The sequence below is a fragment of the Neopelma chrysocephalum genome, unplaced genomic scaffold (genome assembly GCF_003984885.1).
Source record: "Neopelma chrysocephalum unplaced genomic scaffold, ASM398488v2 Primary Assembly neopelma1_26, whole genome shotgun sequence".
Lineage (NCBI taxonomy): Eukaryota > Metazoa > Chordata > Aves > Passeriformes > Pipridae > Neopelma > Neopelma chrysocephalum.
In genome coordinates, this window is record NW_020897695.1 from 13,164,567 (window position 1) to 13,308,745 (window position 144,179).

The window sequence follows — 144,179 nt, forward strand, 5'->3', positions numbered from 1 at the left end:
TCATCCCATACATTTATTGTTTTTTTATTCTTTCTTGAATATTGAATCAGATGTTTGAAAAGCACTCCATATCAAATCAGCAAGCATAGAAGTTTCCATGTGATTTTCACAGTCATTGAGCCCCCCTAAATAGACCAAGCAGTCTAAAAAAGATTACAAGGCTGGTGAGTAAGTACTGATATAATTTTAAAAAATCCTCTGACCCAAATGGTAGTAAATGTTTAAAATAACTACTAAACAAAAAATATTCAACCATCTCTTCCCATTTAAAACATATCTAAGTATGTACCAATCTCAGGCTCATAGTAATATCCTTGAGTGTCACCTAGTTTCAGGAGTATAAGGAAATTGTTATGGAAAAGATGATGATAATACGTCTTGTTGGAACTGAGAAACAAAATGAAGCAGCTGTACATCAGAGAGAAAATCTGAACCAAGAGACTGATAATGAGTGTGGCAAGTATTTTTTCTTGCTTATGGGTGGAAAAGCCAGTGAAGTCTCTGTTTGAAGACAAAGCACATAGTAATGTGATCATAAAAATCTCCTAATGGGGACTATGTGATGTTCGGTAAATGTATTCCTTTCAATGCATCTAAATGTATTCCTTTCAATACATCTACACACAGTCTTTCAAGGTTGCCTCAAACAGTACTGGGGATATGATAGTATCAGTGTACCTAGATGTGGGCACAGCTGAGCCTCCTGTTTTGTTATTATTGCTATCATTTGTGCTATTATTATTTAATATGTGTATTGCAGCAGCTTCTCAGAAGCTCAGACAAAAAACATCACCCCATTTTTTTAAGGCAGTGTTCAGACATTGCCAAGGCACTGTCTGTGCTCTCTCTGTAAAGCCTGAAATTGATGGAAACGAGTAACATTCAGAGGGTGGGGAGACGAGTACCATAATTATAGGTGGGGCTGCTAGTATTACCTGTTATTAAGGGCTTGCCTGACACTTCCCATTTTAAGACCTGTTTTTGGTGGTTTGTAACTCCTTAGTAAACTTTAACCATTTGTGTTTCACTAGACTTCCATCCTTGGCTGCCAGTGCTGCTCAGTCTTTATTAACAGGCTGATTTATTTCATTTAGGCTTGGGGGATGGCAGGGTTGGGGCTGACAGAGGGAGAAGAAGCTTTAAAAAAGTGCAAAGAAATTTTGTTATTGTGCCTTATCTGAAATAAGGACTCCATTATTATAATCCCACTTTGCTTCCTTCTATTCCCCCAGCTGTCTGTTTGCATCCATCTCTGAGCTCGTCTTAGATTTGTCTTTCTGTTCTGCATTTGTACAATTCCTTACTCAGCCGAGTGCTGGTTCATGACTAGTGCACCTATAAGCTACAGCAGTCCCAAAAAATACCCTGGTTTAGCACAGGACAAATTCTATTGGGAGGCAAAGAAATATTCCCTGTCCAGAAATCCTTCACGGTCTCTTCCTTACTGATTGTGACTCCTGAATTACTTGCCTTTCCCTTTATACTCAGAGTGCTGGAAATCTTTCATATTCGAATATGAGTACTTTTCTTGTCAACAAGAGCTCCTTTTAGTAAATGTTGTTTCTAAAAATAAGGAGGCAGTTTTTTAGTCTCTGTTTAAACAGAGACATGGTGCTGTTGGGGGATCAAACTGAGCAAAAGCTTATTCCTTTTGCCTGTGTTTTTGGAAGCGGCATAGAGGAAGGGAATGAGCCACTGAGTTCATGTTTCCACTGGAAGTACAAAACAGAGGGCCAAGATTCATTAAGATTGTTATACTAAGTCAGTATGACCTTTCCCTTTGTATTTTGCTTCCTTCAATTGACTTGAAATTGGACTAAGCAGTGAGCACCGTGTTCAGGACTTTTGAATTTCTTCAGCTAAGGTCCATGTTTTCAGCTGTGGGGGGATCATTGTTTCAATAGTGATTTTTGTGTTACCCGTAAAGCCTAACAGGCCATTTCAATCACCTCCTTTATAGTCAGTATTTTTTACCGTCATTAAACTAAAAAGCATTGACAAAATCTTACATGATTTGGCCTTTTAAAACAAATGCAAAAATCACTGGATTTGTGCTACACCAAATTTTTAACATCGTGATTTCCATACCTGAAGACCAATCCTGCAAAGTGTTTCGGGTTCTTTTGCTTCAGTTTTAATTTAAATTATGAACATTTTTGTCCCCCCAGAGAAATGAACATCCTTGATATTTGCAGAATGTGTCTCTACATTTAACCAAGTCAATAAGGTAAAAGTTTGAAGGCTGAACGTTTGAAGCTGTTCCTATTGGGGTTAAAGATGTTTTCCTAAATGCAGATCTGTGTTCTCTCCTTGTAACCTGGTTATGGACCATGTAATCTATGGCACACTTTTAGAGTGTAATCATATGGAAAAGTCCTTGACCAAATAAGGAAAGCAAACAACATGAGAGCTCAGCAAACCACAATGTGCTTCAAAATCTTAGTGTGGGCAGACCCAGAGCATGCAATGCATCATGCAGAAGGCAATTTTCTGCTGATTTAAAAAACAAAGAAACAAAAACCAAACCACTATACCCTCTAACAAATCTGATTTTACCTAAGATCTTCATATGACTGTGATTTGTGATTAATTAATTCTTTCCTTCTGTGGTAGCCTCTATTAGCTTTCAATGATGTAGCAATATACATCCCCCTACCCTTCTACCCCAGTCTTTCAAAGGCAGTCCACAGTCGTTGCTCGTAGGTCCACCAGCTGAAAAAGGCAAAACTGTTTTTCATTTTTGAATCATGCTTTTCACATATGCACATGCACAAAACTCCTGCAGGGGTCAATGGGAGTATATTTTGCAGGGATTGAGAGGAGCATACAACTCTGGCTTACTGGTGTTTTTCCTAGGATCAGGTGGAGAGATGGTGCTTGCAGGATACAGTTCGCTGGAACTATGCCAGGCTCATGCCAGCTGCTGAAAGTGCATAGAATTGTAGAATTGTTTAGATTGGAAAAGATGGTAATAAACCAATTTCTATGCAAAAGAGCTTATTGCTAATAATTTCTGTCAGCTTCTAACCATTGGTTTTTTGTTTTGTTTTGTTTTGTTTTTTTAAATCAGATGTTTACAAGAAGTATTTTATTTTTTTACTGCAGTGTTTTAATGCAGTGCTAATGGTTATCAGCTCCATCTGACTCATCTAGCCCAGAAACCAACTTATGCTGTTTTCTAATGATAAAAGCTACAGTAAAAGAGAAAATAAAACATATTTCCCCAAACAACATGATTTTTCCTCCTAGCTGGAATTAATGTGAACAAATTTCATAGTAAGCCACAGAACCTGCAGAGAGCCAGAATGTAACCATTTGGGCTCTAGTTGCATGCTGCTGAGAGGGGGCACCAAATGGTAAGTGAACCTGCGAGAAGTCAAGGAGACACAGGTCAAATTCTTTAGAAACCACCAGTCCTAAAGTGATGACCTCATCATCTGATGCACAGAGGCACTTTTGAGGAGGCATATTTTGCTCAAGTATCTGAGTTCTTCCAGTGAGATACAATAGCTATTGTATTGGGTGTGGTGGGAGATCTGCAAATGTCCCTGTGAGCATTAGACAATATTAGACAAACTTTGTGCTACAGCATTTTTTTTTTTTGAGAATAAGAAGGAAAATAAAGAAAAAGAAATGAGTGGCTGGTAACATATATCTGTATCACAAGGCATCAGAATAGGCTCAGACCATCAGAGGCCCCTGAGGGCTAAATTGTTCATAAAGACCAAAACTTAGTAGGAGCTGGTCTTTCTTCCATGGCAAGGATGAGTGGGATGGAAGAACCTGAATTTCTTGCTGGTCCTATATGTGGCTAGACAGGTCTTTACCAGCAATCTCATGTCTTTCGTGAGCTTGAAATGCCCATTAACATTTTAAAATAACAAGCAATAACTGTGTGAGCTTCCAAGCTTTCCAAAAGCCTATTTATAGCCTTGTATATTCAAATTCCAACAAACACTGACATCCCCAGCTGATTTTATTAGGTGAGCCACTGTTGGATCCTCAGCCTCAAATGACACCTCCCATTATAGTGCGCCCCTTGGATACCTGTATCTTTGCACTCTGGCTCTCGTCCAAACAACTTCTGTTCAAGTGGGAAGTGTCAGATTTATTCCTGGTCAGTATGACAGAGGAGAGCTGGCTTGATTTCTCCATTCAGGCCTGCCTGAAGTCATTATCATGTCCAGAAATGTAGTATCAAACGGGAGTTGAATTCGTTTGGCACTTAACCTAGCGTAACCTATGACTGTCTTCTGAAACATCCAGTTTGAAAAGAAAGTCAACAAAAATGCTCCTGTGGGGGTATCTTCTCTTAGTCAAAATTTCTGGAAAGAAGGAAGAGAAAGGAAAGCTCGGAGTTGGCTTCAAGTTGTGGATTAGATAGCCAGAGGTATTGCAGTGCTTAACTCATCTGATCCTTTTCTAGAAGAAATCTCATCTCAAATTTAAAAATTCCCAAGGCCAGGGAACCTGGCAAAACCTTTGGGAGGTTCTTGTAGTAGTCAAACATCAGCACTTCCAAAGTCTTGTCTAAACTTGTCCAGTTTCAACTTGCAGCTTCCGGCTGGTGTTACACCTCTCCCTTCTGTACCACACAGCCCAGTATGAAGTTCTCTTCTTACAGACTGATCAAATCCAGCCCTTCATTTTCCATGTGATACAGTGTCAGTTTTTTACTACACCATATCTACTCTGTTTTACAGCTCATTAACACCTTCTAGCCCACAGGCACCGGGATGGGGTGAAGTGGCTGCATCTAGACTATGCCTAAAATACTTAAAAGGTGATGTGGTGGTCTAAGGCTGTTTGGCTTCTTGACCAGCTCCACACATCCACATGGCAGCCTCTGGGACACCATGGCATGGAAGGCTAGTGTTCCTCACTAGGAACACATATTCTGGCAGCTCCTAGGTGCCCTTGGAGATCCCAGGAAACAACCTATGTATCCCGGGGTGCTCTTGCCCTTGTCTTAGAGACTTGGTCTTTTGGCTCCTCAGGAATTGGCTATTCTCCATGATCAGGCTGTCATTGCTTTCCAAGACAGAGTCCCAGATTCTCTAATGACCTCCTACAGTCATAGTTTATTTACATCTTTCTACTGAGGTGGATTAGAAAATGTGCTGTTTGCTTACTAATAGCTCACCCTGCATCAGTGACCTCTCTTCTTTGTTCACCCCAGTCTTTGTGTCATCTGCCAAATTTCTCAGCAAGGATTTTATATTTTTTTCCAGGTCACTGATAAAAATGCAAAGTAACTCAGCTGTTTTTGTTGGCAGAAAGGGCCCATGGGACTGTCCCTTGCAACTTGGGGGTTCTTAAAAAAATGGGTTTCTTATTATATCAACCACAAACTTCCCCCAAAGGTAAACTGCCAAGGAAATGGCTCCTATCAGTATCCCACTGGTATTCCAGAGCACAGCTCTACTGCACAGGGAGAAGAGATTTACGCATATTGAATTCACTATTACTACTTTGACAAATAGTGTAATCCCTCAGAGCTAGTTCCTGCATAATCACTTCTGTATGTTTTTTACTGACCTTAGAAACAGAACTAGAGATAAGAATAGTTGAGAAGATGGAAGACAGCTTACCAGACCCTTCTTTGCTCCGGGCTGATGCAGGCTGCCTGGAAACTGTTAAAAGATGTGCTCCAACTTCCAATGTTTTCTTCAGTTTTGTAGTGACAAGGACACCCTTTTAAAGGTTTGGGTTAAAAGAGGGATGTGTTTTGGAGGAACGCAAAAGGAAGAAAATGTGTTTTCATTTTGTGTAACAGTCCGAACAGGTATCTGTGTGTGTGTGTTTTAATCATGCTACAGACAGATCTGCCTCTGTGACGCTTTCATGCATCAGTTGCTATTCAGAGGGAGTCAGGCAGGTCTGCAACCCCAAACAGATGGTGTAAGTTTAATGAACAACTGAAATGGAAGCCAACATTATCTAGTTTGAGATATTTTAATGTCTTGTCTTTAAGAGCTTGAATTAAAATTGTGATGACTCCATGCTGCCAGCTCCTTTCGATTAAACATTTTGCAGAACTGTGTTCATGTTGTGATGACATGTCTGTGAGTATCTGTGACTTTTGCTTCCCAGTATACTCTCAAGAAGCATATGTTTTGACATATCCAAGTGCCATCAAAACAAAGTTTGTAGAACTAATTATTCTTTATTTCTTTGAGTCCTTCTCCTCCCACTTCTTTCAAACATGGGATTTTTATTTGTCTGGATTTTTGAATTCTCAGAAGCAGTAAAGTCAAATGGATGAGATCTACATTTTCCTCTAAAGGTGAGGGTTGCCTGACAGATCACATAGTGAAGTTTTAGCTAATGAAACTGTGGTAGTGTCAAATGCATTTCATGTCTGTCTTTGAGAGGAATATAATAGATTTGATTGAAGGCTCTGCAGACAGTAAAGGCCATTCATGTGTTAGCAATATGGATTCTGTGTGGTGCTGCGTCTTCAGGCTTGCTGTTGTAAAAGCATTTGTAACATTTTCAAGGGTTACAGCATGAAGAAATCTGAGCAATTGCATTTACCAGAGTCTGTCAACAAGTTATCTGGAAACAAGGATCGGTCTTTCAGATCAGGTTGATTTTTTTTATTACCAGAGCACATTCTATGCCCGTATAATATACAGGGCACACACTCAGATCTTTTCTGCTAAAAATGAGATTCAGTCACAACTTATACTTTATTTTTCACACTCCAGCAAATGGGCACCAGCATGCAATTTTAAGACTCTGAGAGAGAAATGAAAGCTGGATAACACATTTAACTTGATTTCAGTTTTTTGAATGTCCATATGTGCTTCTTCCCAGTACTTACTATAGCTGTTTCAATACCTAAATGCTAGCAGACATGAAGAAACAATTGAGATATATTGTGCTCCACATTAAAAAAAACACCAAACATTAAATAGCATACTGCTAATTCACACTCTTTAGAGATCACCTGGTATTTCCAGAGCTGTCTTATAACTACAACTGTTATTTTTTGTGACATATACGCAAATGCATTAAGATCGAGTAAAAGTGAGCTGTAGTTGTTGAAGGCCACACACAAGAATACATTGTACTATTTTGTTTATTAACTTAAAGAGATCCCAGCCTGACTAAACATTATTTTTTTTTCAGTGGTTTGCCCATGATTAGTGTCTCACTGAGGTTCTACTATAATTTAATTCATTATAAGCAATGTCATTTTATCAGTAGCATGCCACATGTATTGCCTGAGCATTTTCTTAAAGTCTAATTAACCTTCAATATCGCGTGGGTTAGTTAGTGTTGAAGGCTTGAGTGTTGGGGTTGTTTTAGCTTGTGTTTTCTTTTAACACCGACCTTTTCAAATTCCCTCCTAGATAATGGGATATGACTTTTAAATGGAAGATATTGCTTTCAAAATGATTCAACATAATAAGAGATAAAACAACTGAGGAACTGAAAAAGCAAATAGTGCCTCTGACTTAAAAAGAAAACAACTATCAGTGCCCCTAGCGATTGTCTAATTTGGAGACATTTGAAAAAGACAGGTCTTAAGGGGGAAAAAACCCTTAAATTGAACACCACTGCTTCAGAGTTGCGAATTTCATCTGGCACAAATTAAGAAGGGTGCAGATAAACAGTATCTGATGTAAAGCTTCGCAGCACAGAGTTAACCCACCAGCAAATTTTAGCAGGAGGAATGAGCTCGGGCTGGACCAACATTCTGCTTCATGTGGCCATGGCAGCTTTGATCCCATGTTACCGATCTGAACATGAGGAATTGGCTTGTACTGGGGGAAGAATGGTTTTGATTGCAAAAAAAAGCTGGGATGTGCCCTAAAGCAAGTTGCTGTGCTCTGGCCACATCAGCTATTGGGTTCAAACATCTCAGAAAGACCCATGGCTCCCATGGTGTAATCTGACCTCTCCCCCAAGCTGTTGCACCTTCAAAAAGGTCTGGAGGATCCAAACTGAGGTGGTGATGAATGTTTATCATTCTCAGGAGCCATCACTGGGAACTGCTGTGGCTCTGAAAGCAAGATCTGCTTTTAGGGTGGGGAGACCATTTTATAAAAAGAGCAGCCTTCAGCATGTGACAGAAATAGGTATGAACCCTTCGTTGTTTTGACAAGTCTCCAGATTTTATTTACAGTATTTAGAGATGTTTTCTTGGTACTGCCCCCCCTCCTTCTTTTTTTTATGGAAAGATATCTGGATCTTTTGATGGTGGAAATACCTGGAAACCTTTTCCTTAGCATGCTCCAAAGGCTCAGATAACAGAAGACAAGTAGAAGAAACACAACTGTATTTATTTGGGGGTTTTAATGTTATGTATTTGAAGTGAATTTGCTGATCATTTGAAAACTCAGTCATGATCTGTGAAGGCTCAGGGTTGCCAATACTATTAGCATACCCACTGAAGAGTTTCAGCTGATAAAGTTGTGAGCAGTGTGCTCTCTGGTATGCTCTCTCAAGGGAAAGTCAGGCTCGGGAGATGAGGGTTGACTTCATTTACTCCATGTGACCTTAGACTGCTGCTTAAAACAGTCTGTTCTTTGTTTCTCCAACTGTCAAATGAAGATAATGATTCTTACCCATTCTTAGGACAGCACTTTGAAATTTATAAATGAAAATATTATTTATATTCAAGAAGTTCCCAGACAAGGAAAATGAATGATTTCCATAAAAGCAATATATTTCTTCCTTGTATCGTTCCACTCTGGAATGTAATGTATAGTTTCTGGCACTCACGCACACTGAGGACCTGTGTGAGATACTAGTACTTATAATAATTTTATATATATACAGTCCCTCTCTATAGCAGGCCTCTGTGCGTAATTTTCTGAATATACCAATATGTGTGTGTGTGTATAATAAATACACAGAATACCACTTGAAGTGAATGTGAACCTTTCCCATCTCACATTCCTGGGGCTGACTGCCTTTGTCATGCTCTCAGATAGCAAAGTTGGTAAAAATTTTGTGTGACTTTAAAAGGTCAAAAACTCTATCACTCTGTTGCCTAGTGAAATATGTACATTGAAAATATTACTTGTTAAAAGCATGATGTAATGTTTGTCACAGGAGGATGCCAATGTGCTTACCTTAGTACAATATTAAACTAAAGTCCAGTCTGCATAATTTTGGTTTCTATCCAAAAGTAACGAAAAATCCCAGTGGATTTCTCTGGAAGTGTGATCAGCTGCCCACGGAGCTCCAAGGAAAAGGTCTCTCTTTTTCAAGGTCAAACCATTGCACTGGGCAACAGTGCCTCTATGAAAGAGTCTAATAAACAAGACAACAAGAGATCTATCGTTACCTGCAAAATGGCAACTGCACCTTCTTCCCCAGCCGATGGAGCAGACTAGAAGCTCACCTCTGCTTTCTGCTAAAGTTAGCTCTGTTGTTGTGCGGGGACTGCGACGAGTAACAGGAGAAATGTGGACTCAAAACTTGCTGCTAAATACACCAGATGGGGAGCCAAACAAACTCACATCCCCTAGTTTATAACAAAGTCTGCACAATGTGGAGAACCAATTGCTTGAAATCAATAGAGAATTAACGACCTATGAAGGTAAAACATTCTGGCAAAAAGCAAAAGGTACTAACAAAGCCTGCCTGAGTACTGGAGAAGAGAGGGCATCCTGGGGAAGATGATGAGCATCCTGCAATGGGGTGCAATTAGGCTGCAGGGGGTCAGTGCAGGAGCGCTGTTTGGCCAATACCTACAGTCGTTGCTGAATGTCTGCAGTGTCAAAGGGTGTCAGGTCTGTCTATCACAGGATCTGAACTTTTTGTCCTTTCTTAAGGATCTGCTTCCTGATGGAAGGCCTGGGCCTGGATAAGGAGGAAGGGGAAGATACTATGTGAAGAGGGCATGGCAGAGAAACTCTGTGAAAGCAGCAGTGCCAGGGAGGTTTTAGAAGACTTAAACCCTTCACAAAACTGATCTAAACACCATTTCTAGCAGATCGAAAGAGTCTCCCCAACACTGTCATTAGAGACTGCATGAGAGACATTAGAGCTTAGGAATACTGACTGATTTCTTGTTTACACTCTGTAATGTTTCACTGCCCCAGCCAGGCTGTGAGACATTTAGCACTGGAGTCATTATGAGACCTGGAGGTGTACTTCAGGAATTATCTGGGCTTTGGCCAAATAACACATTAGACAGTGGAGCATATTTATTACTAATTGTCTTATAACACCCTATCTCTCGTTAAAGTTTCTAAGTCAGTACAAATAGAAATAAGAGAGACCTACCAAGCCATCTAGTCCATCTTCTGTCCAGTGCAGAACTGCTCTCTTGAGTAAAATTGCTTGTGCTCTGCAAGCATAGTTTTAAATGTATCAAGAGATGCATCATTTCATTTATGAGAGTAATCAATACCATAAAAGACCTGTCAATAAGTTTTCCTTTTACATTTTTGCCTTTACAAATATCATCCTGTTGCAAGTTATGCCCATTGGTGCTAATAACCCTTCCAACATACACAGATGTCTATCGGAACTTCCCCTGTTCATTGCTTAGCCGATACATATACCTTTAGGGCCAGACTTTTACACACTTGCCCATAATATTTTGCTTTGTAAGTAGGCCTGTTAAAATGTAGGGGAAAAGGATGGAATAAAAATTAAAGTGCTACTCCATGGGAATAAAAGGTGCCCCAATCCACCCCTAAACTATTTTAATCTTTCCATAAAGTCAGTCCAGACAATCCCTTAGACACTATTGTTGCTCTTCACTGAACCTGCCCTTTTAGATGCTAATAAGGTACTCGGGAGTGAATTTAGTATTCCTAGTGTGGTCACACCAAAGCCATATGGAGTGGAATCTTTTCTTCCCTTTTCTAGGAGGTGATGTCTTTGAATTTGCAGCCAAAATTTTCCCTTTCTCTTTTTTCGCTCAGTCACATTTAATACACTCTCTACTATCACCCTCAGGCTTCTTTCAGCATTACTTTCCTCATTTTCCCTTCTGAGGAATAACTGAGTTTTGGATTATTTTCCCTAGTTGTCTAGGCTCAAATTTCTTCAAGTTGAGAGTCCTTCTGTTATTTTCTTCCCGTAGGTCATATCATGTCATCAGCTATTAAGCACAATTCTAAATGTGGATTATAAGTTATGGATTTCATTTTCATTGATTTTCAAGGGGGAGGAAGGAATTGATAATTACCAACATGTCTGAATTTAAATTCCATTCCTCTCATCATCAGCAGAAATAATGGCAATTTTATTCATTTCAGCTTAATGTATATGTTATTTCAGATCAAATATTTTCACAAATATACAGCTGAGAAACTGAAAATCTTCTCCTTAATAATCCAGAAAATAAATCCCTTAAACCTTTATTCATAGCCAAATGAGAAGTAGAAAATGGCATATTTAGGGTGCACAATAATTAAGTCTCAAGGAAAAGAAGTATGGGAGTACTCTTTGAGATGGGTGTAAGATTGACTGGGAGAAAACTATGGTCCAGGAATTACAATTAATTCTCAGCTCAGGATCCTATATTTGGCTATGCTATATGTAAAGTGTTTTAAACTAAATTTACCACTGATGAAACTGAAAAATTAAACCAATAGAACTGTACCTTCTCTAATGGGTGCAGCAATTTTGTCCTGTTCTTGCAAAATTTGAAATAACAAAGATGTTGTCAGTTACGAAAGTGCTGCAGAAAAGGAAAGTGTCTGTTACACAGGGAAAAATTCTCCTCTCCGTTGTACCTAGAGGGAAAATTCATTAAAGTTTTCCTTGTGAAGTTGAACGCAGTTTGCTGCATTGCCTAGTTACATCGAAACACAAATAATCCACATTTCAGCTCCATTTTAGAAGTTAGAGATGTTTCTGGCACCAAAATTTCTTCTACTTCAGATTAGTTCATCAGATTAGATTGTATTTTCTCGTGTAATAAGACTAAAACACATCCTAAATTCGTATGCAAAGGTATTATGTGAAGATGGAAGGATGTGAATTCACTTGAAAGAGCCTACTGAATTAACTGTGTATCAGCAGGCAAACCACACCATGACTGTTCATAAGCTGTGTGCATTTTGCCCACTACGGAGCAATTCCCAGCAATAAGAATCAAATGTGTGTGGGGGGGGAAAAAAAGCTAGAAAGGCTGTGGGATATTTGAAACAGCCAATTGATGTCAGTTCTAATTGAGCATTTTGTGAAATAAACATTTATATCTTATTGGATGGTGCTGTTGATTGCTCGGTACAGAAATAACTAAAATAAATTGGAATTTACAACGAAATTGCATAGTTACACTTATGTCATGCTAGATCTTGGTAAATTTTTGGTGCAAACCTTTTCACCAAAATGTGTGAGTTTGTGCAAAATGATTTAAAATTGCCAGCCTTTATGGGTCTTTTTCTTCTACAGAAAGCAAAACTGATACAATATCTGAATGCTTCTGAAAGTGCCTCTTCAAAAAGTTGATCTAAGTCCAAATGTTCTTCAATAGCCATAGTGAGCAGCCAGAATTGAGCATAAATTTTCTCAAAACAGCTCTGTTTAACTTCAATAACTATGACAGGGGATCTCCAGAGCATTACTCTATCTCCATGACACAGAGGCACATCCCTTCCTTCTTCAGCTGTTGCTAAAGTTGGTATTCCCCAGACAGAGAGAGATATTTGGTTGTAAGAATTATCACTGTTCAAGGCAAATCTTTTGGGTCGATGCAGCTCATCTGACACCCTCACCTTCACAAAAACCAGACATGTAAGATTTTTTCAGGTTTTTTTGTCTCAAGCCTCTTCAGCATTTCATGGGCTATCCCTATTATACTCCGTCAAGTGCTCTGCTGAGGTCCAATCTACCATGATGGTGTTGCATTTTACTGGACCTAGTGTGACCATGGCATGGCCAAACTAAACTCAAATCCATCCCAGGCCCAAGTAGGGCAGCAAGAGGTGAGTTGTTGCATTGGCCCAGCTACCCTGGATGGGTGTCCTGTGCAACCACGGTGGGGATGGAGGCACCTCATTGGCCGTGGAGGTTCATACAATTGGCTGTTGTCTACAGCACTTTCAACACTGACAATTAACTTTCTTCCCAGGGGAGTTAAATGAGATGTACTGAAAAGAGTTGACCATCAACAGGTATTGTATTCTAAGATTCCCACCAAAGGGCTTCCTCCTTCCCTAGATCTTCTATAGAGGAGGCCTTGCACAGGTGTCTGAGTAAAGACTTAAACTAGACCCAGTTTCAAAAATGAATTTATTTTTTCTCTAAACACAGCCAGCATCTGAGATGATATCACTCCAAATATTGCAGTTCCTGACTTAATTAGCTCACATGGCTTGAGATATGCAACACCGACCATTAGAGAAAGCCCGATAACAAAGGGTAATGATACAACACAAGCATTTTAAATTAACACAAGCTATGCAGGAACAGACTCACTAGGATGCTGTGTCTCGGTTTTAAGTAAATTCTCCCAGAGACAGGAGGTACTAGAGTCTGTCCTTTAATTTGCCCTACTTTGTCTGATTCTTCCTCTTTCATATGCTAACTTCCATTCCTTTCCAGGAATATAGACAATTTTGCATATTCAAATCTTTTAGAAAAATATTCAAAACTTTTGATATTTATCCAGACCAGATCTAACACAGAAGTTTCCAAGCAGTGATGAACCTAATAACCAGTACTGCTAAGTCATAATTAACAAAAATAATTAAAAATATGTTGCAGCAATAAAACTGTAACAGTTAAATAAAAATCCAAACTTGAGATGGGAAAATGGAAAGGACAATTAAAATCCAAATGCAGGTTCCATAATAAAAGTACTCTATGCCACTCTGTAGTAAGGGCTCCAAAAGGTACAGCAGCATCCAAAACCTTGGAGCCTGAGTTCGCATTTTTTAAAAGAAATTGGCAAAAGTCTCCTTGAAGAGCAAGCCTTGTGCTTGGAAAGACAGGTGAATGCTATTGTGGACATCATGGATGGGATAGCATGGGAGAAAGGTCTGATAGCAGATGGGAACTGACACATCTGAAGTCGAGTGATTGGGGTAAAACCATGGCAGGGGGTGGGACCTTGCAGAAGAGGGGTAGCAGCCTCTGGATGCAGTCTCTGCTGCTGGTGCAGGTTTGGCTGTGCTTTCAGCAGTTGGTGCTGTGGTTCATAGGAGAGCCCCACTGGGAGTCCATGAGAGCTTGTTCCACTGGTGCGGGCTGGGCACCCAGCTGGGAGGAGTGGGAGGTTATTTGCCAAGTGCCGCTGTAGAGCCCACAATCGAACTCACTTTTATTTACTGGTAAGTGCCAGTGGATGGGTGTAAAATACTGTGAACCTTTTCATTTGCCTTTTACACATATTTTATTCCCCTACATAGGGAGGGGGCTTTGGTATTAGACTATTACCCCTCGGGGACAGATGTAATAGCACGTAGCATGTACCTACGCCTCAGCCACTCCAGGTTGTACCTCATTGTCTATTTAGTTCAAGCCACCAAGAAGGGAGGGTTCATGCCAAGGTGCTAGACTGTGCAGTGTCTAAGTTATAATAGCTGAGGCTCAGGCACCAGTTCCCTCCTGTTGTCTTTGTTATCAGGAGATCGTAGCCCAGCAGATGGGTGGTGACAAACAGCTGGAAGGCAATAACAACATTTACTCAATGAATGTGAATGAGAACCCTACTTTATTTAATGTTGCTGTCTGCTGGCATCAATAGAATGCCATAAGGCAGTGAATCCTGCGTTGGTTTCAGATCTGATCTGGGGAACTGGAGCTTGCACAGTCCGTGCTGAGTTGTCATTGGGGTTTAACATCTTGCTTGCAGGCGCCACTTTACAGGCACAGGGTCTGAATCTTATCAACTATATTCTTCATTTTTTCTCATCACTATCTTGGGCACATGAGTTACTCAAAATATCAGCTGACAAAAAAGAGACCAAGACTTGGTTTGTCAGTTAAAACAAATCAGCAAAAGGCTTTTGATCCACCAACATTTTAAAAGTATATTATAAGACCTGTTATATGAGTACAGCTCTCTGGCCACTTTCCTGTCAATATTTGGACCTCAAAGAATGCAATAGTGAAAAGGGTTTTAAGTACATGCTCAAATTTCATAACAGTCCAAGGGAGCTAAGAAAATTCTTAAATGTTCCCACAAATGTGTGGTCTGGCATCATCCTACACCCTCATTTTCATTCACACAGCATGATGGGAGGTAGATTGATTTTGTCTTTATGCAATGTTCATGAGAAAAGACTTAATTTTGAAAATACGATGATTAGCAGTGTGGGTGGAGTCCTGGGGTTACCTAGAGACAGGTACATACAAAGAAAATTCTGTGACAATCAATTGCCCTTTGGAATGGAAAACTTCATTATTAAAAGACATGGAGGCTGTCAGTAAGAGAAAATAACTATACATGCATGTATGTATATGTGGCACAGCCATGAGCCAGATAATTTGTAGCCTGATATTTGGAAAGATTAGGATATTCAGTTCAGAAAATTTGGACTGACTCCTTGGAATGTCAGTGGAGCCTATTCCTTCATATTGTGTCAGTCCTGTTTGGACATCTCTTGAATCTGGGCTCAGCAATTACCTAGGTATAGATCATAAACTTATAGGAATAGGGTAAGGCTTTCTGTACATGGCAAAGAGGCCAAGCTATTTTATGTCCACAGCCAGAGCTTGCATGAAACTTTGGGATTCCCTTTGGGATGAATGAGAGAGACAGAAAAGATTCAGATAAGCAACTTGATTTTAGAGAGGCCTTCTTTCCTAACTACACTAACCAGTGCCTCCTTTGGCACCAGTACCATAGCACTGCCGCCAAAGAATCAGTTGCTGTGTAAGTTTAGTGCTGCCTGCACCTTTCTAGCAAGCCAAGTGTTTTTTCTGGCTACATGGCAAAGAAAAATCAGAAGTATACCAGACAAAGAAAAATGTGTGTATCTCCGGAAAGACTTTGTAAGCCTGCAAGAGATATTCATTTTGACTATTCCTTATAAATTTAAGTTCTTAAGTACTGAAGTACTGAAATATTCTATTTTCCCCAGTAGCACACGTCAGTTAAAATGATTCAATGGGTTTGTCTTCCTTTAACCAACTGCAAACTTGAAGAAGAAAACAATTGAAATTCCTCTGAATGCAAAATCACATCATGTAATTTAGCGGCTAAATACTGATATATGTTTATTAGCTTAGGAACATAATTTCTTGCACAGTCTCCACTTTGTGCAATCAGCTGAATCAGTCAGGAATGAAGTTGCCCTGCACGCGTTTCTGCTAGGTTGGCAAAAGTGCCCTAAGCAACCATACTTTTTTCTGGTTCATGTTTCATTACCTTCCTGAGCTGACCTTATGGAGATGTCTGTTTAAATGAACCTTAGCCAAGGAAACACCAGGCAACAGACTGAAAATCTTCATTTAATTGAGTCATCATGCCAAGCGCATGGGAAGCCTGGTGACATTGACAGAATGCTGTGCAGTGATTTGGAAGGTTAGCCGCTTCACCAGCTCCAGACATGCCAGGCCCAGATGACCTCACTGAACTTGAGGTACAGAGCCGCCCCGTATGTGAGCAATAGGATGCAGAGATTTTGCTGTGCGAGAGGCATCCAACCGTCTGCCACGTGCCCAGCAGAACTGATGCATCCCACAGCTGTGTGACTGCTCAGCTGCAACAGTTGTGTGCCTGCACAGCAGAAATTTTCCAGGAAAAAGTAGTACCCCCTGCCCGAAACCCAGTGCGTGTTTGGGACAGGGGCAGTAGATTCCCATTAAATGGGAGCGTGCATCACTCAAAGACAGAAGCTTGGCAGATCTCCAGGGGCAGAGCCTCAGAAGTTACAAACCAAACTCTGCCAGAGCCCTGGGGGAGCTCTTTTTGAGAAAACAGTGAACAATCAGACCCAAATCCCAGGAAGACTGTTATCCCCTCTGGAGGCAAACCAAAGAAAATGTTCACACCAGCTCTTCTGCATAAAACCAGGGTTTTGGTGTTATTCTACTGACAGTGTAGTCATTGCCTGGCTGGAAAAGTTGACAAAGAAGGAGCTCTGCATCTTTACTTTCTTATGTAAGTTTTATTTCCAGAGTTGTGGTGATAATAGGAACATCTTCAAAATCTCTGATGAAACCGAGGACTACATAGGCAGAAATTAAGCGCAGCTGTGCCTAATAAACAGCATTTAATAACAGTTCTATAAGACTCCATGAATTGAGAACTTTTTGTAAGTGATGCTGCAGTCGTGTATGGGACTAATTTGGAGAACCAAATGCAGGCCATGTGTGGCTGCCCAGCACTCATGATAGACATGGTAGATTTTGGTTCTCCTGTACGTTCCTGATATTTCTTTTCCATTCCTTAGGCTTCTTACATTTGTTCACTGCATATGCAAACATACCCTCCTAGACTAAAGTGCTGTCTCTCCTGGTTACTGGCAATTTGGCCAATTACTTTTGTGGGACAGAGATTTAATAACAGCTGTATGAAATATTTTCATGCCTGGTGTATAAAATAATTTCATACTCTGTAGACACTCTTGCTTTGATATATTGGAAAATAAGCAACACTTACTGTCTCTGAGAATTAAGAGTTCCACGTTTTCTAGGTATGGTCTAGAGTTAGCATGCAGGCTATAATTAAAAAACCTCATGATGCACTGATCACCAAGGAAGCATTTGTTTATTTTGCCTACAGTGCAAGTTGGCCATTTCAATATTGGTCTGTGTATAATTACATTAATATAAATAAAGCTGGAGTGTCTGTGCTTTAACCAACTGAGGGCTACACTTGAGTTTTAGCAGAGCCAAAGGGATGAATCTAATTTGTTTAACAGATCAGTCAGATTGCAACTGGCCTTGTAAAACAAAGGTGATAGCCAGAGGTGCCAAAAAGAGCTAGCCACCTACGGAATCGGATCAAATGGGACCTTCTGTGTGGGGCCCTGCAGTGCACTGATGACACTTGCACTTCAAAGACAACCCACAGAAGAAACGTGAGCCTGTGACCTTTGGTTCTTCACAACAAACAAAGAAGATCAAGAGATGGCTGTTGGGCTTTCTTAACTGCATTTGATATCTTATGAGGAATACACAAGCCATTAGACCCTGGACTGGTGGGATTTGCTGTTTCTCTGTTTTGTCTAGAAGCCCTCCAAAGGAATTCTTCTGGATTTAGAGTTTCTCACCCATTCTGAAGAGCCAGGTGTATATGAGAAGGGCTACATTGGTAGGATATATTCTTTCACCAGCAGTGCACTTCTGGAGCCATGCATAAGTGAAACAAGTTGAGCCAGCAAAGCATAGCCCTGGTGTCATGTCTGGCCCCAGTGCATCACGCATGGATGGAGGTTGGCTCTCCAACCGGTTTCATGTCCCTATTGGACAGTGCTGAGTCAACAGAGTTCTGCTGGGTGGACGTGGCCAGAGTCATTTCATCGTTCTCCTGAAAGCATTTGAGTTGCATAGCTAATGACAAAACCAAAAGAAGCAGCAAACTATAAATGCTCTAATTAAGAAGTCCTTGTTCCTATGTTTACTTGCACTTTCCTACATGTGACATTACAATACTGCCAGTTCTCTGGAGTCCACTGAGTATTTTGAGGAACAGAAGAGGTAAGACTCAAGCTAATGCAAGTATAACAGAAAGGAAATCTATAAATATGTCTGAAAGATATAAACTATAAATGGAAAAATAGGCAAAAGCCTATTGCAACTTTTCTCCTTTGGCATCTTTAACAATACTGGGGTAGAGCAGCTTCAGCTTACACTGGAACTATCCACAATGTGGGTGCCAATCCAGACCCCAGCCGTACATCAGTTTTGTTCTGACCTAAGTAGGGTCGCCTTTCTGCTTGTCTTCAGGACAGGCTGTATTTCTATTTGCAGTGCCATCATCCTTGCTTATCCATTACACATGCTCCTGATCCTCCACCTTTCCTTCAGCTTTGCAGCCACAGTACCCCAGCATTGTGCAGGGGCTGGCCCTGGAGAACTCACTCTATTAGCAGTAATGCAGTGAGGAAAGGCAAAAAGAAAAAGGATATTTGCAGCCCAAGTCAGCACATCCTTCTTGCTTATTGTCCATTTGCACAAACCATTGCTGAAGGATGATGCAAGTGCTCATCAGGGACAGGGGGTAGGGCTGCTCTGGATATAATAGCTCAGGAAAGAAGTCCTAAGGAAACTGCAGCCTCAGCTCTCTCAGAGAGGAGCATATGAGGCCATGCAGTCATGCCAACCAGGAGCACTGCTTGTTTCCACAGGAGCAGGCAGTTTTGGGGTCAGTTTTCTCACAGTTTTCCCTATGGCAATGGCAGCGAATGCATCCCGAGTGCCAAGGAGCTGCAGTATTAGTTGCTGTCTCTTTCTTGATGAAAATTCCAATGCATGACCTGCATACTACAGAAGAATTGGCAATTTTATATCATTACTGGGGAAAAACATGGCAAAGATTAACTTATCTCACTGTAGTACTGGTTTCTCCTGCAGCAGCAAAGCAAGAATAAGCTTGACACCATACTGAATCCACTTTTGTCTTAGCAGGGTACTGGCTGCATCTGTTTGAAAGGCTTGTATTGTAACACTGCTCTTTGTTATCAGGTTTCCCATGGTGGTCAGTGTTACATATCTTACATTGTTTGAGCTAATTAAGCCGGGGAATCAGGGAAAGCACATTTCCGGCGGGGATTTATTGCCAAAAGATATTTCAGCTGAAGGGGGAAAAAAGGAAATCTCCCTTTATGTCCCACATTCCTGAGCTGTTTCATAATATTCAATGTTCAGCTTCATGGAAATAAACTGACAATAATGTCAAGAACTTTGAACTTGAGCAGTTTTCATCTGTTTTATTGAATTTAAAAGCACCATAAAGAAAGCTAGGGATCTGTGTAGCCACCAAAGTAAAAAGATTTGAATCATCTTGGCTGGTAACAGAGTTAGATGTGTTTGTTAATAATTTACAGGCAAATGACTGTTTACTTTCCAGGTGCTTTGTGCCGCTCTATTATTTGCACCTGCTTTTACGTTTCTTTTCAAGAGAAGTGCAAGTGGCAGCGTTTTACATCTTCACTGGTATCTATTTAGGATGCTGGCAGAGGCAGAGGGAAATGGTTCTGTACTGTCTGCACCCAGCATGGCTGTTCAGAGCAGCACAAAGGGTTGCTCAAAGCACCTGGCAGCAGGAGGGGAAGGGGTGCTCAAAGCAATGGGCAGCAGCAGGGCTGAGCCCTGTGTACCTGCCTGGCACAACAGTGATGAAGCACCTTTTACGCACCTTCAGCTGCCCAGCAAGTGCTGCCTGTGGGGCAGGGCCTGGACTTCAGTGTGGTTGTCGGCCCAGTTGAAAAGGGAAGCTCTGCTTTTACGTATGGGATGTTGTACACAGGTTCATTGTTAGGAAATCCTGTGTGCGAACAAAGCCCTGCTTTTCTTCCAGATAATATTAATAATTGCCGTCAGTGGGACTGGTGATGATGACAGTTTCTCCGTTTTCACCAGTAGGTCTAACAGGCTTTGCTGAAAGAAGTGAGTATGATGATCCTCTACCTGCCAAAGTAAACCTCAGCAACTGGGGAGTGCTATGGATTGTTAAAGGCATACAGTGTTTTGGATGTTTTCAGCTTTGTGTAACTTTTGTCAAGCTTTGGCTGTTCGGCATGAAATTGTCTTCAGATGTCTTCTGAAGCACCGTTTGTTGTTTGGTTTTTTTGCTGTTGTTGTTTGGGGTTTTTTGGGTGGTTCTTTTTTGTTTTCTTTATATATTTAGTTTCAGCTGAAACATTTTAGCTCTCCTAACGAATAAAAGGATTTTCACCCATGGGAAAAGAAAATGCTGGCAATATTATCTTTAGAAATCATTGGCAGTATCCCTCATTTGAAGCAGAGGCTGAAAGTCTGATATCACTATATTGTCAGTCAAAAAAAATTTACCTTACCTTTAGTAAAACTTAATTTCTAGTATTTGCTAGTTTGCACATGCTTGCCACAGAGAATAGTGCTTTAGCCAAATTCCCCTGATATTTGGCCTGCAACGAGCAGGGTAGAGTGTAACCTGTCATTGCTATCAGTTGGTCCTTAGGTCAAGAGAGAAGAGTCTTGGATAGAAGAGATTTCAGTGATGCTGGAACACACAGGCGTCAGTGTGAAGCTGAAAGATAACAGTCTTTCCTAATTTTTTTTTTTTTAAAACAGGAAATTACATGCCAAAGCTCTTAAAACAATTGTGTTGAGACTGAAAACTCAGAGACTCAAAGTCAAATAGGAAGAATTTCACAATTAAGGTTCTCTTCATAATCCCATGCCAATCCCTTTGTGAAGATTTGGTTATTATGATCCATCTTTAATTAAATGATGATGCTAATTTTTTTTCCCAAATTCCCCATCCTCTTGTAGTGCAGAGGATGACTGTGCTGTTAAAATTAATGAAGACTTTATCGTGGAGAAAGTCCTTGGCTGTAGGGTCCTCACCCCAAGTGCTCCTGTAGCTGGAAGACATGCAGCCCATGAGGCAGCAGATTACAAGAAGGTATAAGATTATATGGTGTCTTAGGAATCCAGCTATGGGATGGCATACTTGCTCCTGCCACTGCACCCGGATATGGTGCTGATTAATCCCTTAAAGCAGGTTTTCCACTAGTGGATGCTAAATGCAAAGCTGTCACTTCCAGGGCACCTGCTTCAGCACCCGGAGGCTGCTGACCCTGCTGCTGTCCTTCCCAGGCGAGACACCGGGCAAGCAACACCATGAGAGAGGATCATCACCAGCAGGCCAGAGCTCCCTGCTCAGTTTCCCTGTTTTTTTTCCTGAAAGTAAATGAGCTAGACTAAAGTGCAGAGCAGATCGATACTGAGCTCACATTCAGATAAGTATGACGTGTAACAAGCGTCTGTAGGTAGAAACCTGCTCTGGTGCACGCAATAAACCTCGGGAGGGAAAGAGGTGGGGAGAAAGGTGGTGTGGAACTTTTTGCAATGTTTCCTTCTACCATCTCACTGAAACATGGATCACATGGGTAGGCCCTTTGAATGACCTGCTGAGCTGATAGAAATAGAGGGAAAAAAACATCTGAAAGTGCCCCTGGAGGTCACAAGGAATATGAGTGCTACGTAAGCAGCACAAAGTTTGAAATCAAGCCACTAAAAAAGCATCTCTGAGGTGATCATCTTCTTTACCTCCTTTCCACCCTGAGGAAAGGCAAGAGGAAGGGAAAGGAAGGAAAGAGCACTGAATATTTTCTTTTATTTCACAGAAGCTCAGGTGTTGAACTTGTTGCAGATTTTATTATGTGCAAAAAGGAGTACCTAATATTTTTGGGCTGTTTCTCCCCTCAGTTTCCAGTCCCCAATCCTATCATATTGAAGTCCACTGAGACTCCGGTGACTAGCTCCAGACACTTGGAGAATGAGCAGCAAAGGCAGTAACATTGCCTTCTCTCAGCAGCATGAGGATGAGCAAGAAAATACGGTCCTTACTGCCTCTCCAGCATGGCAATCTGAGTGCCCAGCGCAGAGCAATCTGGGCTGAGAGCAGATGAGGAGCAGCAGCAGCAGCTCAGTGTTTTCCTGAGGCCATGGATTGAGATGGGGTTGCTACAGCCTTAAGAGAGGCGACAACAGCCATGACAAACGTGACCTGCTCTATTATTGAATTGTGTGGTGCTGTTTTGCTCTTGCTTTAATATTGGTAATTATGCAATTTCTAGACAACTTCCCTGTCATAACCAGGGCAGCAATGCTGACAAAACAGGCTTTAAATAAGCACTTGTCAAAGTAACAGCTATTTTTGTTTGCCCTATTTAGCACTGTGTTTAAGGTCTACAGTGGAAATCTCAGACAATTTTAAATACATGGTGCAGTTACTTTATCACTGCTTCACAATATTCAGAATCCCCAAAGCCTGGAAAACAAAAGTGTTTTGACAGCATCTTTTGACGGTTTCTACCTGCATGTGAAGGTCACAGTGTTTGCAAGACCTGCTTGAGAGCCAGGAAGCACAGACAAGCTTAGGGTTCATGAGCCCTTCTTTCAGTCTGTAAGGGCTATTGGGCAGAAAAGATTGAATATCCTTCTTTTTCCCATCTCTGAGACCTCTGAAAGGTTCTCTAGTGGAAAAGAAAGAACAAAAACACCACCACAAGGCTTGGCAGTCCTGTTGCTCCTCAGGTAAGAAGGAAACAGAAAACACTCTCAAAGCCTCTTTGGTCATCATTAAGAAAACACAAGAAACCCTTCTTCTCTTACTTCATGAGCCCTGTCTGAGGCCATGGTTTCCAGGCTTCCCAGGCCCTGGCCTGCCTTGTTTGCCCAATGCTGGGAGCAGAGGGCACAGATACAACTTCAGCACATGGCAAGCAGTGTCTTATCTGAGGCGCTGTGAAGGGGTGTCTGCAAGGCCCCCCAGCCATGCAGCAGAGTAGGGATGTGCACAGCCTGAAATATGTAGAAGTTCACTCTTCAGATAGGGAAAGGGAGGCTAGACAGGCAGCAGCACAAATGTGACAGTCATTAAGGTGTGCTTCCTTCAGGAAACCAAGTCACCAGCCAAGCACAGAAGTATTGCAGAGTAACATGTGGGAGCAGTGGCATTCTGGTTTATTTAGGTTATTATTTTTGGGTTTTTTTCCCCCTCTATCTCCAGACTATAGACTTCCTGGCCTGCCTATTCCCATGAAGTTTGTGATGTGTTTCCATAGAGTTTCTGGAGCTCTGCTCAGACAGTTGCCTCACACAGCTACCTTAAAAAAGCTCTGGGGAGGAAGAAAAGTGTTCAGAAGGTTTCTTGCTGCATTTATGAAGAGGACAACAGGAGTAAAAACATTTGGGGGTCCTATGTTTTGAGCAACACCTTTGCTTTCTCCTCATTCTCATCTCTAACAGCGGATGCCAGAGAGACAGCCAAAGCAAACATAACACATGGGAAACAGTCCGTAAATGTAGAACAAAAGAGGTTTTCTTTTATCAGCTGTTTCCTGTTGTCAAAAAATAAATTATTGCTTTAACAGTGCATTTTTTAGTGCACTATGCATAGAAGCATAGTGAATTATTTAACTTTTTGAGCAGAATTTAATTTTATTGCATTTATTAAAATAATCCTGGTTTATTAATATCATCTATGTCTATTTATACCCATTGCATTCCCTCTCTTCTTTGGTGCAGGGCAAAAAAAAAAAGTCAGTAGCTTAGCAGGTTAGGCAAAAAATGCTTTAAATTGTTGTAATTGAATGGCACCTGCCTTATTCCACTGAGCCTGTTCTGCTCCACTGCTGGAAGCATGCAGAGAGGCTGGTGCGGATGCAGGCTGACCCCGTGTTCCCAGAAATCCCTGGCTGCTTTGCTGTGACTCTCTATCTCCTGACTCCTAAATGAGCTCCTGCAGCACCGGTCACCCACTGCTCCAGAGGGTGAGCTAAGAAGCCAAAAATAGCCTCTTTTCTGATAATACAGGGCTCTGCTTATAAAGGCGGCATTCTGGCATCCCAGATAAGATGTACACAGCCTCCTTTGGTTACGTTCTCAGCCTCCCGAGCCTTTCTCTGCCTGACAGAAGGGCTCATATGGTGCTTTTCCTTATATGCAGGTGCTGCTGGAAATGCCTTTCCATGAGGTGGTGTGGATGGGGTCTGACTGGTCCAATGAAGTTGCGGTCAGGGTTGGGGGGTTGCGTTGCTCAGTGCAGCACTGACAGGTGTAACCAGGGCTGTGTTATGGAGCACTTCAGAGCTACAAGGGGTGAGTGGGCCCGGGGTGAAGGCAGAGGTGTTTCCAACTGTGGCCCAGGGCTGCTGTGGGGACAGGGCGATGGTAAACACCTGCTGCCCTGTTACGACCCGCCCCAGTAAAAGGGGAGGGGGGGTAACTCAGGTTTTTATCAATAATCCCTTGGGGTGGATTAAAGTGAAACGACACTAAATAATCGGTGTCTGAAAACATATATTGACAAGGTTTATTTTAAACATATATAGGTAGGGTTCATTTTTACAATTTTGTTTCAACAGGTATGTTAGCATTTTGGGTGTTGTCATCTATATCATTTATAGCAATATGGTATAGGGATAACTTCGGGGGGGGAATGCATAAGGGAGAGAAAGGAAAGACAGGGTAAGGGTAAGGGAGAGTAAGGGAAAGAAAAGCTGAGAGTGGAAAGATGCATATAGTCACCGCCCACGGGGTCCAGCGATGACACCCGGCAGTTGCCGCTTCCATGTCCGTCAACTGAAGTGGTGGCCTTGATCCGCTGGGGGCGAAGGAGGGAAGCCCCCACACTCCAAGAAGTTATGAGTTATTATATCCATGGATGGTGTCCCGGGCCAGAACTTCTGAGTCTGGCCTGTTTCCCGCCTTTTAAGATTGGTAGAGGGGGGGGATGGGCCCAATTGCCCATCAGAGGTATAAGGCAAAAGTCAAAAGCCTGCAAACTCCTGGAATGCATAAATCATTAACCATTTCAGTCTCTGACATGCCCTTCCTGCCAAGTGCTGATTTCATAGCTTCTGTATAGAAAGGGAGTGAGCTGTGAGAAAAGGGAATAGTCCCCTAAAAGTCCCCATGGGCTTGCTGGGTTGATAATCCCTGTCCTAGGGAGGCAAATGTGGTCTCTGAGATGTGATAATCACGCTATCTGACAAGCATTAAGATATATTCAGCTTGGCTGAACTGCTGGCTGGAGAGACATCACAAGCAGGCATTTGGAGCACTTGTAGGGGTGTATTTCATAGGCAGAGCAGTGTGCTCCCCTTTGGCACCTGTATTTGTATTTATATGAAACCCTGATACTTGTGCATGGATACCCTACCAAACATCACCAGCTGAGCAGGGGTGCTTCTCTGAGTCCCAGCTGGTTCATTTCTGAGTGAGAAGAACAGAGCCTGGTTATGTGGGCATGTAATAAGTGTATTCCAGAGCAGGGAAAACAGTGGCCAACCAGGATTAGACAATGCCTCCCTTCTGTAACCAGTTCAGTCCTGCACCCTGGGATTAGGTTCTCTGACTCCAGAAATGGTGCTAATTAGGAGATACTTGGTAAAGTGGAATTTCCTGCTACTCTGACAGCTCCTCCTCTTGCCACAAGAGCCTCTGCACCTCACCTGCCATGCTGAAAGTGGACATAAGCACAGCCTGTCCCCTCCACTGTACCTTTATAGGAGAAAGAAGCCTGGAAGATGTGCTGTAGTGATCTCTGGGGAAACCTGCTGCAGTTGTGTGAAACACATCTCACCTCTGCTTCTTCAGCATTCATCTCTCTCAGGTTAGAAGCTGCCATGACATCATCATGGAGTTAAAGTGCTGCAGAATATTCCATACAGGATGAAGATGTTTAATATATGCTGATGCCTGGTTTTTAGCCAAGAAGTTTAGCATATGTTTGCATACATGATTTCAAATTCTAGTGTAAATAAGGCATAGATATTAACTGATAGCCATGTTCTCAGATAAAATATAACTAGAAACACCGGTTGCTTTAAGACTTGATAATCATGTAGTCTAGCAAGTGTGAATTAGGACATAGTCAACCTGCCTAAATTATTAGCAGCGCTCGTATCTTGAGCAGGCTCTTGCTTTTGGAGTATTTACACATAGCAAGCTATTTTTGCAGAGCAACACATCCTTGTCATGAAAACAATGCATCCAAATCTGATGTGTTATCCTCTGATTTCCGCCAGAATAGCCCAAGCTGAACAGTCTGCCAGAACTCCCATTAGCTGTGTGAGATGCTTCCCTGCCTCAAAGGATGGTCCATCCAAGGGTTTTTGTTTGAAATGGAGATGGATTTGGTCAATGGGACACCAATGTTCAGTGTGATGTCATTTTGTGAGAGTAGAGGCAGGCTTAGCAGGGTAATGGACACTGATTCTGTGTTTATGGGGGTTGGACTTAAGATATGTGTGGCTACAATGTAATTAAATAAGCAGGCCTAAAGACATTAAGAAGTATTTTTTGTTTCTTCTGAGTTTGTTCATTTTTGCTTCAGAAACGCATCTATTTCCTTCTACTTGTATCAACCCACAAGCACTAACAGGAGATAAAAGTCGGAAAGTCTAAAAACTCGAGTCTGTTGGGTCTGAGCCTGCAGTACTTGTCAGATGGATATCTTGGAAATTTTTGCTTTTTATTGATTTTCATGTCTTTTTCCTAGGATTTCTTTGGAAAAGGGATCTTCTCAAATCCTATGTGTGCTGTGCTTCGGAGGGAAGGGTTTTGCACATGGTGCTTCTGATGGGAGCAGGCAGGGAAGGACTCAGCAGTTTCGCTCTACCTCCTTGCAATGATGTTGATCTGGCCGGTAAAATTAATGGAAGTTCCCACACCTTCTGGAAAATCACCATGATTTTTTTTAACCAAAAGTTGAGTCTGCTTTTTCCAGTGACTCACATGGGTCCCACCAGCCTGCAAGTTTGTAATCCCAATGCTTCCTACAATAGGTGCAGCCAGTGGTATATGCAGGAAAGCTCTTTGTAGGTACTGTGCATCAATGACCGAGGAGAAGAGGTGTTTTCACTAGATCAGCTAAAGAAGAAAAGTTTTTCTCCTCTCTCCCAAATTCAGATATGGGACTTTTTTTCTTCTCCCTCTTGTGCCTGAAATCCCCATGTCTTATCACAAGCGAAAAGGGAGGCCCTTGGTTATAGACTTTGAAAATATTATGTTAAGCTTTTTTTTTGAGGAGACATAATCAAATGCATGGACCTGTATAAAACTCTGAGGAAGCAGAAGGCCAAAGGCAGGACTGAGTCTTGACTTGAGATATTAGACATTTTTTTCTCATATTTATCACTTCATAACATAGACAGGAAATGCTAAGTAAAAATTATGATTTCTTAATAAGGGAATGCCTAGGCTCCATTCTTTCTAGTTCTGAATCTAATAATATATCAGTCGCATGTTCTTGGTGGTAAAGTTCTCCCCAACAACATATTACTAGCTCTGCAACCTCCTAAAAAACAGTGGGCCAAACAAGTTATCGAATCAGCCCAAGTGCTGTGGTTTTAACTGGGGATCCTTTCAGTTGAATGAGAATGTGGCAGGAGTTGTGGTTCCCTCAAGGAGCAAGATATAAGGGAAATCTGCTCAGCACTGCCCAGACTGGGATGGAGAGCTCAGGAGACTTGCGAAAATAGAAAACAAGAGCTAGAATCTTTCTCCTTCCCTCTAGAGCCATGTTTTCGTTTCAAAGGCGGTTCTATCCTTTCTCAACCGGGTGTTTAGAGTCTGGTTTGAAACAATTAATATCATTCACATGAAGCACTTTATTTCACATTTAAGACTGTGTAGCAATACTGATTCAGAATTCATGTCTCCCAGGCATGAGGTAAATGAGTGCAAATAAAACATCTCACCACTTCTGTTCAAGATGTGGCCTTTTATTTATTTTTACAAGGGTAAGAGTGTCACGTCATTTTTCAGTGTCTTTATTTTGCAAGGTTACTGCTTGCAAAATTCAGGGCTAGGGTCGGCCCTAACACTGCAGTGAACTGGCAGATCAGCTGCCACAAAATACCTTTACTTAGCCCAAGTACATGTGGTACTGGCAGTATGTAAAGGATTGGTCTCTAGACCCCATTCTGAACAAGGTCAGCCTGACAAATGTACAGATTCTCCTTGTATGTTAAATACTAATCAGAAAGGAGAGAAATAAATATTACAGCCTATGTCAGGTATAATACACAAAAATTGATGGCCTGGGCAAAACCCTGAGGTCTTGATTCCTGAGCTGTATGGAGATCTAATTGAGAAGCCTTGCAAGCTTGTCATATTTTCTTTCTGCTAGGCTGGCCACGTGCCACACGTGGTAAAGGCAGGGCAAGCTGAAGGCTTGGTCCGAAGAGCTGATGTTGCCTGGTACCGAGGTATGCAGCCCAGTGGGTCCCATCTCTGCAGCAAGGTTGTGCTGTGCACCCCAACACCCTCTGCACTGAACGCCTGCACGGGGAAAAGGCAGGCCCGTGGCTCTGCTCCTTGCCCCCTTTCCCTGCCCACACAATAATACTCCTGGAAACATTGTCCTCAGCAGCTATCCCTTCCCTTCTGGGCTGTGACAGCCAGGAGGAAGCAAGGCAGGAACTGTGGCTCTCTCACTGAAAACATTTTTCTTAGGTTTCCTTCACTTCTGCTGTGGGATCTTTTCAGGCTAATGAACCTTCACAAAAGGTGGCTGTTGAAACCGTAGGAAAAAAAATAATGTGCTAGTGCTGGGGCCAAAAATAGGTATTTGGTAACAGTTCCCCTGGTTCCTCCAAGGGGCAAGTAAATGTTCCACTGAAAAATCTTGTCTTTCCCTCCACTTATCCCACCAATCAACCAAAATTTCATGGCTCTTAAACACAGGCACTTAAGAAAAGGAAAGGTCAGCTCACTTAGTGCTTTCTACAAACCATCTTGATTTCTTGATGACATCAGAAGAGGATGCTTATAGAGGAAAGCTTCTTTGAGCATGGAGAAGGCAGGGCTGGAGGGGTAAGGACTTTTTTTTCCCATAATCGGGGATTTTTGCTAGAGGATGTATTGCTTGTGTCTCAGTCCCATGCTGTGGCTTTTTATTTTTAGTTTGGATGTTGGCTATTGGCAATCAGGACTGCAGTCTCTCAGAGCACTGCTTCGGGTGACATTCATCTGGAGAATGTTGAAACATAGGGGAAAGAATTATAAGCAGCAGCTGCAAGACATTTTTCACCCCAAAGGACACAGAAAAAAGCCAGCACAACTTTGAACCATGAGAGTTCAGCTGAGGATAGGAGCCAACCCTTTCATCAAGCTAGCACAAATCCCACAAGCAGACAGATCTGTGCAGCATGGTGATTTCTGAGTAGAGTTAGTCTTGATCTGCTATCTCAACAGTGGATTTGGACTGGGATCAACTCCTAGCTCTGACAACAGGCCAGGTGTGTCTCCCCTGCCAAATCGCCCTCTGCAGCTGGAGAAGTCTCACAAAGCTGTAGTGGTTCTCCTGGTCTCATAGCCTGGACTCAGCACAGGTGAGAGTTGCTACATCCTCCCAAGGAGAAGGAGTAGTGAAGCTGCAGTTGTGCCTGAGATTTTCTTTGTTCAGTTTCCATCCATGTCGGCACTGAAGGTAGGTAAGAGAGCTGGCCTGAGCTGCCCATGAGTCTTCTCACATCAGGAGGATTTCTTTCTTGCAAATTGGATGTCATTCCTCTGCTGCTGCCAAGTCACAGGCTCCATGTTGGGACTCAGAGGTGCCACAAAAACATCCACCATTTGAACACTGGTGAACAACAGGTCAGAAAGGACCTTCTTGTCTATTTCTAACTTCAAAGTGAAACCATGTCTGAACAATCTGTGTTGGGATGCAAGAGCTGCTGCACTCCTGCCTTTGAGCTGTGGGGGGCAAGGGCTGACTGTCCCACCTCTGACACAGGCAGGCTACTGAATGACAGAAACAGAATGTGTTCAGGTTCACTCTTGAAAAGCATTTGTTAACGTGAATACCACAGAGACTAGAAAAAGACTTTGCCAAGCCTTTCCTGACTCTTGCATTATCATGGTCCTCTTCGCCTGGCTACCATTCAAATCATACCCACCAAAGCTTTGCTGTTTTCGCTCAGATTAAAGCCAAATAATGGAGGACCAAGCTACCCAATTGACCCACCATGCCTCCCTGTTCTACTGGGACTGTTAAGACCTTCAGAGCAGGATGCAGGGCCACGTGCCCAGTGAAAAGTATACCTGATGGAACCTGAGATGGCTGCAGCCCTCTCAGCATACTTAGGGGTTTAGAAGTCAAGTCAGTGTTAAAAGATGCTTGTAGCTTTTTTTTCTTTTCATTTTAAGGATGTGTACAGCTGTCTAGTTAGTCAGCTATCCATTCAGACATCCTAGGCTGTTATTTTTCACAAAGACCTAGACATATGTATTTATACAAATACATACACACATGTCAACATTTTTTGTAACCCAGCATTTATAGGATGCAAGACACCTCCCAAAGCTAAATCTGACATACTAACCATCTATACATTCAGAAACATTCACAGTATACATTAGAATATGCATAAAGGCTTCTGCTATTTCTGCTGTTGAAAGCTAATTTCAGTCTACATTAGTCTGACCGCGCTATTTTGCACTTTCCTGTGGACTTTGTGCTGAACACCCTTTACTCTGAACTGCTGTAGGATTCTTTTCCACTTGTTGATATCAACTGGAGGAGAACTTGGAATGCTGGGGTGAATGGGGGAATTGTGGACAGAGGCACTGAAGCTTTACTGACACTCAGGCAATCTCGTCCCTGTCTCCCCTAAAGCAATCAGGTCCCAGCTTGAGCTAATACACAGCCGTGCAAGCAAGCACAGGTTCAAAGTGCAAATAAATACGTGCTCGAGGGCTCCCTGTAGGGATGGAAGGTGAGCAAAAACAAAGGTAGAGACATAGTAAACATACCGAGCCTGTCTGGAAGGAAGAACAGGTTTTGATAGGATGGGGAGCTGGGAGAACATATGGTGCTTTCTGAACTCTGGCAAGTCGTCTGATCCTTCTCACAGACAGAAAGCATATATAATTGAGATGGGAGGGAGGTTTATATAGTTAATACTTGTTAAGTATTTGACTTAGGCATAGACTAATTTAGTCCTCTCGAAGGCTTTCTCCAAGGTACAGGAGGAAAACTGTGTTCATGTCAGTGAATGCAAAACTACCACTCTCACATCAAATCTGGACTCTTGCCCTGAATATTATGTGTTGTCTGTATGTGTACACACACCCGCTCTGCCACCGTACTCCCGCCTCTAATGCACATATATCTCGTCTCCTAACAGCAGGCACGTGGCATCAAAAGGACAGTGAGCAAACTGGTAAGAGTAATGCTGTTGTTTTGGGTAAACTAAGACTTCCATGGGGTGAAGATAGATATTTGCAGTTTTCCCAGATGCGCAGTCATTCAAAAAAGCACAAAAGAAGAGCACTGATTTGAGATAAACAAGTTTTTCTATAGAGACAGAGAGGTCTTGTTATAGAACTCCTTTTCAAATGGAGGCTCCAATGTGAGGACATTTTGGGACCTCAGGTCTTTTGACAGGGAAAGAGAGAGCTCCTGATCAGACCAGCAAGGACTCCCTGTTGCATTCAAATGTTCACTGTGAAAAAGCAAAGTGAGTGAGGTTTTGTTTTGCTTGACTGAGCTTTACAGTACCAGTTATTGTTTTGAAAAGTGAAGAGATACCTACTACATCTCCTGGGAAAGTGAGAAGCAGCTTGCTTTGGAAGAGACTGCTATTATGGTGAAGTTCTCAGCTTAGCTCTCTATTTTTGGTTTTATGTATTCATGTCTGCTTGAATTTCCCCTGCAATAACAGCTTTGTGATTAAATGACTTGAATAAATGGTTTCAGAACATCTGGGAATAGGCAGAAATGTAATTATTCATTTATTGATAGTGAGGTAGGTATTGATTTATGTAGGATACTAAATGCTCTAGGGCAGGGGAATGAAATATTATTAGTATTTTAAAAGAGGAAATATTGCCACCTTGTTTTCTACTTTTAAGCACCTGTGGGGAGAATACTTCTTTGCTAACGTTAGACTATTTGAATGCTTTGAATTATTTAGGGATTTTCGGTATAGGCTGATGCAAGTGTAGAAGCCTGTCTGTGATAAGTCAAATTTGTTAAAAATCCTACATCTTCTTCCTTATGGTCCTTTACTGTTAGTCACCTATGGTTCTTGTCTAAAGGAAATACAGGCAAGCAGAGAGTTCAATTAAGAAATCTATCTGTCTGCCTACCTACCTATATATCTGTGTTGTCTCTTTCTCTTCCGCTCCATGGATGATACTACAATTGCTAGACATTACATTTTTATAATCTTTATTTCAAACTAGGCTCTCATAAGCATCCTATTTCAGGCAAAACATGTCATTATCCCTGTTATAGGAGAGCACTAGCTTTATAAAGGAAAGGACGAGAAAATTCAGTTAATATGTGAGTGAGTTCCTGTGGAGCAGAAGCAATGAAACCCAGGGAGGGACTCATCCGTGTGTGTTTCTGATGCCTAATAACAGCCGAGCTCTTGCAGTCAGTCCTTCAGCAGATAGGCGAAGAGGGTCTCTCTTCTCTACTTAGTGCTTTATTTTCAAAAAACCTGTAGGGATGAGGTATTTCTGAAACTTTACCTTTCTGTCAATGTGCCTGAAAACAAAAGACTTCAAGATTTACCAGGGGAGACTAACGGTTGGGCACTCAGGCAGGCTGCATGAGCCTAATTTGTAAAGGAAAGCGCCCTAAAAATGAATCCATACTTGAACCACATGTGCAAGAGCAACTGTAGCACACCCTAGAGGAGGAGGAAGAGGAGTACTACCATGGTAGGCACTTACCCCATTCCATCCACAGAACAAAGCAATACACTTTCTGGTGTGTGGGAAAGTGCATACAGACTCTGGCCTCCCCAAGAACATCGTGTGACCCACAGGAGAGGCAAACTCATGGATCTCCAGCACGTTCTTCTTTCATTGCACTGTCCTCCATGCTCATTTCATTGCCTCAGTAACCCCTTCCTCATCCTCCCCCAGGGTATTTCCCTCCAGAGCATTAGCAGTAATTCCCAAATTACTGGTAATTCTTTTTTTACCCCTTTGCTTCCTTTTTTTAAGGTTTCTGTATCTTTCCCAGATCTTACACAGAGCACCTATGGTTCACCATAGGACTTGCTTTGTTGGCAACCTTTTGCAATGTTTTATCTTTTTTATTGCTTCAAAACAAAATGCTTCTCATACCTGTGTCCTCTGGTGATGAGTATGTTTCAAATATACCATTGATGCACTTAAGAGTTGTAAAGGGAGACATTTCTCTCCATGTGACATATTGGCATTGATAGACAGGGGCTGTCACTACCCACCAATATGAGTGTGCCAGAGCTTTCTTCCTGCACAGCATTAATGCTCAGTAAGGCCTTCTTTTCATCTCTTTTAGCTTTCTTTTCAGGCCTCCAATTAGAGTTTCTCAAACCTTTTTTTTTTTTGGCAGAAAGCAGGCTATCAAATAGACACAGGTCTCAAAAAACTAAAATGTTTGCTTCTTATAGGCGATATTCACCACTTCTCAACGGGAATAGAAAACAGAGGGGTCAGAGCTAAAATAAAGTGAGTGCCTCTCTGTTTGAAATAAGAATATCTGCACAGCTTAAGTAACAGTTTTAAGGCCCGACCTGTGCTTCTATTCCCACCAGTGTTGTGAAATTGGTGCTGGGGACAAACACTGCTGCTTAGGTTGAAGACTGGTGTATTTTCATTTAGTGTAAGGTACTGACTAACCCACTCGACTGTCAGACTCACAGCTCAAGTTATCTTGTGCCAGCCCAGTTGCAGTAAGCAACCTGGATCATTAAAAATGCCAGACAAGAACATCTGCTTAAACCTCTTCCGTGAACATGCTTTCTTTAGAGACCATCAGCCATGTCTCTGTGCCCTTGAGGAACTGAAGTAGGAGAATCACAACAATAACTCAAGTCTCAACCATCGTAAGCTAAGAAGGCCAAGTAATTGGGAAACATTTAGCCCTTCGCACTCTTTCAAATAAATCTGCTTAAAATCACACACTTGGGGACTATCTACGTGAGAAATCTCCTTCACATCCCATGTGTGAAATGATGGGATAGTTTTGCCTGAGCTAAATAGGTCCAGCTGCAGTGAGCTGAGAGAAGCAAAGCCTCATAGCACTTTAAGACACATCCCACAGGTTTAGGGTGGGACAAAGTAGATGCTGTAGGTATCTCTCCCTGCTGAGGGTGCTTAGTTGATTTCTTCAAGCCTCTATTTCTTTGGCTAAAAATTGCATCACACAGCCAGGAAGCCATGCCCAGTGCTGCACAGGAATACAGGCACTAAATATTGAAAGATCAAATAATCAAGACAACATGACTGTGAGCAACTCATGAAGAAAACATGAACTCACAGATGTTCATCAAAACTGTGAAGTTGGCAACTACAAGCCTAGAAGTTCAAGACAATCATGTGTTGATTGTAGATCAGTCGTAACCAAGTTATAGGACTACTGCAAGGCAGAAATTTGCTTGCTCATTCAGACTCCTAAGTTCAACCTTAATGTTGTTTTTTCCACAACTAATTCAGAAACATCTGTAAACCCTATCAATTTCTCCAGTGTGTTAGCATACCTTAGAATGCATTAGCCTAGATGACTCCTGGAAATTTTCAGAATGTGATTTATCTCTATTTTAGCTCAAGACCTAATGCATGCACACTGAAAATGTTGGCAAAATTGAAAAGAAATTACAACAAAATACTCTTTCTAGGAATAAAGAGCAAAAGAATTTTGGAATTCTATTCAAAATGTTCTTGGTGCTGCTTATCACCCTTTCAGAAGTAGTTTTCCATGAACACTTCCATGCAAGCACTTTTACTTCAAAACTCATAGTGGTATATGATTCTCCTTCCAAATAATGCAGGAGAACACAAAACTATTTTGAGTCACTCTGTAATATTTGATACATAATGTCTTTATCTCTCTACCTGGAAACATGAATAGCTGCTGCATCTACACTGCACACTGTGTCTCTGTATACATTTCAGTTTAAATTTTCCATCTTAACCTTCCTTTTTGTTTGCAAGTCAGTGATATTGATGTTTTCCATTTTCTATCTTTTCCCTTGCTTTAGAGATGTGTCAACAGGAAAACAGTCATCAGCTCACTTAACATACAGCACAGCTCCATCGCTGATCCAAGTTCATTAATAAAAAAATGATTTCTAATTATTTCAGATGAGTGCCTGACAAAACCTCGTATGTGCTTTTGAATGTAATGATGAATACACTTCTCACATATTGTTTCTTAAAGTTGCAAATAAAGTTCACTTCCTCCCCTTCCCGAAATCTTTCAGAAAACATTTCTTTACGTAGGCTTTCCTATTTTCTCTACTATCTTACATTCCTATGACCTAAATACTCTGCAGAAAGACTATGACTAAGGTCAATGAAACAGGAAACTGAAACCCTGAGAGCAGTTACAGAAACTGCCTTTACACTCACTGCTCCTTCCAGCAGCAATGGTTAAGTTTAGCAGCAATCTATTAATAAAGAGACCAGGACACTTCAGTCTAGAGAGAGATGTCTGGGTCCAGGGTGGACTACAGCAGTGTGCTATAAAGACAAAAATTACTGGAGAATGTATAAACAGAAGGATTATTTACTCTTCTTGAAAGTGAAAATGGGATACCCAGTGAATTAATGAAGGAGTGGATTGAAAACAAATCGAAATAAGTCACCAGCCGAGTCTTATGCTGGGAAGTAATTGCCACAGGATATTTAGATGGCAAAGGTATAAACAGATTCAAAAGTTTTTTGCATAAATTTGGGGGGGTAAGATTGATTAAACATGATAAATGAAAATGTAACTGTGAATGTCAAAGAGAAGAGGAACGAAGAATGGGTATTTACTATTTCTCAGCATTTTATTTGGTGTCCAATAGCTGAGGGTGGGTTTTTTTGGGGTGACCAGGCAGTAAATTTCTAACAAACATATGTAATTAAACTTTGGAGCTGATTGCTAGAGGATGCCATGGAGGCCAAGAGCAAAACGCAATCAAAAAGTCATTGGACAGATTGAGATCAGAAAAGACTCGTGAGGGATGTTAAATGCAACAATATGAAGGTATCCTTCAGTTCGGCTTGTCAGAAGATGGAAGCCTATGCCAGAGGAAGGATGAATCTGAATTTGTCCTTTTCTTGCACACTTCCTGAAGCATCTGCTCTCACTGGCTGCCAGAGACAGCTTTCTGGGCGAATTGGTCTGACCTCGCTGGATGTTTTGCAGGTTTGAATCCAAATGATCAGTAGTGAAGAGGCATTTGGATCATCCTCGAAACAAAAGTGATGCTGAAAGGCATGGAAACAGCAGAGGTAATTTACAATCCTCCCTTAGCCATGGCTTGTTTGTGGGCTCAGAGGGATGACAGCACATCTCCGAGTGTGTGTTATAAGCCTAATAGACCTGGTTGCTGAACTCCACAAAAATCTAAATTCACCTGGTTTTGTTTGTTTGCTTGCTTTTTAACCAAAAGTTTTGGCTGCAAGAATTATATAAAGGTGGGGAGTGTTGTTGCAACTGGCTTAAACCTTTGTGAAAAAGATAGTTTAGAGGCATCTTTCACTTAACACAGCTGTAAGAGGCATTAAGCATGTCTCACTTCCCTCTCTGCAGCTCCCTGCAAAAGGCAGCCTGGGTGTTTTTTAGGGATTTGGCTGCTCTGCACAGCAGTGCCTGGGCTGAGTGTTGTTTCAGGGGTGTGGTGAACATGCTTGTTGCTGTAGGGGAAAAACAAGCTAAAGGTGTAGAGGGAATAAGAGAGCTCACAGAAGCAGAAGAAAGTTTTAACAGAGTCTGATGCTTTTGGCAGAATACTGGCATCACTTTTGGGTCAGGGTAGTGACCAAAGGAGTTTAGGAGTGAAGGTAGGGAAATTACATTTTTTGTGGTTGTTATTTTGGTTTCTCCAGTGATGAAAGAAGCAGGGTTTTGTACAGCCTTCCAAATAGGCAGAACTGCAGCAGAGATACCTGATTGCATCACCCACCTCTCCTCCTAACTGGAATAAGCTAGGAGAGTTTGAATTTTCATTAACCACTCAGCCTAGAGGGATAATAAGTCGTTTTATAGAAACCAGAGAGACAGACAGAATGGCCTGATTCTGTTTGCAGTGTGATGCACAGTGTTTCCACTGATCGTGAAGAGGCTTGACTACTTGTTTTTGTGGTTCCCGAGTTTCCAGCAGTGAAAGGGAGTTGTTTGGGATGGTACTAAGATGCAGCAAGAAATACTCCCCAATTTGCAAATGAGCTCTGTGAAACAGCGTCCATGCATTTTTCAAGAGGACCCTCATGAGGCAAATCAGCTTCAAGTCAGTTTTAAAGTGTGGCAGGCAAAGTCTTAATTCCTGTTATTTTAGGTACCGTTCCGTCCCTGGATCACCCAGTTTCTAAGCTCCTGAGTCTGCAGAACAGCTGCGTAGGTTCTGGCTGGGAACCGAGGGAATCAGAGTGGAGATGAGGCTGCTTACCCAAAGCAAATCTCCATACATCGAAGAGCATCTCTCAGGTGTTATAGAAGGTTTGTTTCAAAGAGGTAAGCCCTGAAAAGGAGCAGTTCAGGAGCTCTGCCATATGAGTAATTTTATTCCTGCAAACAGAAAGGGGAAAAAAGCCCTACCCAGCTTTGTAGCCCAGACAGAGCAACTGGCTCTCCCTACTTCTTGGCTTTTCTCTTTTTTTTCTTTTAGTGTATAATGGGAAAGCATGTTAGGCCCAGAGCTCAGACATGGGAGTCTGCGTGAGAATAGCAGCTCCAAGACAGTAAGTGGAGGTGACAAGTTCCCAGCAATATTAAACATTAACACTGAATATTTTGTTGGTATTTAACTCCACGAGGTTTCATGTCACTGAGCAGAAACAGAACATCTCCCCTCACCCCCACTATTTTGTTCCTTACTCCTCTGCTCGGTAAATTCAGAAGGCAGGAATGAGAGATGCCAGTTCCTTCAGGGTTGAAATGGCTTTATATAAACTAACAGAGAGGGCAAGTTTATGAAGTGGAGACAGGATCTAATTCCGTACTCTGCTGAGACTGTGACTTGAAGATGGGGAATACTTTGTGTTCGAGGTGGGCATGCTTATGTGTGTGTGTGTGTGTATATATATATATGTATGAAGCTGAACACAAGAGAAATCCTGCTCATTTAGAATCAGATGGTGGCAAGCAGCTGAGGGGGAGAGCTGGAATTTTAAAGTGATCTTTTAAAATGTTTATGTATATTTTGTTGCTGCTGGAAATGTCTGTTTGCACCTCAGGGAGGTTCCTGAACTTCCCACGTTGGGGAGCAGCTGGCCCAGAGGGGCAGATTTATTTCTGCTACATGTCAGAAGGAGTTTTATCAGGGAAGCAGCTGCCTCGAAGCACCCACTGCTCTCCATGTCTGCAATCAGAGTGAATGCAAGGTAAAGATCTGCTCCTTGCATCCACCTGGGTGCTCCTTGCATTCATCAGCCTACAACTGTGGTCCTAGCACACAGCAGTCATCAAACCTGCCACAGCTTTCAGCACCCGCTTAGCATGCAATTCCAATTGACAGATTCATTTTGGGAGTACCCATTACAGCAGCGTAATTGCCGCCCTGACTGGGAGCCAAGTTAGACCACAGGGAGAAGCGGTTTTTGTCAGCACTCCTGGCATGGGGTGAGGGTGTGGTGGGAGTGCTGGGAGCATGGTAGAGGAGCACATCCTGCATGCTTTCCCGTGCCCTCTTCTGCTGTGAGCATACCATGCTGTGTGGGGCAATGAGGAACCAGGAGAGTAAATATTCCCCTTATGTATCAAGAAGTGTAAACAAGGGTATATTTACCAACTGTGCTGCTTCCAAAACCCCAAGCTGTGCTATTCCTTCAGGAGTGGTGTCCTGGAGGACCAGCTCTGCTGCTAGCAGGAACTGCTGTGCTTCTGCTGAGCTCAGTTGCTGTTGCCTGATAGCGTCTAAGGAACTGGTTGGTTCTCACATGTTGAAAGAGAGAGACAAGATGCAAATGCACACAGCCCTGCAGAACTCCACTGATAGGCCCCCAAACAGCAAGTGGGAAATCAGGATGGGCTGGGGAGAATGCCACTGCTTGCTCACCCGAATGCTCCTGGAGACCCCCTTCCTCATCCATTCCCTGATCCTGCAAGGGGCTACTCTCTCTTCTGTTCACTAAGATTTTTCCTTCAGAACCTATGCTCTGCTGATCCCAAGCCTTTGTATGAGGTGCAAGGTGCCCACTCTGATGGCCTGAGCTCCTGAGACTTTGGGGTCAGGAACATTAGAGTCATGAACCAGTTTGATGGACAAGGCTGATTTCTGTTTGACTTTGTCCCACATGTAAAAATGGATGCAGCAGAGTTTGCACCAGACTTCAAATGAACTAGTTTCTGAATGCTCAGCTCAAAAGGACAGCTCGTGTTCTGTGCGTGCAATACGTACCCCTAGGACCTTGTGTGCACTGCCTTCAGGCAAGGGGCAGAGCTAGATATCTCCAATGTGCACATTGTGAAGACCCCCACGGGTTCAGGCTCTGTAAGAGGAATGCTTCCTCTGTCCCTGAGGCACATGGAGAGAGGATGGCTTGAAGAAAAGGGAAGGGAACCTGCTGCACTTTGTGCTGTGCAAGGTGTGCATATACATTGGAAAAAAAAGACAGCAGGGCCTGAATTTCCATTGCCTCTACCCTGGCAACTGAAGCTCTTAAGCTTGGTGGAGCTACCTCACGACCCCAGGTTTGTGTTACTGCAATCAGGATCCAGCCCACAGCAAATCACATCCTCTCCAACTTGCCTTCTGTTGTCTTGAATTCACCTTTCCATTTACTCTGCTGTAAATCAGGATTAACCCCATTAAGGCAATGGGTGCATACTAGCATAAAAGCTGTGTAAGTAAAAGGTGAATCAGATCCAGTGGTGTTATGGGGATGTTATCTGATTATTTACTATGCTGTTAAGTAACAAGTGCAATACATGGCAAAATTAATACCAAACAGTAATGGGGTGCTGGTGAGATGCACAACAATTTACTGTTATTATTCATACATTTAACAACATTTTAGGAGAACAATTTGTTTTTTTTTAAGTAAGCATGTTTGTGCACTCTCTTAGATACAAAAGATCGTTATTATCCGGTTTTGTTTCCACAGATTTTGTTTGTCTTCTGGTTCCTTTTGGGGGATGAGAGATCTGTTCTGATAGTGAGAGAACTTTCTGAGAAGCAGCAGCACAAACCCACTTGTGCCTTGAGAGAGTGGTAAGGAGTGGTGATGCCAGTTGATGCCTGTGGCACACTGGGGACAGTAAATACCTTTCCTGGCATACTTTTGTTGCAGAGCAACAGTAGGATTCTGTGGTGGCCACAGCAAGATTGAGAATACGGCAAAGATGTAAGGACACAATAAACAGGGATATAGATCTCAGGCTTCCTTCTTCCTCACACTTACCTGCACTTCTGTGTCTTGCTATGCTTGCAGCAGCACCTCTTGATTCACTGATGGGCAGGGGACAGGACATCCCAGTCTATAAGAAACAAGAACCGGTTCATCCCCAAAGTGCTCGTGGGGGGTGACCTGCACAGTGGGCAATAGGACAACTGTGACTGGGTTGAGCCACCATCCTTATTGCCTGCAGGGTAAAAACACTAGCAGGGGCAGAGGGACTGGCCCTGGGAATGGGGTCAGAGCACTGCAGAGCTGAGACTCAGAGCTTGTCCACACGGGACACCATCATATATAAATGGCAGTGGTTAACCCGGCAGTGGTTAGTGTGCCCATTAGCGCATGCTAAAAGTGCACAGAGTCACCAGCAAAGGGTTGAATCACTCAAATGCTTTTAAAATTAAATGTTTTCTAAAAGCTTATCCTTTCTTTCCTTTTTAACCTAGCAGTTTAGAGGGAAGCCTCTGAAATATCAGTACGGGGCCCCTGGAGAACTTAACCACTGAGCTGCTGGGCATTCCTTTCCCAGACACCCCTGCTTGCTGCCCAGCTATGTGCTAAACTGGACAGAGGAACTGGGTTTGGTTAAAAATTAATCCAGATAACCACAGTGATTAGTTTCCAGTTGCATCAGTCCCCTATGTGGAAGGACTGATACCAGCTTCCCCAGTGCCTGGAGCAGAGCTGTGCTGCTCCTTTCTCTCACTGTTCCCTAGGTGCCTGTACTGTGCCAGTGCAATGTCTTCCTCTGAGTGCAGTGGACCCTCACATCTCCCTGAGAATGACTCTCACAGAAAGCATAAGGTCAAATTCAGTTTTCCCATTTGTTCGCTGCCTTCCTGCATGTTTGTCTGTAGAGAGACTCATTTGCCAGTGTTTGCCCTCTGAAAACAAGAGGTAAGAAACAATGGCACAGGCCACCGTGTTGCTACTCATGTTCTGTCTCCTCAGACTCATTGCATGAAGCTAACTGGGTCATTTGCTTTTGGTAGCAAGGTTGTTTTTCTTCCCCCTCAAGTAAAACTGGCTTTTATGTAAATAATTTTTGGACCAGCTGCACTGAACTAATTATCTGGGTCATTCAAATTTCTGCTTCTGGAAGTAATTATGGCCTTTGGGAGTATACTGTATAACACCGATTTATGATTGGAGACTGAGAGTCTTCCTTATCTGCATGAATACTATAAAGCAAAGTTAGCAAATCTTCCTTACATCCTCAGGGCCGCAGAGCGCTCCTCTCCTGCGCACAGAACTCCCATTCGGTCTAATAAGCATCTCCCTTCTCCCCTTCCTCCATTCACACAGACTGAGGACTCTCGGTCTGGGTATAATCAGCAGGCTCTGGTCTGCCATTTGGGACAGCGCTCCAGCATCCTTTCTCCTTTTTTCTGCCTGAAGCTTTATACCCCATTAGCTCTTAACTGGGGCATCAGTGAAAAACAAGGAGGAAACTTTATAGAGAGGGCAGGCATATGTGAGGCAATGAGTAATTGGGAAGACTGGGTTTGCTGACATCCATTGAGGAAGGAATGAGTTTACACAAAAGACTCAGGTGTCCTAGATTTTGTTTGCAAGAGGCTCTGAGACTGCAAGCCTGTAAGCTGCCCTACCTATGCAGAGGGGCTGTCCTGCACTGCTGGCAGAAAGGGGATGTTGGCAGGAAGAGGACAGTGAGAGGTGGTAGCAGTTCAGGCCACATCTCATCTTGAAGGGGCTCAGGGCCATCATCTGCCCCAAAGGAAATACAGCCTGGAGCAGCTTGGCAGTGCTGCATAACAAGGAGCACAGTCCTGGTGTACAGCCACCACTGATCTCTCTATCTCACAGCCAACTCCCATGCTAAGGAAAGCTCATTTAGCTCTGAACCTTAGGCTTTTATTAAGGACAATGACCAAAACTTCACAGCTAAAACAAAGCTGTGTAACACCAGGGCAGAAGAGGACTCCTGAAGATGCAGTCAAAATCAATTCACAGATTGGGCACAAAGTGAATAAATGTTATCAGCTTTTTTTTTTTAATTATAATTATATGATTCATACAAAATATAAAACCAGTAGAAATATAGCCTATTTGTATATCACTAGACATGAAGACAAAAATAAACAGAGACTCAGAGTATTTCAAGCTTTTTGAGCTCATCTTCAATTCCTATCTGCCTCTCTCAGCAGCCTCTGCCTTGATGTGGGCAGTCTAACTGTCCTTTATTCTTTTCTTTCCAACCAGTTTATCCCTTTCTAAATCCAAATCCAATCCAATATAAACTATAAGGCAGTAAAATGGAAGAGCACACCAAATATGAGATCTGCTCCTATCCCAGAGCTCAACTTTTTGTGTGTTGCAGCCTACTATAGCTGGTGTCCAGGTTCATTCTTTTAGTAGAAGCATCTGCCCACTCTCCTGTGGTTTTTCTGAGCCCAGAGCCACAGAGTTCCTGCCACAGATAAGTACTCTTAGGTATTTCTACACTAAAAATCATTAATTATAACAGCAAGCAATAATGCTTTGTAACTCTAAAAAATCACTGTAATTAGCTGTCCCATTTACATGCCTCAAATATTAAAAATGAAACTAAATTAAAAAGAAATTTAAACCTGGTGTAAGATGATCAGAAATAGTTGACATTTTTCAATTAAAATTTTTTTTTTCTAGTGGGCCATGTTTAGAGGGGATGAAAAATATAGATTTGTCGGTTACAAACTTACACTTTGTACTTACTGTCTGAGTTTTCTTAAATTGTTCAGTCTTGCAAAAGTAACCACATTAAAAAAAATCCAACATCTGACTGGATCATTTGGGAAGCAGATTTTGTATTTTCTCATTCAAAGCTATTTTTTGTTTAGAATTTTTCCTGTAATGTGCAGCTAAACGAGTTTTAAAACACTTGATACTTTTAAACAAAACTGCAACCACCCTGTCAATCAAGTAAGGAAAAACACCATCTGATCCAAATTGAACATAGGTGATTTTATGATTCACCAGAAAGTGTTGAATTTTTTTTGCTTTTCAGCACGATCGAAACCAGCTCCTCTCTTGCTTTCTCCTGATTTTTTGGGCCTGGAAGTAAGCCAAAACTTCATTTGCCTAGCTGTAGAAGGCATCATTAGTCATCAACATGGTTAGATGGGGAATAGCTGGAAAGTTAGGTGCTCCAGAGATCAGTATTAGACCCGATCTTTTTTAACATTCTCACTACTTATCTGAGATCATACGGGTACTCTATATTATTTGTATTCATTGGTGCCGCTCGAATTCAGAGGTGTTGTGAACCCCAGTGGGGAGAATGGGAGATTGAATAAATGGACAGAAGATTAATATCCTTTTAAATTGATCCAATTAAGGATGTTCATTTCAAAAAATGCTAGTTAATAGAGCTGAAGAAAATAGATCCAAATGCAGATGTTAGCTAAAAAAACCCCAAAAACTCAGCAGTGGTGCTCAGAAAAATACTGGATACTGGGTGGCCACAAACTGGAATGGAGCCTGGAGTGCAATGTAAAGGCGAAACGCATCTCACCTATTTGGGCTGAACAGTTACTACAAATGACTTCAAAAAGAAGAGAAACTCACAGGAAAAAGGTCCATCAAAGGGTTTCACACTCCAAGCTTCTGACACAAATGCGAGTTCTGGAGATGTCTACATACTGCCAGATGCCACTAAGAAAGGCTCTTATTTCTTTATTTACCCTTTTTACATGCTTCTTCAATTCATTTGCTACTGGCCATCATTAGGAACACCATCATAAGACACTTTTGATTTATTTATGACTGCTCTTGTTTCCCTGTATCATCCCTGTTTCCTGCAAGCTGAGAGTTCCTCCTCAATAGGGGATCAGTAAAATGATACTCATATGGGCAGCCCAATACAAGAAAGAAGCAGCACCAGAGATGATGGAAGCATGTGGGTGAAGCAATGCGTGGCCAATAGCAGGCCAAATTGCAGGAGGAAATTTTTAGTACTGGGAGCTGCCAGGGCTGGAGGAAGAAACCCTGTCACTACATGTTCAGACCATTTCTGGAATCATGTAGATGTGGAAGGTATATTTTGTTGGCTGCTATATGCAAAAAGCAACTTCTACTATAGCAGGTAACTGGCAAATGGGTTTAAGTAGGTCTTCATATTTAACCTCTCCAGTAGTTGCTTTCTACCTTTGATCTTGCTAGAAATCAATGAGCTCACCTAATCAATGAAGAACAGTGAATATAGATTGAAGGCAGCTCTATGTGATTCTTTGAAGCTCCCAAATGTCAACTAAAACATAGTAAAAACTTTTCCAAGAGTATTTATTGGCTCATCATTTATAATGAGACTAGTAAAGAGAGTCAAAGACACAGATCATAATGTCTGCAAATAGATGTGTCTGGAGCACTAATGTAAGTCCTGCGGTAGGGCATGAGTCAATATTTCTTATGGATACATAACTGATAGCTGAGAACAGGATCAATTTTCTAGTGAACATGGGAGGAGTGCTTGCTCACCTTTTCATAGTTTTCATGCCTCCAGGACTGCTTCAGCAGCTTTAAACAATAACCTGATGAGGGTTCTTTCTTCACTTTTTATTTTTTAATTCTTAATTACTTTAAAATATCTTCCTCTTCCCTTCTCTGGCATTTAAAACAATCCAAAACCTCTCCATCTCAAATGAGTTGCCCTGATTTTTCCCCTGAGCTCTGACCACTGAATAGCTTTGTGTGCTTTTGATGGCCACCCCTCCGTCTCCTTCCCAGGACCCGACTGCAATGCCACCATTAGCACTGCCTGAGAGAAAATTCCATAAAAGATGTCCCTAAACCAGTGTCAATGTCCCCACTCAGTGCTAGGGCAGATACATCCTGGGCAACAGACTGCACACTGCGTGGTGGCAAGAGGCACTGAAGTGCTCTCTGGGGCACAGGCACACCAGCTGTCCTCCGAGTGGGACCAAGGTTTGTTGGGACAACCTATTTAAACAGGAACAAAGAAGAAAATTAAAGTATTCATTGAGTATGAATACTGCGATGAGAACACATCCTTAGCTGAAATTATCACATTCCTTTGCACTCACCCATTTTTATGTTGTGATTTTCTTTTATGGCTGGGGTCTAACCAATGCCAACACTAGTGGGATGCCCTTTGATGCCAAGCTCCATTACAGGTTAGTAGGTTTCAAGCCAATGTAGTAAATGTGGTACACAGGGCACGAGGAAGGGCTAGAGAGGAAACATCACTTAAAGCAGTTTGATGTGAACAGAGAGGGTTCTTACAGCCTACAATATGCACCACTGGTGAGACTGGCCAGTGAGCACCCAATTTACACATCACAGACTTTACACGCCAGCCTGTCCTTCTGCATCTGGCCCTTTTCTAAAAACTAAGAGTGGGTCATGGCCCAGAAAATATAAGTAGCCCTATCTGATTAGAAAACTTCTGCTACAGCCAAATTCAGCAGAAGGAAGAGTGCATGAGGATCTGGACTTGCATGTACTGATCAGACTGGATAGCAGTGCCTGCAGTCCTACAGCTTGTGACTGCCCTTCTGTCAGCATCACTACCCTGAGACCATTGGCACCATCCCACCAGTGCTCTCTATCTCTCTCTTAGTTTGTTGTCTTAGCACAAACTCACCCTCCTCAGGAGTGTGCACTTACATGCTAGGGCTGAGCTGGGTGGCTGCAATGCAAGCATGGGACCTGATGTGCATGTGCTGTTGTGGGGCTGGAACCTCCTTGCAGAGGGCTGGGGACAGCCTGCGATCTGAGACATCTCACACCCCTGCAGCAGGATCTGCTAAAGCCCGTACACCAGAATCCTGCAGTGCTCTTCTTCAGGGAAATCCTTCTGTCTGTTTCCACTGCAGACTCTGCACTGCATGTGCAAAAGTTCTACTCTCCGGGGTGCGAAGTGTGACAGAGATCTGCAAAGATGGAGAGTTTTGCTTTCCCATGCACTGCATCCACAACTCTGGCTTCTTCTGCAACAACCACTGGGGACAGTTTCCAAATTGCAAGAAATCCCCAGATTGCTTAGAACTAGCAGTAGGTCTTTATCATCATTAATCTTTCATAAATCTTAAGCCTAAAATAAATGGTGTGACAGCTCTGAATGTCAGGAATTATGGGCTGTGGCAGTTTTGTTCACAGACGTTGTATATGTGTATTTGGGGATGTGGTTGCCAAACCCCCTCTATTATTTGTTCTGGCTGCACATTGTTTATACTTTTCTTCCTGTTTTTCAAAACAGAAATTATTGTCCCAGTGGCTAGATAAAATATTTCTCCCACAAAAGAAAGCACTGGTTGAAGAGAAGCACTTTCGTAATTTTTTTTTTTTTTTACCTACAGCAGTGGAGAATAAGAGAGATTTCTTGGACTTTTCATGTTAATATTTTATATTCTCTAAACTTGAGAAAAGGTTTAGAGAACAAATGGCGAAAAATGAGAGATAATGTAATGTGATGGACTAAATGCATCCTGGGAGTTAGTTCATACTGTCTCTTCCACCCACCCATTACAAACCAGGTAGGGCCAGCTCTTACTAGCCAGAGTCTCTGCAGCCTATACTAGGCATTATTGAAACCACCCACAAAACAAAGCAATCGACTTGGTCATTGCTCCTCCAGAAATGGAGTAAATTTGGTGACAAGGCTAATTCCTTATGAAGTGAGCTGCAATTACTCATAGGAGTGAGCACACCAAGGCTGATGAGACTCCCAGCATGAGTGAAGGCTGACCACAGGAGCAGGTGCTGCAGACCCAGGAAGAATGGGCCTTTCAGGGACCCTCACTGCTGCATGGGTACTCCTTTCTTCAGAAGTGCTTGGCAGAGCTATTGGGGCGAACTGAAAACTAGGGTACTTGCAAACTGAATTGCCAGTCCAGTAAGGGGAAGGAGGGGATGTGATCCTCTGGATCCATTGCTAAATCAGAAATATAGCAGAGTTAAAAGATAAAAATGCTATGAAAGAGTAAAAATACAATTGATTATGCTGATAAGTCTGTACTTGTTTTTACTGTAAGACCCCTGTGTTGCATCCTGTGAGGGCAGACAGGGGCAGGTAGATATTCTCCAGCTCCTGAAGCAGCCAGGGGAGAAGGTGAAGGAAATATCTTATTAGGTTTATTTTTTTCTTTTCTGAAATATTTCACTCATCTACTATGACCTTATTTTACGCACCTAACTAAGGACTTACCCAGATTTCATCCCTTATCCCCAAACTTCTCCTAAGGACACAGGTTATCACCACCATTACTGTCCATTGCATTGATATTGACAGTAGGCAGTCACCTATCGTGGTATTGTGATATATCATCTGTCATGATACACCACCCACTTTCTCAGGGAAGTGAAGTACCCAGAACACTGAGCTCTCACTGAGATCTGCACACAGAAGCTGACATCAGAGTGGCAGCTGAACGCCACAAACATTGACATTTCGTTGTTGCTGTCATTAATTAAAAGGCTGAAGCATTTAAAGACAATCTGAGAGAAAACAGTGTAGGTTGTGGCACCAAATCACAAGTGTAACTCATCAGTGCAATAAGCCAAGAAACACGCATTTGTAGAGCAAAATATTACTGCACATAATCCCTATCTGATGTCAGAGGGGAAGGGCACGGGCATTCCCATCTCCAGCTTGTGCCCAGATGGCGAGGCATGGCAGTTCATCTGCAAAGGCCATTAAAAGAGGCTCTTTCACCTGCTGTGTCAGGGGATCAGCTCCGGTTATAAGATCAGTCAACCTCAATCAGCGTCCTCAGTTGATGTGAACTCTTGCCACTTCACTGAAGCCAAAGGATGAGGCAGCTTTGCATGAGCTGAGAATCCACCTGCCTCCACCTTCAATTTTATTACAATGATTTGGGATAAGAACAAAGGGAATTTCCCATAGTCAGAGGGGAAATGCTCACTTCCGTACCTCTTCCAGTGCCAGCGAGCAGTAGTATTTCTTTGTCAGGCCAGACAAAAAGGTAGTGATCTAAACAATAAATATCTGTGATAATTATGTGCTTTTTGATTTTGAAGACTCTGTTCTCCAGTGCCGACAGAAGAACTGTATATTGTATATGGACAAAACTGAGGATCACCTTCACTGAGTTTTGCCAGTGATTTCCTAGCACTCCCCACATAGAAGCAGCTCTGGGGAGGTGGTTCAACTTGCAGTGATGTCTTCTCCCTCACTTTTCACCAGGTGCTCCAACTACACAGAAATGTTGGGTGAGGAAGAACCCAAAAGTCCTTAAAAAGGCTGATGCATCTCTATAGACCAAGAGAGAAGAAAAATGTGACATCTCTCCCCCCTTGAGTGGCTGCAGGTGGAAGGCAGCAGCTACTGTACATACAAGGTGAATTATGATTTCCAAAGGAAGTACATGGGAAGGTCACAGAGCAAAAGTCCAACATTATTTCCATTACAGAGAGAGATGAAGAGGAGCCAGTATTTCCTTCTTCAGCTTGTTCCTTCTTCACAAATGCAGCAGCTATTTTGTCCTTTTTTTTTTTCCTGGTTGTTGTTACAGTAAATCTCTAAGACCAAAACTTTGAAAAAAAAGCACTCTGCCTCTTGGGAAATTTCCATGGCAATTATTTCTTCAGTTTCCCTGTGCTGTTGGCTGTGGTTTGAGATGACATCCATCCTGGTGGCAGTGGTGTGGCACTCCCTTTCTCCAGCTCAGTTCTGATTGTAAGGCCACATCAAGCAAACCCAAAGACCAGCAGCTTCCGTGAAAATACTCCCACTGACTTCAAAGGACTTTGGATCCAGCCTCACACAGTGGTCAAACACTAGACATACTGCAGCAACCAAAGGAACCATTGCTCACAGCTGCAGATGCAGGCCCACATAAAAGACAGTGGAGACACACGCCTGATGTGTTTGGGCTCGGATTGCTCCAAAAATACAAGGTTTTTTTTTAAATGTGAAGGTTTTAGTCCTTCACAGAATTCCTTTATCTGAACCTGTTCTACTGGGGCCTGTTTACCAAAAGGTTTATTTCAGGTTCAGATTGGGATAAATAACCAGCAAGAGTCTTGCTTCCAGAGCCAATTGGAAACTGTCTGCTCACTTGTGCTGCTATGCACCCATCAGATGAGGAGAGATCCAAACAGCAAGACATGGACATCAGTGGAACCCTTTGTGCTGACAAGAACATGCACCAACAAAGACTTACCTTCATGAGTACAGATGCCGTATATTCCGATACACATATGCGTAGAAATATACATACATGTATGTATGCTTTGGGACATTTAAAATAATCTACTATATAAATCATGTGATTCATATCATATTACCAAATTATGGGCCTAAGGCAGTTTTTGTGCCTAGTGAAGGATCTTCATGATAACATTTTCATGGTGCCATCGCTCAGAGAAGCTGGTGGAATGACAACCTGATGCAGAGACAGTGAGGATTGTCACAGTGAGTTAGTGCCTCAGAAGCAGACTCTGCCCCTGTGCAAGCAGCACAGAAGGCCATGGAGTTGCACCACTATATGCCAACTGCTGGTAGAGTCTCTGCTGTCCAGCAAAGGGGCTGTTATGAGGTCCTGCCCTCTGGATTTGGCTATAACCCAGCCTAGAGGATATATCTCACGTAGGAAAGCTACTTACTGTGTGACAGTGAAGGGCATTTCATCCTAACAATGCTGCAAGTCCTTCTGCAAATAGCAAAAAGTAGTATGCATTCATGCATATTTGTGATTTTGAAGGGCTCAAAAGGGAAAAATTATAGTCAACTTGGAGATAGATATGTTCATTCTGCCTCAGTTATGGAACAGGTGGCAGTAGCTCCATAGCAGGTTTTATACTGAAGAATTAGGTTTAGCATCCTGGTGGAGCCAAAATGAAATAGATTAATTTTTTTATCTATTTATTTTCAGGATGAAAAGTTCTCTTTGAGTTTTCCGGGAACTTTTTGAGGGCACTTTGGTCCCTGGCAAGTAGAAAAAGAAACAAATGTTAAATACCAGTCGCTCTTCTGCTTTCTCACTCCGCTACAAAGCCATGGTGTTCCAAAGCACTTGCCTGGTACATAGCCATGCTCCAGGGAACTTTATACAGTGTTGTTCTCCCTGGAGGAAAATACAAGTTTGGGTTTTCGATCTACATTACAGTGCAATCTTATGGATTGAGATATATGCATTATATCATTTTACATTTTGGAATTTATGAAGAGAAGGAAAAACAAGACAGTAAACATGATGTGCAAAGACTAGAGTAGGTTAAATGTTTTAATGAGTAGATTTTTTCCTTGTTCTGTATTGTTTTTAGCGTGTAGATACTACCAGGTATTACCAACAAAGTTGTCAAACAGTGTCTCTTTTCCTGTTTTGCTGTTAAAAGTAACAGTTTTGTCCATTTATTTTGCATTAAGCTGAAATTGTCCATCCTGTGTCTCCCAAGTTTGGCTGGTTTTGTTTGTTTCTAAGTATTGGTAAAATTACTTCAGCTTTCAAATTTAACATGGGATGACTGAACAGAACATTTTTCTTACTGGCTAGTAACAGCTGTAAGAGTGACTTGTGTCTTGGGAAATATGGCATGCTGACAGGTATCTCCACAAATGTGCTTAAACTTAAGTACAGAAAGATTAGTTCTCTACAAATACATCAGCAGGTAGGAGGTCTCAAATAATTAGCTTGGGGAAGAGGGTCATTTGGTATGATTTTTGATTCAGATTATTTTTCAAGTCTGTTCTCCTAGGAGAGATGGCAAATGTCAACCCGGTGAGGAAGTCCAGAGCAGAAGTCTGGAGACAACTCTACTCTGAGCTGCTACAGCTCGCTATGTGAACCTGGCAAAGTCAATTAACCTCCCTATTAATTTTTTGACTGTAAAAATGCAAATGCTCTAAAAAATGAGTGACTGAGCCAAACTCCAGGCATATTCGTGGAAAGACAATTGTTGACCTCAAGATCAGGCTAATAAGTCTCATAGGTGTGGTGAGACGTGATTCAATAATATTTGCAAAGATCTCTGAGGTTCTCAAATGTAGGATGATCTGAGCAGCTAAAGAAATTCAGTGACAACTCCTAATGAATGCATACCTATTAATCCTCCCTCCTCCCCTCCTCTTTTCATGTCAAAGTAGCAGTAAGAATGAGATTTAAGGTATTTATTGAGTAGTTGAGAAAGCCAACCTTTGACTCTGTGCCTTAGAGCAGTGCCTGGGGTAGGCAGTAATTGTGCAGAAAGGCATTGATAGCTTGTCTTCTTATTGCTTAAGAAAAGTGATTTTCCAATTTGCTTTGTTCACTGGGTTGCTGTACCAGGCTCAAGATTCTCAGTTATAAATACAGTGAGCTATATATAAATACACGTACATACATACACACACAGAGACTGTGACTCAGATACATTACCAGCACACTATAGCCCAAGACAGTATAATTGAAAAAATAAGGAAAATATGAGAGTTCAACATTTTTAAGAAATAGAACCTAATCCCAAAATCACTTTTACAGGGTTTGCGCATATGAGTATTCAAATCTACTGAGAGTAGAGTGGCTCATAAGCACAGAAATTTGCACCAGACCTTTAAATTAAACTGTACATTCAGCAGGGTTTGAAGTTGCACATCATATTGATTTTTTTCAAGATAAGAAAAGGGATTGAGATGGTAGAAATTGTATTCAAATTTTCAGACCTGCAAAGTTTTGTTATTTATTGATTGAGGGGAATTTCCCAGAATGCAGTGATTGCATTTGTACTATAGACTCATTCAATCTGTTTACAATCCTTGAACTGAAATTGAGAAATTGGGTGGGGTTTTCTGCACCTTGAATAATTCCCAAGAATTTGGAAATCCTCATAGAACTGCCCAGAGGAAATTGGATGTCTGTCTCATCCACAATACCATGGGGTGGGCTGGTGGATGCACTTCAAGTTCTTTTGAACCTGCACACGGGGTCATATGTAATTCTTCCCTTTCCTGATTTGCTTTAGGTTAATTTCTACAAATAGGGACTTGGTGTACATATTTGTGATTATACGTTATATGTATACACCATCAACCTCCCAGTATATAATTAAAACCAATGTCTTTTACCCATGTGTCTGACAATAAGTGTGAGAATAGCAACAGGAAATGGATATTAAGAACTATAAATACATTTAAAAAAACCAATTTAACAATATGAATGCATTACTGAAGCCATACTCCAAATCCTGCAGATAAAGTGTCACATGAAACACAGTGAGCCACATTCGCCATTTGACAAAGTTTCTGAAATACAAGCAAAGTTTTACAATTTTCCATTACAATTTTCCATACATTACTATGATATTTCTTTCAGAATAAGCAAATGGAGTTGCTGATTTTGACCCTCAAAAGGCTGTTCAGGAGAAGTAGAACTTATCATATAATGAACAACAGGTGGTAAAGTCAATCAATAATACTTTTCTGCTGTCCAGTTGGAGAGCTCTCAGATACATGTTGTCAAGTGAAGTTACAAACAGATGTTTCTGAGGGCAAAAAATCTGACTTTAAAGTGCAGCAAAGACGCCCAAATTCTGTTCTCAGTGAATAAGAAATGGCTTCATTGACTACACATAGCAACAAGGTCAATAGATTTTTTTTCCTGGTTTTCCTTAGTGTAGTGGGCTGCAAAATTTGGCTTCACCTCTCTGTATCCCAAGTTATGTCTGAGTTTTTCAGCAACAACACAACAAAATTATACCTTTATTGCTTGTACAAAACTATTTGCAGTACAACTCCAAGAGAGCAAGAGAACTAGGTGGCAAATACTAGATCTCCTTTCTGAGGTGAAGTAGACCCTGAACAGGCAGTGTAAGGAACAACCACCCAGCAAAGAGTGATTTTGTCAAAGAGCAAAGAAAAGAAGAAAATCCATAAAACTTGGTGGCCATTGTCTTGTGTGCTAGATGTTAAAATGAAATACATGGTGTTTTTTTAAAATATGTTTGGTGACCACATGCAGGCTTCTGACAGGCCTTTCAAGTAGCATTGTCATGAAATCAGTCTGCATAAGTTCAATATATAGGCTACAAAGTGTACCATGGTCATCATCACAGCATTGGCATACCCTCTCTGTTATTGCAGTGGCTCACAAAATGTAAGTGCAGTGTCTGTAAAGCCCAAATGGTAGTATTCAGGCTGTGCTGGCTGCCTGGAATGACTCACCTTTTCCAAAGACCTCAGAGACATTCAGCCTGAGGACAACCAAGCCCTTGTTCCCTACCCTTTGTTCCTCATGAGAAGAATAACCAAAGAATTTGGCAGGATGGGCTACTCACTGCCTATTTATAAGCCACAGGCTAAGGGTGGACTCATGGGTGAAAGTCATCATTCAACAGTGCCTTGTCAGTCAAAGGTGCCTTATCAACAAGAATAAAAATCAGACCTTAACTGGTTTTGAACTTAGACTCTAGAACCAGCTACAACACTCAGGAAGTGAATAGTAATATCAATAGTATAACTTTAGGTGAGACTGAAATAAGTGATACTCTGTGGCTTGATAGATATATTAGAGGAGGTGAATCTTTTCCTATTTCTTCCCACTTTTCTCTGTCTTGACAAATGCATGGCGAGAGAGAATCCATGTTGCTTAGCAACTCCTTGGGATGCAGAAAGAAATCAGTCAATACAACTGAATTAAAGCTGCAATGACCCACAGAAATTTTTCTAGAGAAAAACAAGAATAACTATATATTCTCTGCCTTTTCCTGAAGTCACACTAGCTCATGAGTGCTAGAATGAGCATAGTGAAGAATGATGATCTTTCTGACGTGGGAGAGGAGGGCTACTTTATTGCAGGAGTCTGAAGAGCAGAACTCATTTTGAATTCTAGCAGTGCTGACTTTAGTTAAGGTTGAGGGTGGATTTAGCCATTTTGACACACGGATCACCTGTGAGCCAGTCATGATTTCAGTCATGAGACACCCTGTAATAATTCCTCCACTTGTTTGAATTGCCATTGATTGCATTGGTATTTCATCCATAGCAGCTGAAGCCACTGATGTTGCACCAATAACAAGAAAGATGTAGCTGTTATTGCACATAAGCATATGCATCAGGCCCTCAGCAGAGCACTTGCATCTAACCTTCAACAGCTGAGCTAAAGCATGGTACTCTTAGCCTATGAATGAGCATGCAAGTCACAGAGTTCCTGGTGCTGGTACTGGATGGTTGACTGAGCATTTTCGGGATGTGTTTATTCACCAAACACAACCAGCAATTCTGCAAAAATCAACAAGATGATAAGGATTTGTGAGCATTCCCATCAATGCTAACAGGTTTCTGAGTATTCAAAACCCGTGATTACTTCCTAGAAGTCCAAGAGAGATAAATTTGTCTCTTTTACTTACAGTAGTATTTATATACTGAGTTATTTGTTTCTACTATTTGAACAGAACTTATCTGGATTTTCAGTATTGCAGGATTTGGTGGAAGTGGTAAAATCACAGAGGAAAGTAAGTAGGTGAGGAAACTGTACTGTTTTGTTACAACACAAATAGCAAAGCACAGCCTGACTTTGCAGTCACTCTTAGGAAATTCCAACGTGCAAGAGATAAGAGAAACCAGTCTAATAATCACTTTTCAGACCAGCTTATAGTTTCTGTTCAGCTAAAGAAACAGACAGGAGAGAGCTTTCCCTCTCCTTTTTGTCTTTGGGACCTCACTAAGATTACTAAGATCACTGCTACTACAGTAATGTTTGTGTCCCTGGTTGTGTTACAATATATTAATATCTCTTCTAATTTCATGTGCATTCCCAAGACAGCCCCAGTGTCAAGGCTCCTGTATGCAACTTGAAGCCTCATTGGCTTCAAGGAGTGCTGAGGCCACCTTGGCATGATCCACAGAGATCCGGCACATGAATATGGTTCCAGTGCTGAGTCACAGAGGTAGACACTGTACCTTTTGCAAGGCCCTTTTGAAATTTATAAAAGAATCTGTAGAGTTATATGTCCATGTAAAACCTATTCTGCCTGTTTAGCAAAAGCTCCCCCAAACCCCTTGCCCTATCTTGCTTTTGGTGCTGTAAGGAGCAGCTTGTTCGGGTAACGTTGGGTAATTGGATTGAATGTGCCACTGCTTGTCCTCTTTATTCATAGTTTTCTTTCCTATTTCTCTTGCTTGTGTTAGCTGTGAAGATTATATCTTGCTATATCTGACAATCAAGCACAAGCTGTATATGGTGTTAAACTGATACACAGTGTATAACAGAATAACATACAGGATATTTTATACTGTGTTATAGTAAATCTGTCATGTTTATACCACACATAGAGTTATGATATAGAGAGAGGTTACTTCTACTTCATGTTATTCACGCAGCTATAGATAATACAGAAATATATTATGATATTAATGGAAATCTTGTGTGTTCTAAACTTAAGAGAAATAATTTCTCCTTGGTATCTATCAATATTAAAACAATTCTGTATGAGGAGTAAGATATTTTGGTCTGTTTCCATGTTCACAGACCTTTCCAAGCCTGTAAATATAAAAAGGTGCCTTTTCTGTTGGTTTTTGAGACAGATACACAAGGGAGAGAATCCCTTGCAATATCATAAAGTTTCCCAGGTTAGAAAGTTGCACTTTTGCAGCAATTGTTTCTGGTTTTGCTAAAACTAGTGATTTATTCTGTTCTACTCTTTGTCTCCATGTTGTAAAAATAACATTGTCACATTCTTATAGAAGCAAACTTATTAGGATCTCAAACCTATATATAGGTTTGAGTGGTATATGGTTTTGGTCATACAACTTTCAGACTTTTCTGCCTTTTAGCATTTTGAAGCAATTTGCTGTTCACAGTGGTTATTGTGTGTAAACTTCTTCCCCATGTGAGTTCAGCATAAAGCGCTCCATGGCAGCGAGCTTGCTGTCCTGCAAGTGACTCACACACTGCACACCAGGCAGTGAGAGCACTGCCAGTCAAAACAATGTGCTTTTTGGGGGTAATAAGGGTCATTCAAATGATGAGGACCTTGAGGGTACATGTTGCTGTCAACATGTGCAGTGTGCCAGCACTGCTGTGTCTGACATGCTTGAGGTAATCTGATGGAGGATTGAAGGCTTTGGTGAGTCACTTCATGGTGTTGGTAGGTTTGGAGATGATTCTCGCTGGTGTATATAGAAACTGGCAGGGGACTTAGGGCCAAACAAGCATATCAGGGATTTGCCTCTAATATACTGAAAATATGTGGTGTAATCATACCCTGAAGAGCATAAGAGTCACCCTATAATCCAGTCTTTTGTTTGCATGGAGAAAATAAACCCAATGTCACGCCAGAATCCGTGTCTATGCTTCCTCAACTTTGCCTTCACAGTTAGGGCAGGGGGCACAAAGGAAGAGAGATCAGAGGCTGCAAATCAGCCAGTGAGCTAGTTTAGTATTCCTTTCTTGGTGCTAAAATGAATGATGCTTAGTCTTCTAGTTAATTTGAAGGGGCCACATCTGGAAGCGCTTTATACAGCCTCAGCCTCTGTGACAATATGCCTGGGTGAGCACCTCAAGATTTAGCCAGTAGAGAATGTACCCTGCATAGCTCATTAAGAACCTAATCATTCCTCTCTGGGTCGAATTCAAGTGGGTATTAAAATCAATGTATTTATTTTCCACAAAGAGTGCTAAAGAGGTTATAAGATGTATATGAAATATATTCTGTAAAAATGGCATTGTGGTAACAGTACAAGAAAGAGCCCAAGCTGGTTTAGATGCATCCTAATCCCCTGCTGCTATTAGATGTCGGGATTTCTGCACCAAGGAAGAGAGAATGTGAAGGGTGTCAGCTAGAGGAATGATGAAAATATCTCACAGTCAAGTGACAAGAAACTCGTGGCACATCAAATAGCAGAGAAGGACTATGCAGATAACAGCTGGCTGACAGGGGAACCGTTTTCTCTGATTGGAAGCTGTCTCCAAGGAACATGGACAGACTCTTTGCTTACTGACCTTGAAAATGGAAATAATTTCAGAGGCAGCCTTCTCCCATTTGCAGAAGTTTAAGCATATTTGTTTTTATCAAATGAATTTGAATACATGTTGCCATGACATCACAGGGAAAGGATCATTCCTCATTTATCAGTGTGCCTCTTTTGGTATAAATGACAGAGCTGCTTAAAAAATTATTTTTATTGTGTGACTCTGCCTTGTGTAAAATATGATGAAAGGGGCTGAGGATGGAGCTGAGATTGAAAGAAAGCAGTGGAGGGAGCATCCTCTGGGCAAATGTCATCTAATACCCAATGGCTGAGGATGGGCTGGGAGCTGGGAGGCAAGGATGAATTTCACGAGAAAAAGATTCAGTTATAGGAGAATAAAAGGACATCCTTGCTTGACACCCTGCCTGCTCATGTAAACAGGCATGGTTCAAACACAAGTAACTATCTCCCTACACGGCCATCTTCAACCTCCCTTCCCCCTTACTAACAAATCTTATGGAAGCAAACTCTTCCCAGAATGAATCACTGTTTTCCTGAACAGTGAACTTTTCTGTTGCAAAGTCAACAAAGTGCTGCAGGAATTCTTGGAAAATCTCCAGATATGTGCAAAAAGAAGACAGTAATTTGTTGTCTATCATGGCAGAGAGGCTACTGGTAGCTGAGAGAGGTCTACATGTCAGCAAGTCAGAGCTCCTATGCAGATTTTCTCTACATCATAGAGCTGGGTCAGTTTAATTTACTGGCTTATTCTTTATACTCTCATTTTAGTGCTAGCTATCACTGCAAGAGGAAGACAAGGTGATTGAAACATCCAGTATGGTTTACTAAACTGAACTGCTCTCTTCCACTGATGGGGAGGTCACCTTGCAGGTACCAGAGGGTAGGAACGGGCACATACTGCTGACTAGCTGCTGGCTCGGCAGGTTTACATTCTAAATTCCCCCATGGTAATTTTCCTGTTTGCAATATCAAGCAGGATTTGCAGATCCACCAGCAAGGTTCTCATGCTGGACCAGCTGCAATGCAGATGCTGAAACAGCTTTAGCCACCTTTGTAGTGAAGTCTTAGAGAAGCTGAGCATGGGGCACACAGTGGACATGGAGGACTGGCTCCATTTCTTGATGAATGTCTTCACTGCAGTTGCTGGTCATGAAAAACCTCTAAACCTGGCTTATGTTATCATCAGGAAAATAGATTTAGTGGTGTAAGTAAATTAGATTTTAAGTCCACTTGGTCAATTTCTTTTGCAGGCAGAAATGAAGCTGATGATGCCTATGGACTTGCTTCTCTTCTGCTCCTATCCCACAGTCCACATTTAGGTGTATTTCCAGGTCTAACTCCTTGTTTTTCTTGCATGGAGTTATCTTCTCCATTTTTGCTGCACAGCATTGAAATCAGCATGATAGCCCCATTCTGGGGTACGCAAATCCCAATCTGTCATCTACAGAAGTTTACTTTGGCTATAAGTCACCTGAGGGTGAAAGGTGCCATGGGCTAGAGACAAGCTGCAGCACTAGGGAACTAAGGGAATGGGAGCTTTGGGAGAGCTGCAGCAAACAGGGAGCACCCACAAAATAGGTCCCCTTCCCATCCTCCCAGGGCGTCTGAGAAGGGAAGGAAGATGCAGCTTAGCTGCAAAAGCCACATCTGTGCACCAAGAAAACTGGAGAAAGAAAGCTGAAGCCAATGCTGGGAGATGATGGATTGGCTGCTTAGTGTGTCAGCAGCAGAAAGTGGCCTCCCTGAGGTCAGCCACCACTTGCAGCAGGCAACACTGGGGTCTCTTCTCCACTGTGCTCTGGCCGATTGCCAGCAGACAAGGCAGGGGAAGAAGTGGGGAGAGGAACACACCACTGTGGGGAAGGAGGTGTATAAATAGTGTCTGTTTGGAAGGCCAGGTGTGTCCGTCCAAGTCGAGCCAAGCATAACAGGAGGCAGCAAGGAGTGCGTCTTCCTCTCCAGACCTGGTTCCTGAAATTCATTTCCTCCTGTGTGTTTCTGTTACTATGGGTGGGTGGATAGGGAGGAAGGAAGGAAGAAAAGAAAGCAAAAATCTTTGTTTTGTTCTTGGATCTCACACCCCTGAGTCTTTGTTTACTTTGTACCTGCTCATTTGTGTGTTGCTTGTCCTGTGCATGTGTTATGGCTGAGCCAATCTAAGGCCTTGCTTCTGCTGCGTGGGGAGTTTTGCTCCACTACCTACCACTCCTCTTCCTCAATCCATCTATCCCTGCTGCCAGGTGCATCAGCTCCTGTGTCACCCCAATTATTGTACCTTTCACCAAACCTATTTAGATCACCTTGGCAGAAACCACCTTTTTCTGGGTTAGTGAATTGAACTGGTGAAGAGCTAGTTCAGACAGGCAAGGCACTGAGAGAGAGAGAGAGAGCAAATGCAGCAAGAAAGGGGGAAAACATGGGAGGACAAAGAGTTTTCTTGTTTGACTTTGGTGACCTGCTATATTGGTTCCCACTCTCATGCATTACTTAGTCACTAGTTGATACATTGGCACGTTGTTGTTTTCCAGGCTCTCAGGAGGCACATGCATTTCAAACATCACCCCTTCAGCCTGGAACAAAGCTTCATCTCCCATGTACACATAGCTTTCTACTCCAAAGCTGGCCTCAAATTGATTTCTTTGACACAGTGTATCTGGCCAGTGCTGTGGTCGCATTTATGCTCATTCCTTCTGCCAACACTTTTTACAGCATGCTAGCCTGTTATGATGAACCCCTTGGAAAAAAAGGATGTGGCGACAGGTTTCCTTTGTTATCCTGGAGGCAGACCCCGATATGGCAGATGCTGTCTCCAGTTGCCTGGTCTTTAAGCATAAAGCCAGCGCTGGTATTCGGTCACTCCTGGGAAAACACTGATGGTATCAAAGACCCTGGCAGCTGAGCATCCTGGTAGGAAGGACTGTTTTGCTTACATGGCTCAGGCAGTCGGTTTCCTGCAAGCATGGAGAAATTGAGCCATCCTACTCCTGCCATCCTGCAAGCAAGCCATTGCTCACCCATGGATTTGGGACACGTGCATCTGTGAGCACTGGGGACATGAGAGGTGGGATGAAGGGATGTGTTCCAGCAGGGCTGAGGGGACAAATCTATGCCCTGGTGATTGTATTTTTGCTGACCAGCATGTGCATCACACACACAGCCACGTTCCTGGTCACGAGGCACCCTGGTGCCTGGCTCACCGAGGGACACCCCACATCACCCCACTGTGTGGGAAAGCAGAAGCCCAATTGCTGTGGTTGAGCAACATCTCTTCCACCCCACACGCCTCTTGCCTCTGGGTGACGAGGGTCGTCCACGCTGGTCAAAACCCTGCCTCCCCTCCAGTTGAAGGCACTTTTACAGCCTTGCTGCCACTTGATTTGTTCTTCTTTCTCTTCTCTCTCTTTCCTCCAACTTTCTGAAATGGGAACATCATTTGAAAAACAGACGGCACCAAAGGAGGCCGTGCGACCCCACGAATGCTGTGTCAGGCAGAACAAAATAAACGCCTGAGGAGTGCTTCCAAGAGACTTTGAAAGAAACTGGAGCACACATGTTCCTCTTCTCCCTCTGTTTTTGTCATGTCTCTGTAATATGGTGGACATTTTCCCATCTGCTCGGCAGGGCCGACAGCATGTTGTCAGGACAGGGCTATGTCCTAAATAGAAACTCTGCAGGTTTGGAAAGTTCCCTTCCTCTAATTGGAACCGACTTGCGGATGTGAAGAAAAGCTGTAAAATTGTTTTAAGCTACGAGCAATTATAACAGCCCTTACAGTGCCAGTGACACTAAGAGGATTTGTACTGGATTATACCTAACGTTAACATGATCTAATGCTGCATGAATATTGGAGCCCACAGCAGGCCCAGCTCTCAGAGTTGGGTTCCTTGTTCTTCAAAGTCATCCGGGGTTTGTGGAAGGAGGGGAACAAAGCCAAGCCGGCCACAATTTCATTGGTGAAATGTCATATGTCATTCAAACATCACAAATAGGCAGTGATAAAGCATCAGTGGAAGGCAAAATGGGCTTTAACAATACCAGCCAGCCTCCTGCTCTTTGGCATTTGCCCCGCTGGGCAGAGACGTACCACAGAGGTCTTGCAATAAGGTGACATGATGGTGCCACACTGCCCGTTGTGCCTGGGCACACTGAGTGACCAAATTGTGAGTCTCTCTCCTATCTCCAGGCTGCATTGGATCGTCTGAGGCAGCTTTAAAAAGTGTTTTAAAAGAATCCTTCCTTTTATAATGTTATGGAGAGACTTCCACTGGTGCTGGCAGAAGAAAAAGGGAGCTAATTGGGGTATGCCCTCCTATGCAGAGATTTCAGTGACATGAAGCTGTGATGGAGCAGGCTGGTAGGGCTGTATGCAGCTAGTGATTGTGAGAAGCATTGTCTATAGAAGAGGATGGGTGGATGGGATGGCATGGGAGCTGAGTCTGGGGCTTTGGAGAATACCTGCTCCGCTACTGACTTATAGGGCTTGCAGGGAGTTGTTTAATCTCACTGTAGATCAGTTCCTCAATGAGCAGAATTAAAGCAATAACATTTTTCATGGTGGGAAGGGATGAAGAGGAAGTTGCACCAACGTGAGGCACTCAAACCCTAGAGCAATTGAGGAAGACACAGATAGAGGGCAGGTGGAAGGAAAGGAAGTCATTGGGTGAAAAGAGACACTGGCCTTGAAGGTTTTCCTTCTCACCTTGGATTTCGCTAGTGAAATCAATAGAGCCAATAAAAATTCTCAGCTTAAACTTCAGGTATGGCTGAAGGTCACAGAGTACGGATTGTACTTGGGAACTACTCAAGATTTACCTTGGAGCAGCAAGGGAGCACCTGATCAAATGGATGCAAAACTTTTTCTCAGCCTAGACTTAGTACACAATAGAGGGAGTTAATGGGGGTTAAAATGGCTTTATATCCCAAATGGGAAGCCTCTCCCTGATGGTGCTAGTGAGCTCTGCAGTGCAGAGCTCTGCAGCAGAGGTGAGGAATGAGGCCAAGACATCTAAATTACACTGCTGTATATACTGCCTTTGAATTTGGCCCTGCCAGTAGGCTAGGTCAGCCACGCTTCTTACTAGTGACATAATTTGACTGATGAATGGAAGAATTTTGTATCAGGCCCTTAGGAGATTTTATACCACTAATATATTATATTTATTTTGCAGAGATATGTCAAATAGAAGTATACCTACGCAATGTTGAACTGCAATCCATCCCACTGAAACCCTCACAGGGAATAGGTTCAGACCCCAAAACAGGATATGAGAAATACCAAACTACTAACACATAGAAGCGTGGCTCACATTGTCTGTTGCTTCCTGGTTCTCCTACCAGTCCCATGCACTGCATCAATCCCAATTAAGCATTCTTCCAGAAGTTTAGGTGTGGTGTTCTTATGCCTAAGTGTCAAAAAATTATGAGCCTAAATAAGCACCTACAGGAAGATGAACTTAATTCAAAAATTAATGTGTTACAGAGAAGCAGAAACAGCATAAAAGTTTGGAGATTTGGACTTTTGCACCCACCAGTTGTGAAAGACAACAATGTATTTTTTTAAATGGGAGCTGAGATATCCTATGATATAGTGTTTCTAGGGGAACACCAGCATATATTGTGGGGGGCAGTGGAGCATCATGAGAATGAGTAATATTTTAAGGTTATATTACATGGTAGGCAACTCTAGATTTCCCACAACTTAATAAGCAAACAAACAAACCCCCACCCCATGTGAAACATTTTGGCCAAAAGAGAAAAACACTTTATACTTATTCTCAAGGGTTCTGTGGGAGTTGCAGGTTGGGTGCTTCATGCTTTCATTCTGCTTCATCATTATCTTCCCAGCCAGGATTTCATCTTCTGCAATGCAATGTGCAGCTCCTCAAGAAGCAGCAAAAGGACCATTACAGTGAGGAGACAAAGAAGGAAGAGGAGTCATGGGGCTGAGGAAAACTGTGGGAGATGAAATCTGTTGGAAGATGTGGCACCAGCTCCTCGGTGTAGAGATGAATTTGACCCACTGTGAAGTTTCTCAGAACTAGTGCTAATATCCTGGGCTTGCAGTACTTAGGCAGCAATTATCACCTATAAAACAGGTGATAATGTAGATTTTCACATTCAGAGAGCCAGCTGCGAAGCTGGTAGAAATGGATGGACTCTGTGGACTCCGCTAGAACTAGAGTGGTTCCTACCAGATGAAAATGCTCCCCAGAATTTTGAAGACACCAATTAATCTTAAAATCAAAATAAAGAGAAGAAAGAACGCACATTGATCCCTTCACTTTAACAGGAAATTTAAACTTGGAAGTGTCTGAAATTCCAGCTGATGAATTATTGAGCTGTGAGAGGCCAGTAGCATGCAGCATCACACACTGGCCATTTTATAATAACTGCAAAGGAAGTATTTCTGGAAAGAAATTAATAGAATATTATGGTGACCTGGCGGAATATAGCAGTTCGTTTTCAGCCTCTGCCCTTCCATCTTGGCAAGATACTGTTTTTCTTCATTCTGTAAAATACTCAGATTGGTATGATACCACTTTTTAAAATGGGGCCCTAAAGGTAAGATCTACTAATGTCTGAGGGGAAAAAAGAAAACCAATTTGTGATTTTAAACTGTCAAGGACCTTTTTTTGTACAGGTACACAGAGCTGGCAGGTCAGAGAGCTACCTTCCTGTAACTATAGTACAGCATATATTCCCCCAGTAACACACCAGCTGTTAGCTGAACCTTATAGCAAGGAATCCATAAAGTCAAGGCAATTTCCTTAACATGCCATCTGTAAGAGATTATGGAAGGGAGGTGGGAGAAGAGTTTTCCTTAGTGGCTAATGCTTTACTGAAGTTCAAATGAGGCAATATATAGTAAAATAAATTCAATCTGTATTTTCTCTTCTTTCAATTTTAGTGGGGACTAAATGAAATGGAACTGTGTTGATTCTATCCGGTTCAATATATCTTCGCTTTCTAATAACCAAGGTCATTTTTACCTTCAAGAAAAAGAAGTGTAATATAAAATACTCACCCAGACTGAACAAACACATATTCACACTTTTTCAAAAGCCAGGTAGATCAGTGATATATTATGTAATTCATTTCATGGCACACTGCTGAATGTTTTTTTATAGATAGTGTTTAACCTTGCCAATTTTGCTCTGAGATAATCACTCCTTTGAGGATAAAATCTCACATTTAACATTAGAAGAAAAAAGAACCCCACACACACTGAAATCTGCAGTATACAACAAATAACAGGGAAGTTACTTAGCCAGAAAGATAACAATTAGAGCAGTTTTCACTGCTGACGCTGTGATTAGTCGGTGGTTGTTATAATATTAATCAGAAATACAACGATAACTGCTTAGACTAGGTTTTGATACAGCCAGTGAGCAACGACAAAATGCTTAGACATCTTACAATAATGTATTCCTGTCCTGACTAATGGAAGTGGCAAATAGATTCATAAAAATCCCCTATATTAAGCACTGGAGCTATTCTCAGAGTGTGGGAGCTTTGTTTGTGTTTCTCTGGAGTTTATGATCAGGAATATTAATAGTGCCAGAGTCTCATGGAAAGGATGCAAGCCCTGGAAGACACTTCTGAAACACCCAAGGGAAGGACATGAATGGCAAAAGTCTGCAGGGTCAACGTAGTGTCTGTTTGCTCTGTGAGCCCTGATGCTGCCCTGGAGACTGCTTTTGAGAGAGGAACAGTGCAGAAGGTCAATGCAAAGTGAAATTTTACCTGAAGGGAGGAAAAAAATATGTATAAGCCCAGATTCCTATTGTGCTGTAGGCACGTAGCTGAGGTGGCTAAGCTTGGAGTGCTGTCAGCCCTTGGTTCCCATTACAGTCAAGGCAGGCACCTCCTGAGGGCAATTCAGCCCACCTATGATGTGAATCACTCTCAGGAGAGCCTGGATTTCACCCCAGCTCTTGCAAACCAAGCGCCTGATGTGTTGTGAGATGAATCCTGGCCTTGACATGTGAGGATGGGACAAAGTGGCTCTGATGGAGAGCCTCCAGCCAGGAAAAAACCAAAGATAAATCAAATGCTCATCTCAATTACTGAAATGAAAGATTTCATTAGCTATTAAAGATGTTTTGCTCTTGCCTCCATCCTTCCCTTTTGGGCACATGCTTGGGACCATTATTGGAAGCACCATTCATTAGGTAAGATGTCCTTTCAGCATTTCCAGTTCAAACAGAAGCAAGTAGTACTGGGGTTCCTGAAGGAACTTGACTCTTCCACAGGTTTTCTCCTCAGATTTCGCAGGCTACAAAAGATTTTGGAAAACACCCAGTCAGTACCAAGCTTGGGGATCTTGATCTAAATACTCAAAGAAGCACTTTAACACGCTTGTTTAGCTAAGATTTTTCATTATCATGATTGCCATCTTGGGCCAGAGGTGACCAGATGCAATGGGGAGATATAAAAGCATCGTATGCCTTAAAGCCCGCTTTAAACATTTAGGGACATAATATGTATCATAAGGCTTTGGAGAAGCTTTATGCATGGGGACAAATTGCCCTGAAATGGCAGAAGCAATATTCAGGAATTAATGTGGAGACTCTGCATTTCATTTTGTATCCATTTTTGCTTCCCCCCCTTATTGACACTCCATATCAAATCTATCCAGAAATAGCAACTAACTTTCAAAAATACATTGTAAATTAAAGTCTACAAAAGACAAGCCTTGTCTTAAAACATCATTTTATAGCATCTATAAGATCTCTAGCCAAATTTCTTTGTTTACAAACTTATTTTTTTTTAAGAAATCTATCTCTGCTTTTTTATTCTAATCTCTTTGACACAGGTTTAATTGCACAAAAAGATTTTAAGAGCACTTACCTCTTCAAAGTATGCTTCATTTTGCCACTACATAAATCAGAAGTGTGGGCTATTTTTCTGAAGTTTAGTAACCCAAACAGCTAAGACATGAGTTCCTCTGGAATTACTCACATAGAGTAAATAATTAGACTTTGATCTGATGAAGGCACTTAACAGCAGGCTTATTTTTAACTCCATGAGTGCTGCCATTGAATTCAAAGGGATGGTTTGAATGTTTGAGTGTGTATTTGGGTGCATTGCTCATCACAGTGTCCTAATCCTTAAACTGTGCCATTGATTTTGGCACCGGGTGATGTCCAGGAGGTGAGGGCAGCAGGACTGCAACCACAGCTTGTCGACATAATGTGAAGCTATTTTTTACCTCTTGGACATCAGGACCCACTGCAGAGCTACAGAGATTTTGGTTTGGATTTGTTTTAGTGGGTTTGGGTTTTTGATGGATTTTCTTTCCATTCTAATTGAGATTAATTAAATTTTGAGGTTAATTTTCCCATTCCAGGGAAATACTACCTCAGCCATGTGAAATGGAGAGCACTCATCCTATCCCCTAAAAAATGCCTGGAAAACACGACCAGGGAACAATCAGCTAATAAACTGCCAAGCCCCGCAATTCTTCTCTCTTGTACCTAATATCCAAATGAGGCTTAATTAGACCAACAGCACACTCTTTGCAGAGCAAAGATGACTTATCAGCTTAATTTGATACTTTCAGAGACAGATGACATATGGTTTCTTCCTCTTCCCCCTGCCCCTTCCCGCACTTGAGTTTAAATAGGGACGAAGTGGTGCATAGCACTTCTGCTCTTCCTCACTGCTGGACTGGGTTTCATCTCACATGGGAAAGAATTGGTGCAATCAGACTCAAGGACCAGAGCTCACCAAGAGGAGCTTGCTTTTCTTCAGACCAGACCCATATGCCTTTTCCTTCCTAACAGATGTACTACCAGAAAAACAGATTGGCGAGTTGGAGCTTGTTCCTTAAAGGTGAACTGAAACGCTTTGCTACCATGTGTAAAACACAAAGTCTACTTCTTTGAACCACACATTCTTTGTAGAGTGCATATTCAATGCAGCTGCACCATGATCATCCTTGGAAACACGATGAACTGTATGAGAAAGAGATTTATGGATACAATTTTTTCAGAGCCACGGCAGCTCAGAATTATTGAGTTTCCCCATTCAGAGCAATGTGAAAGGCCACCTTAAGTCTGATGCAATTTAAACCACTCCATAGATCACGCTGGACATCCTCTAATATGTATCACCACAGCTTTACTGAACCTAATAGATGTTATCCGGGGATGAGGACATACTACATATGTTATAAGCCTGCTCTCTTCTGCTGTACCATGTCCCCAACTGATGCAGATCAGTGTAACTTTGGTGCAGTTAATGGGTTTCACCAGTTTTCACTATTTGAGGATCTGGACAATCCCATTTATTGTGGCAGCTCAGAAGTTTTAGTCTTTTGTTTTTAACAACACCTATGGGGTCTAATTCTCTGCTCTGCCTGTGTGACTGCAAGCTTCCTGTGACCCAAGGTCCACTCTGTGGAGTCATGTCTACATTCCCACCTCCCAGGATACAGCCATTGCTGCAGGCTGCTCCCTGTCCTCAGGTATGAACTGGGAAACCCTCAGCAAATCAGCACCAAATCCTGAAAATCAGACTGTGTGAGGGACTATGATACAACTTTGCCACTCAGTAATGGGCACTACTGGAGACCTGAAGTTGTCATAAATGTATGGCTATGGTATCCCAAGTAGATCTTATCATATTTTAGAGGGAGACACAAGGTTTTCCCTATTTTTCCTAACACACTCTTGAACTAACACAGGTGATGAGGCAAACACAGGTACCAAACCCAAACCCAATATGGACCCTAAATAGGGTGCACCCTGTCCCTCCTTCAACAGCATTTTCCTTCTGCTCCTTCTGCTTCTGAGGGCTTAGGTATTAAATGTGATGATAACTTTGTAAAAATTTTTTACTCATCATTGCAAAACCATTTTTTAGTCTTTGACTGACATGAGATGCATTTGCCAGGATCAGCTTCAGGTGCTTCTGGGCAATTCAGAGTTTCTCATAGCTGTCTAATAAATGTTTTTTTGCAATACACCCATGATTGATTATCTTCTCAATTTGTGTATTTATGACTGTGACAGTTACAGAGCTTGCACAAGAAGATGCATTTTTTAATGATGTTTACAGTCATTTCAGCAATCATGGTTATATATAGCTACATATTTGAAAGTCCTAAATAAACAGGTTACAGCTCATATAAGAAGTAAAATGAAATAAAAATATAAACCAGAATCAAATCAACTTAGCCCTTAACAAATACTTGGCATGTTTTGTACATCTGATAGGTATGTATACATTTTAAAAACATTATGTGTTTGAGTATAAATACGTAAAACAAATATAAATATGTCTGTATCTATTGGATAGAAAAATATAAAATGCAACATGCAAGAATATACACCTGTCTATACACCCATGTGCAAGCACTGATATGCCTGTCCATACATGTCCACACATAACAATTTTTTTTTTGAGTCCTTGCATCTGGAAGGTCTGTGTTATAACAATACTCGGGAGCTTAAAATAACATAGCTGCCATGCTAGTGCATGCCAGGGGAGCTGCTAGCACTGCAAGTCCTTGCAGAAAAGGGAGCTGCAAGAGCAGCAGGGAAAACCATGGATTTTGCTGAGGGGTGAGGGGCAGGAAAAAGTCTTGGTGCATGTTGCCACTCATCACATGATGCATGGGAATGCTGAGGGATGACGCGCTGCAAGACCACATCTTTAGATGTTGAGCAAACACTACACACCCAAGCACAAATACATCAAAATTATCTCAGTTTGATAGTATGGTCTGTGCATGTGTTTGAAATGCAGACCCCAGGTGGGACAAGCAGCCTGCACACTGCTTCTTGCACCATAAGGCTCCCAAGGGAGCAAAGGGAGAGGGGGGGTTCAGGGTTCCGGGCAAGGGCAACCACAGGTATTTGGGTCCTGTTGAGGGGGCTGTGTGCTGGCAAAGAGGGGCTCACTCTGGAGAACATGCAAACAGGGCTTACAAGATGAAGCAAGAAGGGAGATGGCTGGTGAACACTACTTTCTCTGTTTTGTTTCCAAACTGTGAGGCAGAAGGTGTTGGCTAAAGACAGAGCTTGATCTAGCACTGACTCTGGATATGCAAACCATCCGGCTCTGGATCTGCATTCAGTCACCAGGATCACATTCAGAAATCACTCAATTAGTGCCCACAAAGGTTGCAGTTCTTCACCTCTCAGCCACCTTGATGGAAGCACAAGCTCCACTGAAGCTTGCTGGAGTCCATTGTGGCCCCCTCTGAGGGATGGCAGCCCTCATGTCTACTTTTTGCTGGCTTGCCTTGCCTCACACCCACACTCAACAGCATGTAGGAACTGCGTGTAGCTCACTGCAGTGCCTCTGCCAAGCTCTTGCTGCCAGCTCCTGCTTTGACAACTGCTACCATGGCATGGCATGGCATGGCATAGCACAGTACAGCACAGTATGGCACAGTATGACATGGCGCTGGGCAATGAATGCTGCTCCTTTCAGAGCTTCCCGCCCCACTCCCTTCCCTCTTCCTCTGCCAATAGTTGCAGCCAGCACCTCCCTTCCTGAATCTAAATGAAAAGTATTTTTGCAGCCCTACTTAGCTGGACTAGCTACAAATATTCCCAGGAACACTGTTTTTCCTTGGGTGTTCTGCGATCATCTGAAGGGGTGTTGCAGCTGTTACCGCTCAGTGCCAAGGAACTCATGCAGGTAGTGGTGGAAACCATTCCCCTCACACCCCTTCACTAGCATGGCTTCAGGGGCTGATCTTCAACCACAAATACAGTCTGTGGTGTCTCCCCAGACACACTCTTCCTCCACTAGGCTGGTTGCTCACACTGCATAGAAACCGAAGCCTCAAGCCCGTGCTCTTTACTTGCATACGCACAACTGTGGTGTGTACCACTGCAGTACAAAGGACTCAAATGGGGGTCCAGGAGCAGCTGGATCCTGAAAGCCAGATTTACAGCCCCTGTTGCTTTCCAGTGCTCAGCAGCTCCTCCTGTGGCCTGGGTGGTGTCCAGGCCTGATGGGAAAACAGCTGCTGATGGTGATCCTGATGCTGAAGTAGGAGTCAAACTGTCAAAAAGCCAGGCCCAGCTGAGAGCCATCGAATGGCGTGACAATGTAACTCAAGGCTCACAAGTGGGGTTGCATGCTCAAGACCCAATTCCTTTCACCTTATTCAAGCAAGAAGACCCATTAAAATGAAATGAACTGACTGTGCATGCACATGCATTTTCCTTTTTTGATCAACTACCTTTCTGCTGATACGCCTAGTAGAGTGTTTGAAATCCCTATAAATGTTAGATGTCCATGATAAAAAACAGTGCCCTTACTTGGGCTGTGGCCATTTTCCATGTTTATTTAGTAATTTATTTCAGTTAAGTGCAACACACCAGTTGATGCACAACACCCATGTGCCGCAATACGGCTCTGGGTTGCCTTGGCAACGGGTGGAAAGGGTTTTGAAGAGCCAGAGAGGCCCATGCTAATGAAAACAAGCATTCAGGGCGCCTCTTCTCCAGGTGGGTGAGAAGAGGCTCCCCGCTGGGCTCCCTCACCCAGCCTGCTTTCAAATAGTCTGATGCTTTAAACAAAAACTACAAAACCCAACAACAACAAAAAAGCCCCCCGCCCAGCCCCCTCTGCTTTTTTTTTTCATGCTAAAACACAACTACTGATTAAAAGTTCTGAGACAGCTCTTTGAAGCCTTTCATTAATAGGTTTCCTTTATGAATCCAAATTAGGTGGTCAATGCATTTTCGTTAAAAAAAAAAAAAGAAAAGAAAGAGAACTATTATCGAAATGGTTGTTGTTTTTGTTGCTGCTGCTGCTGGCTTTTACATGTTTAATCTCCCACATGTGCATCTGTGCCAGATGGCATTGCCTGTAAGATGGGAGATAATCTTTCCACACCATCTTTACCAGGTTGACACTGGTCCCTGGGCTGTTGCAGGCTGTCGCTCTCATTTGGACATGGTGGAAACCACTGGCTTTGCCACGTGCTCTGTGGGGTAGGGCTGACCATGCCTGGACTCAGCACCCACAGTTCTCACTGAAAGTCTCAGGTGAGGGTGGGGAGAGGGTGAGTTATTCACAGAGGTACTGCAGGACTGAGGCCGTCATACTGAATGCATGCGGAGATCTCCCCACTTGAGGAAGTTGTCTTTCCTCTGGAAAGACTACTGGGCACTCATGTTTGGGAAATTGAACAGTCATGAATATCTGACACTGTTCAAATGTCGCTTTTGGAAACATGAGGAAAAGAATAATAAATCACACTAGAAGCTGAGCAGGAGTATAGCCAAGACCTTCAGTGAGATTCTCGTGTCCCACTTCCCTTACGGCTGTCCAGCAACTGCTAAGTATTCCCAAGGGCCAAACTGCTGACTAGCTCAATGAGGTGACATCTATGGAATGCGCAAAGAGATAAGCATGTGAATATAGGGATGACATGAAAGGGGAAACATCCAATGAAGTCCTGAACAGAAGTTGAAGGTTGCTCTAGGCTGGTGATGGTGGATAACGGGGTGAAGAGCTGAATATCAAGGCCAGCAGAAGTGCACTCTATGATAATCTTGGGTGACAGATTTATGTTCCTATTTCTGTTTCCATGCAAGCATTTCTCGTGCAGGGCAAAACATTCTTCTGTGGACAACAATAACCAACACTTTGGAATGCACAGTTGGGCTCACAGTCCAAAGTCTGAATTTGTGGCACAAAATTACAGGAAAGAGAGAAGTGGAAGCTGGGAGAAGACCTCTAATGAGGATAGGGAAGCAAGAGACACAGTGTCCAGCAGGCCGTCAAGGAGGTACCCATGGAGGGCCATGCCCAGCTTCTCTGCCATGGGCAGCACTGTAACATGGCAGGCAAGTCCTTCAGCAGAAGGTCTTTCCACCTCCTCAGAAGCAATGGTACATGATAGCTTATTTGGATTGGTGAAAGCTTCAAAGAAAAGAAATTGGGATAACTGTCCATTTCAAAAAAATCTGAAACCAGCCCAGACCATGTGAGGTTGGGGACAAAATCCCAAGAGCCGATGGCATAGCTTTCAGTGTTAAGCAAAATATATGAACATTTTTTTTGGTAGGATTCTTCACCATTCGTAGGTGACTCTATTTTGGTAGGATTGTTCACTGCTCATAGGTGACTCAGTGCCAGAAACTGACTCATGTTGAAACAGCATTATAGTGAGACAAAGAAACTATGTAATATACCACCAGGCTCTCGGTCTGATAATGCTCTGATGGAAGGAGTGTTTTACTCTGCCCTGAACTGCAGGGAAGCTTATCACCAAGAGCAGTGACGTACTGGTCAGTTCGTTAATCTAAGCAAAGGGGAGTGAAGCTGGAAATGTTTATAAGTGATTTCCCTCTGCTGAGGAAGGAGATAAGAATAACTATGACAAAGCTCCTAAAACATTTGTTGAATGCTTCATTCTAAAATGAAGCATACCAAAAAAAGAAAACAGTAACTGAATGGGGGAGGGAGATCTAGGGAAAATCCTTGTAGATGCCTCCCCAGGAAAAGCAATATTGCAGCTAAAGTAGTTTTAGGTGCCTGAAGACTTTGTATTGCCAAGCTGAAGCAGGACTCCTTCCTGGAGTGAGGATGCAAGAACCTGAGGATCCTTAAAACCTGAATTTAAATGCAATTCTGATTACAGTGGCAGTAATTTAGAGCCCATGTCTCTGAACTAGGACATTTCTGGAAACTTCTAAAATTTGCATTTGATCTGCCTCTGAAATAGGCCAAGAAACAAATTCATCAAACCATGTGAGGTGCCTGCAAATAAGCAGGGAAAGTTGACTGAAGTGGTAGCAAGGACATCTGCAGTGTGTCATACATTTCATTTTTCAGGTGCCACTATTACATCTCTGCAAACATCCCATGTCCCACATCCAGAAGCTGTGGTCTCGTATTCTGCACCACCATGAGGGTTTGTACTAGTCTAGCCAAGAAAAGCCCTTCATCAGGCTGGAAAATAAGGCCATGAGCTGTTGCTGATCCTGTTGTTCAGAGGGTGTGGAGCAGAGCTGACCCATGTACTGCCCTGACAAATCTGTGTGAGACCCTGAATTTTTCCTGGCTTGGCTTATGCTCCAGAACTGCCCCAGATGAATAACCCCACTCTGTGCAGGCTTGCTCATAGCCAAGATCTGTCTTTACTTTTTTTGGGTATGGCAAAGACATCTAATTGCACCCACAGTGTGTTTCAGTGCAGAACTATTTAACGCTTATGTTACAGAGTTTAAAGTATGATTTGCTCCTTGTGGCTCCAAAAATCTGCAGTGTAGCCCTGCCAATGAAAACACAGAGACTTGGCTATGCAAGGAAACAGCTCACTCAGCAAAAATGGTGGCCTGTTGTTGTATTTGCAATGAAAAAGCAGAAGAACATCCACTACCCACAGAAATGCTATTCCATTTTGTTTGTGAAAGTGGCAATTTAGAATCAAAGGCAGATGAATTACATGGGCAACATGGGAAGAATTTGTTTTATGTGGGAGCTGCTATACATACATAACTTTGCTGTAAGATTTCTATATTGATTGCAGTAACCTGCACAGGTCACCTTGCTCTAACCAGTTATGGGGATAATCTGACAGTCTAGTAGCATAGTCATTTTATCTGCAGTGCGCTGCACAAGTACTCATAAACCGTCCACTACCATAAAGCATCTGTTCTAACATCCTTAGTCATTGCTGTAGACTATGTCCCTAGATTGCCCTGGTATGTATAACAGAGAAAAAAAGACATAAAAACCTGAATATGCCTCATTTGTACTCACCATGGAAATTATTTGAAACTGCTCCCTTCACTGTTTTTTTTGTTTGTTTTTTTGTTTGCTTGTTTGGGGTTTTTTGTGGAAAGTATCATGGACTTACTTGCATACAGTTTTGCTCATGATAAAATCCCAGGTGTCTACTTCATGATATATGAATGGCAAGGTATTTGGTATGTGTCACCTGTAATGCGTTTCATCTAGGGAGCTTAACATGGATGTTATTGTATATAAAATAAGACTGGACAATAATGTGACATTAAAATAGGGAAGTTTGGTGGAAACATGCTGGGTCAGATACATCCCTGCATAGACACACATAAACTGGCAGTAATAGTCCTTGAACTGGAAGAGAAATATCTTTTAACTTCAGGATGTTTAGAAAGGGTACAACATGTAGGTATGAGAACATGCATGTAAAACCCGAGCACAGGGCTGGAATTGGCATTTTCCCCTTCTCATTGAGGACTCACTCTAGCAGTACCCTACACCTCGAGAGGGTCTTGGAGGTAGACTTCAGGTGAATGGGAGGTCCACGGGTTCATATACTCCCCTTTACTACCATTTCTATGTACCTACATATCACATGGGCAAGCTACAGCTACTGTAGCTACATGGTAATCCCTTTTACAACATAGGCAGTGGGGTGGTACAAACACTGCTTATTTAGACCTCACAGAACTACTTTGCTTTAGGTGAATTCACACAAACTGTGGCTTGCTCCTTTCTCCCTTTGCAAGGTTGCCCCTGAAGGAGGGAGCAACCTTTGTGCTCAGTAAGTCGGGGGTGGAAGCTGGGCATTGCACAAATTGCATGATAATGGGTGGATGGGATATGATTTTGTTCTTCCCAGGTCTTGCCTCTTCCTCATAGCTGCCAGACTCTTGTACTCCTTTTAGCAGTGATGTCAGCATTGTCCTGCACAAGGTTTAAAAAATCTCAAATGAGATATTTCCCCAAATGAAAACACGGGCAATAAATTAGATTAGATTAAATAAATTGAAGATTCATTTCTCCTCAGTACTAAAGAAATGCCATGTCCAGATGTGAGCACTGGGCTTCAAGAAAGATGTGAAAAAAATGGAGAGGACAGTCTTAATAATCAAGGGTCTTGAAAACATAACTTGTGAGGAAAAGCTGGAAAAAACATTGTGCTCCACTGCTACGACAGGTGGAACAAGAAGAAATCATTTTAAATTGCAGCAAGGACAGTTTAGTCTAGATATTAGAAAGCAGTTTGTAACAGCAGGGCTGCTGTAAGTGCTGGAGTAGATTGTCTGGGCAAGGGGTGTGGTGTGAAAGATGCTTATGAGCAGCTCGGACAAACATGCATCAGGAATGACATGGGCATAGCTGACCCGGCCTTGAAGACACCAGACTGACTACAAATGAAGTTGACTATTCAACTGGGAAGGAGCCAAGTCATTTGTAATAAAAAGGCTGTGATTTCAGTTTTTCAGCAAGAAGAGAGATTCCTAGTGATTAGCCTGGGTTGCATATAACCTGTGCGAATGTCTAGACTGACCTGGACTCAGAGTCTTCCTGGGTCCTGCATGCAATTTCTGGGTCAGCAGAAATTGAGCCCTGTTCAAAGAACCCACCTCTTCCTATCGAGGAAGGGCACGGACACTGGTGTTTTCCTGCCTGATATTTCTTTGGCACATCACGGGGTTTTTTGCAAGCTGATTGCATGCAGCAGTTTGTGCTATGATATGCAAGGCTCACTGTCCATGGAAAGTATCTTCACGTAAACTAATAATGTGAAGCTTCAGTGTGAGCTGACACTCGCTTTTAATTACTGTTGACCAATTTTCCCCCGTGCTGAAGCAGGTCTAACCTGCTCTGCAGCACATGAGTCAGCAAGAGGATAAGAGAACTCCTTAGGATGTCCTTAGATGAATTGATCAACAAACTGGACTTCTGGCAACAACCCCAGGTAGCCTGAGATGGGATGGAGAGTCCTTCTCTTTCCTCCCCATCTTCTTGTCCCTGAGGTGTGGGGACGAAGAGTCAAAATCATACCTATGTATGGCACCCGCTTCTGCACCCTTCTCTGACCCTCACATCCTTCAGAGCTGCCTTCCCATGTGAACTCTAGGGTGACCAGTGAATATAGAACATAAAATTTCTGGGATAGGGCAAGTATGAAAAATCCACAGAGATAAACTCCGCAAAATTTATTTTGATTGTTACCCCCGTGAAGTCCCTCTCAAGCACCAGGTGAACACTGAGCGAGGTGACAGATGAGAAGAGCTGAGTGACCCATGGCGTCCTGCACCCGCTTCTGAGTCTGGTCATGCCGTCTTTGTTTAAATTTTCTCCTCACCACCCCGCAGTGTGTGTCTAAACTTAGCTCTCAGCCACAGCAGATTTCAGGTAGGCCACCAGCAGCATTTAATTCAAAAGAAAGACTGTTTCCTGTACAGACTGGTGCTCAAAATATCATCAGAGGAAGATGAAATAATTTACTCATTAATTCCTGGTCACCATATTATAAGAAAAATAGTATGACACCAGAAAGATTCAGGAAATAATTGGGAACAGTAATTTGAAAACTAAGACATGAAGCTTGTGAGGGTAAAAAGAATTTGTTATATATTAAAAATATTTAATTAAAAAATTTTTAAAAAAGAGAGAGAGAAATGGGTTTTCTTAAAAGAATACTAAGCCAATTTCAGCTGTGGTTCATACTTTCTTCCATTGCAGATAAGTACAAATGGAAATAAAGTAAAAAAAAAAATTGAGGGCAGTGTCAAGAAGCACTTCCTTACATGAGCAGTAATTGGAGAGCAAGGTGACCTGTGAATCAGTGTCATGAGAGAAAAACATAAGTGTAATTAAAAAAACCACTTAGATGCACTGAGAGGAGAAAGGATGAATGAACTTTGGCATAAAATGCCTTCCCCAACCCCTCACCCAGCCCACCAGAAATGTACTTGGATTCATACAGTCACGTTGTTTTGAACCACTCTAAGTCCTACCACAACACCCAGCAAAGTATGAATGACTTTGCTGTGGCTTCCAATTGCACTGACTATGTTAACACTGTTGTAATGGGACCGAGGTCAGTAATTTTTCATCATGGAAGAGAAATGGGTGGCTTTCCGAAATGCAGTCCCATGCAGTGTGGGGGCAGAGGACATCTCAAGCCCCATCTTGCTGGAGAGAGGTCTACGTCAGCCCTGTCCTTCATCTTGCCACTGGTGGGGAGGAGAGGACAGGGGAGAAAGGATGAAGCCACACCACTCCTTACTGCTGAATCACTGGTGATGAGAAAGCTGTTGGTTTCAGGGCAGATAAATAGCATGTTTGTGCTCCTCCTGATTCATGCAAACAGTGAAATAAACTCTTCCCCCACACAAAGGGACCTAGCCTACAGCAGTACACTGCATCCTCTGCCTGGGGGCCTGAGCAGCAGTGGGAGGTTGTCTCTCCTGCCCCTGCAAGTTTGCCCACACACGGTGCACACTTGGGCTTTTGGAAAGCATATCCTGGCTCCCAGATGGTTTCTCTGCACTGTCACCCCGAATACTGCTCCTCACCCCATTTTGTCACCTTTGCTCCAACTGAAGCTTTTACAACATGTTGGGCTTTTACTGTACACAGCTGCTTTCCTGCAAGCTCTTCACATCGTAAGGATTAAATTGCACCAGCATGGAAACCAAGGGAACATTTATCACTGACAAAAGGCAGCAAGAATTTTTCTAAATCAGAGATTTTCTTACAGTATAACTTTTGTTACTGGAGCAGATCTATAATAATATCACTACTGTTTCAGTATTTTTATAACAGTGCTGCTGGGAAGAGCAGCTCTTTTAATACAAATGCTGTCATTTGGAATTGCTGCTATGGTAGAAATCTTAAATTAAGCACTGTCCTTTATACAAAATACAACACCACCTGCTTGAACACAGAGCTGATAAAACACTATATTTTTTTCCATGTGTCACATCAAATTATCCAGCAATATAAAAGAAATGGAAGTACACAAAAGTCAGGGCTTTTTTTCTGAAATGGCTTCACCCGTATCTTCTCCTTCCAAGCACAATGTGCTGGGTGGGGGGCAGAGATAGACTGAAAGACTCTTTAGAGAAAATTCCTTCAAAATGACCATTTTTTAATGTCAAAACTACATGCAGAACTACAGTTCTGGTGTTCTTTCAGTTCAGATCCAAAACATGTCCCCATCTGCATAAAATGTCTGTGTATTCACAGGTCTGGGAAAAGGACTTCCAGTATAGCTATACAACAAAATTCTTCTACCTAAACCAAAAGTTCATTTGCAGTATGGCTTATAACAGTTTCTCTAACGAATAAATTACTGGTTGATATAGCTAAATCACTCTGCTGTGGTTTTTTAATTGTGGTTTTTTTGCTGTTGTTGTTTTTCTATGTGGTAGAGAAGTGATGTTGTTTCAGCATTAGACAAGGAATTGGAAAATATGTCATCAGCTTGCCGGGCTGGCCACGGGGTCCTGTTCCCAGGATGAAAGCCCTTGGAAAGAAAGCACATCTCCTGCCAAGCCCATACCTGCCTTTCTTTTCCACTGAAACCAGGACGGTTAAGGCAAGCCCAAAACTCAGGCTGATATGCAGCAAGGATATGGCTTGGCTGTGCACCCAGATGCCAGAGAGGAGCCCCAGGTATACCGGAGAGGCTGAAGCACAAACAAAGCCCATATCTAATACCCTCACATCTGCCATGAGAACTTCATGGCCAGGCATTCCACATCCTGCTGTCAGAGGTCATCCTCTTCACTGCAGGTCAGGAGAGTTCAGGCTGGGAGAAACACAAACCACAATCCTAATTCTTGTGCCTGAATGTCTTTGAACTATTTTTGAGGTCCTCTTGCCACCTACAGATTATTCCAGCAAAGGAAATATGCTTCTGACACATTCCCAAGCATGACACCATTACCTAGTATATATTTTTCTGCATGTCAGATAATTGGCATAGTGTACTGGTGACAGTCATTTCTTCCATGGGGCAGTGTGCGTTGAGACTCCTGTGATTGGGAATATAAAGCCTGACTTAGATCCACAAAATTTTGGAAGAGGTGCTGACAATACACTCATTAATTTACAATTACGTTCCTTCAGAGAGCCTCCTGGCACTTTCTAAATACTGTTTAGACCACTTTTATGAGACAAGTACTATGACTATGCAAGTCAAAAAACAAGGACAGGGAGGTTTAAGTAACTTGCCCAAAGCCCTACAGGAAGGCACTGCCAGAGGTTACCATAGAAATAAGTCCTGTGCTAGAACCATCTGTTCACAATGACTTGAATTTTCAGGATTTATTTATGTTTGATAGAATTGTATTATTTTTGCTCCTTAGTTCCTGTGAAATGTATGAGAGGTTGACATTAAGAGGTGACAAAATGGAGTTGCCATTACAAATCAAACCTCAATCCAGAAAAGTTTTTCAAAATTCTAAGTTTGCCCTTGCTGGAGCCACTGAGGTTTTCCAGAAGACATAAAGTACACACATATATACCTGCAGGATCCAGTCACAGTCTTTGTTTGAAGGTGTGCCTTGCCCCAGCTACTGGATGTGCAACAATGACAGGGACCTCCAAAAACTGCAAAGACTCCAGTCAGTTATCTCAAATGTGGCATGAGGAATATGTCCATTATGGTAACTTTCCAGAGATCTGGTACCCATCAGGGGTCTAGTCCCCATCATGTCAGTTAGATATTGAACTTTGCCAATTTGAGTCTTGCCCCATCCCACCCTCATCACTCTGTGAGCTTGTTTTCTATTGCAGTTCTGCTGTTTCATCTGGCAGATGAACTCTTCCTCTATGGCTTTTGGAGAAAAAGAAACAACTCCCATTGTCCTCCAGCATGGAAAGAGACTGACAAAAACCAACACCTTTAGGTATTCAGTGCTGTCTAGCAGTGGTTTATAGAAATAAAGGTTGTGCTTTAACAAATCTCAGCCTCTGTATTTCTGAAGGGTTTTGTGCCTTTTGAGAGATAAACATGCAGAGGCTTTTAAAGCTAAATCACATTGCTTGAGGATTGTGCCTATCCTATGGCACATGATATCAAGCAGGTCTTGGTGAAATGATAATTGCCCGAGTAAGGTCTTTGAGCCAGGCTCTATCCATTAGGGCCTGGAGAGACAACCCTGGTTAGCTTTTATTTTTATGTTGCACAACAAGGTTAAACAATAGTTTGTTGGTTTTTTGTCACTGATACCTTAAGCTGGGTTTGCAGTGATAACAATTTCTACATTTTCAAATTAAATAAGATCTGTTAAAACTGCTTGGTTAGTAATATAAGGATTGTGTTTGCAAGGATCACTTGTGGTCAGACTATTAGTAGAATATTGGTCCATACTCCCACGAGTAATATACTCAGGTGAGTAACTGCATTGGATCAGCAAGGCTAGTGTCCTCAGCAAGAAAAAAGAGATTAAGCAAGACTACCCTGTGTAAAGGAATTACATCTTGAATGCCAAAAATCTAAGAAAACTTGTCATAACTCTGTAAATTTTCTGTGAATTTTGGTTTTCTTTAAAAAGTCAAAACATTAGCTATTAGACTTAAAAAGTTTTACTTGCTTGGACTGTGAATTAAAGCATTTTCTCATGAGAAATAATTAATTGTTAATTGTTCTCTCTCCTTTTTTGTAGCCTTATCTCATGGAATAAGTTGTCATTACAAGAGATCAAAAAGCTCATTTTTCTCAGGGAAGCCTAGAATCTAGGACATATTGAAAACCTGATTGTAAACTGGATATTTGGCAATAATAAGAAAGCAAGGCCTCCTTTGTTTGAAAGACAATCTAGCAGCAATATCACTCTAATACCCCAGATAAAACCATTTGTCTGCTTTACAGGTATCTAGCAGATGAGAGGTCAGCTTTGGCTGATTCAAGCCATATAGGTATTTCTTTTCTTTTATTAGCAGTACTTTCTTGTAAACAGAATTTCATCAGACTAAAACAGCTCGCTACTTTTGTGTGGCTGCTCTGTTTTTCTCTAAGCAAATTCTTCACATGCCCAGAAGGAATCTTGTTTCCAACATCTGGGAGTACTTTAGAGGCTTTCATTATTTATATGCCAAGATAATATCTTTTGCCCATGAATGCGCTACTGTTCCCATTGATTAGATGTTTGCTGATTACTGCCAACTGCAGTGGCAGGGGTAGCATGGAAGCTATTCCCTGGCCCTCGCTTTACATCACAAACTATGGGTCTCCAAACACTCATCTGACCTTCAGGAATTCATTAAATTTTGGCTGCTACTGACTCAAGAAGGCTATAAAGTGAGGAGTTAAGGGGAAAAAAAACCACCAAAACCTAGCATTTAGAATTAAGATTAAAGACACACCAAAAGGAAACAGCAGGAAATATAGTGATAAAAACGAAGGGGAAAAAAAGAAAAAAGAAACAAGGCTGTAGTATGAGAAAGAACAATATCTTCATCATATCTTTGATAACTAGGAGTTGTCTAGCCTGTCCCAGAGCAAGCTAGGAGTGAAGGGAGCTCTTGTGAAGGCCACATGAGCATATCTCCTTGGGGTCCCCAGCAGTCCCACCAGCCTCTTGTCCATCCTCACAGGCTCTACCCAGACCTGGCCCTTGACTCAAAAGTGCTTGTCTCAGCAGAGGCAGAGGGGAAACAGGGAGAGGAAAATGTTGATAGAGCCAAAAACTGCCACTCAAAGAGCAACTTTGAAAGGATAGCAGGAGGTTTTGCAATAGAATGAATGCATGTATTCAAAACCAGGAAGAAAGCATGGCTTCCCTATCATTTCCTCATCGTTTTGTTAGGAAACATTTCTCAAGCACTGTGCTGCAGCAAACCACCTGCAATTATGCTAAGAAAATGAATTAAAATAAGGCATTTCCGAGCATGCGGGAATTAGCAGTTTTTTTATGAACTTACTTAGCTCGTGAGGGGACTAGCTTGCATCCCGTCATAGACTGGTGGTTGGTGCTGGTAGCATGCTGCTGTATCTGCAAGGTTAGTGGCCACAATAGCCCTGCTACCATGAGGAGGTCCATGAGGATAGATCTGGATCTTCTCAGTCCAATTCAAGTAACTGGGTAGACATCACTGTAAAATTGTTGCCCATGTGTCCAGAATGTCTGGTTAAATATTCTTATTTAACCCCTTAGCAATAAATGCCTATTTAATTTTTCTTCAGCAGCCCGAAGTGATTTGTAGTGCACACTGTATTTGCACACTGCCCAAGTTTTCTCAGGCTAGTTTCCTATTTGAGTTTTTCTAGTAAGTCTTACGATGCTTGACTCAATCTTTGGTGCATCTTGCATCTTTAGAAGTATTATTGACAATTCATAAGTATTTCCAAGGTTGATGCTTCAACACAGATACTGTATGATTTCTTCTGAAGCTATTTATAGGAGTACTCAATGTTTTTGTTTGCTTGTTTTCACTATTGCTGACAAAGACTTGATCCTAAACCACTCAGTGTACTTTCCTCTCTCTATGTAATTGTCACTATCATCTAACCAACAACTTGATTCGCTTGATTTTAAAGTTTCTATACATTTGAGATTACAGTGTGTTAGATATTTTTCAACTTATATAGATGCTGAGAAATGGAAAAACAGACACCAGCTCCTCAGCTGGTGTGACATCTGTTATGGTCACTGGAACCATGATAATTTACAGCAGTTGTGGATCTAGCTTGCTTCCAGAGCACACATTGCTTTTACCATAACTCTTTCCTTCCTGTTTTTCAGCCATTTATATGTAAGTGCATTTGACATTTTGGGAGGCTACACAGCATTGCTGTGTCAGGCTTGATGCAGTGTTAATGATGTTTTTGGGCAATGAATAATGATCATGGGGTAGCTTGGAAATTAAACTCCTGATTTCATTCTTATAGTCTACTGGATTAGCAATAAAATTTCAGGTCATTTATATACCTAAAGGGGTCAGGGAGTAGAGGATTTTGACTTAAAACATTAATAAACAGTGTTGAGGAAAATAACTGGTCAACAATGGGGCAACTGCAATGGCTTTGGTGCTGGAGAGAGTCTAGGGAGCTCCCTGTTATCGGCACCTCTGTGGTGACAATGTGACTGCTGATGGTTTTTTTGTTTAAAATTTAAGTAAGTCACCTCTTTTTTGCCAGAAGGTATGTTGTAATCCAAACTACATCACCAATCTCCTCCTTTCCATAGCTGCTGACACATGCAGGCTGAGCTTCTCACTGATGTCTGCACTCCTCCATTGCTCTTGCAGCAAGGTGTGGGGTGGGCAGGGCATTTCCAGGGGACATTACTGTTCTTGGGTGACCATTCACTTACCTTCCAGCATTACGATACTGACTGACATGGCATGCTGTCACCTGTACCCTTGGAATAAAATTGTCACTAAAAATCCTTGTAATGAAATGATGAAGGTTCCATATAAGAGAAATTCTCGGCAGTGACTATAAAACACCACTTAGGCAGAGTTAGAGTTCTCTTGCCAGATTCATATGAAATAGGAGCTGAGGTTGTTTCATGGGCTTTGAATTCAGGCCAATTTGCTGCACGCTAAGGTCTGATGGGCTCTCGGGAGCTCTGCAAAGGGCTGTCCCTGGCTGCCCTGCCACAGCCCTGCTGAGTCCCACTACTAGGGAAGCCTCTTGCCCCTGTAAGGAATGCAAATGGAGTCTCACTTCTCTTTGGTGAGTGTGTGAGGAGTGACTTATGGGTGGGTGTTTGAACTCAAAGGTCTGCCTATTTGGTATCTGTACACCAAGCTTTGTCTGCGGTTGATAAGAACTGAGGGTTGGCTTCAAATCCAGCTTCAGTAAAAGTGACTGCAGATATCATCTAAAGAGTTTAGACATAAAAGCTGCTAAGGCCATGAGAGATACTGTTATTAAAGGGAGGTTTTGGCATGTATCTAAAAGAGAACATATCTCTGATTATTTGTTCTTTTCCTCATTTCATACTCGCCAAAAAACAGTTTTGAACATGAGCACAAGAACCAATGTATTACTGTTTGAGTTATTTCAGATCTCCCTTTTTAACATTACTAATTGACCCACTGATGGATGCTTTCTCTCCTTACTTTATCACTGCAATGTTGTTCTAGCTAATTCCCTGCTGAAGCAGCAGAGCTACCCATTAAGCAAGCGCTACAAGCTGATAAGGAACAGCAATAAGATTTATGCATTGCATCAGGGAACAGGGACAAATATTGGCACCAAGGTGACTTATTTGACTGTGAAGTCTATAGTAAAAAAGTCTCAGCAGGGATCACCAGACATCAGTTCAGTGTTTTGCCATAAGCAGGGAGCCAAACATTTATTTTCTACTTAGAGTGATACTGTGTTCAGTGCAGAGGACGTAAGAGGAGGCGACAGACCAAGGGCAGCCATCAATACTGTGCATCTGCAGTTCAGAATGGTAGATATGGGACAAGGAGGGAAAGGCAGTAATCAAGACTTCTATGTAAGTAATCAAGACTTCTATGTAAGTTTTAGTCCTTACGCCTTTGTTGACTGCAAATGATCATATGCACTTACACAGAACTAGGGAGGTGGTTAAGAAAGAAATCAAGCTGGGCAACAAAACTCAATTTTTTTTCCTCTCATGTGACATAGTGAATGATGATTCATAAATTATTATTTGGACACTGACGGTTTTCTTTCCTCTACTTCACAGACATCATGACCATCAATTTCTCAGAGCCACAGCCCCATTCTAGCCAGTATTCCACGCAGTTCTTTGTGGGGAACATAATGTAAGAATAGCTGTTCAGGACCAGACATGAGGTGTGTCTGCCCCAGCATCCTGTCTGTGACAGTAACCTCGAACAAGCACCTGAAGAATGCAACAAAAAATGGGCATATATAAAGGATCTTCTCCCACTAAAAAGCTCCAGATTTTGGAAGTCTGTCATTTAGTGAGTCCCCTGAGTCACCATATCCACATCATTGTGGTCCTTGGTAACCATTTCTTCCATGATTTTTTTTAATGGCTTATGGAGACGGTTTTGCTTTTGGCTTCCTCAACATCCTGAGTTCCTTAACTTAATAGTGTGCTCTGTGAAAGACCACATCCTGATTTCAAAGAATATGTGAGATAGGTTCATTTGGGTTATGGTAATTGGAACACTACAGATCTTCTAGATTTACAGTGCTGCATAATATTAGATAGAAACACAGATGACAGATTCCTACAGTTGTCTAAATAACCATGTTCATGTGTTCTTCTTCATATGGTACTGTGAGATACAGAGATCCACAAGCAGCTTTAAACAGAGGTAAGCAACTAGCACTCCAGTATCCAGCTGTCATACGTCATCTCAAAGGTGAACATGAAAGATGGGAGTGAGACAAAGTGTGTCTTAATCCTGCCTTTACATCCAGAAGTAGCTCACCTTACGTCATCTTGCTTAAAACAAAGTTTAGTAGGTCCTAGAGAAACCCTTGTGGGATTTTCAGATTTCTGAATTAGGCATGAGTAGCAATCAGGTATCTATTCTGTTTCTGTGCTTTTAAAAGCCCTATGTGGCATCCATCTCAATTTTTTAGGCACAGATTGTCTGAAAGCCAAGCCCTTATTCTGGACTGCTTTTATGTAGTTTGTAATGCTTCATTTTTCTGTAGGATTCATTTGATGAGCAGCTCAAGCTGAAGTTCACAGCAGCTGGACAGATGTGAGCTGCCAAAGGAATATGTGAACTGATCCTTGAAGCAGGGCTGAGGAGGATGGGTCAGGGCCAGAGTAGGACTTGTCCATGGGCTGCAGCAAGGGGGACACACACAAGGACACAGGTTTTCCAGAGCTCAGCCTTTGAATGGGGGAAAGGCAGAAAGAAGGATCATATTGGGTAGGCATCATAGCAGTGAGCAAAGCTTCAAGCTTGACAACAGAAGGGTGTGACTTTTAAATGCTGGCTCTACCATGACAGACCAAACCCTCTCCAGCACTGCTCTACCTCCAGGTGTGTTCATGGCTCTGAGCTATCAGTGGGCACCGCATCTGAGGGCAGATACCAAAAAAGGTAAAACAGAAATGCTAACACTTTCAAGAGGCTGAAATGTTTCCTTAAGCTCTTTTGGTGTCAGCATTCTCACCTACAAAGGAGAGATAGCCCAACTCAGCAACTCGCAATATCATTGTTGAAACAGACAATTAATGCTTGGAAAGTTCATGAGCTGTTGAAAGCATCATATAAATGCTAAATAGTATTATTGAATTATAGTGTGATTGAAACAAATTGATTTGTTAGGAAAATTTCAGTGAATCATATTCATAACAAATTCCATTTAATTTACAACAGTGAGTCATTAACTGGCTCTTCTGTTGATTTATTTATACATCCTGCTGAAAAGATAACTGATTTTAAGAATCAGATCTTAAGATACTGCTCCTTAGAACTGTGGGATCAAGCATTTTGTAAAAAGTGTGGTAGTGTCAGTCCCTGTTTAGCTATCCCCTTTTCCATCATATTTAATCCTGACATAAGTTGCATGCAAAGCACCTGCAACAAAATATGCCCTTTTTTGAGTGTTCTGAGTTTGCCTGAAAGTGCTTCTCTTAAAGACCAGTGCTTCGATAAACTTGGTCCAAAATTAAATGTGTCATTTTCTGATTCTCTGCAGGCTTCACTACGTAGGATGATTATGAGCTATGAAATACTGAGTGCTGGAAACCCAAATTACCCCTGGATTGAAACCACTCTTAAATGTCAGCACTCACTTCAGGGGAACAGTTCAAACCACAGGACAGAATAGCTCAAGATGGCAACATGTCTTTGGTCCTGTTCTGCCTCATTTTCCCTCTCTGCAAGGGAGAGGCGGAGCTATATCTCCATCAGTATAGAAATTATAATTTGGATGTTTGCATGTCAGCATCCAGTTTCTCAGTTAGTCATACCAGCTTGCATCAAATACTCATTATTAACAGCCCACTCATTATTAATGACCCAGTATGAAGCAAATCCCTGCCAAGGGGCAAGAGATTTGCATTTAACCACTGCAAGAAATTTCAGAGAGGGAGCTTTTTTTGGTGGTAACAGGAGGTTTATACTGGTTTTGCTATGGATGATGTAGTGAAAGAGGGATGCAGAAAAGAAGTGAACCATGGTTAGATGGAGGGATGGGAGAGAGGAGTGCATGCATGAGGTGCCTGGGTGCCCTCACAAAGAGGAGACAGGGGCAGAGGGGACAAAAGGATGAAGTTGTGTTGTGAAGAGCTCAGCAAAGCAGTTACATGTTTGAACTGGATTCAGGGAAGAAGCCTCTCACATCTTCACAGGGAATTTGCCTATTTCTAATTTAAAGCAGTAAATCAAGGCTCAGCAAGTGGAAAAAGGCAAAATGAGCCAGGGAGAGAAAATGTATTCAGAGGGCTTTCAAGAGACAATTAAAGCAAAGAGGAAATTTTCAGGTAAAACTAAACACAGAAGGATGATATTCTTCTCCTACACTAAAGATGAAGGAACTCCTGCCCAAGGGCTGTCCTCTCCCCCTACCTGCCAGGGCCTGCAGAGTTCCTGAGGGTGCCTCCACCAGAGTCCCCAGAGATGGAGTAGCTGGTCGAGTGCCAGTGAGATGGGACAGGGTCACTGTAGGATGACATTGAGTAGGATGTAAGATTAGGACCACAGGTACTGTAATAGACGATAGCAGACTCTCAGTGATTGGTGTTGTTTTCACTTAGGCCTGTGGTACTACCTGGCAAAGATATGTTGCCCACGATTAACACAAGTGTTTCTAAAATTAAAGTAAGAGGAAGGCAAGTACTTGCAGTTCATAAGAACTTTATAATTTTTTCAAGCCTAAAAGAAACCCAGTGAAACTTCTGAAATAACAGGAATGAGACAGTTAAAGTATTGTACAAAGGCTGCCTTTAAAACTTCCTTTTTATTTTCTGATCATCATTTTTGATCTTCTTCAATCAAATGGAGCATCACTTAGAAACTGATGAAAAGAGAACCTTCATCCGGTTATTAACTCCTTGATGAAAGACCTGTAAAAAGTGCATTGTTCATTTGCACTTTGGAAAATATTGAAAATTAACTAAATTCTTTATGAGATACATGGCTTCTTGCAAGTTATAATTGGGCACATGCATCGGAAAGGCAGACCAGTTATGACTGCAAAAATGGGAACAGTGTTGTGCTGTTGCCAGTAAAATGAAGGAGTTACTAGACTCCTCATTCCCTTCTTCACCGCTTGCATAATCTCCCCCTTTAATTGACACTGATCTGAGAGATAGGAGAGGCAACTTGAGCCAGCTGGCTAAAAATTGTCTGTCCTAATAGATATCAGATGAACCTTTTCTTTCAAGGTACCAAATCAATGTTTTCTAGAGTTACAACAAAACTTTACACAAAGGAAAGGTCATCTTTGACCAGAAAAAAGTAGCTTTTCTTTGGAGTAGCACACACCCTAAAAGAGTGACCTGGCAATGCTGTTCCAACACTATCCAGGTGCTGTGTTTGTGTGCCTTGTGGTCTCTGATTTCTCTTTCCATCCTCACAGAAGGGTTATGTTCCTATGATTGTTCACCGTATAGCTAGGAAATTACTTGATGCATGCTGCTGGGCATCTCCTATCTAAATTGTATTTTGGCCTCTGTTCCCTCTTTGGAGAGAACAAGGGAGAAGGTCCAGGACCTCCATGGAGGAGGACACAGATACAGGTGGAGAGGAGCGCCAGATGTGGCAGGGGAAGCTCTTGCTGGGTGATGGCACTTGCTCTCCACCACCGCACTGTTGATGGAAACCCCCCTCAGCTCTACCACAGAAGAATCAGAGGGGGTATGATGGTGCTGTAGTGGGTACATGGACCACTGGGTTATACTGGCATTCCAGAGGATACTTCTCTGCCCTCTCTGAGCACTACCACCTTGTCCTGGCAGTCCTTTCTTTCTGCCCTTCCTCTGGCCAGCTGGCATTTTGGGGCAGCTGGAGATGTAGAAACAAGTCCCTTTGCAGAGGACTGCACATCTCATCCCGTCCCGCTGTCACTATCCAAAGGCTTGCTTTTTTGGAAAGATAACGCACAGGAGATGATCCATGAAGGAAAGAAGGTGGATGGATGTCTGTTGTTTGCCAAAGTCTCAAAGTCAGAGCTGAGTAAATGTTTGTCTTCATTTTATTCCAGGATAACAAAAGAATCAAAGCTTGGGCAGAAACATTTGTGTAATTGTGTCACATGTCAAGAGTGTTTCAGTTCCTCCCTTTTCAAAAAAAAAGGGGGAGAATCAGAACAAACAGTCTTGCCTCAATATTAATAAAAAGGGATATCTAATTTCTTTTTTGTTTCAAGCTCATGCTTAGGCTAGAAGGCTACTTAAAATATGTGTAGCCTGCTGTTGCTACAACGAAAATGTTTTATTTTTAGTTGACCCAAATTTTGACCCAAATCACATTTTTTTCTTTTTTTCTCACATGAGAAAACAAAACAGAACTGAAAATTCATTTCAGATATTTCAGAAAAAAAACACCTTTTTTTCATCCTTTTATTGGACCAATGTACTATTAAATAAACAAATAAAAAATAAGCAAACTCACAATCACCAATGATAGCCCCAACAAGGAATGAATATCAGGCCTTTATTTAGGGTGGTGTTGACTTTTATTTCAGCAAGGCTTTGAAGTTCTATGAATCTTGGAGATTTAATTATACCAATTGTGTCAGAAATGAGGATGCACCATTTAAGTAGCTGCATTTGTGAAGGACTGCACTTTCATACCTATGTGTTTGAATTGCCCTTGCTGTGCAAAATGGGCAGAAATTGTAGCACAGAAAGTTCCACCTGAATTGCTCTAGGATGACCCTGCTTGAGCAGGGAAGTTGGACCAGGTGACCAACTGCTATGGATGCTGCAGTTCTTCCCTCCAACTTTACCCAATCTGTAATTCTGTGATTCCGTGCCCAGGTTGGAAAGTAGAGTGGTTTTCCAAGTGGCCATAGGAATTTTCTGGCTTCAAGAAAATTTCAGTAATATCTTCAGGATGAAAGCCTCTGCAGTGATGGTGGGATGGCAAACATCTGTGCTCTGAAGAAATTCCACCTGGCCTAGCCATGCATTCAGCCTGACTGAACTGTGTCTTTAAGGAGAGCAACAGAGTTAAAAATAGTTCCTTGAGAAATGAAAGGCTTGTAAATGCTCTAAATGCTTTTTTAATAAAAGGAAATTGCTGCAGGAAGTGATTCCTTATATTCCAGGATCTGCCAATTGTTTCCAATCAGTGCAGCTTGGGGTAGCTATTATCTCACTAAGTTGTATGAATGTGTTTGTTGTTGCTGGTTTTCCTTTTAAAATAATATACAGGATAACTTGAGTTCTGCTGTTTAAGTTGTTGTTTGTTTGTCATAGAAGCTGTTCTGTGGGGCTCCTTTCCTAACTAATGCCTCACACTAGCTCGCAATTGTCTCCTCTCTTCTTATTCCTCTCTGGACAGCTGGCTGATTAGCAGGATTTGGTGCTCTGAAATGCTTCTCCCCTCCCATTTTTCCAATCATTCTTCCTTACGTGAACTAAAAGACCCTTAGTACAGCTGGTCCTTCACCCTGAGGATCTGAGCCCTTTCATGCAAGTCTGCCTCTGCATAGACCTGTGTGCCAAGACCCAAATGCTGGGAGCAGTTCACCACATGGCCAAAAGAAAAAGAAATGGACATGCCTGATCAGGATGCTGCAGTTGGCAGCTTAGGGGCTAATCAAGGTGTGATTTGGAATGGGTCATGACCCTGTGGACTGCTGCAAATGGGGAAACAATTTGGAACCTGGGCTCTGTTGACATTCTGCAGTCTCACAAAATGCTCAACCTCGGCAAAAAAAATGGCTTATGGTGATTTTTTTGCTGGCAAAAACTTAATGGTAGTAGCTGGTGACTAGATGGAAATGAGGGAAACTCAGGAAGCTTGTAATGGTAATAACTTGATTCAGAACCTTGACAAAATCAAAGCATGTCACTTCCAGTGTTGATGACAAACTTCTTCCCTCCTCTTAGGGGTTGGTATGGGGTTACAGTCCAGACTTGTCCTTCCGGTTCTACTGGAAGCTGGTTCTGAGAACCAGGATGGACAGCCCCCAGTCCACAGTCAGTGCAAAGTTGACACCATTTCCAACTCTTCCAACAGCTTTAAACATCAATCATTTTTAATAACATCTACTACTAAAAACTTTCCTGCTTTCCTTGAAACTACAGATTTCTGTCCCTTAGTGACTGAAGTCAAAGGGACCTTTCACAAGAACACACATTTCCCCTCTGTACTTATCACTGATGAGGTCACACCTTGAGTATTGCATCCAGTTCTGGACCCCTCACTTCAAGAAAGACACTGAGGTGCTGGAGTGTGTCCGAGAAGGGTGACAGAGCTTGTGAAGAGTCTAGAGGGTAAGTTGTATGAGAAAAGGCTGAGGAAGCTGGGATTGTTTAGCCCAGAGAAAAGGAAGCTCAGGGGTGACCTTATTGCTCTCTAGCACTACCTGAAAGGAGGGTGTGGCCGGGGGTTGGTCAGACTCTTCTCCCAGGTAACCAGCAACAGGACAAGAGAACGTAGCCTCAAGCTAGGCTGGGGCACGTTCAGGTTGGACATTAGGGAGAATTTCTTCATGGAAAGGGTTAAGCATTGGAAGAGACTGCCCAGGGAGATGATGGAGTCACCCTTCCTGGAGGTGTTCAAGAAATGCCTAGATGTGGCCCTTAGTGCCATGATCTAGTTGACATAGTAATGATCAGTCAAAGGTTGAACTCAATGATCTTAGAGTTCTTTTCCAACCTAATTGATTCTGTTATTCTGTGAATGAAGGTGGTGGACTGTCCTTTCAGTATGTTGCCAGGTACTGTCAGGTAGTCCCAGTGCACAATAACAAGTGTGCAACCCCCTGCATGGGAACCCCACAGAAGAACAGGGTACATTTGTAAGTACCACACATCAGAATCATCTCCACAGTTTTACAAAGAGGTAAATATGAAACAGCCTATCAAAGATGGGATACAGACAACAAACACCCTGTTCTATTGTTGAATGCCAAAGGTAGATTTGTATGCAGCATTTTAAATAATTAAACAGCAAAACAGTGTTGCCATCTGCCAACGTCCATCTGGTGGAGGGAACACAAAGCTCTGAGTGAGAAGCCGACACCAAACAAGATCCACTCACTAACAGGAGATTCCAGCAAGCAGCTCACGGATGCCTTGCTGTGCTGTCATCTATTCTGCTCAAAAGTAGCTGGCAGTCCCGATAGCCTCTGTTTAAACAAGGTTGCTGGTAGAGCATGAAGCTTTGCCAGTACAGGCAGAAAAATGGCTTTGTAGAAGAGGTTGCAATAAATATTTTGCAATCAGAAACACTATAATGGCATTTGTAAATGCAGGGACATGCTTGGCTTCAATACCTTTGTTCAAGTCTGGCTACGCTCATTCCTGTATTGTAAAAAAAAGTAATAGCAGTCAGAGAGATGTCTACAAGGTGATGATAATGTTCAGAGACAAAGAAAAGTCTCTATAAGGAAGGATTCAGGAGGTTCAGAATGTACTTTACAAAAGAGAAAATTAAGAGGTGACAACATAAAGGTAGTAAAACAATACAAAGTGCAGAGAAGGGAATGTAGTCATTCCTAGATACTCTTTCAAATATCCTTTCAAATAAGAGTGAGCAGCAGCCTAGTGAAATTAAAAATACATTTTATAGACATCAAAGGGAATGCTGGGGCTGGTTCATGGCTAGTTATGATTGTGGCACAAAGCAGACTCATTGAACTTGAAAATTGCAGTACAGTATTTTTTTTTCATCTTTCTCTAACTTTTGGAGCCTGTTGTTTTTAGTAATTTTATAGGGTTCTGAGACATTTATACAAATATTCAAAGTATGCACAGTTATATAAACATGGGTGTCAAACTGTAGAGGGTGTTGTCTGTCCTGCTATACACTGCTATGGAGTAAGAAATGTCCACTATAGACTGATGCCGAGCATCCTAATCCTCCCTTGGTAGCTCTCCCACAGAGCTGCACTCTTATGGAGCATTGAACAATGCCAGAAGTCATTGGAAACTGAGGGCACTTGCTCTTTTGCAAAAACAGGCTCATCGCTTTCAAAAACCAGAATAATACAGTACTATTACTAGCTGTGATAAGGAGGAAGGTTACTCCATGGAAGACACATTTTCACTATGAGCAGTCCCCTCTATTATTTGTGTTGCAATAAAGCCACAGTGGGTCAGACAGTGTTCAGATGGGCATATGCAAAGAAATCTCTGGACCAGACAGCATCACTTCTTATTGAAAACTGCCAGCTGAATGCATTGTCTCACATCATAGTGACACTGTCTTCATCCAGTTTTAGATTTCCATCTTACAAACCCAGTGGCCTGACACTGGGAAATACAACTGCAAACAGATAGAAAAATGAATACAGCAAGGAAGTTTTTGAGGTTATCTCTGGGGAAGATGGCTTTTCTTCTACAGATGCTCAAAAAGCACATTTAATTTTGTCAGCTGTCTCTATTGCAACTCCACTTTTTGTTCATAACAAGGAAATTTTTATGCATTTGGCTGCAGTTTTCACTGCTATTAACAATATTTTGCATAAGGATGATGAGATATCAATGTCAATGACTCCCTTCAGCTACCAGGCCATTTAAAAGTATGATGTGATAATTCTGTTTTGGACTCTATTTATGACAGTTAGCACCTCAGACCATGTCCTCCTTCTGGCTCAGCATGGCTGTTCATGGCTGAGAAGGACAGAATGGTTCTTTTGGGGAATTCAGTTTTCTTACAGGCTGTGCAGGCATAGCCAAAGGAAAGAGTGAGGTGAAAGCAAGCAAAAGTTGCACGAGTCCCCAGTAGGCTACTTTGTACCAGGCATACCACACTTTCCCCCAAGAATTTACTTCTTTTGTAAAGGGGGAAGGATGTAGGTAATCCTTTCCTAAACAGATAAGAAGTAGGCAAGCACTTCCTTAAGAGAAGCCACAAGCTGGCCTCTGCTTCTGTGCAGGCAGGGGAACCTGTAATGGGTGATGTTACTGATACACTATTGGAGCTGGCTATTGGGCTTCAGGGACCACAGCACCTTCACCTCCCCGTCCTGCTATTATATACACATATTTACACATCCAAACTGCAGTTTTTTGCTTGAGTGTTACTTTTTGGTCAAAACCTGAATGAGTAGAGCTGGGGGAGGGGATAATGTTTTTGTTGTTCAAGCAGTTTTCTTGATTGGAAAAGTAAGCTTTGCTATGGCCTCCCTTTTTGGTTTCTGGAATCACAGGACTTCTAAGAACAGAAGGAGTTTCTTAGTAGAAAATAGTGTCAGGAATATAGTTTTTGCTGCAGAAGCATTTGTGTGACTTCTTGCAAAAACATGACTTTGCATATCCAGAAAACAACGGCAAAAATCGCTCTCATTTCAAGCTAATTGTCTGTTGCCAGTTGAGGTTCAGGTGGAGCGCAGGTGGCAGATGATCTCACCCCAAGGAACTTCTCCCCAGGCTTTGTGGTATCTTGGTCTCTTATTGCCACTGGTGGAGATGAGCACACTCCCTTTGAGGATTGAACATCACTCCTGGTGCTGTAGGACATCCCTTACACTAACTGAAGTGAGCCTGCTCTGATGTATTTTAAATTATTATAGCAACGTTTGGCACTTTCCATTTAAAAGGCAAGTGCTAAAATAAATTGAGGCATCTTCTTATTTAGATACCGGGAAGTTGCAGGATAAAGGAGGAAAAAAGCAAAACAAAATGAAACAACCCAAACTAGCCAAAATCCAAATCTGCGCTTAAAATCTCCCCTATCTATTTAAGTTACTGTACCAACTCAGCTCAATATCTAAAACAAAGAAAATGAATTATGGAACAGCATGAGGAGAGCTTGTTAATTTTCCCACTGATGCACTGTGAAATGAAAGCTTTATTCTAAGAATATGATATCCTCAGGGCTCTGTCTGGGTAGACGCTGACAAATACAAATGTCCTTACAGTTTTTCTTTTATTCTTGCTTTATGGTGTATTCCAGACAGATTTCCAAAATTATATATAATAATATATAATCTGTAGTTGTGGCTTGGTGTAGTTCAAGGCTGTGATTTTCCAGGACATAACTATGCCCTGTTTGAAAATGGAAGATCAAGTGCACATAATGAAAGAAAGATCAAACTCTAGAAGAATTTGCTTATTTCTTAATCAATATTAATATATGTGACTTTAATTTCAGCATCTCTCCTGTTGTGTACCAAGAGAATATTAACAACAACAGCAGCTTTACATTTTTAAAGTGCCTTTCATCAAGAAGGATTCAAAAGTGCTTTACAAACCTCGGACAAAATTCTTCTTTGATCAGCACTGAAAATCTCTTAATCCGTGGTGCAAATCTCTGTTGCACTTTCTGTGCCTTTTTCTGCACATAGGACTTCCATTGATTTCTACAGGAATTGTGTATGTGTGAAACAAGTGCAGAATGTGTAATGGAAATCTGCACTGCAGATAAAAAAGAGAAAAAAAAATATGTACATGTATGGATCCATTGCCCATCACAGAAGTGCACTGCTGCTGGAGTGGAGTGGACCCCAGTTGCCTTCTGTATTCATTAGGAAAAAGATCCAGTCTCAGTTCTCTAACTGGAACCCACTCCGTGGTGTTGCAGAAGAGGGTCTTGGTTAAAGAAGGAAAAGAACAAATATTCACTCCTGCACATAAATTTACTTCTTTGTTACAGGGAGTCTTCCCTACCAGGCCCTTTAAATCTCTTCCTAAAAGCAGAGTGTCAGATCTGGCTGCCAATTGCCAGCGAGCAGCTGCTCTGGGGTGAGCGCTGTAGGTGCAAACAACTTCTACCCTAACAGCACCTTCCATGGCAAACATCCTTGGATGCTGTCTGTTGCCAATGACAGGAGAAGGTGCCCAAAATTTTCAGAGCTTCTGCTCTGTGCATGTGCAAACTTTGCTGAACTAAATGCTTGCTTGGAAACCTTGCAAAGTATCCCAAGAGATTCCTAAGAAAACAGTAGGCTTAGAGAAGCCATCCATGTTTTAGTTTTCTAGTCTGCAGCTAAATCAGGAGGTGCAGAGAGGATGCAGCAAACTGTGTTTCCTGCACTAATTCTGAGTTCAATTTGGGCAAAACCCTGAGTTATCTCTGTCTGATGATGTTTTTTCATCCTTAGAGCTAATGTTGTTTCTGATTAGAGTTTACAAATGCTAAGGAACACTTTCCTCTTTAATCATCAGAAAATGATGAGCAACATCCCACTGAGATGTGTGGTGAACCCAAGTTATCATTAATTCTGAAACACTTCTATTCAAGAATCAAGATTTCAATCCTTGCACTGAACCCATAAATCTTTGGCCCTGTCATGTCCTATTTTACTAGGACATTCTGTTTCTCATGAGTAGAACCATATTTTTAATGAGAAAATCATTCAGAATTAAATGTCCCCTGGGGATGCTATTTGAAGAAGTAAAATGCCTCACTTGCAAAGATAGGTGTAGTAATGTGATGAGGAATCTTTAACTAGTTCTGAAACCAAAGGAGTAGTATTGGCTATATTAGTGAGAAAAATATCGGTCCATTTCAAAATAAAGTTTGCAGTCATGTTGATTTATCTCACCTGACAGGCTGCCCAAAGAGTTTAGTCCTATCTGTTCAAAGCCTTTCTCTTCCAAAGAGTGGAGTATGCTGTTTAAGTGATTACTTTCCTTATATTTCCTTCTGTTGGTACATCTACATCTGAGTTTGTACTCATGTTTTTAATATCTTCCAGCTAACAGGATTGACAATTAGTATGCACACTATTAGCAGCAAGAGTTCATGTTCTATCACTGGTGCTAATCGTATGTGTTACAAACATTATTGTGCAGTGTAAATGTGATCCTATCCAAAACTGTTTTCCTTTTAATTGCCAGCATTAAAAAGCCCTAATTATACACTGTAAATTTAAGGGGGGGCTGAAATTCATTAGGAACTCAACAGAAGCCCTTCTTTAAGTGTCCCTGAAAACCCCAGGTCCAGTACAGTCAAAGTCAAGGTGTATATGCTGAGTCCAACCTCCATCGACAGACCAAGAGCCACCATTGCAAGGACTGCTATGATTTTGACTTCCGAAACTCTGCCTTGAACTCTTTGGCTTGTCCTCCATTTAGACGGAAGAGTTCAGTGGTGTTTGAAGGCAGCTAGCGAAAGCTTTAAGTAACATCATCCAAATAATTAAACTTAGCAATAAATTGGTGCTTTTCATCTTCAAAGTGCTTTACAAACATTAATTAGTTGGGCTCAGCAAAGCTCTATAGAGTGGAAGCCACTAAATCCCTATCTCCTGTGAACTGACTTCCTTGGCTGTCCCCCCCCCTACACACTATTTTTAGTACATTCAAGAGCCTGCCTCACATTTCCTTACTTTCTCTTCACATGGCACGTACCTTTTCTGTGACAAAAATCATGCCAGCTTAGTAATGGGGAGGGGAAGAGTTTTTAAAATTAAATAGTCTTTTAAAACAGCAATTAGCTTGGGTTTTCCTGGAAGAACTGAGGCATATGAAGATCAGAGGCAGATACCTTCATACCCTGCGCCAGCCTCCAAACCTTCAAAACTTCTGTCCCCTTTGAACATGAAAAGCTCTGTTTCAGGCGCACCAAGAGGTGGATCCATTGGCTGCTGGTCAGCGTGAGTGTGTGTCCCACTGTGAACAAAGTTACGGCAAATTTCAGTGCATGCCTGGCTGCCAGGTTTCCTCGCCCAGTAATGCATCTAAAAATACATCCATGGGGGAAGAGAGTGCTATTCTCATGGCTCTGGCATCACTTTGCCGCAGGGCTCTGCTTCTTCTTCAGGTTCAGAAACACATCTGTATGTCTGGAATCTGATGCCCCTGAGGAGACAGGCTCAATGTTTTTTGCAAATCTGCCTATTTTGTGCCACAAGTGAATAATTTTTGCTACAGCCATTTTTCATGGCTGCTTTCCTTGCACAGGTGTCTGCTTAGCCCTGGAGTGGCTCAGCTCTTACTCCAGGAGAGCTGCTGGAGAAGCCCCCTTCTCCTATTGCCTCCTTCTTCTCCTTTGGTAGTTGCTGTTTCAGATATTTCCAACTTAACTGGTGATGTGTACCAAGTCCAATTGTGTATTTTCCTATGTGCCTGAGCTCCTGATGACCCTCTTTAAAGGTTACACTATTTCAGTCATGATGCATTAATGTTATCAAACAGCTGTTCAGGCACCAACCCTTCAGTTTACTTGCCTGTCTGTCTGCCTTTCCTGAATTTGACATTTACTTTCCCAAAATAATGGAGCAACCTTCCTACTACAAGTGGGAATACGTAAGTGAAGACAAAAACCTGGCGGCTCTTAGTGCAGGAACCTTCTGAAAAGAGAAAGGCACACTGCTGTTGTTTTCTTCTCCTACTTGTTTGTAAATAGGACAAATAAGCAAGCAGTCCAAAATAGTCTTATTTATTTAGTGTAGCAGACCCAAAATCTTGCTGAAAAGCACAGCTGTCCTGGTTGCACACCAGCCTATGATGAGAAAGCCCAGGGGACAGCTGTATTCGTGGTTTTCTGCATGATTTTCATAAAATTGTTTTGCTTCTCAGTGTCTCAGGTCCCCACATGATGAGGTGTTGTGGGAATAAATAAGGAAGGTTGGAAGCAGAGGGGAGGTGATCAACCAAGTTCATCCAGGAGGCAATGGGGGGGGTTGTATAAACGCTTACAAACTTCCCACTGTTGCACTACACATTGGGTTTCACCACTTCCCATCAACAATAGCTTGACATCACTTCCTGGAACAAAATGAATGTATTAAACTATTTCCTCTACAACTTGTAGTTACTCAGCTACTTATTTTTGGCTGGCAATATTAACTAGAGCTCTTGGTTTGACTCTGTTTCCTGACCAACCCCAATGCATTGTCTGTCTTCTAGCACAATCTTAAAATAGTCTATCCTGGTCTTTGTGAGAGCAGGCATGGATGGATTTACACACTTGCCTTGAAAATATTTAGGGTTTTGGAATTGTTGCAGAAAATATTTGTGATGGAAGTTGTGTGACACTTTAATCTCAAAACCAGAAAAAGTTCATGAAAAGAAAATTTGATGTTTTGATCCTTTATCTCTACAGAATTACCCCAAAACACCAAAAGAAAGAGCTATACCTCCCCAAAATGGTCCATAATAAAGCTCCCTGCTGTGTGCCTATATCAGTCTCATGCATATCACTCTGGGTTTTCTTCAGGAGCATGAAGTGCCTGGAATAAACAGCTTCAACCTTAACACTCAGAATGCAACCACTGAGTGGCAAATGCCTTCATAGGAATACCTTTTCCTGAAATAAAAGATGTGATTTGGTGAATATAAAATGGTTTGAAAATTTCAGTGGGTTATTTGTGCTGCTTCAAAACAAAATCCAATAAAAACAATCTAAAGCATTCATTTTGGTATTGAAAAAAAATTAGTGACACTTCTGTTCTACTAAATTCTGGCACTTCTGATATTTCTTTCCATTTATTTTGTAATTAAAAAAACTTGTAGATGCTGAAGTCAGAAAAAAATTAATCTGAAGCTGAAGAAAATGCTACAGTTAATGTAAAGTGATTGCAAAAAATGTTGGAAAGAATTCATTGTAGGAGAGCCGCAAATGAATTTCTCTCCCAATTTCTCAGCATAGCCAGGAAAAATAAAAATCTCAGTTATTCACACAGCTCTGTTATTGATTCTCCTCATTGTTCTTTATCTGATGGCTTCATATAGCAAAGTAAAGCAAGTGGGAGAAGACAGTGGGGACTTAAGGCCACTTATAACTTCACTAGGATTATATGGGCTTATTAAATATTTGTTTCCCTCCTTGGACCTTCACTTACAGCTAAGGGGCAGTTATTTCTTAATAAATCAATTGCTTGTGATCAGTTATCCATACCTTTTCCTTTTCACAACTCCATGTAAAGGATGTCAGTGTAAATGAGAAGAATGCCCCATTAAGTTCATCATACACAAGACCTTCCAACTTCACCTCATCATTAAAACTGTAACAGACCTCCACAGCACTCTTTGAACTCACCTTTCTTTGCTAGATAAAGGGCAGCAGGTGAAGAATCACAACAGCAACAAACACAAATGAAGGGGATTTGAGAGAGTGTCTATACAGAAAATGACTATTGTTCACCTAATGCCATTTTGGGGCATGGAGTGTTATAGACAACCTGGAAAGCAGCCATCAAACACAAAGAGTATTTTTAAAGACCCTCAAGTGGAATTTGGAGTTGGTTCTGACTGTTTGTTTGCTGTGCCAGGGACGGGGCTGTGAAGAACAGTGGCTCCAGCCACTAGCCAGGGAGCCAGCACCAGGTCTGAAGTGCTCAGGAAGTCAAAGGTTTCAAACTTTAGGTTCATAACAGCAATGTTGCCACCTGTGCTGTGCCTGCAGCCAAAGGCACCAATGGTCATACACAACTCCATGGACACAGCCACATGGGGCAAACTGGCGGAAGAGTCCCCACACTGACAGGGAGAGATAGCAATGAGCTATTGTTTTCTGAAGGATTTCTTTGCACCGAATGAAGGTAACCAGCCTTTAATCTGAAGACCATGCAAACCATTTTGCCTGATTCTAGTTTTGCTGGCCTAGGACTTTGACTGTGTGTTCATCTCACCACTTTTTTTTTGTAATGAAAGTAATAGAAAGAGGGGTTAGGAGACATCTTCCACATCGTAAAACTCACAATTAAAACATTAAGCAAAGCACTTTCAGGTGTGAGATGCAGCATTAAAATGTATACAACTCTAAAAAGGCTAAGAGTATTTTTTTTATTAAATACCCACGTTAGTCACCTTTCTAGACACTGTATCATATAGCTGCATACTTCCAAGTGTAGTTGTCATTAGAGATGTAGGTTTCGGGAGATTTTTTTTGCTCACCTGCTTTCCCTAGGTGCACCTCATCCAATGAGCAAAGCACACTGCAGTTGCCCTTCTCTCTTTGCAGAGTCCTGATGTTGCTGTCAAAAACTGCAGCAAGCGGATATATCCACCCCATAACAGGACGTGAGGGGAGTAACGCTCCTCCCTGCAGCAGATAGAGGGGATCAAAGGGACTTGTGCCATAGATGAGTCAAGGCTCCTCAGAAGAGAAGACAGCATGTGACTGGGAACACAAGGGAAGAAGTCGGGGGAGCTGGTGGTACCAAATCAACTTTCACATGAGCATTTCTTGGCTTTTCACTATTTCCCTTTCATGAATAAACACCCTTCCAAAATAGCAGGCCATATGTTCAATTTGCCTCCTCCCAAGCTACAGGTTGCTTGGGGATGGAGTCTGCTGGCAATGCTGCCTGGGCCAGCTAGACAGGGCAGTAGAGCAAAGTGTGACCTCTGGTATGGGAACTGCAGTGAGGAGCTCTGGGGACACGTGTAATCACCCAGCGTGGAGCTTGGGCAGACAGTGGGGTTAGCACCTCTGCTCCATGGAGAAATGGGAAGAAATGTTGTTAATAACTTCAGCCGCTGCAGCCTCTGGGTCTGGCTCACCTGAGAGGCAGTGCCTTTAGCTGCAGGAGCAGAGCCACAGCGGATGCACAGAGGCTTCTTAACAGAGCACGTCTTTTGTATCAACTCCAAGGGAATAATGTCACCTACCCAGCCAGCAGCTCTGCTTTCCACAGTGCCTAAGTTTTTCCTTAGAAGTTTCCTATTCAAGCGCTTAGCCTGACCAGGGCTGACCTTGCTTAGCTTATGAGATGTAACAAGATCACTGCCTGAGGTGTGAAATGACACTGGAATGGAGGTCATGATCTTACGGAGAGCATCTTCCTCCTCTGCTGCAATGTCTCCTCCTGGCTCCCCTGCCCCAGCATCCGACTAATCAGGCAGAAACAAATGCACTGTGCTTCTAGCACACCACTGGCAGAATATAAAAGTCTGTCCTTTTGGCTATTCAGTCATCTCAGTGGTATAGATTTTTTTTATGCATATGAATTCAAAGATTAAACAGTTCCTTTTTTTTTTTTTTGGTCACTACTTCAACAGAAAGAAAAACTGTTTCCTATACCTCTATCTCCGTAAGATATCAAAACAGTTTAACAGACAGACGAACGGACGGTAGCATTTAAGCAACGTGGACAGAACACCAAATCAGTCATTCTGAATGAATAATACATTTAAGCAGTTATACGAATGGCAGAAAATTCATCTGCATCTACAGTGAAACTACCTGGACCCATTTCAAGGTGGAATATTCTGCTGAAGGTACAGAAGGCACTTGTATTTTGGTATTTCAAATAAGAATGAATTTGTGTATGTGTCAATCTGTCACACACTAGACAGGGCTGGTTCTGTGAATAGCCATTACTATGTATAACTCTAGATAGAGCTGTGGAGAATATATAGCTTTTTATTTACAGGTCATTAGAATAACACAGTATACAAACAACATTCATAAATGACTTCTCATATGAACTGCTCTGAGAAACTTTTTTTTGTAGGGAGCCATGAGTTGTAGAATGTTTTTATTGTGATGCAATAAAGAATGAGCTTCAGAAACAAACTTAACAGGATAAACTTCGAGATAAATCAAGCCCAAATAAAAAAAAGCATTGAAATTCAAGTACAGGTTTCAATGGCAAGCCTAATGGACAAAAGCAAAGAGATAAAGTGCCCTTCTGCTGAGTTAAACCAGGCTTGCATCCATGGGGATATTTCAATTGTCTTGTTTATTTTTATCATTAAAACTAAGCTGACTTTTGAAGGCGAAGGAAAAACAAAAAGCCCCAAGGGCTGTTAACCTTTCTTCAGGAGCAAAAAGGAAGGTCATCAAAAGTTTTGTGACTGTTACAGGGAAATAAAGCTAAGGCTGCTGGTGGAGGCTGGTCTGTGCTAAATAAAATGGGTGAAAGCTCCTGCACTGCTGCAGCCACCAGGTTCTCGCAGGAGGTGAAGGGGGTCCTTGACACAGCAGGAGCAGGCATGGGGCATTCAAGGAGGCAACATTTTCTTCTTACTGTGAAGTAATGTTTGTTAAATCAAGACTGATCTGGTTGATATTGATGCATCTGCCTATAAAACTCCTCTTTGAGGAGTTCTGCTGAAGGTAGCAAAGTTGGCAGGCAAACAAGAGGCTTCTACAGAAGGGAACTGTCTCCTACTCTGCTGTGGGTGGTAAATCCCTCTCTGTGATGGGGTGATTTGTAGGAAACCCTGAAGAAGTACCTCAGTGTTTTCCCTCATCTGCTGTGTCACAGTAACCTGTGTTAAAGGAGAACACAAGGCTGTTGAGCTGGGCAAAGATTTGTTTGCCCATGTCTGTCTCAAGGTGATTAACCTAGCAAGGTAGTTACAGAGTAAACGAGAAGCAAACAGCCACCATTCATCAGCTGGTGGCCTCGATACAAATCCTGCTTTCAGAGTTCCTATAGCAGAAGGTTAAAAATGTACTGCATGGACTGCAGTAGACGTTTTGTGTTTGCCTGTAGGTTCAGGACAGCGGTGGGACAGATGACTAGGGTATACTCCTGAGCCTTTCACTGCAACTGATTTAAATGGTTTTGGGGGGTTTAGAGTGGAAAAGAGAAACCTTTGCAAGATTAAGGGGAAGGCTGATTTCCTTACCTTAGGGGGAATCCCAAAAAGCACGAGATACCAAAGAAAGGATGTGACCAGAGACACATAGTAATCCATTTCTCCTAGGATACTGCACATTCCTGATCATCTCCATGACTAGAAATAGTGCACAAGGAGTAGTCTCTCTAGGAGTGAATTATGAATGCCAAAAAAAATGTTCCTTTTCCCGTTCTCTGTCTCCCTGATCCTTCTCTGCCTGTCAGATGGAGAGCTGAGAATCCAAGTGAATGTATTTTTGAAAATGTAACTCAAAAAAGAGGAGGAGACAAACAGCCTCTACAAAGTGGCACAAGTTCACTCCTTGTCATTTTTATTTAAATTACTAAAATCATGCAGATTACTTGAGATCAATTTTGCTCACCATTGCAAATGGCTAAGCATTTGCATTAATGCTCAGTCTTCATAAATCTGACAAAGGAAGGAAAAAAATCACTTTAATGAAGAATCAGCAGGACTTCTGCTTTCCAACTTCTGCATCCTTCTAAAAGCATACTATGAGAGAGAGAGAGAAACCAAAGAATTATAAAGTATGTAGTTCATACATTCCCAGGAAAGTTAATTCCCCAGATATTCATGAGCTCTGTAGCATCCCTGGACTCTGGCATGAGCTATAGGGAGACGAGCATTTTTTTTAAATCTCAGTCACTGTCCTCAACAGATCAAATGAGCGCTAATCAGGAAGAATGTTTGGTTATTAAATGCATCATTGAGTCCATTAAATATCACAATTGGGTCATAAATTCCTATTAAATGTAGATAATCCATTGTTGTGTCAGGCAGATAGAAGATAAAAACAGTAAGAGGTTTGCCAGCAATCCACCCCTGCCCCTGATCCCTCCTGTTGCACACTTAAAGACAGGTGGTATTGCTCTCATTTCTACTCTCAACTTGATCACTGTGCTATGGCTCACACTGTTCTTTCCCTGGGTTTCACACCCAGCTCACTTATTTCTGTTTAGGGTCCTCTTTGCATTGATCATGCTCTCCTGTCACCCCTACTCTCTCCCACTCTTTACACAGGTCTCAACAGATCGCTTTCCCCAGCTGGGTGTCCCTGACAACAACCCACCTGCTACCTCCTTTACAAGATGCTCTTTAATGTTTGCTTTTCATAGAATCATAGAATTACTTGGGTTGGGAGGGACCTTAAAGATCACTTAGTTCCAAACCTCCCACCACGTGCAGGGACACTTTTCACTAGACCAGGTTGCTCAAAGCCTCATCCAACCTGGATTCAAACACTTTTTCTGTCTCTCTTTGGCAACAACATGGTTCTTTGGGAAGGGAATTCCCAAAAACAATGCAACCTGGCTTCCTTCCCATTGTTTCACCTGACCGCATTGATGCACACGCCCACCATATGGCTTGACATCTCTGACCTTACACATTGTGAGAAAAGATAGTAAAGTCATCCGTAAGGGAAACCTCTAGCCTAATTTAGGGTATAACTGTACTTGTGCTTGTAAAGACCTTGCTGCAGAGGAGCTGGGAAAGCTAGCTGGTTTCCCGGAGTGTGTGGGAGGCCATGAGTAGGTGGTAACTAAAATTTGTAACAGAGTTTGGAGGCTTTTAAAATCATTATTACTATTATTTTGGACTCTACAACAAGATTACAAATCTTAGCAATTGTGTAGCTGTATGCAATTTACCTACAGATACATGCAATTATATATGCTTCTTACAAACAAATGCTACATCAAGAGTAGGAAATTATTGATCATTCTGTTCAGGCTAAAATGGTTTTCTTTTCAGTCTCCAACCACTGTTGGCAAGATCATTTTAAAAATAGCTACAGTTTGGAATCCAGATTGCATTCCCTGCCAGATTATAATGATCACTTCAACCAGGGATGGGTGAATTTCAAAATGCCAGGAGACTCAGTTCAAGACAGTGCCCTCCAGTCTGTGATATTTTTAGTGACGGGCAAAACCAAAAATTTGGGTGGTTATCCAGAGTTCATCTGCACTGCCCAAATGTCTACAGTCTGCAAAAATGGGCTGGAAAGTTTTCAAGGAGGATAGGTTTTGCACTATTTCCAGTACTGCCTATTTCTGCTCAGGTCATGAATCCTAGGAGAAAATCCTCTTTCTTCATACTGGTTTGCTGCAATTCAGTTGCCAGTCTTAACTGAAAAGTGCAGAGTCTGGCAAATGAACTTGGAAAAGTAGCTGGGGAAAAAATGAACGCTTCTGAACATGTTAGGTGGTGGTCCAGATATATTCTTATATTGAGATTCAGTCCTACTTGTACCAAAACCAGAGAGAACTTTCATGGCTGATCACAATGGAAGATCTGTTTTGCTCCTTCCTTTTAAAATATCCACAAGTAACCTTCTGCTACTGAGGTAGTTCCAATTTAGATAGGAGGAGGATTCCCTGAGGATTACAGCTTCCTGGCAATTTTGGGTAGCTTGCTTATTTTACCTTCCATGCCAGATACTGGCTGTGACATAAAACTGTTTTGCAACAAATAAATGAGTATTTAATGTCTTTCAGGCAAGGAACTGCAAGTACCCAAACCAATTAATGACTCTAAGCCAAATTTATCCGTAGTTTAAGCTTAAACAATTTCAACGAGGTTGCACCATTGGGCAATCAGATTTAATCTAGATTTAATCTTTTGATTTCACGTGAGAGTCCTGGCTATGTGTTAGGTCTTAACAACTAATTAGCTCTTCCGGCATTTGGGGTGAGACTGCAGATGGAGCGGGAAGGTGGCAAAGGTGGGTTGCTGAATATAAAACAGAAACTCTGGAAAATTTATAAATAAATAATATCATCTAAGGCCTCATCAGGAAAGACTCTGAAATGCTTCTGCCATGGGAAGAGTCCAGCATGTCATATTTCACAAGATTTTTAATGACACAAATGCAGCAGTTTTAGATATAAATTGCTTCTGCTCTTTGGGGCATGAGATTCTGAATCCCAAGAAAGAAAGCCTACATTCTTGTTTTCTTCCAAAACGCATATGTTCTTTAAACCTTGCATAAATACTGAAGCATCATACTTTTCTTCTCAAACAGCGCTTGCCTTCACAATGCTTATCCCATCCACTCTTAGCACAGCCTTTGCCTGGCTCTGTATCACAGCACCATTGAGACAGGCAGGAAATTTCCTCGAGATAGCAATTTTCAAAGGAATTCAGGATCCACTTCTCAATTAGCCCTCTAATTGGCAGCAGCAGGGGCTGATTTTCCATTGCAGCAGTAAGAAGCAACTCAGCTCAAGTCACGCTTTCTCCTGCTGTTTGTTCCTGCAGGGGTTCACCAGTAAAGATATAGGCAGACCTTGGACCTCGGCACAGCAGGAATCTTTACAGCAGCATATATTTCTGGGTTTTTTTCTGAAGGCATAAACTTGGATGATTTTGCGCCATGTTACTTCTTGCATTAGTGCTCATTTTGGGAGTGCACAAAGCCACTTGGAATAAAAGCAGAAGCACAGCTGAACAGCCCCTTTCAAACAAAATTCAAGTGGAATCCCCTGAAATCCAGTGAAAATGTGAGCACTTGGGACTGGGGTCTTTTTTCTTTCAAGTTTTGAATTTATTGTTCTTCCAAATTTGGGCCAGGATTATAAGCCAAAATATTCAAAAGCTCCAGATAATATTTTATAGCATATGGTTTTGACCCCTCAAGGTGTTAAGAACTTTCAGTGAGATCTGGGGAACCGTTTGCTTTAGTGGAGATGACAAGAGTTTCCACCTTCTTCAGTGATGTTTCTGTCTTTTAGGCTTCAACTTTCATGGCTCATGTCCTTCAAGTTTGAGAATGTGAGACTGAGTATATAATGACCCAGGTTGGAACCAAAAATAGTTGGGTAGCATCTCCGAGACCTCTCCCCATCCCTAGCTCTGAGTGTAGCACATTTCTGTGATGTTTTCTCAGGCTAGCTTATTTGAAATGCAGTTCCTGCCTGGAGCCAAAGTTTTCAGAGCTGATTTCCTGCCTAACTAAAAATGCATATATAAGCACCTAGATTGGAAGCCAAAATGTAGCCACTCAAGCCAGAAAATTTGGATTCCAAATGAGCAACTTGCCCTTAAGCTGAAGATGGGTGACAAATGAAAGGCACACACCATCTATTTGTTTAGGCACACAATGTCACTCTGATGGAGACAATCACTTGCCCAGGGCAGAACTACTAACATCAGTTTGGAGGGTTGAGCAGCCCAACCTTGGAGGTTTGCCCTTCGGTTGGTACTGTCTCAGGCTGCAGTGAATCGGAGCACATGCTGAACTTTAAGCAGATGCTGAAACACTTTGCTGAATTCAGGTTGTCAGGAAAGCTGAGATCACTTGAGTGCTTTTTTTGTTGAAATTTTTCACACTTAATTTGTTATGACAACGGAGACAAAGTATAGACTATTAAGTCTAATTAATGGCACATGAAGTAACAATGACACATAAGTGTGGGGAGAAGTGAAACAGTCAAAGTATATAGTGCTGCCTCGCTCATCCTCTTTTCAGAGTGCCGCTGTCATGCATGGCCTGATTCCATACTTCTTTCAATATTTTGGGCTACTCTTTGACTGCAGACCTGAGCAAGGAGCAGCATATACACCATGTTGCTCATCTACAGTATCATTCCACTTCCAAGCCACAGCCCCGATTTCTGCAGCAGGCACTTAGGCAGAGAAAAGGGATGTAACCTCTGATGGTCTGAAGCATCAACAGTGATGTCCATGCTCCTTTCCTTCCACACTGGAATAACTCATACAGCATTTCCCACAGGGAAGACAGTCTGGCAGGTCAACGCCCTCCTGTAGCCTCCTGCATTAATTTCTTCTTCCTGTCCTGAGCCCGTTGGATGACCCCCTTGTGAGAGGAAACTGCTGTCTGAGATTTCTGCATCAGGCTCTGAACATCCACACGAAGCAGTGATCAGCTGCGTTAGACACGGACAAACACACAGAATACAATGGACACAAGCAGAAGGACAATTAAGCACACACATTAAATAATTAACTCTCACAAAAAGCTGGTGAGGCAGAATTTACAATTTTGCAAGGGCAAAAGGCAGAAACAGAAGTGTTAAGCAATTTGCTCAAGGTTGCAGGAGGAGTAATTGTCAGTGCTGGGATTAAGATTTAGGAATTTATAACTCCTGGTCCTGTGCACAGGCCACTAGATCATCCCTGGCACTCCAGAGAACCAGGCTGTTTATTCTTTCAGTAAAATGCTAAACCAAATGCTCTGACCTTTCCTGGAGTTATCAGATGAAGTGCTTTCTTAACTCCAGGTTGCAGAGAGCAATGGGGGGGTAAGGATGGGAGGGGTGAGGGTGGAAGGAAGTGGCAGACCAAAACTGGTATGTGCAGTGCTTGTGTAGGGGATTTTCCTCCATCCATTTGAGGAGTCTTTGCTATCTGTCTGACTGCAGCACAGGAGGGAGAGTATAGTCACCTGATGGAAGTGTTGGGAATATTTGCCCCATTTTCATTTGAAGACACCGACAAACTGTTCCAGAGATTGCACTGGGGGTGTGGGCAGCTTTGTATCATTCACAGGAAGTCAAGGGTTGTCCATGAATTTGAGTACTTAGAGAGTATATAAACAAGCTGTAATTCACTGAAACATATCTATGGAAATCTTTGGGAAACACTGATATGTAAAAGACAGTTGTCCTGGTTAGAACGGCTGGGACCAATTCATCCCTGGATGGGTGTAACCCAAAACTGTGTATTCTATAGCCTCCATGCCATTTCCCAAAAACTGCTGTCAGTAGAGGCCTGCAAGGTGGGAAGATCTTCCTGTACCCTTTTATGGAATTCCCCGCTCTGATATCCTTATATGGAATTCCCCGCTCTGATAAGAGGGACTGAGCATCCACATGCCCTTTTATGGAATTCCCTACTCTGAGGGAGGGACTGAGCACTCCCGCCTGAACTGGAGAGTATATAACTGGGAGTTTCAGAGCCTTGGCTCTCTCTCGTGGGACCCAGAGGAAGACAGCAGACCACCGCTGCTCCCAACCAGGCTGAGACCACCACCCTCAACTGGACTGCAATCACCACTTCTGACCAGACTGCAGCAGCGCTCCCACCAGCAGGTTTTATCCCCTCTCCCTTTGCTTTGGACTCGGGGGGTGGGCCAAGGTACACCACTTTTGTTCATACCCCAGGGTGCTGGGTTTGTACATTTGGGTTTTGTGGGTTAAAACCAATTGTCTGTCTGTATACTTGTACTTATTGCATTATTTTAATAAATTGTTATTCTGACTTATAAATCTCTCTTTTGAATTGAGTTCATTTTGCCTTGCTGGTTAACTTTTAAACCAGCACAACAGTATTTCCAGCCCACTATTATTTGAAGCACTATTAATATTAGTATTACTATTCTGTGAACCTGTGGAGCTTTGGTTTCAGAAAAACTATGCCCACTTACCTTCCTTCTAGGAGTCTGCCACTATTCAATTATGTCATCCTGTTTCTGCATCAGCCATTAGAAGGCAAAACCTTCATGACGTGGCAGTCTGCGAGACCACAAGCAGGACCACAAGCATCCCAGCTCTGTAGGCACAGCAGCCAGTAATTGTGTGACTGTCGAGGAGAGTTCTGTGTAGGAGGGGCCACCACGCTCAGGATCCCCTGCCCAACCTGAACTCCTGCTCAGGTGACCTTCTGAAAAAGACAGCTTTCTCATACTCATCAGAGCAGGGTTATGCTGCAAGAAGAAGATGTTGCCCCTGCTTATGTGGTGTTTATGAGCAATAGTTTAGCAGGAACCCAAACTGCTGTACCATAGTGGAAATTGCCACTGTGACTTTTCTTCCTGTGCTCCAGTCTGATCTCCCTGAACCTCAGGCTGCTGTTCTTCAGTCCTGTTAATTCATGTTTCACACAGGCACTGCAATTTTGGGGAGCTGGGACCTCTGTTTTTGATAAACAGAGAAATGTGCCTCTCTGGGTAGCCAGTCCTGAGCAGGGTTCGAGCAAAGAGGATTTCCCATTCTGTCCAGACTTGTTTCCAGAGCTGCTGAGCAAGTTTGGGAAGAGCCATGGAGCATCTCAAATTGGAGCCATCTCTATGCACTTCTGGTTTTACCTACAAACCTTGAGAGTTTTCTGTGGTCTTCTTGTCTCCAGGAAGAAGGGGTGGCCTGAGAGCGACTTCCCTTTCAATAATCATCCTCATGCTGCTTCTGACAATTAGCAAGAAACGTAATGCAAAACCTGAGCTGCACAAATCTGTTAATCAGGAGGCCTAAAGGATCTCCTTCTGAAAGTAGAAGCAATAGTATATGGTGCCAAATCCCTTTCCAGGGCTTTGCTGGAATGCTCTTGAGGGCTGCAGGTTTAAGTGTTATGAGAAGGGAAGGATTGCATAAGAGTTTTTAAATGGAAATAATTCCTGACTTTGTGAAATATGCAGTAATTTCAACCAGAATAGCTTTACAAGAGGGTACAATTGAGAAGTATATGTGTGTGTGTGCATGTATGTATATGTTCTAATTTTTTTATACATATTTATGTGCCTATAATATATAATAGCTTAGATTGGAAAGTTCAGTTCTGATACACAATTGGTTTCCTCCAATCTTACATGTCATCTGAGTGAGCAAGTCACTTGACAATCTTGTGCCTCAAAGTCAGGCAGCTAATTCAGACTACGTTACATCTAAACCCTTCTCTCTTTTCACTTGCCTGCTCTAAATACGAGCCCATGTGATTTGCTAATTTACATAATATCTTCTGACAAGCTGACTCTGAAGTTTTCTTGGGTGATTTGCTTCTTTTTGCAAAACAAAATGGGAGACAGTAACATCCAAGGGAATGAGTGTATCTATTTCCCTTGGATTGAGCGACTTCAGCTCTTGGAGCTCAGGTTCCTCTGGAGGTAGCAGGTTCAGAAATTATGCAGCTGCCATGGAGATGGAGGCAGCAAACCTCTAAAGGGATCTGGAATCACAATAAATGGGTCAGCTCTCCAGCTTCCTGTTACACCAACCAGAAGGTGCTCTGAGATGCTTCTCTTCTTCAGACAATGACAAAATGGCCCTCGTGTCACCCATGTGTGACAGCTGGGAGGATGACATAAGCTAGGAGTTAAACTATATGCTTCCATGCCCTGAAATAGCATGGAGCAGTGCTCTGTGTCTTGCAGAGTTGGGAAGTAAGACAGATTAATCTTTGCTAGTATTATAAAAAAAAAATTCCTATGGGTTATCTTTTCATGGAGCCATAAGCCTTTGAAATTTTGGTCCCAATGTATCTTGCCTATGAAGTCAATTAGCTCCTAAAATGACAACGCATTAGAAAGAACCCAGAAACTGATACAGAAATACCTTGTTTTATTAAGCCTGGCCAATTTTCTGTCAACAAAAATTATGCTTCTGAAGTGATGTGGAACAAGAATCAAACATGAAAGCATACAAGTATCCACTTTTCAGCCCTTGAACAGCTATAAGAATCCACTTCTTGGTTTTTCTGCTACACAGAATGAATTTTCATTACCTGAAGTATCTATTATCTAATGAATAAAAAAACCTGCGTTATGCATTAAAGTGCAGTGTGAACAAAAACCCCGGAAAACTTACATTACTTCATGGTGAATTTTTGTGGCAGAAATGGTACTTTTAGTGACTTCAGTGGCATGGATGATGTGACACCAACCATACTACTGAGCTTGGAATCAAACTTCAACTTGACTTCTAAACAACAGAAGCAATGAGTTTCACAAATAAGTATGTGCTGCAGGTCAGGGAACATGTAATTTTTTCATCAGAATACCATGCTCCAAATCCTTCGTGGTGGTTGAGGAATGCCATTCCCAAATTCTGAGTGGTTCATGTGCAGTCCAAAACCCATGGTAAATTGAAGCTATAGAAATAAAAAATGGCACAAACAGTCCAAAACACCAAGTCCATGTTTAACCATGTCAGGCCACCCCTGGTCTGGAAGGAAAGAATTATGCGTTAATCCAGCTGTAAGCACAAAATCCATGTGGTTCATGGTCTAGGAACCTCCAAATGCTGGGACCTCCCTGATGGTTTTGGTCTTCCCTTTAAAGCACTCTAGAGGAGATTTGTTGAAAACACATACCTTCAGCTCTCAAAGAAAGAGAGGTCATATTTTAATTCTTGAAAAGATCCATTTGTTGTTTGAGCATCTGAGGATGGAGCTCTGCATCTGCATTGTGTTCTGCTCCCTTGCTAGCACGTCATGTCTTTTCTGCTGGTGACAAACTGGACAGGAGCGTTTGCCAACACATCTGAATTTCCCACAAGACGTATCATGCTCAATCCCAGCTACTCCACCTCAGTTTTGCACACAGGGAAGTAGAGCCAAGTACTCTCTAGTTGTGCCTTTTCATGAAAAGGTAGCCTTAATGGTGAGGTAGCCTTACAACCTACTAGGCTAAACATGGAGCTGGTTAATAGCATGACGTACTTTGGCCTCTGCGTCAGCTGTAAGAAATATAAGCAATTTAGCTGTTTGGGGAATGGTGGCAGTAGCTGAATTACACCTTGGACTACACAAAGAACAAGCACAAACACGAAGAATGGTGCAGCTCCAACAGAAAAGGGAGTGGCTCGATTGTGGCTGAGTCAAGCACTTTTAACCTCAGGTAGCAGATGTGCAGAGGTGTGGGGACCGGTGCACCGTGCTCTGAAGAGGTGTGAGGAACCATAAAGAAGAGCAAAACGCTGTTTACAGACACCCCACAGCCGAGGCTGAATCTGCTGTGATAACAAATCCATAAAGTTATACTGGAATGTTAGTCATGGGGAGTGGAAGTTTGGCAGAATTCCTGTGACTGTGGAAATAATTGATATTTTCAGTCAGACGTCCAGAAAAAAAAAAAAAAAAAAGGAAGAAGAAATTCAGTTTGAGATGTGCAAAACTTCTTTCCCCCTGTTTTTCAGCATGGAAAAATCTGTCTTGAGCAAAGAAAGGTTTTCTTCTATTCCAAACATTTTGTTTTCCCTCATCTTTCATCAGAGGAAAAGAAAAGGTCAGTATAGGGCTAGTTTCCAATCTGGGCTCAAGGGTTGCTCTCCATACTGAGAAGGAGGCAGGTGGTCAGAGGGCTGATCCCTTTCTCCTCCAAAGGCAGGTGGCTCAGGCTGTCCCCTGCAATAGGAATGGAGAATACTGAACCACCACAAAAGCAAGGGAAACGAGCTGGGCTCTAGTCAAAGCTGTGTCTTATTGCACTCTCTTCCCTCTGCCTGGCAGTACAAGGCAGCCGCCCAGAGTATGGATGACAGTGGCACAGTCACAGAGCGGGGCCTGGAATTATACAAATTCCTCCATTTCCTCCTCCTCCCACCAAATCCCGGTAATTCAGATTATCATAAATGACTTCTTCCTAGGGAATGCTGAAAACCCTCTCCAGCCAATATGATTTTGTAAATTATGATCTGGTTTTATATAGCTTAATGAAATTTTTAAAAATCATTTTCAGGGAAAAGCAAACACAAATAAGCTCTCAGCCTCTTCAAAATCCTCCTCAAATCCAAATCTCTGCAACCTTAATTAGCAGTAATATATAATAGTACTGTTGTGATTTTTGTCCACACCATTGAGAAGAGCACAGTACAACAGGGACCTCATCCCAGCCTAAATGATGCCTAGTAACACCATCTCACTTCCCTACCCAGGCTAAATGAAACCTAGATTTTCTGTTATAGATAGGTAGCAAAATGTATTTTAAATTTTAGGGCCTTCCTTTCAATGAACCAAGTCATGATAAAGAAGAATTAGGTCCCATGAGTTTCTGTGATGATCTTTTTTTCTTTTTCCCTAGCACTGGTAGTGATCGTGCAATATTTAGGTAGGGACTAATATTTAGGTAGACACTAGACATTTACAACTCACACCTGAAGCCTTGCAGCTTGCTGCTCAGCAGCAGCAGCACTGGTGGGTATGAGACGCACATCACCTCTTTTCAGGACACACTGGAGGCAGCAGTGGCACCAGCAGCCTGGTGGTAGGCACAGCGATGTGCTGCAGAGTCCACTCCCCGTATGAGCTGAGTTACCACTTAGACCTCCCCAGAGGCCTGTTTCTGTCTTACACCACATGTGGTGTCACATACATCCTCTTTCAAACTCCCAGTACCCTCCTTCCGCTCCCACGGTCTGTTCCAAAGAGCAGAAGCATCCACAGAGGACCCCTGTTTCCATGGCATGATCCTTCTTTTATCAGTGTGATAATTAAGATGGCAAGTCCTGGTTTTCAGAAAAATCACCAACTTGAGAGTAGCCATTAAAAAAAAAAATCTGGTTATTTCCTGTCTCCTACTCAGATCAGTCTGAAAAAGAAACACTATGCAAGCACAAAAAGTTATTATGTGACTCGCAGCCTCCAGCTATTCTGACTTCACTGGATGCCTTACAAGCATCTATTGTTCTTGGAAATAGTCTGAGATGGGCTTTCCAGAGACATTATTATATATGCTTGCTACAAGGAAGGAAAAACACTCTGATACCGTGTCATGTCATTCCTTTAGTGGTATTTGGATGCAGTGTACTGTGGAAGTGTGATGGGGAAGAAAACAAACCTGTTATATGACTAGTGATGCTGAACCACGTATACTATGGACACAAGAGCCTGTATTTTACTCATGGTTGACTGACTCCACCTCCACACTCTTTGCCAGCTCTCAGTAGCTTTACATCGTGCTCTCCTAGGCAGTAAACCTTTCTAAAGGAAAAGCTTCTTTGCTGATTGCAAAAAGATAAATCCTCCATCACCTGCCTCCCCTCAGCAGCTGCACATTCATGCATCCACAGGGCTGACTCCATCTCCATCTGAAGAGCTGCTCCCACAAAGGGTGAGTCCCTTGCTGTCACTGTGCTCTGGTAAACCTCAGCAGAGCTGGCAGAAGCTCTCCTGCAGACCTCATGAAGGTCTGAGTTCAGCCTCCTGTTTGCAATGGCATGGGTTGCTTATATGGTTGGCCTGTGTGAGGGAATGTGCAGCAGGAGATGGAGATGGGATGCTCCCTGAAAGCACATGTGGAGCTCTTCATCCACGTGGTCAGTCATAAGCTCGCTCTAGGGGACGGTAACCAAAAACTTAAAAATGGGCTGTGAATGCACACCACAAGATACGGCACTATGATTTCGGAGACCTTGAAAGAATGAGGGTTGATCCCTCATAATTCTGTGTGGGTTGGTGATTTATAAACAAGCTTTCACACCTGCTAGAACTAAAGATGGAACATTTTCCTTTTTGGAACTGGCTTTTGGGGGAAGGAAAACTCTTCAATGAAGAAGGACATCATCTTGATTCAGCAGGGCCAGTAGTTAGATCCAGGCAACACAACATTATGTTGCAGTGAGAAAAAGGGCTTCCTCTCCACTTCCCCAATGACACCCACAAACAACACACAACTGTATTTCCAGTGGTTGCAGGCCACTACTCAACAGCATTCTGTGGCGTTATTGAAAGCATTATGCAAGTAAAAGGCAGCAAACAGCAGGTGACAGGGCTACTTTCTCCTTCACACCAGAACTTCAGCTGTTTGTAATAGATCCCACCTCTCCCAAACATGAATTTTATGGATGGGCAGTAGGATGCTCACTGCAGTGCTCCTGATTTTTCCAATCAGGCTGGTGTTTGCAGGCTAGATGAGGAAATGCTGTGAGTTCCTCTTTCCTGTTTAGATTTAATCTAGAGAAGAGATGATACATATTGTATCATAGTGGATTATGATTTAATCAGCAGACCATGCTGAGATTTTATATTCTGGATAATAGCTAAATGCTTTTGAAGTCTCGTAATCTCATACAATGCAGAGATGGGAAGGTAAAAACACGATAGTGGCAAAAGCAAGAGACATCACAGTTTCTGTAACATAATAACAGCAACTCTCCCTCAGATTTTGTTTTCACGTTTCTTTTAGGCCACAATTTGCAGAAGAGCTTGGTATGATGTTTGTTCAGCTTTGATATGCAGTTTCAGTTACAGCACTGTCCTCCAATGACTCTCCCAACAGGATTCACTTGAGGGAATCACAACAGGCTCTTAAAGGAGAAGAGTCAGGCAGAGAGGGAAAGCAAACCAGACCAAAGAGGGTAAGGAAGGATAGAAGCGGGTCTTACCAAACCTCTATGTGAGAAACTCAAGCAAATATCTATTTATTCTGCACATGCGAATCTTAGGACAAAACACCCTGTGTGGCTCTGGGAGTGGTTGGCAGCTGCTTGAGAGAGACGATGACTTTAAAGCTGAAAAAGTATGCAACAAAGCAAAGGCACTGCAACCAGGGCAGGAATTATGCCCTGACTAATCTCAGCTCAATCTCAAATGGGAAAATCAAAAGGACAATAACCCAGTGCCTCCCTTTGGGACTGTTCACAGAGAGGGGGATCTTTAAAATTTTAAATAAAATAAAATAATAAAATAAAATAAAATAAAAATCCAAGCCTTGAAAAGAAGAGGGAGGCAAGCAGTTCTAGAGTAACTGAGTGAGAAGATTTAGTGACATGACTTCTTTCCCCCGACAAACTGCTTCCCCCAATTTTTCCAAAAGTCTGTGAAGCCAACGTACCCCATGTCTCCCATCACAGGGTGCTTGAAGTAGGATGAGAATCATTGAGCTGCAGCACTACAGAGTATGTGAGGTGGACCACAAGCCAGGGTCATCCTGCCATTTGGAGAGGAATTGTTTCTGGTGACACTGCCCTAGGTCAGAGGGACCTCTGGGCACACAGAAAGGCAGGGGAGACAGAAATACTGCAAAACTACCACTGAGGCAGGAGAAGAAAGCCAAAACAAGGCAGAAGCTGAACTGATGACACTTCAAATGTTGGGAGGTAGAGTTTTCTCCTCTCTTATTTCTGATTGAATCTGTCGCAAATTCATCACAATAAATGTCGGGAAGGAGGAGCGTAGTAGAGATAATAGCATGGATAATCAGCAAACATGCTCTCAACATGCAAAAACATTAAGCCTTAAAGAGTCTAATTACCATGTAGTCTATAATCTTTATGAACTGATCTAGAGATGAAGAGGAATCTGAAATGAGATAAGTGGGTCTGTGAGTACCTCAGGGAACAGGATACACATGGTTATTCCAAACCTGAAGCAGTGGTGAGAGCTGCTGTGAGTCACTTGGGCCAGTTCTCCACCCACAGCCATGGAGTAAGTGTGGAAAGCGTCTCACAGGCTCTCAGAAAACCTTTTCTGGTAATTTCTTGTACACGAGACAAGAGTACAAGGGACAACCAAGATCTTGACCATCCTAATGTCTTGATCATTCTGCTCAGGGACTGCTCATTCTCACCATCCTAAACCACATTGGTCCAAAACAGCAACTCAATCCCAGGGCACAGGAACTGCCTCAAAGACAAACCAACTGCTCTTGCATGAACTCCCTGAGTTTTAGGGTTCATGGTAGGGGAGCCCCTCATGGGTTCAAAACTCTTCATACAAAATGTCTTGAAAAGCCTTTATGGACACTCCAGACTGATCTGCATCTCTAGTAAAACATTATGAACTTTTACAGCTTCTCTTCTAAGAGGAGCTCAGCATTCTAAAAGGTCATATAATGGTCCCTCACAGCATCCCTGTGAGATCAGCAGTGATTATAATCTTTACTTTATTGAAATAGGAATAAGCAGAGAGAAAGCATGTGCCACTTCAGAATACATACCTACATGATAATTAGCTGTCACAAACATAATGAGCAAAAATCACAGAAGTTAACCACCTACACCAGTGCTTTTAGCCCCTAAGTGTCTGGACAAAATGGCTTGTTTTTTTTTTTTTTATTTTTAAGACTATGACACAGCAGAGGTGTCCTGTATCCAGAAGGCTTTTCCCAAAAGAGGTTATGCTAACAGCAGCCTACTAACATGAACAAGCACATTGGCACTCAAATGAGATTCTACTCTAGCGGGGTGATCATTGATCTAAGTCTTGTTTATCTTAGATGGCAATGACCACCACTTTATGTTTGACATGAAATTTCAGTGTTATTTTCACCCCATCTATGTTGCACTGAGAGTAAAGGGGTACAAATAAGCTTCATTGTCCAAAGGTTAGGATCTTTAATAGACTAAGACCCTTGCTGTTACTCCATCACAATGCAAAATCATGCTTCACATGAGATTCAGTGACAAGAAACGTGAAAGGAGAATGACCTAGATATCTTGTCAACAAAAGCCCCCTTTGCTTTGAGGTCACTTTGAAGATGAAGGAGGGCGTGAATATTCACAAATATTTTTAATTAAAATTTTTCTGATTCTATAAGTCAGGTAGAGGAGTTTATAGCCTGCCGTGCTGGAACTGAAGGTTATCAGCCTGTGAGTAGTCAAGGTCCCTCAGAGGCACAGGAGTAAGAACTAGAGCTCAGCAAATCATTTGCAGCTAATATTTTTTTCATGAATTTCACCTTTGTCTGACAATTGTCTATAAACAGATTGCAACGTTCTCTAATTTATTCATTATTTAAGCTCAATAGTAACATCAGCAAATAATGTCTTCTCTGTAGAGCAGTCCATTATAAATTATAATATGTAATATGTGCTATGTACATCTATTTTCTTTTCTATTCCCTGTTAAGGTGAGTTTGGTAACAAAACAGCACAGCGTAAATTTTACAAGAATATAAACTATTCAGAATTCACTAATGGTCAGCACATGGTATCTGTTTAAAATTCACTCAGCAAGCCCTCATGCTCGTAGAGTTTGAATATACAAATAAATGCAGAATTCAAACACAGAAGGACTGCTGAACTCAATCAAATCAAAATTCATTTTCAAATCCAAATTATTACATACTTTTTTTCTTTTTTCCTACTCACTTCACTCTGCTGAGTAGCAAAAAAAGACTACACATAGCAACTTCAGGTCTAGAACAGTTCCATGAACCTTTGTCTCTTTTTTCCTCCAGCTACACAATTTAAAGATCTCCAAAATCCAATGTCCAATTCAACCAAAAAAAAAAATTCCTGTCAGTTCTGGGTGCATTCCTCCCATTGTGGGGTTCCATTTCCGAAGGCTTGAGGTGGATAGGGAAGGGGTTACTCCAGCTCCAGGGGTTTCATCAGGGTCCTGGATGCATGGAGGGGTTAGGTGCTCACCCCTCCCCCCAACCACGCGGTCCCATGGCTCCGGAGAGACAGCACCCAGCACGTGGAGAGGAGGCGAGAGAGCGAGTTTATTGTGGTTAGGGGTTTATAAGGCTCTTGGGAGGGTCAAAAGGGACCATGTAAGGTAAGGGGTCTTACAAAACACCAATCAGGCAGGGAACAGCCAAATAAGGAAGGGGTTAACAAGAGACCAATGAGAAGACTTCTTGATATCTTCTCAGGACATTCCTGAGACAGAGATAAGAACTGGCCGTGGGGGATTTTGGGAAGAAGAAACATGAGTTAGCAGAGACCACAAAAAAGCCATTTTAAGACATGCTTAAACCACAGTTTTCCCATATAATGCAGGTTTACTGCTACAGTCAGTCACTTGAAATCATCCTCTTTTGCTGAAACCAAGTGATTTCAGTATGAAATTATACACTGGTTGACTTTCTCACCTCCACCCCTTGCCATATTCCCTTAGAAAGCTGAGGTGGGGCTAGAAAATACAAGTAGGCATGAAACCAAGCAAGGTTGAGCTTCATAGAAAAAGCATTGCTCAGCCAACATTGTGCAGGGCTAGGCATTATGTGCATGGAAAGCTTAATCCATTGCCAAATTCACACAAGTGACTTAACCAAATTTACGCCCAGGCTCAGGGTCCACTTTATACTATATACTATATACAGTTGCAGTCTATGCCCCAACCACTCCTGAACTGGTATCCCACAGTGCTGGGCTTACCATACCACTCCCCGAAGGATGTGAGGCAGATTCCAGTCTCTCCAGGCACGTCATCAAACCATGGTCTGTCCACCTGAAAGTCAGCCTCTGACTTACCTACACAAAGCACTATCTTCTGTGAGGGTGGATGTGACCTCCTATATGGTATGCGCAAACACCTGCCTGGAGGCTGAAAGTGAGCTTGGAAAATCTGTGACTTTCCAAACGGACATAACATATAGACTAAACTCTCAGGTAGTAGCAGACCCCCTGTGTCCTGATAACTTCCTTTATATTCCCTGTAACTCCACTACACACTGAATTTCTGTGTAGGGTGGACAAACATCCCCATCTGAACGATGTCGTCTACCGAATCTCAAGACAATTAGATGGTGTGTACATGCTTATGGCACCAGGGCCATACTAAGGCCTCTTGTAGCTACAAGGAAATATTTAGCAGGTCAGGGCCTTCACTGCACAGGCTGAATCTTCTTCTAAAATGCAAATTTATATGCCCTATTTTGCAAATGTAAAAGCATTTATTGTCAATAAATATTGTATGTTCCCAGCTAGCTGTTCAAATCTTGCTCTGCCTTGAGATCTTGAGATGGAAGGTAGCAAAAAGAGAAAAATGTGAAAGCTTTTTTTTTTCCCCAAAAAACTATACTTTCGAAATTAGGCACACAGATCATAATCCAGTGCCTGTACTACCTCTGCTGAAAGTCAGAGATTTTTGTTATACCGAATGGCTTTAATGCCCAGCTCTTTCTTTAAAATCAAACCAAAATTATGGTCCAATGCCTGCAGAATCATGACCATGGGATATGGATTTTTTTTCCAGTGCTCTAGGATAATATAATTTCATAGACAGCTTCATCTCCTTTTGCTTCAGCATGAAGAATAATGACTGCTCACTGCAGGCCAGATCTTGCACACCTTAAACAGTTGAGCTGTTCCCGTTGGTTTCAGGCTGTCACTGTAAGTTCCTCCACCTCCTCATAGTGTTTGCATCAGCACATGTGCTCCAAGCGTGTTTGCTGGGTGAGGCTGAAGATCAGAAGTAGCAGTCACGGCAGAGCTGTCTGTACACACAGTTTTGGGGAGGAAGTGTTGGAGTGGAGATGTCAAAAAGTGATGAGCCTTACAAATATTTTTATCTCGCACTCCACTACAAGCTTTGCTTCCTGCAACTGAATGCTGGCACAATGGAGACGCTTTCATATTAACTCCAAGCATCCTGCATGACAAAAGTCTTTGTTGCCATGTGCGCTATCAAAGCTCCCTCTGTGTTTAAAATAAAAAAGGCATTACAAAATTTTTAGTCTTGTTGAGTTGTTTGGGTTCATTCACTCATTCCCCTGCTCTTGTGGCCCTTTGAATTCTCTTTTCACCAAAACATTCAGGCTTAATATTCCCAAAATAGCTGTCAGCAGGAAATGTTAGGAGTTCTCAGTCTGAGAAATAACAGGGTCGTCTGTTGATCTGAATCACCAAGGGTGGGATTTTCAGTCTGTGCGTTGCTGAAAAGGAGGAGGGAGAGACAGTGGGAAAACAAGCGCTTCTTCCAGCAACTCCCTGTGGGGTTTGCAATGGGATTCATGAGAGTGGGGGTGGCTGCAAACCCTCACAATTCACTCACTGCGGCTCACAGGCATAGCGTGAGACATGTAAACTGTGCAATAGTTATCAGCAGAAAGTCCTCTGCACCTCCTGAGCAAAAGTAAATAAAGAAATAAATAAATAAGCAAATGGAGAGGTAACTGAGATCAACTTGTCCTTGGACTATACAGGGAATCTGCTCCAGTACACACACACTGAGACTAGATGAAATACTCTTTTGGACTTCACCATGATTTGGAACAAGCCTCAGGTATTCGTCTCTTTTGCTTTGTAAAATAACCAATGGCACCTCATCTTTATTTGTCAGTACATCCACCTTCCCTATGTACTCTTGGAGTTAAATAGTAAGGTCTAAGCATCTCCTTCCATGACTTGATTTCATCTCTGCCCATCTGGGCCATTCCATTGAAGCGACTACGCTTGCTCCTGATGGTTTCTGAGGTTGTACAACCTGGAATGTCTGCTGTGGTTGTACTGTACACAGAAATGAAATGAAAAGTCTTCTAAATTTTGGCATGTAATTACATCTTGCCAGAAGCATCGATTTCTGACTCAAAGTAACCCATCTGAAAAGGTGGGGTCAGGGCACATCACAACTTTGTCAAAAAATGAAAAGAAACCTAAATTATCACGTTGCAGATGTTCTGGACAACCAGCATTCCTTGACTGTACTCTGGAAGCTCAGTAGTAGGAGGACACAGTTCAAAAGACAGACTGGGAGATACATGTTTCTGGCCAGCATGGGAGAGGAAATGATGAATCTGTTCTTTGCTCTTTCACAGGAACAACTGTGGGGAAAAAATGAGAAGAAAAAATTTGCAGATCACTCATCAATAAACCAAGGTGTGAGGCTCCTGGAAGGGGAATGGTTCTGGGACTGGCACACGGACCTTCCACTCTCTCCCTCCAGCAAACAGCATACCTGTCATAAAAAATCTTCTGCAAAAGTGAGTAGTTTTGCTTCATGGGAGTCTGAATAAATGTGTTCTTCACCTTTACGCCACATGGGTCACCATTCCCAACTCATGGTAGAGGTCCAGTTAAAAAGTGGTGAACAGGGCAGGAGTGAACTGCCATCTGCTCTGCAGTCCAGGGATTGAGGTGCCACATTTGGTCTCAGAGCCACACTCAGACATGCTGCTGCTGGCCTTAACAACTCTCCTTCCTTTGAGGCTGTGTTGTTATGGCAGTCAGCATTTACAAGGTGACACTCCAACACAGCATACCTGGAAAAACCTAACCTTATGGATTTGTGCTGCCCTTTGCTGGTTTCCAAGGGACTGTGACAATGCCTCCAGAGCAACATTCAGTTGCTCATACATGAACAGCTCAAAAGGCTTAGTCAAGTCTGGTAGTCCTAATGTTGGAGCTGATATCAAAGAATGTTTCAGCTGTTTAAATGAGGCCCTGGTTTCATCTGTCCATGTCTTCCACAGTTCCTTCCTCGGCCACTTTTAATGCTCCATACAGGGGTTTTACTAGTGACCCATAGTCAGGTATCTACAGGTGACACCATCCTATCATTCCCAGGAAAGCCTGCGTTTCTTTCATGGTGTGGGGCTCTGGAAGATGACAGATGGCTTCTTTCTGGTCTGTGCTGAATTGTCAATGTCCACAGAAGATCTCAAGCCCCAAACAGACCACTGTTTCCCTTGCAATCTGCGCATTTTCTTTTGAGACTCTATACCCACTTAGGCCCAAAAAGTTGAACAGACTTACAGTGAGCTGGATGTACTCATCTCAACTTTTGGCAGCAATTAGCATATCGTCCACATGCTGCAGAACAACTTTTTCTGACTTCTGCCTTCTCCAGTCCTCCAGTTCTTTCGCCAGTTGATTTCCAAGTAGTTGGGCTATTCTTGAAACCCTGGGGTAGAATGGCCCAGGTGAATTCAGTTCTTCTCCCTGTTTCAGGATTCTCCCATACAAAAGCAAAAGCTCTTTACTATTTTTATGCATGGGAATGCAGAAGAAGGCATCCTTAAGATCAAGCACAGTAAACTGCTCTAAATCATCTGTCAATGTGGTTAAAAGGGTATAGGGGTTGGATACTACTGGGTGTACATCCTCTGTTATTTTGTTAATTGCCTTTAAATCCTGCATCAATGGATAGCTCTTACCATCAGCCTTCTTCACCAGTAGGGAGTAGAGACATTCTACTAATAACCCAAATTTAAGAAACTTTTCAATTATAGGTAATAATCATTTATGGCTTTCCAGCTTCAGAGGGTATTGTTTTGGTCTCGCTGGTGTTGCTCCTGGTTTGAGTGTGATGCTTACAGGTTCTGCTTGTTTGGACCTCCCAGGACAATTTCTAGCTCACACTATAGGGATGACAGCACTCTCAATCTCTGTAAGGATCTTGACACAGTTCTACTGTATGAAAAAGGTAGCTGTCTTGACATATTTAGTTTCAGGAATTATGACTTTTATTCCTCCCCCCTTGCAAAATTTAATTTCAGCTTCTAATTTCAGCTTCTAACTTTCTAGGAAAGTTTGGCAAATAGAGGAATTGGTGAGTTACCCAGTGCTTTCCCAACTCGAATTTCAAAGGTCAGAAGAAAGGTCTTGTTTCGCTTACCTCTGTAGCATCAATCACCTTTACATTGTAGTCTAGACTCAATTTCCCTTCTAAAGTGTTTAAGATGGAATATGTTGCTCCTGTTTCCACCAAGAACTCAACTTCTTCTCCTTCCAGCTTAGCTAAAACCAGAGGTTCTTCTGGGGCAGAATCCTCTGGTCCCCTTCAGTCCTCATCCTGGTCCACAGTCAGTCGAGGGATTGGGCCCTTCCTTTTCTTTAAGTCTGGATACTCCTATCTCCAATGTCCTTTCTTCTGGCCAAAAGTACACCAATCCTGGTCCATAGAGGGAGAGGTACCCTTTTTAGGTAGCTTTTTCCGATTGACCCTCTTACCATAATGGCATTTGCGTTTGTGACACCTGTGGTAGTCGTTACATTTACGATGATCATGGCAGTAACTGCATGTGCAACGCTCGTGGCAGTCATCTGCCACCACGTCCAGTACTTTTGCCTTGCCTTTCTAATCCCTGTTCTGATACACTGTCCAAGCTATGTCCAATAATTTACGTAGATCTTCCCTCTCATCTGACTTCTGCAGCTTTTTCCTTATATCGTCTGCGAACTGACCTATGAACAAATAGACCATGTGTGCTCTCCCTGGAACTGTGTCGAGGTCCAAATCTGTATATTTTCGTGCGGCCTCTTTTAACCTATTCAAGAAGTCTGTCGGGGATTCATTTTTGTCTTGCTTCACCTCATACATTTTTGACCAATTTATTGCTGTAGGAATAGCATGTCTTAACCCATACACCACCCAGTCTGATACGTTACCAGGTTAGCGACGACTGTAAACACACTCAGTGCTTTTTGCTGAGGTGTTTATGCACCTCTTGCTCTGTTTTCTCCAGGGCTTAGCATGACGTCCATCTGCTCCTTCATTCCTCACAAAGCTGGAAATTTCTATTATCAGGCACCCAACAACTCAGGCACAGTCTGTTCCTTTCTCTGCTGAGCTGACTGCTAACTATCTCACAATCTCCCATCTTATTAATTCAGCTGTGGCAGGCAACTGAGCACTTCTTGCTATGGCTGAGGCACTAAGCCTGGGACAGGGAATGCATTGTGTTAACCACTGCCATATCTGACCTGTGTCTGGTTTCAATAAGGTGATGGGGTGCAAGAGAAGGTGACTGCTATGCTCAGAAATATGGGAAGCATTTGCAATGAGAAGTGAAACCGTGCCAAGACAATAACTGGGACTGGCTTATTTCCAGCAGCTTGTAGTGGGTCACACATATGGCTGTATCCCCCTCGACAGGGCAAAGCAGCATCCTGTATTTCATTTGTGGATGGGAGCACGTTCAGAGCACAATACTGGACTTCCAGGCGCTTTCCTCTACCCTGCTTTCCCAGATGACTGAGTAGCAAGGCCTCCTGCTAACTGCATGTACATCTTAATGCTCACGCAGAATGGTAATTAGGTGCATATATATTGCAGAAAATTATCTTTGTTAATTAGAGAAGGATGTTAGAAATCAGGGATGCTATTTTCCACTGAAACTTTTCCATTTATATACAACAGAGGTTTAGTTGTGCTGGGCATATCAGATTCAAGAAGGAAATGTAACCTGTTACATATTCATAAGGGGCCAATCTTCTTGCAAGGAATAGTGAGTCCCCCTCAGAGGCCTTGCTACCAGGGCTTTACACAGCGGAGGACCATGGCCAAGTGCAGTGGCAATGCTCAGGGAGAGCTCACCTGTGACAGAAAACACGACTGCCCACAGCTTGGGCAGAACAGACCCCTCACACCACTGGGAAAGCCCTACTGACACTAGTGACATCCAGGCTCTGTGAGCACCCACGTGAAACATCACCACTTGTATGGTAATTGATCGCAGGTGTGGGCCAGATGTCCCAAACATGCATGCTTATCCTTTAGCAAGCCATGTTTCTGTGCCCTGTCCGAGAGCAGGAGCAACTGAATGAGGATGAATGATCTTTTATCCATCCTGAAGGAGATTCCTACTAATTTTTCATCCTGAATGATCCAGGTATGCAGAAAGAAACAGAATTAAGTGGTCCCATTCAGCTTCATTCAGCACAGAGTGCACTAAGGAACTCAGAGACCACAGAGCAGAGGAAGCTGAAGTGTACAAGCTTGGGTTGAGCCCATGAAAGAAATATTACTTATGTGAAACCTTTCTCCAGGTGTTGGAAGGAAAGAGCTTTTAAAGACAGCTGCCAATGTCTCGCTATCTCCTCCACTGCCACCATGCGAGTTCTTTCAGAAGAATGCCAGGTAAAGTCATCTCTAGTGGACAACCCCTGGAGAGGACAGAGAGGCACTCTGCTCTCTACTACCCAGGAAGAGCAGGAAGAAAGCAAGGACTGTTCTTGGAGCATCTATCCCCTCTGCTCCCTCCATGGGTTTGTCCCCTTCTCAGAGCTCACTGGAGCCACCCCAACTTGGTCACCTTCATCCACCTCTGCCTCTCCAACAACTCATACTCTGCTTTGGAAAAGGTGCCATTAAATGGCAGTGCTGAGCTGGGTGAATTACAGAGATCTGTGCTGGGACAAAAGAGCTTGAAGCATCACAGTCCTCTTGCTGGGCTTGGCTCATAGTGCATCATTACAGATTTCCCAGCAGTTACTTCTGGAGATTAGAAAAGCTGAGGAGCTGAGAAGACCAAGGAATTGCTGTTTCTTACTGGGCAACTCTTTCCACAGCATACCGAGAAGAAAGCTGTATTTATAGCTTGTGGGACACAGCTTCAAGGTCAGCTGGGGTCTGGCTTGTACTCAGCCTGCCCACAGTTGCTTTCCCTGGTCAAAAAGCCCTGAAAAGCCCAGGGAATCCAGCCAGGGCTGTGCTGCAGAGGTACGACCCAGGTGCTGGAAACCTGCACAGATGGTGTCTTTGGAGAGCAGGCCGTATCTGAATGCAAGCTGAGCAACTAAAGGAAATGTCCCTGCATGTGGTCTCATGGACTCATTGTACTGCCAGTCACTATTCTCTGTGACTTTGCTTCTGCTCCCAGGTTGATATATCCAATATTAATGAAGCATTTATACTCCATCATGGAGCCCTCTAAGAACTTAAATTTACTCCTAATGGAATGTGCTGTTAAATTAATTAATTTAATTTTAATTATTGTTTTGTTGTTCTTTTGGGGAGGATGATGTCTAACAGGGCTTTTTTTCTCCCCTCTGAAGCAATACAACAAACAGCTGCAAGCTGGATATTTTGTGCTACCCGCGGTCTGGTTAATCAGCACGACTGGCTATAAGTAAGCAGGAGTGTGTGCTTGCACAATATCATGTGTTTCTCAGAATACTCTGGGAATATCAGTGACACAGGAAGTGACAGGAGTATCAATGACACTGGGACAAAGAGAAATTAACTATGAGTTGGTGAAAACCACAAAAAGAACTACATTTTCCACTCTAATGGTCCTTCCTGAGTCAAATGTACAAACCACAGAGTTTGTTGACCTGCAGCATTTGTTTTCACAGATGCTAAAATACAACTATAGCAACACAGCCAAATGCATCATGTCTTGCATGTGTGGTGGCTGCCATTTGACTGCTGTGGGTGGGGACCTTACCCCCCTACACAGAGATGAAGTACATCAGTTTGTTCCATGTGACAGAGAAAGCAGTTCTTACTTCTCTAAATACTAAAGGAGTGTGAGTCTTAAGAAGAAATAACAGGAGTAAAGACTTGTCTAGGAAGAACTGAGCTGAAAAGGAAGCTCAGGCTCATGAGTGTCTGTTTCACATAAGCAAATAATAAAGGAAAATCCCAATTTGCGTGCACGCACTATAGTAGGAGCAGGAAACAGTATGGACCTAGAGGCATATCTGGCCACAACTATGCAGAGATTTTAAAACACACAGGCACACAGGCTCATGTGTTCACAGACTACAGCTGGAGATCTTCCTGGCAGAAGAGACTGTCAGGGATGTGTAGAATTATTTCCTTACAGTTTTGCATTACAACCTTACAGGTCTTTAATGCTGGGATTTTGACAATGTTATCTAGTGAGGAAAAGAAAGTGCAAAGTTCAAACAGGCTCAAATATCACAGATGATTTATACTCTGCTTGCCAAGACTCTCGCTCTTGCAGCATGCTCCTCCAGAAGGCAGCAGCAACCAGTTTTGCACATCTAATTTGGAAGGGTTTGGAGGTGGGGACAAAGGATCATCTGTGCATCTTTTCAGTATGAAGCCTGTTATTACTTACCCGCTCAGAATGTTATCATTGCTGTCTTAGGAAACATGCTTGGACTGCAGAAGAGTGATGCATTGCATTATTTCTGCCCAGCACCTGGGTATTCAATAGTCCTTAGGGCTAATATTTACTGTGTATAATTGTATCACAGCAGTGGACACTAGACATGTCAGCAGCTATGCAGGGATATTTGGAGATACAGCTCTTAGGGGCAGAGAGGAGTTTTGAGATTGAAGGACATACATTTTAGAATGAATGGGTCAGTACACAAATCATTTCACCATAAACCGTCATTAGATTTAAGAGATGAAGATGAGTTCATCCACCTCTTACAGATTTTCAGCTCTCTCTGCAGATTTATTTGACGTTGAAATGGTGTTAAATGTTTCTTTGTAGCCCTCATGACTTCTTGTTTTGTCCCATTGTTTTTTTGTTTTTTTCTTTTATAGAAGTGTACATTTTGAACCATGAATCATTGCAAGAGGTGGAGCTTGTGGAAAGTCTCTACTGGAGGAGCAACAGAAACCAGTATAAGCCCTGCTGGGGAACGCACGTGGTCTCAACATGGAGAGCAAACCACATGAGACAATGCCATTATTCTCTCCTCTCTCCATCAACTCATGCTGTGAGGTCTGCTCCTCCCACCGAGGACTTTGGCCGAAATCCCAGACGTGGGTAGTTGCTGTGGGGAGTCTCTCAGCGCATTCTCATGCTGCTTTTGCCAGGACCCACCTGAGTTCTCATCAGAACTGACTACGCTGCGCCGCAAAATCCTCAGAGCGATGAGTAGCAAAACTTTTTCTTCCCCCTGAATTCCAGCAAAAATTCTGTGTCTGCAGCCATGCATAGCCCACCTTCACTTCTCTCCAGCAGACCTGAACAGGAAGATGGCCCAGTACAGAGCAGGGTCCCAGGTGCTGGGAGGCAAGGAGGGGAAAGTGTCATGCCAGTAAGCAGCTTTCACTGAGTGATGTGAGGCAGGGAAAGCTTCCAGAAGAAAAATGCCACTCCCAGGTAAAAATAAAGTCAGCCCAGGAAGCCTAAATCCAACAGCTTGTCTGCTGCTATGTGAAACAGCACTTTCTGAGAGAGAAGATATCGATCAGCTTCTGCAAGAAGACAACAGAATGCCTTTTGCATTTGAACACATTTCATATTTGTTAGTGGTGAATTACAAATTGTGAGGGCTTGGCTGTTTTGACAACAGGATGAGATCTTTTCATGCAAATGGTAGAGTTGAAATCTCAAAATGACACCTACCTGAAGGGAAGAGTTCCCTACTCGAGTGACGGAGGCTTTCAGTTCGAAAACCTGAGTTCTGCTCCACAGGCACCTACAAGGGCTGGGTGCTGGTGCTTGACTCTCTCACTAAATCTGGTGCAAGGTTTCCTATCCCCCTGACTCAACTGCAGACAAAACTAATATTTGCCTCCCTGAGTGTCTTGGAGGCTACATGGTGTCCTGCTTACAAAAAGAAATTTGCTCTGAAGGAATAAAACCTGCTTTCAGTGCACAACCATTATTGACATAGTGACAGCATCACCCTCTCTGAAACTTCTCAGGGACAGTGACAATCTCACTCTTCGTAAATGCCACTCAAGGGGGAACTTAAAAGGCAAAAACCTCTGAGAGAGGTTTATTATGCAAACAAGATAAAAATAGCTGGTTACACACTGCATTGCAATGAATATATGACCAAAACCACTCTGAGGACCCGCCTGTCACTTAACAGCCACTCTAAGTTATGTCCTCAAAGCTTATGGAGCCATTAGCAGTTCCCACATGTATTCTGGCTCTCCACTCATTTGGGAGCTATGTGAAATACACACAATGCAACGTTCTGTGTACACCTGTAACCTTCATGGACTGCCTGTAATGACACTCACAACAGCTGAAGGGCCATTGGACTTCCACATATGGAGGACTAAGTGCCAAAAGGAGCAAGGAGACCACATCATATCTGCAGAAAGGACAGACCTTTCATTTATATTTAACAGCTTATGTGCTATATTTTCATCCTTTTTTATCCCAGCAAGGCCCTTAAAGAAAATCACTGTTGTAGAAATTAGCACCACAAAATTCACCAGACAGGATGCATCTGTTTCAGTGTGCTCCCTCTGACATCACAGGGTGCTGCTAACAGGAGAGGCTCCTTTAAGAGAACGATTTGCAGCAAGATTACTGCTAAGCCTTTTTCAGAAACACAGACATTTCCTAGGGCAAAAGAGGTTCCTGGTACAAAAGGTGGAGGGAACCTTTTGTCATAATAATCTCAATCATTTTTGCAACACACCAGATTCCCTGGCAGCATGGCGAGTACAAGCACGTGAGACTTAACGCCTGCTGGAGTTGTAGCAATGGGGAGAGAAAAGCTTAACACTCATGGCACTGTTCCCCACATTCAAAGGCTCTCAGAGGAAACTGCCAGGAAAGCAAATATGGTTTTAAGCGGGGATGTCTCCAGAGACATAGGAATCTTTCTACTGGATGTTCTGAATACAGTTGCAAGTCTCAGAAATCCTGATAAGAAAGTTCCTGCTGAGATGTTCTGTTGAAGTTAAAACGTCTATACAGAGCCACGGGAAATCAGCAAATAAAATGTGCATTAGAGACCCACCATGCACATTTTCAAGTCTTTGGAGAATTATATTACGTGCAGAAGAGGAAGAAGAATTTATGGAGATTTACAGAACTGGTAAACATATTTATTTTGATTATTAATATCATAACCATGTATGTTGTACATGAATACTAATCCATGCATTAAGCTCTGAGGATTTTGCTGTGTTTTTCCTGCCCGTTTATAATAAGTAAGACACTTGCTGCATTGATTTGTGACCCCATCCCCTTTACCCAGCCACGACGTTTGCTCCTGCATTCAGCTGTGACGCAGATATTTCCAAAGCACGAGGACTTTCAGTTCCCAGGACATACCTTTAATCCACCTCTAATTTTAATGAACCAGAAATGAATAAAGGAACAGAAAAGAGAGTGATTGAAAACTAGGGTAGCTTCTTTAGAGGTTCTCTGATCGCTGGGGACTGGGAAACCCTGCTAAAGCATAGCAGTACACTGCTGCCGTGGTGCCTGCAACTCATTTTATCACAGAAGCATCTTGCGTTTCGAATGCCCACTTTGGATATGCTTTTAGCGTACCAGGCAGACAGTGAAACTCTCAAAGCTCTTGTATGTATACTGGTTTTATCTACTGTCATCAAAAACATAAAAAAGGGGAAGAGAAAAGAAGAGATTTAGTTTTTAAGTATGTGTAAAACCAGGTTTATGCTCTGTTCATACAGGGAGAAAACTGACACAGCTTTCAGGGCTGTGGGCTGGGTAAACAAAACCCAGTGGATAGAATCACGAAAGTCTCAAGGTTGGAAAAGACCTCCAAGACTGTCAAGTCCAACCTTGCCCTAGAGGGTAAGCCCAGGCCGTGGGAGAAACCCCAAACCCCAGGTAACAGCCACCAGGCTTCTGCAGTGGCAGGGGCAGGAACAGAGGCAGAAAAGAGGCATTCACACCACGCAGTCCCATGGTGAGGGCAGTGTGGGGCTGCTTGTACCAGCTGTCTTCCCTTCTTTCCTCATCCACCCTGTCCTGATACCACCCTGGGCAAACAACTCTCTGTGAAGCTGGGGCAGCTTCATTTTGGTACACAAACCTCTTCATAGCGTAACTGGGAAGTGGGTAAAGGAAGGGAAACCCAGTAACAAATCAAGGTCTAACAAGTGCATGGCAGCAGACATCACTGAGAGATATTTGTCTGAGAGATATTGAAAAATACCACTGTAACTATGGGCTGCAAAAGGCATGGGGTCAAAAACAGACCTTGCTTCACCAAACTGGTTTTTGAAGGAGAAATGAACAATTGTGGGGAAAGGGATGTGAATGATGAAATGAAAGTGAAATAGGAGAAAAACACCATGTATTTCTATTTTATTTTTTTTTTAGAGATGGGACAACAGATGATTTTGCTGCAGTCCCAGAGGAGGCTGATTTTCCCTCTGAGGCACAGGGAATTCATGTAAACAGGAAACAGCAAGCAGCTGGGTCATCACAAAGGTATAAAACAACCCTTTGGCCTGGCCCTGATCTATATAATGACACATTTATATGGTCTAGATAAGACAGTCCAGAGGCAGTGAGTTTGCTCTAATCTAACCACCTGATTAATATGTCTGCAGTTAGGAGGGCACAGGACTCAATAAAGGCAGTGAGTGGGAAGGAGATAAGCAAGGGCACAGCAGTATGTTTGTTCAGGTGTTAGCATGACAAAACATTTTACACCTGCAGTCTTCCTTTGTTTTTAATAAATTCCCCTCCCATTTGCTGGAGGTTCAGTTCTCTATCACCGCCTCTTCAGAGAAGCAAATGGCTTTTCCAGTATCAGGGTTGGGCAAAACAACTGGAGAGGCTCATTTGTGAGCTCCATGGGCACTCCATCACCAAGGGGCCAGGCAGCCTGAGAGACATCCCATGGGGGCAGAACTCCGACTCATTTTATGAGCCAGGCTCTGCTCCTATCCACACCAGTAAAACCCCTCCGCATGTAGAGCTAACATCAGGGAAACACTGTGCTGCCTCTAGTCTTAGTGACTGATGGGAGCCCTGGGCAATAAGGATCCCTGAAAATTAGACTAGTGGCTTTTACACTTTTTTACATTTTGTTTTCAGGGGATTTCCTAAAATGGAAACATTATCTTATTAATTCTTCAGCCATAACAATCTTGGAGCAGATTTTTGGCTTATTAAAAATAATGTTGTATGTCAGGCAGTGCTCAGTTAATACAAAACTAATTCTATCTAAAAAAACTAACTTGCTAAAAAAGAAAACCTGATTTTCTAGATCCTTTATGTACTTTAGAGTCACTTAGCATCACGAGTGGTGTAAGCTTTTTTTAATTGTTATTTTCCTTTTGTATCAATGCAAAAGACTGCAGTTGGCAAGAAAAGAAAACTGGACCACAACAAATATCCTGTATGTCTGTGATACCCACCTCTGCTATGGACCTCCTCTTTCCCCAAAGCCCACCTGAAACTTTTTAAGACTCCTCCATTCTGAGGAGAAGAAAGAAGCAGGGAGAGGAGACATTTAACCCTGGCTCACTGAGGCTGCAGGAGATCCTGAAGACAATGTGTGTGTCTGCCAGTGAGTTGGGTTTTCTTTGGATGGTCCATAGGAAGGGATCATGGATGACTTATTTATCAGGTTGCTCCCCAACACCATTCTTTCTCTTTGACAGAGAAACTGTGTGAGGCCTGGCAAATGTGTTGGACAGATTGACAGTCCCCTGCCAGACAGCAGCGGCAGTTTAATGGCAGCAGAAAAGAAACACTCAATAAAAAATCTTCAGAAAGGATTAGAGGAAGACTAAATCTGCAAGCTTAAAAATGCAAGAAGTTTAGGTTCACACTATTCCCCCGTCACTACCATCTTCGTCTTTGGTGTAAATGCAGTAAAATCCTATCCCTGGTTCTGACAGGAAGATTTCTACTGATTTTGGTGGGGATCTACAGTGTCCCCCTACACATAATCTCAAGCTTTGTATCTGCTATACTTGCAGCCAGCATGACTGAAAACTGTGGGCCAGAAAATCAGCGGAAGCAATCTGGTGTAACAGCCATACCCAGCTCAGGATCTGGCTTTGCCTTTCTTAATTGCCTTTTGTGGCTTCACAAAATTCTGGTAAAAATAACCACAAAAAATGAAAGGGTGTGAAGAAGCAATTTTAACTCCAACATCTGCTGCAGCTTTCAGCAAGATTTTAGCAAAAAACTCACGGCAGCATCTGATATCCCCTTCCCCTCCCCTTCCATCCACAAGGCTGCCTTTGCTCTGCACCCCATGCAGGACAGGGACAAGAGCAATTCATTCTGCTCTCTGCAGCGGTGACCCCATAGGAGCAGTGGTTCTTGTGAGCCCTTGGTATGTGCCTGCACACCTCTGTGTTGATGCTATGGATGTGAATACTTCACCTTACTTAGAATTAGCTTCCATCCATCATGATTTGCTGGTGGTGTGAATTCAGAAAAGAGGGATGTGACCAGTGGATGAGTGGATTTGACCAGGGGTGGTTTAGTGAACTGGGAATAAAAGCAGTGAAAGAAAAAGGAGGGGGGGAGAGAGTTTATTCCATGAGAGAGAGATCTTCACAGCAAAACAAGGGACATCTGGCCGAGACATGGTTTCATCAGCAGAGATACCAGCAGCACAGCATGGGCTTCCCACCAGCTGGAAAACGCAGCTTATATCCCCGGTTCTGGGTGTTCCTCCGACAGCTCACTCGGCAGCCCCACTGTTACATCTGCCTTCATAATGTTTTCCGTGCTCAGGAGATTAGCTTCACAGAGATATGCCTGTCTGCATGTCACTCACCGTGCAGTCGTGCCCGTGGATCCATTCAAGATTTGGCCTTTCATATTAGCTCTTTTTCAGTTGTATAATTTCTTCTAAACAAAGCCACCCATGCTGCTGGGGGAAGGAAAAGCAAAATGAGCTTTTACTCTGAAGATATATACAAAACAGAACAGGATTCCCCACTGAGTTGCAAAAAGGCCCAGAGGCTCTGACCAGAGGAGATCAGAGTCATGGTGTGTCTGCACAGTGCTTGGTCCATGGTGCAGGGCGGTTGGTGCCCCGGTTATTGCCACTGGTGCCAACTGTAATTCCAGCCTGGATAAGTCAGTGTCTGCCAGGCATACTGTATGGGCTGCAGCTTCCATAGTAGCTGGGAGTGGGGTCTGCACTTTAGTAAGGTGCAGTTCAAACTCAGGGAACTCTTTGAGGCTGGAAAACAAAACAGGGTTTACCAAAAGAGTGCACGTCTTGCAAGGCATGTCATGTTTTTCCCTAGTGTCTTTACCAGCCTGCAACCAATCTGTCACCTCTCTTCTTCCCAAATCTCCAGTCTCTTTCTTGGACATTGAGATAAAATTGGAAGAATTTTGGTAGGTAAGGTATTGATCTTTCCCCAGTAGGTTGTCATGACATTACACTCTGCAGTTTGGGCCCCTTTTTTGTCCAGCTTTGGAAGTGCGCATGTGTCTGAAGAGGTGTGTTTGCATGTGTTCAGCAAACAGATAGCTTTAATTCACCTATTTCCAGATTGATCATGGCATAGGCTGCAATTCCCAGGCACATCTGACAGCTGCAGTGGATGTGAATGGCTCACAATGACATATCTGCAGGGGACCAGCTGAATGTTGCTAAGCTGGATACTGCCTCAGTGCCAGTGCAGAGACACCCTCGGGTCTCCTCTGGGTGTCCCTGCACAGGAAAGCAATGGCTGCATATTATCCAGGGGGCAAAGATGGAGTAGGAGGTGATGAGCAGCTTCATGGTTCTGCTTTGGGTCACTGGGGTGGGCAGTGGAGAGCTCCACCCAGCTTCTGGCTGTGCTGCAGCTCTCACCATCTTTTCAGAGTCAAACCCTTGGATACTGGCTCAAGGTGACTGAGACTATGCAAAGGCTGTTTTCATGAAAAGGTAGAAATATCTGGACCAGGATCCACCATCTCAAAGCAATCATCACAGAGTGATCCTAACAGAGCACAGTACCCCAGCAGAAGACGTGACATGCTTGCTTTACAGCTATGCACCTTTGCAGCACTCCTCCACTGAAGTGAGGGTGAGGATCAGATCTCCATAATTGTGTTTTTATACAGTAAGAGGATATTCTTCAAGTGGTGCAATCACATTCCAGCTCAAAAGAACATGTACAAAGGAAATAAGTAATCTTCACAGTGTTTACACTCATTACACTGAGTAACTCTGCTCTGGGCACTTCTCAGACCTAAGTTTTGAAGGGCAAACACAGTTTGACTGGGTTTGTTCTAGTGGAAGAAAGGAAAATAGTTTGGGCAAATTAAAACAAAACTTAAGCCGCAGCTGAGATCTCAAATTAGGTTTCAAAGTGGAAAAAGAATGTAAAGTCCAAGCAATTATTTTCTCTCCATTTATTGTTGATTGCCTCTGTCTTTCCAAATCTCAGGCTGCTCAGGAAGCAGAAACATTAGGAAACATATCTTTTAAAAGTTTATTGAGTTTATTAAGAAGACTCAGTTCAACCGAAAATTGCAAGTCCCTGGTATAAAAATCAGTCAAATCACAATAAAAGTTGACCCAGTCTTTTTTCAAAACAAAAGGTGGGCCAACTGTACTGTGAAATTCAGATCTGGGGACATATTTTGGAGACTGTAAATGTGTTGGCTTTGCAATCAAAATTCACTGTAGCTTATTACAGAATACATGAAACAGAACAGTTGTGAAGTTTTGACCTGGATCAGCAGGTTAAATTCCTTTTAAAGGGCTACAAAGTCCTTAAGGGATCTTGGCAGCCTGGGATACCACGGGTCTGCATCTGGTCCTTCTAGTTTGCTGCTAGTTTTGTCAAAAGTCATTACCCATTCAGCTTCTGCAGTGGGACAGCTACATAGCCCATGCAGTTACTGGTAGCAAGAGTAGACCTGACTTTGATAGATTCTCTCTAGGTGAGATGAAAGGAAGGGAACACTCACCAGGTGATTCTATCATTATCAGTCAGCTGCCAAGATTTTCTGGGCACATTGCACTGGACTTTCAACTCCCAACAGGGAGCACCAGTAGTTTTTCCCATGTATAATCTGTGACTCATATGCAATGAGTCACTCTAACAAATAAAAGTTCTTCAATGGCAGCAACATCACCCCATTACTCCCTTGAGCATAACAGCAAGATAGGGAAGCCAGTCTAATTACCTCTTCCCCCAGACAATGATCATTCATTGGATTTGAAATGACTCACAGCTGGCCTTTGATCATCAGCAGTCCTGCACGCATTGCCTTCCCAAGAGCTGCCGTGGCTTTGCAGAGGACTTGACTGGCTTGCAAGACTCTTACCCCGGCAGTCGCAGTGGGCTTTGCAGGGGCAGGTGGTGAGGGACACGGGCTGTCCCCTTCCTGCAGAGAGGGCGTGTCTGGTAAACTAAATGCATCTCCCCACTGTTACACCTCGGCGTGGACAGGCAGAGGGTGGGGTGCCGCTGAGGGAGGCACGAGGAAGAAACAGGGCTGCTTCCAGTCTCTCTTGGTGTGAACTCACCATTTCACCTTTGCAAGCTGCAACAACCATGGCAACGAGGACAGATACATTGAAAACGACATAGGTTCAAGGTCCAACATCAAAGGGGAGCAGTTTCTACCCATGCTGCTCTCAGAAGGCGAGGCTCCACAGCAAAGTTGTGGTTAGCCAGCTGAAAGCCCCCAGGCATAGCTCAGCCAGTCTGATTTAGTCAATAAGGAAATGCCTGATCCTGGGTTTGGGGATTCTTTGTTTTTACTGCTCTGTCTAATCTAAGGGAGGGTTTGGGGCAAACAAAGCAAAGCCCTGGTGCCCCTGGGCCTTCTCCTCCCCTAGACCAACATTTCCTTCCCAGAAAGCAGCAGTGGAGCTTAAGATCATGCTGTTGGTGGGACATAGGTAGCATGACTGGTGTTAAATACCCCCTTCCCTCATAATCTTTAATAACTCTGCATGCCTGTGGTCTTTGTTTTTTCAGGTCATTTATCAGTTATGTGTGAAGAAGGTAAATAAAGGTACTATTGCCCTCAACTTGCGCCAACCCCAAACATCTGTATCCCAAGCAAACTTCATGAAGGTCAGTGAGGTGAAGCAGGCCTGAACACGAGGGAAAACTAGAGGACTAAAGAGGGAGGACGCCTTCATTTGCTACAGGGTAAGTTCTTACCTATAGCAGTGTTCCTCTGTGATTTAATGAAGGATGCTGATTCTCAACATGTTATCAAGATGGCTTTTCACTAGCCCTGAGCTGGAGAGCGTTGAAGGAGGTTCTTACAGAGGTGTTCCCATGCAGAAGTTCAGGGCTGCATCCTGCTGTACCTTCAGCGCCGAGAGGAGCTCAGCTCAAGGTTACCCTGCAGCCTTGCTGCAGAGGGGAATTTGGGACATGATTCAGGGATTCTGCATCATCCAGTCCTCTCCCTCACTCTGCCCAAACCAGCATTTTCAGTATCAGGAGCCTTTGAGCGGGTGCACAGTGAATCCAGCATTGAAATGGTGCAGCAAGGAAGACCTGGAAGACAACAGGAAAGAACACGTTGTTCATCTACACGTGCTGTAGTTCATCTACAGCCCCCAAGCTCCCCTACAGCACAGTGCCCACACAAAATAAGCTGGGAGAAGAGTACGTCTCATCATGATCAGGAGACATGGAGATGAAAGATAACTGATAATGTCTGTAGCTGTGTGCCATGTTTTCAGACAGAACATTATTGTGTATTCTGACTTTGAGACTCTCCCCTATTTTTTCCAAACAGCAGCGTCACCATTAATTGCAAAGCACTGTGTGGGAGTACCAATTAGCAGTTTTCACTGAATGGTACAAGGATATATTTAAAACCCTTTATGGGGTTATGCATATTTTTAACTCTTGGAAGAAACTTTGTTTTCAGGGAAGTACATTGCTGATAAGACCAGCTCTGTAAATAACAGCAAAACCAGCTTTTTCAAGGTGGGAATAATTTGATGCTAAGAGTGACCAGGATGCATATAGCTTCACAGCATATTTGCATTAGTGCCAGACTCCTCAGTAGTATAGAGTGCAGCACTATAGGGCAATATTTACTCTCTGAAAGTAGAAACATATTTATATGCTAAGGCAGAGCCACAACTTTTAAGGAACCATTCAGCTGATGTTGAATCCAGCTTCTGTTGCAAAACACTAAGTAGTTTGGGCACTTAAGTTTTACACTTTCTAGCTGAAAGAAGTATTATTTCTTTTTAAAAGTTGAACTAACATTCATCTGCCTCCATGAGTTTAGAAGAGGCTACTGAGAAAGCCATGAGACAAATGTTTCAAGGTGCCACAACTACACTACAAGTAAGACAACACTTGTGGTCCTCTCAAAGTCCTAGCTCCACACATCTTTACAGAACAAGCTCAGCTGTCTATGGAGAAAATTATGTTTCTTCCTCCCAGTTTCAGAGAAAGCTTTAAAAGTGCTGGCACAAAAAGCTGAAGAATTAGAAGGCAAATAGAAACATGATTAATCACATTGTTTTTGAGAGCATATAGTAGGTAGACCCCTGAGTGTTAATCCTCGAAGCTGAATTTGACCCCACAACTTTCAATATTCTTCTATATGGACGTACTCATCACTTCATCAGGACTGGACTCCTCACACTGCCCAGCCTGAAACTGACTCCTTCTCCCTGCACTGAGAAGAGCCCACCTATGGGGACCTTCTGCCCTCCTACAGGAGCTTTGCCAGAGCACTTCAGCAGGGGCTGCACATAAAAACCAAACAAACAAAAAACACACACAAAAAAACCCAACCAAACAAACAAAAAACAAAACCAACCACAACAACCCAACCCAACCCAACCAACCAAAAAACACCACATGATTTTCAGCTGTAGCACGAAGTGCAGGGAAACAGCATAAACAGATACTGATACAGGGATGGGACACAGGACAAGCCACACACCACACTTTTTATTATTAATACCTCAGTGGATGTGTTGGTTTTGTGGTTTTTTTCCCCTAATGAGAAATCAGCTGCCACCACATTTTTAATTTTGTGCATCAGAGCCCTCACTGCCATCCAGAAGAGGGGACCTTGATAACAGGGTCTTGCTACACATCCAAAGCGACAACACATAAAGGCTGGTGTGAGCAACATTTCTTCTGGGTACCGTACAAGGCATCCTGATGAGATGAGGGAGACAGAGGCTTCACACCTTTCACTGGAGGGCTGTTACCACTGCTGTGCTACTGCTCTGCCTTGTGGGTTTGTTGCCCCTCCTTGCTCTAGACTCGGCATTGCTACTTGAGTTCAGTGGGGAGGGGTAATAACCAATAAATAGGGAGGAGACCAGCAGGTAAATCTATCATGTGTCTCTGTATCAATCTAGACCTGCAGACTGGTAATCTTCTGAGCAGGATGTTGAGAGCATCAGTGCTTTGGTAGGCTCAATCACCTTAACCTGTCTGTCAAAAGTGTTAGCTCACATGCCTTATGGGTTTCAGCCCTCCTTGAGCTCTGACTTACAGTGACTACACTGCCAGTGATGGCACCTGAGCAATGCTAAACCTAAACTGGACATAGTCTACTGGATCTAGTCATGCTCTGGGATAGTGGTTGTCTCCTGTCTGCAGAGTGAACTAAGGAAAAAAAACACAGCCTCAAAGAAGGGTATGAAACCCTCTTGGAGGCTCAGAAAAACAGTATTTGCACCGGATAAACTACAAATACCTTTAGGCATCATGAAAAGTTTGGATGGATGAAGGTTCAAAGCAGTGGTGGAAGGAGTAGATTGGAAAGAGCAAATTGAAAATAGGAAGTGGGCAGGCAAAAAAAAACAGAAAGGGAGAGGGTGAGGGAGGATCATGCCACTAACAGGAAAATGTAACTGGATCTGGAAAGCATCATCAGTGTACAACCACAGTCTCAATCATTCTCATTTACTTTAACATTTTGTTTATTGCTCCATCACAGTTGCTGTCCTGTTCCAAAACTTAGCAGTTCCTGTGAAAAAACATATTCAGGGTTTGGTATGGGTTGGTTGCTTTTTTTTTTTTGCTAGAAAATTTGAATTTGGGTCTAGACTGCCTGGAGACAAGCATTTCAGAAAGCACTCCTTTTTCCTCCCTGATCCTTCGCTAACCCCAACTTGCATCATGGCACCTGCCAGAAAGATGGTAATACAGGTTGGGTTTGATCTTTTATATTTCTGCTCAATCAATCCTTTTGTTCTGGGAGAGAAGCAAAAATAAAGAGAAAAATGAATGTGAAGATCCCTGCAAGCTGAAGTATTATCTTCAGGGGTCACAGAAAGATCGACACTGACTTTCTCTGACTGCTACCCCCAACCCAGGCTGTACCTGTCCAAGCCCAGAGTCTGAGCATTCAGCAGCACTACAGCACACTTAACTCTCCAGCAGCTCTCCCTTCCCCCAAACCTTCCTTTCCTAAGAAATTGAGTCAAATTAATTTCTGCTCTGTCTGAGCAAAGATCAACCTCAGGATTCACACCATTAAATGATAAAGTGTAGAAAATTAAACTTTGTTCCCTGGGAGCTTGTTCTGCCCTGTCTCTCTGCTGTTCCCAAAAGGGCAAGTTCAAAAAAGTAGGAAAAACAGCGCAGTGAGCTCAGCTGCATTTCTCTGGTCTAGATGCTGTCCCAAAGCACCCAGGCAGACCTGACTGCCTAGGTCAGTCTGCCTGACCCAGAGCATCCAGAGCACTTCCATCTCAATGATGCTTCTGGCACTCCAGTGGGGGAACTGTTGGAGGAGGACCAGGAAAACTGGTGTCACAGACCAGGCTCCCTCATCCATTGCTTCAGCCCAGTCCTCAGAAGGGGCTTTTCCTTTCTCCAGGACAAGCTGGCTTTGCAGGTCACATTAAGACACTTGGGTAGAGAGTAGAGAGGGGATGCCCTCGCTTTCCCAGGACGTCTCTAGGCGTGCAGCAGGCTGAGATTAACCCACATGACCCTCTGTTCCCAGGAGATGCGAGTCAGTCAGCTCCCATGCGACCGCCCTTTCCACTCTCAGCTGCACAAGAAACACTGTATTATTGATGGCAAAGTTAATGAGAAGGTGGGAACAGCCATGGAGAACAATCATACTCCACAGTGCTGCGCACGCAGGCTTCAGGGCTCAGAAACACTACATGTCAACTTCCTCTCTGCCCCTAGACATGTTGTGTGTCCCAAGATGATTTACAACCAGGGTTGCTGCTCCTGAAAGTTGCCCCTCCAAGGAGAGATGTTTATTTCCTGTGCAGGATGACCAGCTTTTCCCTTTCCCACCAGAACACAAACAAAAGCCCTCCAGGACGGGACCTGCCACCTTTGGAGACCCACCATCATCCACACAGGACTGATTCATCCCCACCTGCAACCAAGTGGTGCTTCCTTCCAGACAAGGAGGGAAAAAATCACAGGCCAAGCTCCAAAGAAATACACCATTAGGTATTGACTCTGCTGCAGTTCACAGGAAGTGATGAACCTTCAGGAATGCATTAGGCTGCGAAGGAGCACAACAGGCTTGATCTCAGATCCACACACACGACAGATGTTTTTTTGTGAGGGGGGGCGAGCCTGGTCTGTGCTTTTTAGGGTTATATTTCTGCCTGGTTTAGCACATATTAGTCTATTTGTGTTGATGGCAATCAAGCTGCCCTGGTTTAGCCTTGGAAAAAAAAGGCAGCTAGCTCAGTGTCTGTGAGACTGTAGTGTAAATTTGTGTGAAGAGATGGAGAAACTGCTGTTAATGACCCTGCTTCAGTTTCCCAGCCAGGCCAGCAGATTTTCCTTGTGGTGGCTGCTGTTGTGTACTGCAGAGTCTTTTTCTTCGTAAAGGTGGTAGTTTAAATTGGAATTAGATGTACAGTACCTGCCAAGTTCAACATGCCTCTGAGACAAACACAGCTCTGTCCATGAAAGGCCCCCAACTGCTGAGGCTATGCAAAGGCCAGCTCAGCTATAGAAAACATCAGGGACAGGACTTGGCTGCCTCAAAATGCAACTGCTTCTTGTAATGTAGACATAAACTTTTCAAGGAAGGGTTGCTGGAAGGGCAGAGAGAAATGTGAAATACAGGCCCTGCTATTTATTTAATTATTTATTTATTTATTTATTATTATTATTATTGCAAGAGTTCATTCACAGTTCACCTAAGCTGCACAAAGGCATTGCTCTGTGCACTGCCTGTCCCTGTGCCAGGACCGCTAAGCCCCAGGTCCAGCAGGTTTCAGCGCTTTCCAGCAGTCACACAGCAAGTCCTAGACTTGGACGCCACCTCACCGTGTCCCTGTCACCACCATGCTGCATCCCCAACAAGAAGCAAAGGAGAACAACTGGACCCATACAGAATCACATAATCAACTAGGTTGGAAAAGACCTCTGAGATCATTGATTCCAACCTTTGACCCAACATCGCCTTATCAACTAGTGAT